The 144,179-nt window shown below is 48.7% G+C and overlaps 6 protein-coding genes across 8 annotated transcripts in view; 3 read left to right on the top strand and 3 right to left on the bottom strand.

Annotated features, from left to right (window-relative positions):
• GRAMD1A (GRAM domain containing 1A) overlaps window positions 1–42,321 on the bottom strand; it is a 94,401-nt gene extending 52,080 nt beyond the window's left edge. For 2 of the 3 annotated variants that reach the window (XM_075329036.1, XM_075329035.1), the window contains exons 1-2: window positions 42,061–42,321; window positions 25,613–26,544 (exon numbers count right to left, since the gene is read on the bottom strand). In XM_075329036.1, the coding sequence (XP_075185151.1) occupies window positions 25,613–25,914 (302 nt within the window). In that variant the 5' untranslated portion in view covers window positions 25,915–26,544; window positions 42,061–42,321. Of the gene's footprint in view, window positions 1–7,457; window positions 7,929–25,612; window positions 26,545–42,060 lie in introns of those variants that run through there. The other variant, XM_075329037.1, reaches the window with a different exon arrangement.
• A 19,610-nt stretch (window positions 42,322–61,931) lies between these two features.
• On the bottom strand, window positions 61,932–69,000 carry PSMC4 (proteasome 26S subunit, ATPase 4). Its single transcript, XM_075328663.1, has 11 exons — window positions 68,891–69,000; window positions 67,496–67,594; window positions 67,221–67,407; window positions 65,525–65,671; window positions 65,293–65,402; window positions 65,125–65,218; window positions 63,128–63,295; window positions 62,971–63,047; window positions 62,725–62,893; window positions 62,317–62,372; window positions 61,932–62,160 (listed from the first exon to the last, which is right to left on the bottom strand). Exons 1-11 carry the CDS (start codon window positions 68,930–68,932, stop codon window positions 62,047–62,049), a joined length of 1,263 nt encoding a protein of 420 aa, XP_075184778.1. The 5' UTR covers window positions 68,933–69,000; the 3' UTR covers window positions 61,932–62,046.
• An 11,853-nt stretch (window positions 69,001–80,853) lies between these two features.
• TRNAU1AP (tRNA selenocysteine 1 associated protein 1) lies at window positions 80,854–101,732 on the bottom strand. Its single transcript, XM_075327811.1, has 8 exons — window positions 101,654–101,732; window positions 100,036–100,133; window positions 99,677–99,776; window positions 99,411–99,463; window positions 95,734–95,772; window positions 95,290–95,440; window positions 95,159–95,192; window positions 80,854–81,361 (listed from the first exon to the last, which is right to left on the bottom strand). Exons 1-8 carry the CDS (start codon window positions 101,675–101,677, stop codon window positions 81,225–81,227), a joined length of 636 nt encoding a protein of 211 aa, XP_075183926.1. The 5' UTR covers window positions 101,678–101,732; the 3' UTR covers window positions 80,854–81,224.
• An 8,552-nt stretch (window positions 101,733–110,284) lies between these two features.
• LOC142255934 (mucin-6-like) lies at window positions 110,285–116,746 on the top strand. The gene is made up of 4 exons (XM_075327384.1): window positions 110,285–110,505; window positions 112,078–112,112; window positions 116,182–116,220; window positions 116,315–116,746. The coding sequence occupies exons 1-4, from the start codon at window positions 110,300–110,302 to the stop codon at window positions 116,683–116,685; spliced, it is 651 nt and encodes a 216-aa protein (XP_075183499.1). The 5' UTR covers window positions 110,285–110,299; the 3' UTR covers window positions 116,686–116,746.
• Window positions 116,747–128,968: 12,222 nt separating this feature from the next.
• LOC142255971 (uncharacterized) lies at window positions 128,969–135,299 on the top strand. The gene is made up of 4 exons (XM_075327438.1): window positions 128,969–129,006; window positions 129,219–129,282; window positions 133,671–133,709; window positions 134,682–135,299. The coding sequence occupies exons 2-4, from the start codon at window positions 129,246–129,248 to the stop codon at window positions 135,224–135,226; spliced, it is 621 nt and encodes a 206-aa protein (XP_075183553.1). The 5' UTR covers window positions 128,969–129,006; window positions 129,219–129,245; the 3' UTR covers window positions 135,227–135,299.
• Window positions 135,300–144,105: 8,806 nt separating this feature from the next.
• LOC142256019 (mucin-5AC-like) overlaps window positions 144,106–144,179 on the top strand; it is a 4,166-nt gene continuing 4,092 nt past the window's right edge. The window contains exon 1 of the mRNA XM_075327514.1: window positions 144,106–144,142. The gene's annotated coding sequence lies outside the window, so the exon portion shown is untranslated. The remainder of the gene's footprint in view (window positions 144,143–144,179) is intronic.

Genomic DNA, 144,179 nt, shown 5'->3' on the forward strand with positions numbered 1-144,179 from the left:
TGTGATACTGTCTGCTGAGCTGTGTATCTAATCCTCTCCTGTGTGATACTGTCTGCTGAGCCGTGTAGCTAATCCTCTCCTGTGTGATACTGTCTGCTGAGCTGTGTATCTCATCCTCTCCTGTGTGATGCTGTCTGCTGAGCTGTGTATCTAATCCTCTCCTGTGTAATACTGTCTGCTGAGCTGTGTATCTAATCCTCTCCTGTGTGATACTGTCTGCTGAGATACTGTATCTAATCCCATCGTGTGATACTTGTAGACCCTATAGCCCGCAGTAATGCCTTCTACAAGGTATAATTGGGGCACTAGATGGACCTGGGTCTTTTTTCACCCTATGTATCGATGCTCTTCGGCGTCCGTGTCCCCTCCACGCCGCGTCCCGCCACATATTAGCTGCACAGACGCGTGTTCACACATGAATAAGTGATGATGAAGGGAACTGGTCTGATCACGGGGACAGGTCTCTTCATGCCGAGCAGACGGCGGGGAGCGATCCGCACTCGTGAAGCTGTCACCCCGAGACATCTCCTCCTCGTTACCTCGCGGTCTATTCTTCAAGGCTCCTCCTGAAGGTTCCAGGCGTCTACATTGTATCTCCTCCTTGTACTTCTTGCAGAATCTACAAGAATCCACCCTCCGTCCTCCATAGATGATCTGCTAATATGTCACTAAACCGAGAGGCTGCGATACTGTCACTGATTCACCAGAATGTAATACCGCCCCACGTACAAGAATATACAGTATATCACAAAAGTGAGTACACCCCTCACCTTTTATTGTATCTTTTCCTAGGATAACACTGCGGATACAATGTGCAGTGTCGGTGTGCAGCTTGTATATAACAGTGTAAATTACTCACCACACAGCCATTAATGTCTAAACCGCTGGCAACAGAAGTGAGTACACCCCTAAGTGAAAATGGTCAAATTGTCCCCAATTAGCCATTTTTCCCTCTCTAGTGTCATGTGACTCATTAGTGTTACAAGGTGTAAGGTGTGAATGGGGGCAGGGGTGTTACATTTGGTGTTATCTCTCTCACACCCTCTCATACTAGTTACTGGAAGTTTAGCATGGCTCCTCGTGGCAAAGACATTTCTGAGGATGTGAGAAAAAGAATTGTTGCTCTACATAAAGATGGCCGACACTATAAGAAGATTGTCACCAGCCTGAACTGAAGCTGCAGCACGATGGCCAAGACCATACAGAGGTATAACCAGACAGGATCCACTCAGAACAGGCCTCGCCATGGCCGAACACAGAAGCTGAGTGCACAAGGACGGCGTCATATCCAGAGGTCGTCTGTTCATGATAGACGTATGAGTGCGGCTAGCATTGCTGCAGAGGTTACAGGGGTGGGGAGGTCCACCTGTCACTGCTCAGACCATACACTGCACAGGTTACAGGGGTTTGGGGTCCGCCTGTCAGTACTTAGACCATACGATACGAAGCATGCTGCAGAGGTTACAGGGGTGGGTGATCCAACTGTCAGTGCTCAGACAATAAACTGCATCACATTGCTCTGCATGGCTGTCATCCCAGAAGGAAGCCTCTACTAAAGATGATGCACAAGAAAGCCGAAAACAGTTTGCTGAAGACAAGCAGACTAAGGACGTGGATTACTGGATCTGTCCTGTGATCTGATGAGGCCAAGATAAACTTATTTAGGTCAGATGGTGTCAGCATGTGTGGCGGCTCCAGGTGATCAGGACAAAGGCAAGTGTGTCCTGCCTACAGTCAGGCATGGTGGTGGAGGGTCATGGTTTGGGGCTGCATGACTGCTGCCGGATGTGGGGGCTACAGATCATTGAGGAACCATGAATGGCAACATGTCCTGTGACACTAAAGCAGAGCATAATCCCTTCCCTTCATATTCCAACATAATGACCCCAAACACCTCAAATACCACCACTGCCTCTCTACAGAATCTGTGGGTAAAGGGGCCGGACCGGTCGAGCATCTCCAGACCTATACCCTATGGAACATCTGTGGGGCCTGTAACATCCACCAGTCCTGGGATGTCATCATGGAGAATGAAGAGGATCTAGCGGCTCTTGTGAAGATCTAGTGACCTCCAGACCCAAGAGAGGTGAGGCTGTGTTGGACAATAATGGAGGCCACACAAAATATTCACACCAAGGGCACAATGTGGCCACGTTACATTGTATCAAAGTGTCAATCTCCACTATTGTCCCAGGAAAACCTATAATAATAAACTTACAAAAATGTGAGGGGTGTACTCACTTTATTAAGGTACTGTAACTGCTATAATACTGCCTCTATGTACAAGAATATGACTACTATAATACTGCCCCTATATACAAGAATATAACTACTATAATACTGCCACCTATGTACAAGAATATAACTGCTATAATACTGCTCCTATGTACAAGAATATAACTACTATAATGCTGCCCCTATGTACAAGAATATAACTACTATAATACTGCCCCCTATATACAAGAATATAACTACTATAATACTGCCCTCTATGTACAAGAATATAACTACTATAATACTGCCCCCTATGTACAAGAATATAACTACTATAATACTGCCCCTATGTACAAGAATATAACTACTATAATACTGCCCCTATGTACAAGAATATAACTACTATAATACTGCCCCTATATACAAGAATATAACTACTATAATACTGCCCCCTATGTACAAGAATATACCTACTATAATACTGCTCCCTATATACAAGAATATAACTACTATAATACTGCCCCAATATACAAGAATATAACTACTATAATACTGCCCCCTATGTACAAGAATATAACTACTATAATACTGTTCCCTATGTACAAGAATATAACTACTATAATACTGCTCCTATATACAAGAATATAACTACTATAATACTGCCCTATATACAAGAATATAACTACTATAATACTGCCCCTATATACAAGAATATAACTGCTATAATACTGGCCCCTATGTACAAGAATATAACTACTATAATACTGCCCCTATGTACAAGAATATAACTACTATAATACTGCCCCTATGTACAAGAATATAACTACTATAATACTGCCCCCTATGTACAGGAATATAACTACTATAATGCTGCCCCTATATACAAGAATATAACTACTATAATACTGCCCCCTATGTACAAGAATATACCTACTATAATACTGCTCCCTATATACAAGAATATAACTACTATAATACTGCCCCAATATACAAGAATATAACTACTATAATACTGCCCCATATGTACAAGAATATAACTACTATAATACTGTTCCCTATGTACAAGAATATAACTACTATAATACTGCTCCTATATACAAGAATATAACTACTATAATACTGCCCTATATACAAGAATATAACTACTATAATACTGCCCCCTATGTACAAGAATATACCTACTATAATACTGCTCCCTATATACAAGAATATAACTACTATAATACTGCCCCAATATACAAGAATATAACTACTATAATACTGCCCCCTATGTACAAGAATATAACTACTATAATACTGTTCCCTATGTACAAGAATATAACTACTATAATACTGCCCCCTATGTACAAGAATATAACTACTATAATACTGTTCCCTATGTACAAGAATATACCTACTATAATACTGCTCCTATGTACAAGAATATAACTACTATAATACTGCTCCTATATACAAGAATATAACTACTATAATACTGCCCTATATACAAGAATATAACTGCTATAATACTGGCCCCTATGTACAAGAATATAACTACTATAATACTGCCCCTATGTACAAGAATATAACTACTATAATACTGCCCCTATGTACAAGAATATAACTACTATAATACTGTCCCTATATACAAGAATATAACTACTATAATACTGCCCCCTATATACAAGAATATAACTGCTATAATACTGCCCCCTATATACAAGAATATAACTGCTATAATACTGCCCCCTATGTACAAGAATATAACTGCTATAATACTGCCCCCTATGTACAAGAATATAACTACTATAATACTGCCCCCTATGTACAAGAATATAACTACTATAATACTGCCCCCTATGTACAAGAATATAACTACTATAATACTGCCCCTATGTACAAGAATATAACTACTATAATACTGCCCCTATGTACATGAATATAACTGCTATAATACTGCCCTCTTTGGATAAGTATATAGAAACATTCGTTGCTCCTGTATCTGGCGTTGCCCTTTATTGTGTTTCGCGCTGTTGGTGGATTGTAGACAGTCTGGATCGTGCACGTCTGACCTTGATGGTGACCTCTGGAGATCATTGTGCTGTTTATCACAGTCTTGCAGAGTTGTTATTGACTCACGTGGGTAGTGGGACAATTACGAGAGTAGGCTGGAAAGATTGATGTAGCAGATTGCAGAGCTACGATTCTGGACTGATGCAAATCCTGATATTAGTTTTGCATTTTATGTGTGATGAGGATAATATTGTGTCCTCTATAAATATCCCTTTGTACCGTGTTAGCCACGACCTGAGTAGTCTCGAAAGCTTGCAATTATTACCATCTTTTCAGTTAGCCATTAAAAGGTATCAACCACTGAGGACTCTCTGTTCTTTTAAACAATTTTTCTATAAATATCCGCAATAGTTGTATAATGTTCTGCTCTGTTAGTTTACAATTTGGCATTATCAAGATCTCTGCTTGCGTTCAGTAACTAGAAACAGTCATGGGTTAATAAAACTAATAAACAACCCGAATAGTCTCCTGTTCAACACAACAATCATCTGTTACAATGTATCATTGGGGTCCACAAACACCATGTCCCCCACTGTTCCATTGCATCACTGCGGCCCACAAACACCATGTCCCTCCACAATGTTCCATTGCATTACTTCGGTCCACAAACACCATGTCCCTCCTCTTTTCCATTGCATTACTGTGGTCCCCAAACACAATGTCCCTCCACAATCTTCCATTGCATTACTGTGGCCCACAAACACCATGTCCACCATACTGTTACATTGCATCACTGCGGTTCACGAACACCATGTCCCCCACACTTCCATTGCATCACTGCGGTCCACAAATACCATGTCCCCCACACTGTTACATTGCATCACTGCAGTCCACACACATCATGTCCCCCACACTGTTACACTGGATCACTACGGTCCACAAACACCATGTCCCCCAAACTGCTACATTGCAGCACTATGGTCCACAAACACCATGTCCCCACTATTATATTGCATTACTGTTACATTGTATCACTGCAGTCGACATACACCATGTCCCCCATGCTTCCATTGCATCACCATGTCCCCCATACTGTTACATTGCATCACTGCGGCTCACAAACACCATGTCCCCCACACATCCATTGCATCACTGCGGCCCACAAACGCCATGCCCCCACACTGTTGCATTGCATCACTACAGTCCACAAACACCATGTTACATTGCATCACTATAGTCCACAAACACCATGTCCCTACTGTTATATTGCATTACTGTGGCCCACAAACAGTGTCCTTCACTGTTATATTGTGTGACTGCGGTCCACAAACACCATGTCCCCCACTGTTCTATTGCATCACTGCGGCCCACAAACACCATGTCCCCCACACTGTTCCATTGCATCACTGCGGCCCACAAACACCATGTCCCCCACACTGTTACATTGCATCACTGCGGCCCACAAACACCATGTCCCCCACACTGTTGCATTGCATCACTACAGTCCACAAACACCATGTTACATTGCATCACTATAGTCCACAAACACCATGTTCCTACTGTTATATTGCATTACTGTGGCCCACAAACAGTGTCCTTCACTGTTATATTGTGTGACTGCGGTCCACAAACACCATGTCCCCCACTGTTCCATTGCATCACTGCGGCCCACAAACACCATGTCCCCCACACTGTTACATTGCATTACTGTGGCCCACAAACAGTGTCCTTCACTGTTACATTGTATGACTGCAGCTCACAAACACCATGTCCCCCACACATCCATGGCATCACTGCGTCCCACAAACACCATGTCCCCCACTGTTCCATTGTATCAAATTGTAGCTGTGTAAAGGACAAGGCCAGAATGGAGATTCAGCCGTCAATTGTTTCTATTTTATAAATAGTAAGCAGAGTTTTTGAAAATGTTGAAAAACTGAAACACAAGAGAAGAAAATTGTAGAACCGTTCACTTAAGTAACGATTGCACTTTATTTTTGGAGGCCAGAAGCTTGCACTCTAATCTGTATATGCGATGATAACCGGATGTAATGCTTTCTTCCAGAGAACGCTGCTCACCTGTCAGCTGTAGGAGGAAAGCGGTGCCTGGAAGAAACCCACGCACGTGCGGGGGGGAAAATCATCTCCACGCCGATGGAATCGGAACGCACAGCGGCAGGAGACGCTAATGTATCCGGGGGTCAATTGTGCAAGAAAGACCCTCATCACAGCAGCTGTTGACTTCACGATAGTTGCAATAAATGGTGCCGTGAAAATGTTGCACGTTTCTGCCACCGTGATGAAAGAAGGCGCCTTGGGGCTCGTGCACATTTGAGTATTTGCAGCAGATTTTTCTGCAGCAAAACCCAAAATGTTGGAAGAGAAATATAGGTGTTTCTTCTGCATATTTTCCCTTTCTTACTGAATGCTGCGGAGGTGCAGGGGCTGCAATCGCACCCGGGCCCTGGCGCCTAAGGGTTCCAAAAAGCCACCATGGCCTATAACTACTAAAGACCTGCAATAATTGGGGGCCACATTGGAGCTTTTGCATTGGGGGACATGAGCTTCATGTTGTCCTTCACCCCTCCATTATGCATCTTCGTGAAGAATGGCGCCATAGTGTGCACCCTCAGTGGAGATGGCGGCATATAAAGTGCAGAAGAAATGGCGGATTGTGGGCGCCGTTGGCACGGACCATAAGGCAGATTTCCCTAATCTCTGTCTGACCGCTGGCGCACTTTGCTTTTCCCATGGAAATGAATGGGGAAAGCGGCTTAAGCACAGGCTGAAGGCGAGTCGTGAGGTCCCAACGATGGGTTGTGCCGAAAAGGTTCACCATGGCTGAATGGAAGCCGCCGCTAGAGGCGGTTTTTGAAGAAGGCCTCCGCTCTGGAGGTAATGACAGGTGTGCGTTTCCTTACTGGTGCCACGTTTCATCCCCAAACAATTGCAATATTGTATCCCAAAACACGGACCACGTGTGCAGCGCGCAGCCACCATTAACCCCGTCCCCCCGGATAGTCACCACCATTCACTCCGGGATCAGTGTCTCCCATTCATCGCTGCGGCGGCAGCTAGGTAAGGGTTAAACCTACGCTGTCATCTTCCTGTTCTATGTATCACATCCACCCGGCTTACCAAATCTATTTGCGAAACATCAAGAGCCAAATCCTCCCTCCTCCTCCTCTTCCTCCCCGCCGCCGCAGGCCCATGAACCGCAAATAAAAAAAGAAAAGGGGTCTCGGACTCACTCGATCATAGTGGGGGGGTCCACGTGTCCCGGGGTTCCTCGTCTTCTTCAGTCTGATGGCGGTGTCATGGCCCTCTCCGTTGAGGATGCTGTGTTGCCGGTTATGGTGTCGCTGCGTTACTTTGGATCATGTTGATGCCGGTTGCGGGTTTTTTGGAGGGGGGGTGTTGGTTTCCGTCTGGTTGGCGGTCACTGTGTCTCATTTATTTCCATGCTGTCTCCTTTGTGTGCGCGTACATTTGGGGGGCTTCGTCGTGTGGCTCCCACATCTGCCGGGCCCTATGTATGATCCCGTCTTTGTGATCCCATCTCAGCCGGCCCTGGATTCCGGGCCCCCCGTCCCTCTCCTCCGCTCTCTCTGTGTCGCTCTCTCGTTCTTTCTCTCTCTTCTCCGGCATCTAAGGATTCAGAAATCTGACACCGAGCCCGAGCCTCCCCCACCACAGCCTCCTCTCCCCTCCCCTTTCTACAAGAGATGGGAAATGAGGCAAAAAGCATCACAGATTGTGACACTGCCCCCCGGGGTAGCAGCAGCAGCAGCAGCGATGGAGGGTCCCGCGGACGTGACGTCATCCGCGGGGCGGAATTATGGGGCGAGAAGAAAAGTAACTGCCCCCAGCGGAAAGTGTCACATCGAAAGAACATCTGGTGCTAGAACGTTACCGGGAAAAGGCAACATTGTAGCGTCAACAATGACAAAGTATTCCAGAAGGGATACCTTTATTGACGAGAAAAATTATATTTGCAGCTTTTCAAGCACAGAGGCTCCTTCATCAGGCTGGTTTACAAATTGTGCCCGCCGGAAGATGGGGGTGCCCGCAGGAAGATGGGGGTGCCCGCAGGAAGATGGGGGTGCCCGCCGGAAGATGGGGGTGCCCGCCGGAAGATGGGGGTGCCCGCCGGAAGATGGGGGTGCCCGCCGGAACATGGGGGTGCCCGCCAGAACATGGTGTGGCCAATGGAAGATGGAGGTGCCCGTCGGAAGATGGAGGTGCCCGTCGGAAGATGGAGGTGCCCACCAGAACATGGTGTGGCCACTGGAACACTGAGTGCTCGACTGAAAACGGAATGCCCGTCAAAAACTGGAGGTGTCCGCCAGAACATGGAATGTCCGTCGGAAGATAGTGGCCACTGGAATACTGAGTGCCTATCGTAAGTTGGAGGTGCCCGCCAGAACATAAGGTGGCCACTGGAATACTGAGTGAACGATTGAAAACTGAATGCTCATTGGAAGATGGAGGTGCCCTCTGGAACATGTAGTGGCCACTTGAACACTAAGTGCCCGACTGAAAACGGAATGCCCATTGGAACATGGAGGTGCCCGCCGGAACATGGAGTGGCCACTTGAACACTAAGTGCCCGATTTGAAAACGGAATGCCCATTGGAACATGGAGGTGCCCGCCGGAACATGGAGTGGCAACTGCAATACTGAGTGCCCGACCGAAAACTGCCCATCAGAGGATGGAGGTGCCCACCAGAGCATGGAGTAGCCACTGGAATACTAAGTGCCCGACTGAAAACGGAATGCCCGTCAGAAGCTGGAGGTGCCCGCCAAAACATGGAATGTCCGTTGGAAGATGGAGGTGCCCGCCGGAACATGGAGGTGCCTGCCGGAACAGGGAATGTCCGTTGGAAGATGGAGGTGCCCGCCAGAATATTGGAGTGGCCGCTGGAACACTGAGTGCAGGACTGAATATGCAATGCCCACAGGAGGTGCCCGCTTGAAGATGGCGGTGCCTGCCGGAACACGGACTGCCCATTGAAGGAGCCTCTGTGCGCTGAAAGCTGCAAATATAATTTTTCTGCTGGATGCACAGTTACACTGCTCCATGCTGCATCTTTCTAGTGTTTTCTCTCCACAGTGCTGGATACACAGTTACACTGCTCCATGCTGCAGCTTTCTAGTGTTTTCTCCCCACAGTGCTGGATGCACAGTTACACTGCTCCATGCTGCAGCTTTCTAGTGTTTTCTCCCCACAGTGCTGGATGCACAGTTACACTGCTCCATGCTGCATCTTTCTAGTGTTTTCTCTCCACAGTGCTGGATACACAGTTACACTGCTCCATGCTGCAGCTTTCTAGTGTTTTCTCCCCACAGTGCTGGATACACAGCTACACTGCTCCATGCTGCAGCTTTCTAGTGTTTTCTCTCCACAGTGCTGGATACACAGCTACACTGCTCCATGCTGCAGCTTTCTAGTGTTTTCTCCCCACAGTGCTGGATACACAGCTACACTGCTCCATGCTGCAGCTTTCTAGTGTTTTCTCCCCACAGTGCTGGATATACAGCTACACTGCTCCATGCTGCAGCTTTCTAGTGTTTTCTCTCCACAGTGCTGGATACACAGTTACACTGCTCCATGCTGCAGCTTTCTAGTGTTTTCTCCCCACAGTGCTGGATATACAGCTACACTGCTCCATGCTGCAGCTTTCTAGTGTTTTCTCCCCACAGTGCTGGATGCACAGCTACACTGCTCCATGCTGCAGCTTTCTAGTGTTTTCTCCCCACAGTGCTGGATACACAGCTACACTACTCCATGCTGCAGCTTTCTAGTGTTTTCTCTCCACAGTGCTGGATGCACAGTTACACTGCTCCATGCTGCAGCTTTCTAGTGTTTTCTCTCCACAGTGCTGGATGCACAGTTACACTGCTCCATGCTGCAGCTTTCTAGTGTTTTCTCTCCACAGTGCTGGATACACAGCTACACTGCTCCATGCTGCAGCTTTCTAGTGTTTTCTCTCCACAGTGCTGGATACACAGCTACACTGCTCCATGCTGCAGCTTTCTAGTGTTTTCTCCCCACAGTGCTGGATACACAGTTACACTGCTCCATGCTGCAGCTTTCTAGTGTTTTCTCTCCACAGTGCTGGATACACAGTTACACTGCTCCATGCTGCAGCTTTCTAGTGTTTTCTCCCCACAGTGCTGGATACACAGTTACACTGCTCCATGCTGCAGCTTTCTAGTGTTTTCTCTCCAGTGCTGGATACACAGTTACACTGCTCCATGCTGCAGCTTTCTAGTGTTTTCTCCCCACAGTGCTGGATACACAGCTACACTGCTCCATGCTGCAGCTTTCTAGTGTTTTCTCTCCACAGTGCTGGATACACAGTTACACTGCTCCATGCTGCAGCTTTCTAGTGTTTTCTCTCCACAGTGCTGGATACACAGTTACACTGCTCCATGCTGCAGCTTTCTAGTGTTTTCTCCCCACAGTGCTGGATATACAGCTACACTGCTCCATGCTGCAGCTTTCTAGTGTTTTCTCTCCACAGTGCTGGATACACAGCTACACTGCTCCATGCTACAGCTTTCTAGTGTTTTCTCCCCACAGTGCTGGATACACAGCTACACTGCTCCATGCTGCAGCTTTCTAGTGTTTTCTCTCCACAGTGCTGGATACACAGCTACACTGCTCCATGCTGCAGCTTTCTAGTGTTTTCTCCCCACAGTGCTGGATACACAGCTACACTGCTCCATGCTGCAGCTTTCTAGTGTTTTCTCTCCACAGTGCTGGATATACAGCTACACTGCTCCATGCTGCAGCTTTCTAGTGTTTTCTCCCCACAGTGCTGGATACACAGCTACACTGCTCCATGCTGCAGCTTTCTAGTGTTTTCTCTCCACAGTGCTGGATACACAGCTACACTGCTCCATGCTGCAGCTTTCTAGTGTTTTCTCCCCACAGTGCTGGATACACAGCTACACTGCTCCATGCTGCAGCTTTCTAGTGTTTTCTCTCCACAGTGCTGGATACACAGCTACACTGCTCCATGCTGCAGCTTTCTAGTGTTTTCTCCCCACAGTGCTGGATACACAGCTACACTGCTCCATGCTGCAGCTTTCTAGTGTTTTCTCTCCACAGTGCTGGATACATACACTGCTCCATGCTGCAGCTTTCTAGTGTTTTCTCCCCACAGTGCTGGATATACAGCTACACTGCTCCATGCTGCAGCTTTCTAGTGTTTTCTCCCCACAGTGCTGGATGCACAGCTACACTGCAGCTTTCTAGTGTTTTCTCCCCACAGTGCTGGATACACAGCTACACTACTCCATGCTGCAGCTTTCTAGTGTTTTCTCTCCACAGTGCTGGATGCACAGTTACACTGCTCCATGCTGCAGCTTTCTAGTGTTTTCTCTCCACAGTGCTGGATACACAGTTACACTGCTCCATGCTGCAGCTTTCTAGTGTTTTCTCTCCACAGTGCTGGATACACAGCTACACTGCTCCATGCTGCAGCTTTCTAGTGTTTTCTCCCCACAGTGCTGGATACACAGCTACACTGCTCCATGCTGCAGCTTTCTAGTGCTTTCTCCCCACAGTGCTGGATACACAGTTACACTGCTCCATGCTGCAGCTTTCTAGTGTTTTCTCCCCACAGTGCTGGATACACAGCTCCATGCTGCAGCTTTCTAGTGTTTTCTCTCCACAGTGCTGGATACACAGTTACACTGCTCCATGCTGCAGCTTTCTAGTGTTTTCTCCCCCCAGTGCTGGATACACAGTTACACTGCTCCATGCTGCAGCTTTCTAGTGTTTTCTCTCCACAGTGCTGGATACACAGCTACACTGCTCCATGCTGCAGCTTTCTAGTGTTTTCTCTCCACAGTGCTGGATACACAGCTACACTGCTCCATGCTGCAGCTTTCTAGTGTTTTCTCCCCACAGTGCTGGATACACAGTTACACTGCTCCATGCTGCAGCTTTCTAGTGTTTTCTCTCCACAGTGCTGGATGCACAGTTACACTGCTCCATGCTGCAGCTTTCTAGTGTTTTCTCTCCACAGTGCTGGATACACAGCTACACTGCTCCGTGCTGCAGCTTTCTAGTGTTTTCTCTCCACAGTGCTGGATACACAGCTACACTGCTCCGTGCTGCAGCTTTCTAGTGTTTTCTCTCCACAGTGCTGGATACACAGCTACACTGCTCCGTGCTGCAGCTTTCTAGTGTTTTCTCTCCACAGTGCTGGATACACAGTTACACTGCTCCATGCTGCAGCTTTCTAGTGTTTTCTCTCCACAGTGCTGGATGCACAGCTCCATGCTGCAGCTTTCTAGTGTTTTCTCTCCACAGTGCTGGATACACAGTTACACTGCTCCATGCTGCAGCTTTCTAGTGTTTTCTCCCCCCAGTGCTGGATACACAGTTACACTGCTCCATGCTGCAGCTTTCTAGTGTTTTCTCTCCACAGTGCTGGATACACAGCTACACTGCTCCATGCTGCAGCTTTCTAGTGTTTTCTCTCCACAGTGCTGGATACACAGCTCCATGCTGCAGCTTTCTAGTCTTTTCTCCCCACAGTGCTGGATACACAGCTCCATGCTGCAGCTTTCTAGTGTTTTCTCCCCACAGTGCTGGATACACAGCTACACTGCTCCATGCTGCAGCTTTCTAGTGATTTCTCTCCACAGTGCTGGATACACAGCTACACTGCTCCATGCTGCAGCTTTCTAGTGTTTTCTCCCCACAGTGCTGGATGCACAGTTACACTGCTCCATGCTGCAGCTTTCTAGTGTTTTCTCCCCACAGTGCTGGATACACAGCTCCATGCTGCAGCTTTCTAGTGTTTTCTCCCCACAGTGCTGGATACACAGCTCCATGCTGCAGCTTTCTAGTGTTTTCTCCCCACAGTGCTGGATACACAGTTACACTGCTCCATGCTGCAGCTTTCTAGTGTATTCATGAGATGATATGGTTCTCCCCATTCCCCCCCTTTGCCTGTTTCCCTATTAAACATTTGCAATCCTTCCCATCCCCTTCTCTTCCTCCCTATCCATCAACAAATGTTTATTACTTCTTGTAAGAAATCATATGACTTATTACAAATCTAATGCTTTTACATGACCTTTCCCATATATGTTATATAATCCCTAATAAAAATATTTTAAAACAAATTTCTAGTGTCCTATCTTACCCCAGTGCTGGATTCCCATCTACACTGCTCTATGCTGCAGCTTTCTAGTAAGTGTTTTATCTCACACCAGTGCTGGATTCATATCTACATTGCTCAGTATTGCTGTATAATGTCCTGAATGCTGCTGATTTCTAGTGCTTTATCTCGCCACCTTTCTAGATTCACAGCTCCACTGCTCAGTACTGCTGAATAATGCCCTCCATGCTGCTGCTTTCTAATGATTTCTCACCACCATACTAGATTCATATCTACATTGCTCAGTACTGATGTATAATGTCCTCCATGCCTCTGAGAGCTGGATTCACTGCTACACTGCTGAGTACTGCTGAATAATGCCCTTAATGCTGCTGCTTTCTAGTGCTTTTTCTCACCACAATACTGGATTCACAGCTACACTGCTCAGCACTGCTGAATAATGCCCTCCATGCTGCTGCTTTCTAGTGCTTTATCTCACCACAGTGCTGGATTCATAGTTACATTGCTCAGTACTGCTTTTTAATAAACCTCTATACTCCAGCTTTCTAGTAAGTGTTTTCTTTTACACCAGAGCTGGATTCACACCTACACTGCGGAATAATGCCCTCCATGCTGCTGATTTTCTAGTGTTTTATCTCACCACAGTGCTGGATTCACAGCTACACTGCTCAGCACTGGTGAATAATGCCCTCCATGCTGCTGCTTTCTAGTGCTTTATGTCACCACAGTGCTGGATTCACAGCTACACTGCTCAGCACTGCTGAATAATGCCTTCCATGCTGCTGCTTTCTAGTGCTTTATGTCACCACAGTGCTAAGCTCACAGCTACACTGCTCAGCACTGGTGAATAATGCCCTCCATGCTGCTGCTTTCTAGTGCTGTATGTCACCACAGTGCTGGGCTCACATCTATACTGCTCAGTACTGGTGTATAATGCCCTCCATGTTTCTGCTTTCTAGTGCTTTATCTCACCACCATTCTAGATTCAAAGCTACACTGCTCAGCACTGCTGAATAATGCCCTCCATGCTGCTGCTTTCTAGTGCTTTATCTCACTACAGTGCTGGATTCAAAGTTACATTGCTCAGTACTGCTATTTAATAAACCTCTATGCTGCAGCTTTCTAGTAAGTGTTTTCTTTTACAGTGGAGCTAGATTCACAGCTACACATCATTCCATAGATCCATGTTGCCCTCCAGGTAAGTGACTCCAGATCCAAGGCTCACAAGTTCTACTCAACCATTAGATCCACTGGAGATGTCCATCAAAGGGCAGATTCCAAAATGTGGCACAGGTGATTGGCTGAGGGGCACCGTGGCTCCACTCCTTACCTCCCGGCTTGTATCCTTTGATCTCCAGGATGATAGACGCTATGACTTATACACCAGGCTGTCCTGGTTCAGGGTTGCATATGGTGGCAATGAATGGGGGGTTCCACAGGTAGAAGGCCCCATTTTGGTTTTCGCATGCTGTCTCTATCCTCTATGTTCTTTTGGAGGACTTCTCCATTTTTTCACCCCACAGGCGCTGACACCGTACACCGAGACGTCCGGCGGCCGGGTTACACGTACTGCGGCCCTGTCTATATTTAGTGAGTCACCGCGCGCTCTATTGTGCCCAGCGATGGCACCACATACCATATGATCTCTGTGACCCGTCCTCATCCACAGACATTGAATGTGCTCTCCAGTTACCCTGCGAGAGGTTAAATATCAGGGTCCTGCAGAGTGCAGACGTCAACTCCTCTCTCACAGTCCGCTCATGTAATCCGCCTATCCCAACCGCCACCGCCGTCTGCACCGGCGAGATCTGCTCCTCTACTGCGCCAGAGCAGCGTTCACACCTGGAGGGGCGCGGGACGCCGAAATAACCCAGAAGACGGGAACCTAACACAGTACTCCCCTTATATATGTACAGCTGGTATAACCTGGGCATCTCCTGTATATAATTATAACTGTACAGCCGGTATAACCCGGACATCTCCTGTATATAATTATATATGTACAGCTGGTATAACCTGGGCATCTCCTGTATATAATTATATATGTACAGCCGGTATAACCTGGGCATCTCCTGTATATAATTATATATGTACAGCCGGTATAACCTGGGCATCTCCTGTATATAATTATATATGTACAGCCGGTATAACCTGGGCATCTCCTGTATATAATTCTATATGTACAGCCGGTATAACCTGGGCATCTCCTGTATATAATTATATATGTACAGCCGGTATAACCTGGGTATCTCCTGTATATAATTATATATGTACAGCCGGTATAACCTGGGCATCCCCTGTATATAATTATATATGTACAGCCGGTATAACCTGGGCATCCCCTGTATATAATTATATATGTACAGCCGGTATAACCTGGACATCTCCTGTATATAATTATATATGTACAGCCGGTATAACCTGGGCATCTCCTGTATATAATTATATATGTACAGCCGGTATAACCTGGGCATCTCCTGTATATAATTATATATGTACAGCCGGTATAACCTGGACATCTCCTGTATATAATTATATATGTACAGCCGGTATAACCTGGGCATCTCCTGTATATAATTATATATGTACAGCCGGTATAACCTGGGCATCTCCTGTATATAATTATATATGTACAGCCGGTATAACCCGGGCATCTCCTGTATATAATTATATATGTACAGCCGGTATAACGTGGGCATCTCCTGTATATAATTATATATGTACAGCCGGTATAACCTGGACATCTCCTGTATATAATTATATATGTACAGCTGGTATAACCTGGGCATCTCCTGTATATAATTATATATGTACAGCCGGTATAACCTGGGCATCTCCTGTATATAATTATATATGTACAGCCGGTATAACCTGGGCATCTCCTGTATATAATTATATATGTACAGCCGGTATAACCTGGACATCTCCTGTATATAATTATATATGTACAGCCGGTATAACCTGGGCATCTCCTGTATATAATTATATATGTACAGCCGGTATAACCTGGGCATCTCCTGTATATAATTATATATGTACAGCCGGTATAACGTGGGCATCTCCTGTATATAATTATATATGTACAGCCGGTATAACCTGGGCATCTCCTGTATATAATTATATATGTACAGATGGTATAACCTGGGCATCTCCTGTATATAATTATATATGTACAGCCGGTATAACCTGGGCATCTCCTGTATATAATTATATATGTACAACCGGTATAACCTGGGCATCTCCTGTATATAATTATATATGTACAGCCGGTATAACCCGGACATCTCCTGTATATAATTATACATGTACAGCCGGTATAACCCGGGCATCTCCTGTATATAATTATATATGCACAGCTGGTATAACCTGGGCATCTCCTGTATATAATTATATATGTACAGCCGGTATAACCTGGGCATCTCCTGTATATAATTATATATGTACAGCCGGTATAACCTGGGCATCTCCTGTATATAATTAGATATGTACAGCCGGTATAACCTGGGCATCTCCTGTATATAATTATATATGTACAGCCGGTATAACCCGGACATCTCCTGTATATAATTATACATGTACAGCCGGTATAACCTGGGCATCTCCTGTATATAATTATATATGTACAGCTGGTGTAATCTGGGCATCTCCTGTATATAATTATATATGTACAGCCGGTATAACCCGAGCATCTCCTGTATATAATTATATATGTACAGCCGGTATAACCCGGACATCTCCTGTATATAATTATACATGTACAGCTGGTATAACCCGGGCATCTCCTGTATATAATTATATATGTACAGCCGGTATAACCTGGGCATCTCCTGTATATAATTATATATGTACAGCCGGTATAACCCGGACATCTCCTGTATATAATTATACATGTACAGCCGGTATAACCCGGACATCTCCTGTATATAATTATACATGTACAGCCGGTATAACCCGGACATCTCCTGTATATAATTATATATGTACAGCCGGTATAACCTGGGCATCTCCTGTATATAATTATACATGTACAGCCGGTATAACCTGGGTATCTCCTGTATATAATTATATATGTACAGCCGGTATAACCTGGACATCTCCTGTATATAATTATACATGTACAGCCGGTATAACCCGGACATCTCCTGTATATAATTATATATGTACAGCCGGTATAACCTGGGCATCTCCTGTATATAATTATATATGTACAGCCGGTATAACCCGGACATCTCCTGTATATAATTATATATGTACAGCCGGTATAACCTGGACATCTCCTGTATATAATTATACATGTACAGCCGGTATAACCCGGGCATCTCCTGTATATAATTATATATGTACAGCCGGTATAACCTGGGCATCTCCTGTATATAATTATATATGTACAGCCGGTATAACCTGGGCATCTCCTGTATATAATTATACATGTACAGCCGGTATAGCAATGGGGCCTGTAATGCTCTATCTTAGCGGGGCGCTTGCGGTGGTACATAGATTACAGCAGTTCCGCGGCCCCCGCCCGCACCCCCCCCGCCGCTGTGGTAATGGCGCTTATCTTCTCTGGTGCACAAGGGTTTCCCAACAGACACAGAGCAGGGGGTGAATGGAGACATCTCTGGGCAGGAGGGAAGATGGGAGGAAGCGAGGAGTCTGGGACCCTCTATGGCTACAGAGGACACGGTGGTCCCAACCTGTGGCCCTCCAGCTCTTACAGAACTACAACCCCCAGCATGCTGACTCCAGCACAGCCCACACTGCGATCCATGTATTGTAGAGGGATAAGCTGTGGGAAGAAAAGAAAGCAATTATGGAGAGACGGAGGGGATTAATGGAAGATCACACAATGGGAAGCATGGCCAATAAAGGATCGAAAACAGGGCACGGCTGCCTGGAAAGCCGGGGAGGGGTCACAGAGGATTGTCTACACTGATACATGGTAACAAAACCTCAGCAGTGAGAACTATTTCCAGGGAAGCTTCTATGAACCCTAAGCAGCAGCACTCAATTATTTTACTCCGTAGACTTTAATAGCTCCTCCCTATATCGATACATTGTATCAACCTGCACATACACATATAAATCTGCTGCATCTAAGCACAAAGATGGGGGCACAAAGATGGGGGTACAATGTCGGATGCACAATGTCGGATGCACAATGTCGGGTGCACGATGACGGGTGCAGAAAGATGGGGGCACGATGACTGGTGCACGATGATGGATGCAGAAAGACGGATGCACAAAGATGGAGGCACAATGACGGATGCACAAAGACTGATGCACAATGTTTCCACTTGTTGTCAAGGAATTGGTTAGAAAATATTATTTGCAACAATGTTTCCATTCGCTTACAGCAAGCAGAGGTTTTGGAAACTGACCTCACTTGAACAGTGTTTTTTTGCTTTTAATGCGTCACTTATATTCTTGGAAGTCGGAACAAATTCTGGGATGTCCCTCAGGTCCTCTGTTAACCCTTCCTTGCCCCAGGGCTGCCCCTGTCCCTGTTTGTGGCCTGTGGCGGTTCACTTTAATGAGCATTTTTCAGCAGCATTATCCACCATGAGGATAATCCTCCGCCGGGCATAGGTCTGTGGAAACAATGCTGGAAGTGGAGGGAGATTATGGCACCGGGCACACGGGGGGGCACCGGGCACACGGGGGGCACCGGGAATGTAACAGCCGCAGGATGTTTATAAATAAACACAAGAAGTGGTGCAAATAGAGGAAGCCACCGAGCAGGGGACGTATTGGGGTTTCCATTCACAGAAGCCTTAAGAGGGTGCTGGGGAGGGGGATGGGGGGTTGAGGCTGGCACAGACGTGGTGCTGCAGGCATTCCGCCAGGATCCAGATAAACAAGTTAGGCACGAGAAGGGGCGAGACATTAAAGGGACGGGGGGGGGGGGGATAAAAAAAAAATGGTTTTCAATTTAATGGGTTAAGTTTTTCCCAAAATCTCTAAAGAGCAGCAGAATTTCAGGTGCTTGGTAGGGGCTGTAGCAGGGGCGGACATAGTTAGGTCCAGAAATCTTTGGCCAGTGACACAATTTTGGCGAGTTGGGCTCTGCATGCCACCACATTGGATTTGAAATGAAACCTCTACAACAGAATTCAAGTGCAGATTGTAACGTTTAATTTGAAGGTTTGAACAAAAATATCTGATAGAAATTGTAGGAATTGTCACATTTCTTTACAAACACTCCACATTTTAGGAGGTCAAAAGTAATTGGACAAATAAACCAAACCCAAACAAAATATTTTTATTTTCAATATTTTGTTGCGAATCCTTTGGAGGCAATCACTGCCTTAAGTCTGGAACCCATGGACATCACCAAACGCTGGGTTTCCTCCTTCTTAATGCTTTGCCAGGCCTTTACAGCCGCAGCCTTCAGGTCTTGCTTGTTTGTGGGTCTTTCCGTCTTAAGTCTGGATTTGAGCAAGTGAAATGCATGCTCAATTGGGTTAAGATCTGGTGATTGACTTGGCCATTGCAGAATGTTCCACTTTTTTGCACTCATGAACTCCTGGGTAGCTTTGGCTGTATGCTTGGGGTCATTGTCCATCTGTACTATGAAGCGCCGTCCGATCAACTTTGCGGCATTTGGCTGAATCTGGGCTGAAAGTATATCCCGGTACACTTCAGAATTCATCCGGCTACTCTTGTCTGCTGGGGATAGTAGTAAATTCCAGGATGGAGCCCAGAAGGGGGACAGTATATACCAGGAGGGGGCCCAGAAGGGGGACAGTATATACCAGGATGGGCCCAGTAGGGGGGTAGTAGTAGTAAATACCAGGATGGAGCCCAGAAGGGGGGCAGTATATACCAGGAGGGGTCCCCGAAGGGGGACAGTATATATGAGGATGGGGCCCAGAAGGGGGGACAGTATATACCAGGAGGGGGTCCCGAAGGGGGACAGTAAATATGAGGATATATAATTCCAGGATGGAGCCCAGAAGGGGGACAGTATATATCAGAAGGGGACCCAGAAGGAGGACAGTATATACCAGGATGGGCCCAGTAGGGGGATAGTAGTAGTAAATACCAGGATGGAGCCCAGAAGGGGGACAGTATATACCAGTTGGAGGCCTAGAAGGGGACAGTATAAACCAGGAGGGACCCAGGAGGAAGACAGTATATACTAAAAGGAACCCAGAAGGGGGACAGTATATATCAGAAGGGGACCCAGAAGGAGGACAGTATATACCAGGATGGGCCCAGTAGGGGGATAGTAGTAGTAAATACCAGGATGGAGCCCAGAAGGGGGACAGTATATACCAGTTGGAGGCCTAGAAGGGGACAGTATAAACCAGGAGGGACCCAGGAGGAAGACAGTATATACTAAAAGGAACCCAGAAGGGGGACAGTATATGCTAGGAGAGGCCCCAGAGGGAGACAGTGTATATACAGGAGGGGCACAAGGGAGGGATAGTATATGCCAGGAAGGGCCCAGAAGGGGGACCGTATATACCAGGAGGGACCCAAGAAGGGGGACAGTATATATGATGGGCCCAGGATGGGGACAGCATATACTAGGAGGGGAGCATATACTACGAGGAACACATATATATATATATATATATATATATATATCAGGAGGGAGACAAACCAGAATGGGGCCATGTATACTGGGAGGGGTCAAGGGTGGGGCGATATATACCAGGAGGGGGACATATATACCAGGATGAGAACATATTTACCAGGATGGGGTACATTAGAACAGGATGGGGGACATTACTAAATAATGGGCAACTCTTATGTCTTTATAAGATTTGGAATGCTAAATGTACACATACATCTCACCAGCAGGGGCCCAGGTCCAAATTTTGTAACTGGGCCCATCAAACTCTAGTTACACCACTGACTATAGCCAAAAAGAGGTGCTGTAATGGGCACGTGAACACACCCCAAATTGCCACAGATTCCAAAATGCTTATCAGATGTGGGGGCACTTGGCTTCTTATGGCCACTATAAGTGCCCAAAACACAGCCGCAGCATTTCATAGGTTAAATCTTGGCTTTTACTAATCTTTACTTACATAGTGGTTTCTGCTCTAGTCACATCCAAATCTGCATCCAGTTTCTTCCTACCAGAAATCTCAGATTATAGAATTAGTAATTTTATGGGGGCAACGAGCAGAAGTTTGAATCCAGCTCTGGATGATGAGGGATTCACATGGGACCATGCTTGTATTCGCAGTCACTTTGTATCGTTCTCTGGGACTTTGTTGCAGCTTTCACCTTTTTCTTTTCCTTGTCCCTTTTGTCTTGACAGTTGTGACCCAGGAAACCTTTTATTTATGGGCTTTCTGGCGCTCGTGCTCATTGTTCCGGAGCAGGTCAGGAGTGGCCTATTGTGTTCCTCTGATAGTTCTGCCTGTCGCCTGCCTGTAGGATCTGCCTAATATTTTGTGGGTTCAGGTTGAGTGGTCACAATAATGCAAAGTCACAGCGCCACCTAGTGGTCTAATCCAGCAATTACAGTGCTAATCTACTGCCTGCAACCTGTGGCTCTTGTGGAACTACAACTCCCAGCAAGTTACACCCTGGATCCAAACGATAGGCCCCATTCATATTTATATTCACAAAAACATTCCATTAATGGTTGTCAGATGATTCACAGAAATATCACATTTACGATGACTTTTTAACCCAAGTGTTGAGGAATAAGTCACTGTTCAGACATGTGAATATTTACCCTAATTAATCATTAATTTATTATCTGCGGCGTGAAGGAAACAATTAGTGAATAAATCACTTTCTTGAATGTTCTGTGCAATACAGCTGCAATACCAATATCTGTCACCAGGGGGCGGCAGAGCTACACGAACGACAGCACAAGCGTTATAATAGAGGGCTATGGACAATAAAGGGGCGATGATTTAAAATGTTCCCCCAATAGCATTGTGCCCAGATTTCCAAAGAAAAAAGCAATGTAAAGCGTCCCAGCTGGTCTAGTGTAATGAGGGGGTTAATTTTATATTACTTTTTTGTTCCAGGGCAACAAACAGTTAATTTCCCATTTCCTAATGGTCTGGGGCAGTGAATTTAACCTATCCTTTTCCTAGGGGTACTTTGAAAATGTGTCCCCTAGCCCACTGGCCAGTTTGCCATGTCTGCCGAGTGACGTCCTCTACCTCAGCCCTCCAGGCCCTGATCCCCAGACCACCCCATGGCTGTAGGGCATTGCTGGGACATCACTGACTCCGCTTTTACTGCTTTTAATACCCATTGCTGATTGTTAATGATGATTTACATGAATTGGCATCAGGATTATTACCAAGCATCAAGATTAGATTATTACCAAGCATCAGGAATATTACCAAGCATCAGGAATATTACCAAGCATCAGGATTATTACCAAATACAAGGAATATTACCAAGCATCAGGATTATTACCAAGCATCAGGATTATTACCAAGCATCAGGAATATTACCAAGCATCATGATTATTACCAAGCATCAGGATTATTACCAAGCATCAAGATTATTACCAAGCATCAGGATTATTACCAAGCATCAAGATTATTACCAAGCATCAGGATTATTACCAAGCATCAGGATTATTACCAAGCATCAGGATTATTACCAAGCATCAAGATTATTACCAAGCATCAGGATTATTACCAAGCATCAGGATTATTACCAAATACAAGGAATATTACCAAGCATCAGGATTATTACCAAGCATCAAGATTATTACCAAGCATCAGGATTATTACCAAGCATCAAGATTATTACCAAGCATCAAGATTATTACCAAGCATCAGGATTATTACCAAGCATCAGGATTATTACCAAGCATCAGGATTATTACCAAATACAAGGATTATTACCAAGCATCAGGATTATTACCAAGCATCAGGATTATTACCAAGCACAAGGATTATTACCAAATACAAGGATTATTACCAAGCATCATGAATATTACAAAATACAAGGAATATTACCAAGCATCAGGATTATTACCAAGCATCAGGATTATTACCAAATACAAGGATTATTACCAAGCATCAGGATTATTACCAAGCATCAGGAATATTACCAAGCATCAGGATTATTACCGAGCATCAGGATTATTACCAAGCATCAGGATTATTACCAAGCATCAGGATTATTACCAAGCATCAGGATTATTACCAAGCATCAGGATTATTACCAAGCAAAGCACAAGGAATATTACCAAGCATCAGGATTATTACTTACAAGGATTATTACCAAGCATCAGGATTATTACCAAGCATCAGGATTATTACCAAGCACAAGGATTATTACCAAATACAAGGAATATTACCAAGCATCAGGATTATTACCAAACACAAGGATTATTACCAAGCACAATGAATATTACCAAGCATCAGGATTATTACCAAGCATCAGGATTATTACCAAGCAAAGCACAAGGAATATTACCAAGCATCAGGATTATTACTTACAAGGATTATTACCAAGCATCAGGATTATTACCAAGCATCAGGATTATTACCAAGCACAAGGATTATTACCAAATACAAGGAATATTACCAAGCATCAGGATTATTACCAAACACAAGGATTATTACCAAGCACAATGAATATTACCAAGCATCAGGATTATTACCAAGCATCAGGATTATTACCAAGCATCAGGATTATTACCAAGCATCAGGATTATTACCAAGCACAAGGATTATTACCAAGCACAAGGATTATTACCAAACACAGGGAATATTACCAAACACAGGGAATATTACCAAACACAGGGAATATTACCAAACACAGGGATTATTACCAAACACAAGGATTATTACCAAACACAAGGATTATTACCAAGCACAATGAAGATTACCAAGCACAGGGATTATTACCAAGCACAGGGATTATTACCAAGCACAGGGATTATTACCAAGCACAAGGATTATTACCAAACACAAGGATTATTACCAAGCACAAGGATTATTACCAAGCACAATGAAGATTACCAAGCACAGGGATTATTACCAAGCACAGGGATTATTACCAAGCACAGGGATTATTACCAAGCACAGGGATTATTACCAAGCACAGGGATTATTACCAAGGACAGGGAATATTACCAAAGACAGGGATTATTACCAAAGACAGGGATTATTACCAAACACAGGGAATATTACCAAACACAGGGAATATTACCAAACACAGGGAATATTACCAAACACAAGGATTATTACCAAGCACAATGAAGATTACCAAGCACAGGGAAGATTACCAAGCACAGGGATTATTACCAAGCACAGGGATTATTACCAAGCATCGGGAATATTACCAAGCACAAGCAGTCTTTCAATTAGCTGCCAGCCTCCAGGAGGCCACATATAGGCCTGTGGGGGTCATGTATCACAGATTCTGGGCTGACAGGACAGGTGCCAGGAGGGGGGCGAGAAGCCAAGGTATTTAGATATTGAGCTAGAGGCTAAACCCTTCATTGAGGTTCGTCATTGCGGACAATGAGACTAATGAGGGTTTATATCTCCCACTATAATGAGGAGAACGAGCGCGTCCTCCTCGTGCCTTTGACCATCAGACTCCTATGTTAGTGCCCACGCTCCGGCCCAGCCTCTGACCTTCCTTCTGCTCCCAGGACGAGGTTTAGTCCCAGGACGAGGTTTAGCCCCAGGACGAGGTTTAGTCCCAGGACGAGGTTTAGTCCCAGGACGAGGTTTAGCCCCAGGACGAGGTTTAGCCCCAGGACGAGGTTTAGCCCCAGGACGAGGTTTAGTCCCAGGACGAGGTTTAGCCCCAGGACGAGGGATAGTCCCAGGACGAGGTTTAGCCCCAGGACGAGGTTTAGCCCCAGGACGAGGGATAGTCCCAGGACGAGGTTTAGCCCCAGGACGAGGTTTAGCCCCAGGACGAGGTTTAGTCCCAGGACGAGGTTTAGCCCCAGGACGAGGTTTAGCCCCAGGACGAGGTTTAGCCCCAGGACGAGGTTTAGCCCCAGGACGAGGTTTAGCCCCAGGACGAGGTTTAGTCCCAGGACGAGGTTTAGTCCCAGGACGAGGTTTAGCCCCAGGACGAGGGATAGTCTCAGGACGAGGTTTAGTCCTTGTTGCAGATGTGGACAAATCTGTCCAGTTTTCTATGAAATTTCATCATCCACACTCCTCCATCCTGTAGGTGGCGCTGTGCCTACAAGGTATATCTGCAGTGATGCTAGACATTGACTCTGGACCACCTACAGGATGGGAGGAGGAACTGCATGCACCAAAAAAAAGGGCAATGTGGAAAAGTACAAAGTGACCACTCACCATCCTCCTCCGCCGTCTTTCCTGCTCAGCCATTTCTTCAGCAGCCCTCGGCGCCTCTTTGGTGACGCGCTCGGCGTGGAGCAGTTTGACCACGCTTCATCCTCGCTGGATGGAGTCACCTCGATGGTCGGGGGCTTTAGCGCTTTTCCTCTGACCGCTCTCCCCTCCGTCTCGCTCCCACCACATGGCTCCGGAGACCATTTACCTTTCTTCAGCTTCAGCCGCCGTCTTCTGGCGCTTGGGGTTGAGGAACATGACCACAACTCCGCAGGCTTCAGCTGCCTAAAGGTCTCCATGGCCATCACACCCTATGGATGGAGGTTGATGGCTCGTTGGGCATTGTGGTCCCAGATTTTGGTCTTCCTACCGATCGTTTAGCCTCAAAAAAGTAAAATCTTTGGTGATTCCAATAATCCGGCACAGACGTCTTCAAATATGAACGTTTCCTTCCCACCCTTTAAATTCCACCGCCGTTGACGTCCATTAATGAAGCTTTCTTGAGCCAGATCTGGAGACCCGGTCTTCAATAGACCAGGGAGGAGGAGGAGGCGAGGGCGGACGACCCAAACCAATTACTATAAAACGTCTTGATTAACGAGAGTGCAAAATATCCTTTGAGATCATAGCCATCCGGTGAAGCGGATTCTACCAAGGAGCAAAGTCCAGAGGTAATGCACCGTGATAAAGCTGCAACCAGGAGAGGAGACAGAAGGTCCTCTGCCCTCCGAAAGAGCAGGCTCTGGGCTGCACAATCTGAGTCATTCCATAGATTGCACAATATCCGCGTTTCTGGGTAATCGGACGCCTTTACCAGCAGCCTCCTGACATTGAGATCATGGCCTTGTCTGGGGGAAGTTTTCGGAAAAGTTTGACAAGTCCTTGACCAATCGTCCTTCGGTGTCTGGATAACGTGGATCACGGTCTCTTCTTATCTGGAGGACGACACAAGGAGAAATGATGAGGGAAGCATAAAAAGGAGGGTGGGATGAGAATATTCACCGGTGACATGGAGGATACAAGCAGGGCGGATATAAATGTATCAAAAACAAAAACGAGAAGAAGACAGTTCAGTCTTGAGGTCAGTAGGCTGCACCATAAGCCTGGACTTATTAGTTCTCCAAGGAAGTGACATTCACAAGAAAACTATATTTAAAGATGCTGGCTCATTCCACAACCCACTATTCATCCATGAGTGCCCCCCCTTAAGACCCTTAAACCAACTGCATGGGTTGAGTCCATATATCCCCTAGAATAGAGTCCAACAAGGAGGCGACACCCAGAAGAAAATATATGGATTTCCTTAAAAGCTCTGGCTCCTTCCACAACCCACCATTCATCCATGAGTGCCCCCCCTTAAGACCCTTAAACCAACTGCATGGGTTGAGTCCATATTATATCTCCTAGAATGGAGTCCACCAAAAAGATGACACCCAGAATAAAATATATGGATTTCCTTAAAGGTTCTGGCTCATTCCACAACCCACGATTCATCTATGAGTTGCCCCCTTCTCAGCTGGAGAACGAGTGCCCCCCCCTTAAGATTCTTAAACCAACTGCATGGGTTGAGTCCATATAATATCCCCTAGAATAGAGTCCACCAAGGAGGTGACACCCAGAAGAAAATATATGGAATTCCGTAAAGATGCTGGCTGGTTCCACAACTCCCCATTCATCCACAAGTGCCCCTCCTTAAGACCCTTAAACCAATTGCATGGGTTGAGTCCATATAATATCCCCTAGAATCGAGTTCTCCAAAGAGGAGAAACCCAGATGAAAACTAAATGGATTTCCTTAAAGGTTCTGGCTGGTTCCACAACTCGCCATCATCCACGAGTGCCCCCTTCCAAGGTAGAAAACGAGTGTCCCCCCCCCCCACCCCTTAAGATCCTTAAACCAACTGCATGGGTTGAATCAATATAATATCCCCTAGAATAAAGTCCACCAAGGAGGTGACACTCAGAAGAAAATATATGGATTTCCTTAAAGGTGTTGGCTCATTCTACAACCCACCATTCATCCACGAGTGCCCCCCCCTTAAGATCCTTAAACTAATTGCATGGGTTGAGTCGATATAATATCCCCTATAATGGAGTCCACCAAGAATGTGACACTCAGAAGAAAATATATAGATTTACTTAAAAGCTCTCTCACCTTACACAACCCACCATTCATCCAAGAGTGCCCTCCCTTAAGATCCTTGAACCAACTTCAGGGGTTGAGTCTATATAATATTCCCTAGAACGAAATACACCAAGAAGGTGACACCCAGAAGAAAATATATGGATTTCCTTTAAAGGTTCTGGCTCATTCCACAACCCACCATTCATCCACGAGTGCCCCCCCTTAAGATCCCTGAACCAACTGCATGGGTTGAGTCAATATAATATCCCCTAGAATGGAGTCCACCAAGGAGGTGACACCCAGAAGAAAACTAAATGGACTTCCTTAAAGATGCTGGCTGATTCCACAACCATTCTACAACCCACCATTCATCCACGAGTTCCCCCCCTTAAGATTCTTAAACCAACTGCAAGGGTTGAGTCCATATTATATGCCCTAGAATGGAGTCCATCAAGGGGATGACACTCAGAAGAAAATATATGGATTTCCTTAAAAGCTCTTGCTACTTCCACAACCCACCATTCATCCACGAGTGCCCCCCCTTAAGATCCTTGAACCAACTGCATGGGTTGAGGCTATATAATATCCCCTAGAATGGAGTCCTCCAAGGAGGTCACACCCAGAAGAAAACAAAATAGTTTTCGTTAAAAGTTCTGGCTCATTCCACAACCCATCATTAATCTACGAGTTGCCCCCTTCCCAGGTAGAGAACGAGTGCCCCCCCCTTAAGATCCTTAAACCACCTCCATAGGTTGAGTCCATATAATATCCCCTAGAATGAAGTCCACCAAGGAGGTGACATCTAGAGGAAAATATATGGATTTCCTTAAAGATGCTGGCTAATTCCACAACCCACCATTCATCCACGAGTGCCCCCCCTTAAGATCTTTAAACCAACTGCTTGGGTTAAATCCATATTATATCCTCTAGAATCGAGTCCTCCAAGGAGGTGATGCCTAGAATAAAACTAAATAGATTTCCTTAAAGGTGCTGGCTAATTCCACGACCCACCATTCATCCACAAGCTGTCACCTTCCCAGGTGGAGAACGAGTGCCCCACCCTTAAGATCCTTAAACCAACTGCATAGGTTGAGTCCATATAATATCCCCTAGAATGAAGTCCACCAAGAAGGTACCACCCAGAAGAAAATATATGGATTTCCTTAAAAGCTCTGGCTTCTTTAACAACCCACCATTCATCCATGAGTGCCCCCCTTAAGATCCTTAAACCAACTGCAGTGGTTGAGTCCATATTACTGTATATCTTCTAGAATCGAGTCCTCGAAAGAGGTAACACCCAGAAGAAAATTATATGGATTTCCTTAAAGGTGCTGGCTAATTCCACGACCCACCATTCATCCACGAGTTGCCCCTTCCAAGGTGGAGACCGAGAGCCCCCCACTTAAGACCCTTAAACCAACTGCACGGGTTGAGTCCATATAATATCCCCATAATGATCTCGAGCCTCTTCTTCTTGGGGACCTTCTCAACTACTTTGTGTCTCTACACATATATTCTCATGGGTAGATGTGCCCTAGATGGGAAAAACATGGCTGCTTCCATCCAGAAATAGCGCCACATCTGTCTGCAGGGCACGTCTGGTATTGCAACTCAACTCAATTACCACGCATAAGACTTAGCTGCAATACCAGACACGACCAGTGCACAAGGGTGGTGCTATATTTTGAGGAAATGCAGCCAAGCTTGGTAAATCCTGGTAGGACGAGTGCGGAGATAAAGGCGGTGTACCCGGGTATTTATAGAACACCATTTATTTCACTTCCCCGTAACGTCTTCTCCTTTTAAGATGTATATGAATGAGAACAGAAACCAACCGCAGCGAGGGAAGCCGGCAATTACCAGCCATCAGTATCCGCAGGATAGGAGAAGTGGTACTGTGCAGTGTATACATACAGAATAATACAGATACTGAGGATTACACCCAGTATACAGGACAGGAGAAGTGGTACTGTGCAGTGTATATATACAGAATATTACCGAGGATTACACCCAGTATACAGAACAGGAGAAGTGGTACTGTGCAGTGTATACATACAGAATAATACAGATACTGAGGATTACACCCAGTATACAGGACAGGAGGAGTGGTACTGTGCAGTGTATATATACAGAATAATACAGATACTGAAGATTACACCCAGTATACAGGACAGGAGAAGTGGTACTGTGCAGTGTATACATACAGAATAATACAGATACTGAGGATTACACCCAGTATACAGGACAGGAGAAGTGGTACTGTGCAGTGTATATATACAGAATATTACCGAGGATTACCCCCAGTATACAGGACAGGAGAAGTGGTACTGTGCAGTGTATATATACAGAATAATACAGATACTGAGGATTACACCCAGTATACAGGACAGGAGAAGTGGTACTGTGCAGTGTATATATACAGAATAATACAGACACTGAGGTTTACACCCAGTATACAGGACAGGAGAAGTGGTACTGTGCAGTGTATATATACAGAATAATACAGGTACTGAGGATTACACCCAGTATACAGGACAGGAGAAGTGGTACTGTGCAGTGTATATATACAGAATAATACAGCTACTGAGGATTACACCCAGTATACAGGACAGGAGAAGTGGTACTGTGCAGTGTATATATATATATATATAGAATAATACAGATACTGAGGATTACACCCAGTATACAGGACAGGTGGAGTGGTACTGTGCAGTGTATATATACAGAATAATACAGATACTGAGGATTACACCCAGTATACAGGACAGGAGAAGTGGTACTGTGCAGTGTGTATATACAGAATAATACAGATACTGAGGATTACACCCAGTATACAGGACAGGAGGAGTGGTACTGTGCAGTGTATATATACAGAATAATACAGATACTGAGGATTACACCCAGTATAGAGGACAGGAGAAGTGGTACTGTGCAGTGTATATATACAGAATAATACAGATACCGAGGATTACACCCAGTATACAGGACAGGAGAAGTGGTACTGTGCAGTGTATATATACAGAATAATACAGATACTGAGGATTACACCCAGTATAGAGGACAGGAGAAGTGGTACTGTGCAGTGTATATATACAGAATAATACAGATACTGAGGATTACACCCAGTATACAGGACAGGAGGAGTGGTACTGTGCAGTGTATATATACAGAATAATACAGGTACTGAGGATTACACCCAGTATACAGGACAGGAGAAGTGGTACTGTGCAGTGTATATATAAAGAATAATACAGATACTGAGGATTACACCCAGTATACAGGACAGTAGAAGTGGTACTGTGCAGTGTATACATACAGAATAATACAGATACTGAGGATTACACCCAGTATACAGGACAGGAGAAGTGGTACTGTGCAGTGTATATATACAGAATATTACCGAGGATTACACCCAGTATACAGAACAGGAGAAGTGGTACTGTGCAGTGTATACATACAGAATAATACAGATACTGAGGATTACACCCAGTATACAGGACAGGAGAAGTGGTACTGTGCAGTGTATACATACAGAATAATACAGATACTGAGGATTACACCCAGTATACAGGACAGGAGAAGTGGTACTGTGCAGTGTATATATACAGAATATTACCGAGGATTACACCCAGTATACAGAACAGGAGAAGTGGTACTGTGCAGTGTATACATACAGAATAATACAGATACTGAGGATTACACCCAGTATACAGGACAGGAGAAGTGGTACTGTGCAGTGTATACATACAGAATAATACAGATACTGAGGATTACACCCAGTATACAGGACAGGAGAAGTGGTACTGTGCAGTGTATATATACAGAAAAATACAGATACTGAGGATTACACCCAGTATACAGGACAGGAGAAGTGGTACTGTGCAGTGTATATATACAGAATATTACCGAGGATTACCCCCAGTATACAGGACAGGAGAAGTGGTACTGTGCAGTGTATATATATACAGAATAATACAGATAGTGAGGATTACACCCAGTATACAGGACAGGAGAAGTGGTACTGTGCAGTGTATATATACAGAATAATACAGACACTGAGGTTTACACCCAGTATACAGGACAGGAGAAGTGGTACTGTGCAGTGTATATATACAGAATAATACAGGTACTGAGGATTACACCCAGTATACAGGACAGGAGAAGTGGTACTGTGCAGTGTATATATACAGAATAATACAGCTACTGAGGATTACACCCAGTATACAGGACAGGAGAAGTGGTACTGTGCAGTGTATATATATATATATATAGAATAATACAGATACTGAGGATTACACCCAGTATACAGGACAGGTGGAGTGGTACTGTGCAGTGTATATATACAGAATAATACAGATACTGAGGATTACACCCAGTATACAGGACAGGAGAAGTGGTACTGTGCAGTGTGTATATACAGAATAATACAGATACTGAGGATTACACCCAGTATACAGGACAGGAGGAGTGGTACTGTGCAGTGTATATATACAGAATAATACAGATACTGAGGATTACACCCAGTATAGAGGACAGGAGAAGTGGTACTGTGCAGTGTATATATACAGAATAATACAGATACTGAGGATTACACCCAGTATACAGGACAGGAGAAGTGGTACTGTGCAGTGTATATATACAGAATAATACAGATACTGAGGATTACACCCAGTATAGAGGACAGGAGAAGTGGTACTGTGCAGTGTATATATACAGAATAATACAGATACTGAGGATTACACCCAGTATACAGGACAGGAGGAGTGGTACTGTGCAGTGTATATATACAGAATAATACAGGTACTGAGGATTACACCCAGTATACAGGACAGGAGAAGTGGTACTGTGCAGTGTATATATACAGAATAATACAGATACTGAGGATTACACCCAGTATACAGGACTGTAGAAGTGGTACTGTGCAGTGTATATATACAGAATAATACAGATACTGAGGATTACATCCAGTATACAGGACAGGAGAAGTGGTACTGTGCAGTGTATATATACAGAATAATACAGATACTGAGGATTACACCCAGTATACAGGACAGCAGAAGTGGTACTGTGCAGTGTATATATACAGAATAATACAGACACTGAGGATTACACCCAGTATACAGGACAGGAGAAGTGGTACTGTGCAGTGTATATATACAGAATAATACAGATACTGAAGATTACACCCAGTATACAGGACAGGAGAAGTGGTACTGTGCAGTGTATATATACAGAATAATACAGATACTGAGGATTACACCCAGTATACAGGACAGGAGAAGTGGTACTGTGCAGTGTATATATACAGAATAATACAGATACTGAGGATTACACCCAGTATACAGGACAGGAGAAGTGGTACTGTGCAGTATATATATACAGAATAATACAGATACTGAGGATTACACCCAGTATACAGGACAGGAGAAGTGGTACTGTGCAGTGTATATATACAGAATAATACAGATACTGAAGATTACACCCAGTATACAGGACAGGAGAAGTGGTACTGTGCAGTGTATATATACAGAATAATACAGATACTGAGGATTACACCCAGTATACAGGACTGTAGAAGTGGTACTGTGCAGTGTATATATACAGAATAATACAGATACTGAGGATTACATCCAGTATACAGGACAGGAGAAGTGGTACTGTGCAGTGTATATATACAGAATAATACAGATACTGAGGATTACACCCAGTATACAGGACAGCAGAAGTGGTACTGTGCAGTGTATATATACAGAATAATACAGACACTGAGGATTACACCCAGTATACAGGACAGGAGAAGTGGTACTGTGCAGTGTATATATACAGAATAATACAGACACTGAGGATTACACCCAGTATACAGGACAGGAGGAGTGGTACTGTGCAGTGTATATACAGAATAATACAGATACTGAGGATTACACCCAGTATACAGGACAGGAGAAGTGGTACTGTGCAGTGTATATATACAGAATAATACAGATACTGAGGATTACACCCAGTATACAGGACAGGAGAAGTGGTACTGTGCAGTGTATATACACAGAATAATACCGAGGATTACACCCAGTATACAGGACAGGAGAAGTGGTACTGTGCAATGTGTATATATACAGAATAATACAGATACTGAGGATTACACCCAGTATACAGGACAGGAGAAGTGGTACTGTGGAGTGTATACAGTGCCTACAAGTAGTATTCAACCCCCTGCAGATTTAGCAGGTTTACACATTTGGAATAACTTGGCATTGTGACATTTGGACTGTAGATCAGCCTGGAAGTGTGAAATGCAGCAAAAAAGAATGTTATTTGTTTTATTGTTTGTTTTTTTTTAAATTGTGAAAAGTTTATTCAGAGGGTCATTTATTATTCAACCCCTCAAACCACCAGAATTCTTTTTGGTTCCCCTAAAGTATTAAGAAGTATTTCAGGCACAAAGAACAATGAGCTTCACATGTTTGGATTAATTATCTCTTTTTCCAGCCTTTTCTGACTAATTAAGACCCTCCCCAAACTTGTGAACAGCACTCATACATGGTCAACATGGGAAAGACAAAGGAGCATTCCAAGGCCATCAGAGACAAGATCGTGGAGGGTCACAAGGCTGGCAAGGGTTACAAAACCCTTTCCAAGGAGTTGGGCCTACCTGTCTCCACTGTTGGGAGCATCATCCGTAAGTGGAAGGCTTATGGAACTACTGTTAGCCTTCCACGGCCTGGACAGCCTTTGAAAGTTTCCACCCGTGCCGAGGTCAGGCTTGTCCGAAGAGTCAAGGCTAACCCAAGGACAACAAGAAAGGAGCTCCGGGAAGATCTCATGGCAGTGGGGACATTGGTTTCAGTCAGTACCATAAGTAACGTACTCCACCGCAATGGTCTCCGTTCCAGACGAGCCCGTAAGGTACCTTTACTTTCAAAGCGTCATGTCAAGGCTCGTCTACAGTTTGCTCATGATCACTTGGAGGACTCTGAGACAGACTGGTTCAAGGTTCTCTGGTCTGATGAGACCAAGATCGAGATCTTTGGTGCCAACCACACACGTGACGTTTGGAGACTGGATGGCACTGCATACAACTCCAAGAATGCCATCCCTACAGTCAAGCATGGTGGTGGCAGCATCATGCTGTGGGGCTGTTTCTCAGCCAAGGGGCCTGGCCATCTGGTCCGCATCCATGGGAAGATGGATACCACGGCCTACCTGGAGATTTTGGCCAAGAACCTCCGCTCCTCCATCAAGGATCTTAAGATGGGTCGTCATTTCATCTTCCAACAAGACAACGACCCAAAGCACACAGCCAAGAAAACCAAGGCCTGGTTCAAGAGGGAAAAAATCAAGGTGCTGCAGTGGCCTAGTCAGTCTCCTGACCTTAACCCAATTGAAAACTTGTGGAAGGAGCTCAAGATTAAAGTCCACATGAGACACCCAAAGAACCTAGATAACTTGGAGAAGATCTGCATGGAGGAGTGGGCCAAGATAACTCCAGAGACCTGTGCCGGCCTGATCAGGTCTTATAAAAGACGATTATTAGCTGTAATTGCAAACAAGGGTTATTCCACAAAATATTAAACCTAGGGGTTGAATAATAATTGACCCACACTTTTATGTTGAAAATTTATTAAAATTTAACTGAGCAACAAAACTTGTTGGTTTGTAAGATTTATGCATCTGTTAATAAATCCTGCTCTTGTTTGAAGTTTGCATCTTATCAAACCTGCTAAATCTGCAGGGGGTTGAAGACTACTTGTAGGCACTGTATATACAGAATAATACAGACACTGAGGATTACACCCAGTATACAGGACAGGAGAAGTGGTACTGTGCAGTGTATATATACAGAATAATACAGACACTGAGGATTACACCCAGTATACAGGACAAGAGAAGTGGTACTGTGCAGTGTATATATACAGAATAATACAGATACTGAGGATTACACCCAGTATACAGGACAGGAGAAGTGGTACTGTGCAGTGTGTATATACAGAATAATACAGACACTGAGGATTACACCCAGTATACAGGACAGGAGAAGTGGTACTGTGCAGTGTATATATACAGAATAATACAGACACTGAGGATTACACCCAGTATACAGGACAGGAGAAGTGGTACTGTGCAGTGTATATATACAGAATAATACAGACACTGAGGATTACACCCAGTATACAGGACAGGAGAAGTGGTGCTGTGCAGTGTATATATACAGAATAATACAGATACTGAGGATTATACCCAGTATACAGGACAGGAGAAGTGGTACTGTGCAGTGTATATATACAGAATAATACAGACACTGAGGATTACACCCAGTATACAGGACAGGAGAAGTGGTACTGTGCAGTGTATATATACAGAATAATACAGACACTGAGGATTACACCCAGTATACAGGACAGGAGAAGTGGTACTGTGCAGTGTGTATATACAGAATAATACAGATACTGAGGATTACACCCAGTATACAGGACAGGAGGAGTGGTACTGTGCAGTGTATATATACAGAATAATACAGATACTGATTGCTACCCCCAGTATACAGGACAGGAGAAGTGGTGCTGTGCAGTGTATATATACAGAATAATACAGACACTGAGGATTACACCCAGTATACAGGACAGGAGAAGTGGTACTGTGCAGTGTATATATACAGAATAATACAGGTACTGATTGCTACCCCCAGTATACAGGACAGGAGAAGTGGTGCTGTGCAGTGTATATATACAGAATAATACAGACACTGAGGATTACACCCAGTATACAGGACAGGAGAAGTGGTACTGTGCAGTGTATATATACAGAATAATACAGATGCTGAGGATTATACCCAGTATACAGGACAGGAGAAGTGGTACTGTGCAGTGTATATATACAGAATAATACAGATACTGAGGATTACACCCAGTATACAGGACAGGACAAGTGGTACTGTGCAGTGTATATATACAGAATAATACAGATACTGAGGATTACACCCAGTATACAGGACAGGAGAAGTGGTACTGTGCAGTGTGTATATACAGAATAATACAGGTACTGAGGATTACACCCAGTATACAGGACAGGAGAAGTGGTACTGTGCAGTGTATATATACAGAATAATACAGACACTGAGGATTATACCCAGTATACAGGACAGGAGAAGTGGTACTGTGCAGTGTATATATACAGAATAATACAGATGCTGAGGATTACACCCAGTATACAGGACAGGAGAAGTGGTACTGTGCAGTGTATACATACAGAATAATACAGACACTGAAGATTACACCCAGTATACAGGACAGGAGAAGTGGTACTGTGCAGTGTATATATACAGAATAATACAGATACTGAGGATTACACCCAGTATACAGGATAGGAGGAGTGGTACTGTGCAGTATATATATACAGAATAATACAGATACTGAGGATTACACCCAGTATACAGGACAGGAGAAGTGGTACTGTGCAGTGTATATATACAGAATAATACAGAGACTGAGGATTACACCCAGTATACAGGACAGGAGAAGTGGTACTGTGCAGTGTATATATACAGAATAATACAGACACTGAGGATTACACCCAGTATACAGGACAGGAGAAGTGGTACTGTGCAGTGTATATATACAGAATAATACAGACACTGAGGATTATACCCAGTATACAGGACAGGAGAAGTGGTACTGTGCAGTGTATATATACAGAATAATACAGACACCGAGGATTATACCCAGTATACAGGACAGAAGTGGTACTGTGCAGTGTATATATACAGAATAATACAGATGCTGAGGATTACACCCAGTATACAGGACAGGAGAAGTGGTACTGTGCAGTGTATACATACAGAATAATACAGACACTGAGGATTACACCCAGTATACAGGACAGGAGAAGTGGTACTGTGCAGTGTATATATACAGAATAATACAGACACTGAGGATTATACCCAGTATACAGGACAGGAGAAGTGGTACTGTGCAGTGTATATATACAGAATAATACAGACACTGAGGATTATACCCAGTATACAGGACAGGAGAAGTGGTACTGTGCAGTGTATATATACAGAATAATACAAATAATGAGGATTACACCCAGTATACAGGACAGGAGGAGTGGTACTGTGCAGTGTATACATACAGAATAATACAGACACTGAGGATTACACCCAGTATACAGGACAGGAGAAGTGGTACTGTGCAGTGTATATATACAGAATAATACAGACACTGAGGATTATACCCAGTATACAGGACAGGAGAAGTGGTACTGTGCAGTGTATATATACAGAATAATACAGACACTGAGGATTATACCCAGTATACAGGACAGGAGAAGTGGTACTGTGCAGTGTATATATACAGAATAATACAGACACTGAGGATTATACCCAGTATACAGGACAGGAGAAGTGGTACTGTGCAGTGTATATATACAGAATAATACAGATAATGAGGATTACACCCAGTATACAGGACAGGAGAAGTGGTACTGTGCAGTGTATATATACAGAATAATACAGACACTGAGGATTATACCCAGTATACAGGACAGGAGAAGTGGTACTGTGCAGTGTATATATACAGAATAATACAGATAATGAGGATTACACCCAGTATACAGGACAGGAGGAGTGGTACTGTGCAGTGTATATATACAGAATAATACAGGTACTGAGGATTGCACCCAGTATACAGGACAGGAGAAGTGGTACTGTGCAGTGTATATATACAGAATAATACAGGTACTGAAGATTACACCCAGTATACAGGACAGGAGGAGTGGTACTGTGCAGTGTATATATACAGAATAATACAGATACTTAGGATCACACCCAGTATACAGGACAGGAGAAGTGGTACTGTGCAGTGTGTGTATATACAGAATAATACAGATACTGAGGATTACACCCAGTATACAGGACAGGAGAAGTGGTACTGTGCAGTGTGTATATACAGATTAATACAGATACTGAGGATTACACCCAGTATACAGGACAGGAGAAGTGGTACTGTGCAGTGTATATATACAGAATAATACAGACACTGAGGATTATACCCAGTATACAGGACAAGAGGAGTGGCACTGTGCAGTGTATATATACAGAATAATACAGACACTGAGGATTATACCCAGTATACAGGACAGGAGAAGTGGTACTGTGCAGTGTATATATACAGAATAATACAGATACTGAGGATTACACCCAGTATACAGGACAGGAGAAGTGGTACTGTGCAGTGTATATATACAGAATAATACAGGTACTGAGGATTACACCCAGTATACAGGACAGGAGAAGTGGTACTGTGCAGTGTATATATACAGAATAATACAGGTACTAAGGATTACACCCAGTATACAGGACAGCAGAAGTGGTACTGTGCAGTGTATATATACAGAATAAGACAGATACTGAGGATTACACCCAGTATACAGGACAGGAGAAGTGGTACTGTGCAGTGTATATATACAGAATAATACAGATACTGAGGATTACACCCAGTATACAGGACAGGAGAAGTGGTACTGTGCAGTGTGTATATACAGAATAATACAGATACTGAGGATTACACCCAGTATACAGGACAGGAGAAGTGGTACTGTGCAGTGTGTATATACAGAATAATACAGATACTGAGGATTACACCCAGTATACAGGACAGAAGAAGTGGTACTGTGCAGTGTGTATATACAGAATAATACAGATACTGAGGATTACACCCAGTATACAGGACAGAAGTGGTACTGTGCAGTGTATATACAGAATAATACAGATACTGAGGATTACACCCAGTATACAGGACAGAAGAAGTGGTACTGTGCAGTGTGTATATACAGAATAATACAGATACTGAGGATTACACCCAGTATACAGGACAGAAGTGGTACTGTGCAGTGTATATATACAGAATACTACAGACACTGAGGATTACACCCAGTATACAGGACAGGAGAAGTGGTACTGTGCAGTGTATATATACAGGATAATACAGATACTGAGGATTACACCCAGTATACAGGACAGGAGGAGTGGTACTGTGCAGTGCATATATACAGAATAATACACATACTGAGGATTACACCCAGTATACAGGACAGGAGAAGTGGTACTGTGCAGTGTATATATACAGAATAATACAGGTACTGAGGATTACACCCAGTATACAGGACAGGAGAAGTGGTACTGTGCAGTGTATATACAGAATAATACAGATACTGAGGATTACACCCAGTATACAGGACAGAAGTGGTACTGTGCAGTGTATATACAGAATAATACAGATACTGAGGATTACACCTATGATTTATTGTCAGCCCTGTCCTCTCCTCCCCTCCGGCTTTTCCCATAGTATTTGCACTTGCTGTCCCTACAGGATCGGGTCCTTGGATACAATCTGATTACAGGGATCTGCCTCTTCCCCGGGGTTTGTGATCAGTAAAACTTTCCATCAAGCAAAACTGAAGAATAGAGGAATATAAAGCGATCACAGCAGCCGCCTGTAAATATGGGCAGAGGGGTGTTCTCTCTTTTTTTGTCCCATACATGCCATAGACGTCTATGGCTGCAGATCTTCGGGGTTTTTGGGGGTTATTTTTTTTTTCATTTTTCCATAAATTCAGTGCTGACAGTAATGGATTAAAGTCTGATGCCTGGAGACGCCCTGCAAATATTACCGATAATCCGGACATGTAGTCACAGGTTTATATCATTCTGTGTTTCTATATAATGCAATATTTCTATATGAAACCAGAGGCTGAAAACACATCCAGCCCAATAGGTCTAGTTTACAGCTGAGGGTTTGTTACAATTGTATCCAGTGAACCCAGTTCTGAAATATATCAGCAGCACAAAGCGGTCTCTTGTCCGGATTTGCTACAAAGTATCATTGCAGGATAAATGTATCAGTGAGAGTGGATACATGGTGCATATCTATTCATACTTCTGTCTCATCTATTTATTCCTCCATGTTTATATTCATATTTCTATGTCCTGTCCATTACCTCTCACATCCATCCGTCACTCACCACGTCGTGCCCTGTGGTCCCCGGAGGGGTGTTCTGATGTCCCCCCACTTTTTGAGGCTCAGGCATCCCTGGACTTGTCACACTTCACTTTCATCACTTCCTTTTTGCATAAGTGTAACTGTTATTTACTTTCCACATAACGTGCAACATTGTAACCGTAAATATTGGGGAAGGAGAAATAAACAGAACAAGGCTTAATTCTAGGGCCAATGAGAAAAAGAAGGGGTGCAGAAGAGAAGGGTCCGAGCCTGGACCCCCCAGACGAGAATATATTTGATTTATCACCGTGGAATAGTTCAGCTTCCATCCCTCCTCAGGTACAGACTGGACCCAACACTCCATCACGCAGCCAGTCTCCTCCTGGGGTGCAGCCTGTCCCCCCATGCAAGCAGCCTTCTCCTGGGGTCACCCCCACTCCACTAAGCAGCCAGTCCCCTCTTGGGATGCAGTTTGCCCTTTTCCCTATGCAGCCAGCCCCTTTCTGTGGTGCAGCCTGATCCTTCTCACTCCCCCCATACACAGGTAGCCCCCTCCTGGGGTGCAGCCTGGTTACCTCCACTCCACCATGCAGCCAGCCGCCTCCTGGGGTGCAGCCTGGTCACCTCCACTCCACCATGCAGCCAGCCCCCTCCTTGGGTGCAGCCTGCCCTCCCCCCCCCCCCCCAACACTCTACTGTGCAACCAGCACCCTTCCTGGAGTGCAGCCTGCCCCCCCACTCTACTATGCAGCCAGCCCCCTCCTGGAGTGCAACCTTCCCCCCCCCCCCACACTCTAAAATACAGCCAGTTTCCTCCTGGGGTATAGTCTGGTTCCTTTCATGCAGCCAGCTCCTTCCTGGAGTACAGCCTGTCCCCCAACTCTACCATGCAGCCAGCCCCCTCCTTGGGTGAAGCCTGGCCCCCACTCTACCATACAGCCAGCCCCCTCCTTGGGTGAAGCCTGGCCCCCACTCTACCATACAGCCAGCCCCCTCCTTGGGTGAAGCCTGGCCCCCACTCTACCATACAGCCAGCCCCCTCCTTGGGTGAAACCTGGCCTCCACTCTACCATACAGCCAGCCCCCTCCTGGCATGCAGCCTGGTCCCTTTCATGCAGCCAGCCCCTTCCTGGAGTACAGCCTGCCCCCCAACTCTACCATGCAGCCAGCCCTCTCCTGTGGTGCAGACTGGTCCGTCCCTTTGATGCAGCCAGCCCCTCCTGGAGTACAGCCTGCCCCCCAACTCTACCATGCAGCCAGCAGCCCCCTCCTGGGGTGCAGCCTGGTCCCCTGCATGCAGCCAGCCCCCTCCTGGGGTCCTGTATCACCTACCTCTCTGCAGAGCTGTGAGTTCTGCTCTGGAGGGCTGAGCTGACTGCCTGGGGCCTTTGTTTCCAAGACTGGAACTTTTGCTCTGACCTTGCAGCTGATAACAAATAAGACTGCAAGAAACAAAACCTTCCCATTGTGAAGGCCAAAAAGTGTGCGTGTTGGGGGTCTCTGCAGGTCTCTGCTAGCTGCAGCATCCCAGGGGTTAATGAGCCCACCAGTCCCCAGAGCAGGGGCAGCCAGTGGCCAGACTCCGCTGCCAGCAATCACTGCTCCATCAGCCTCTCCTCCGCAGGAAAGAGCTGCAGTGTCTGCACACCACAGCCTGGCTGATGAGCCTCCTGCCAGCCTCCAGTCTGAGGCTGAGATTTATAGTCCCTGGCTGGCTCCTCATCCTCCAGGACGGTCGCTTCTCATTTTAACCCTCAATTCCCACCGCATTCCTTTCTATGAAGTTAATGATTTGATCAACCGAGTATAGGGAAAGCTGGGTGACCCCCATCCTCGCCCTGTGATCCCCTATAAGGGTCATCAGCAGGTTACATAGAATTATAACTGCCTGATTTATCTAGATGTGGTGTTATATCCCCTGTATCACTAGATGATGCGCCACTCAGGATTCTAGGAAAGCTGGGTGACCGCTATCCTCACACAGTGATCCCCTATAAGGGTCATCAGCAGGTTACATAGAATTCTAACTGCCTGATTTATCTAAATGTGGTGTTATATCCCCTGTATCACTAGATGATGCGCCGTTCAGGATTCTAGGAAAGCTGGGTGACCCCCATCCTCGCCCCATGATCCCCTATAAGGGTCATCAGTAGGTTACATAGAATTCTAACTGCCTGATTTATCTAAATGTGGTGTTACATCCCCTGTATCACTAGATGATGAACCACTCAGGATTCTAGGAAAGCTGGGTGACCGCCATCCTCGCCCCGAGATCCCCTATAAGGGTCATCAGCAGGTTACGTAGAATCTGAAGTACCTCATTTATCTAAATGTGGTGTTATATCCCCTGTATCACTAGATGATGCGCCGTTCAGGATTCTAGGAAAGCTGGGTGCCCACCATCCTCGCCCCGAGATCCCCTAAGGGTCATCAGCAAGTTACGTAGACTACAAAATGCCTGCTTTATCTAGGTGTGTTGTTACATCCCCTGTATCACTAGATGATGCGCCACTCAGGATTCTAGGAAAGCTGGGTGACAATACATAATTTCTATTACCTGGTCACTGACGTCCATTGTCTCTCTGACAAAGTCTCGGCTATGGAGTCTTACAAGACATGGGGTCTCTAGTACAGGTCACCATTCAGGAATTAAACGGTCATGGGCTCCACCCAGCTTTCCTGAATACAGAGGGGTACAGTTGGGATTTTACAGACCGCCTTTTATCCATATTCTTGATATAAAGGACCAAGGGGATTTGTGGAAAGATTAATTGGGTCATTCTCCTCTCCCAGGGGCCCTGAGATAAGGGGATGGGTCCTAAATTGGTTCTGGACCCCTCCATTCTTAGGGCTTGTACCCCCCCCCCCCCACACACACACACACACACTTTGTATATAGCTGGGGTATACATCACTCTGTGTGGATGTGGTGCCCGGATACAGTACCACTCCATATACAAAGAAAGAAAAGGAACCCGGCGCTCAGAGATGGGATTTATGGAAATCGCAATCCTGAAATATGTAACGTTTCGGTCAGCGAGACCTTCATCAGGCTGATGGTAGACAGGGAACAATGTTTATTTCCTTTTGTTTGCTTTCGGAACATCATGAATAAAAAAAAGGCAACAATGGACATAATTTCACACAAGACCCCTGAAATGTTGCCCCCTTTCCCAAAATGTAAGTAAACAACTTTGTTTCCAGCATGTGATGCTTGGTTAAACTCACCTGTAGCAAGTAACAGGCGTGGGCAATATGGAAATCATACCTGAAAACAGTAAAAAGGGGAGAAGTTGACTCCATCTTTACATTGTGTGTCTGTATGTGCTACACTAAGCATGGAAAACAAAGAGGAGAAGAGAACCAAAAAGTGTTGAGAAATATCAACAATCTCAAGGATACAAGGCCATCTCCAGAGATGTTGATGTTCCTTTGTCCACGGTACACAACATAATCAAGACGTTTACAACCCATGGCACTGTAGCTAATCTCCCAGGATGTGGATGGCAGAGAAAAATCAATAAAAGCATGTAACGCAGGAAAGTCCAGATGGTGGATAATCCCCAATCAAGATCCAGAAAAATTCAAGCTGTATTGCAGGCTCAGGGGCATCAGTGTCAACACGAACTATCAGTCCACATCTGAATGAAACGCTATGAAAGGAGACCCAGGAGGACCCCACTGCTGATACATAGACAGAAAAACACTACAGAGTATACCCCGGGGGACCCCACTGCTGATACATAGACAGAAAAACACTACAGAAGAGACCCCGGAGGACCCCACTGCTGATACATAGAAAAACACTACAGAAGAGACCCCGGAGGACCCCACTGCTGATACATAGACAGAAAAACACTACAGAAGAGACCCCGGAGGACCCCACTGCTGACAGAGACAGAAAAACACAGAGGATAGCCCGGAGGACCCCACTGTTGATACATAGACAGAAAAACACTACAGAGGAGACCCCAGAGGATGCCACTGCAGGCACAGAGACAGGAAAAAAAGCCAAAATGTACATGAGTAACCAAAATCCTTCTGGGAAAGCGTTTTGCGGACAGATGAGACCAAGATAGTTTTTTCGTAAAGCGCATCATTCTACTATTTACCGAAAACAGAATGAGACCTATAAAGTAAAGATCACAGCACCTACAGTCACACATAGTGGAAGTTAGAGAAGAGGAGGGGAGAAAAAAGGAGAAGGGGAGGGGGGAAAAGGGAGATGAGGAGGGGTAAAGAAAGGAGAAGAGGAGGGAGAGAGAAAGGAGAAGAAAAGAGGAGGGGGAAAGAAAGGAGAAGAAAAGAGGAGGGGGAAAGAAAGGAGAAGAGAAGAGGAGGGGGAAAGAAAGGAGAAGAGAAGAGGAGGAGGAAGAGAAGAGGAAGGGGAAAGAAAGAAGAGGAAGAGAAGAGGAAGGGGAAAAAGGAGAAGAGGAGGGGGGAAAAGGAGAAGAAAAGAGGAGGGGGAGAGAAAGGAGAAGAAAAGAGGAGGGGGAAAGAAAGGAGAAGAAAAGAGGAGGGGGAAAGAAAGGAGAAGAAAAGAGGAGGGGGAAAGAAAGGAGAAGAGAAGAGGAGGGGGAAAGAAAGAAGAGGAAGAGAAGAGGAAGGGGAGAGAAAGGAGAAGAAAAGAGGAGGGGGAGAGAAAGGAGGAGAAAAGAGGAGGGGGAGAGAAGGGAGAAGTTTAGAGGAGGGGGAGAGAAGGGAGAAGTTTAGAGGAGGGGGAAAGAAGGGAGAAGAGGAAGAGGAGGGGGGAAGAAGGGAGAAGAGGAAGAGGAGGGGGAAAGAAGGGAGAAGAGGAAGAGGAGGGGGAAAGAAGGGGGAAGAGGAGGGGGAAATAAGGGAGAAGAGGAAGAGAAGAGTAGAGGGGAAAGAAGGAAGAGGAAGAGAAGAGGAGAGGGGAAAGAAAAGAGAGGAAGAGAAGACTCCTTCAGATATGAGAGACCTGGAGCCGTTTTTAAAGAAGAGTCCGAGATTCCAGGAGAGAGGAGTTAGGAGCTCGAGGACGGTTATAGGAAGCGAGTCATTAAAAGTTATTTATTCCAAAGGTGCACAACCAAATATAAGATTGGGGCGCCAACAATTTTTTTTTTTTTTGTTGTTGCAATACACACAAAGGAAATAACCGTGTGTATAACAAAATGTGGAATTGCAATACTTCATTTTCAAGGGTGCCAACACTTTCGGCCTTGACTACACATAGAATAGCGCTGATGTGAAGCTTAATCACAGTATAAAGAAACATTCGGCAACTTTTTCCACCTTCTTTGTTTCAAATTTCTGTACAATGTGAGGATCTCTGATTGCTGTCAGTGAATGGGAACGTGTATCTAAATCCAGCAGCTGAAATTGGGTACAGACCTCACACTATCCATGTAGATAGACCACACTTCTAAAAATGAGGCACTTGGAGCACAGATTGACTATTTTGTCTCAAACCCCCCCTTCCCCCCCGCCAATGTATCAGTGCTGGTTACAATGTATATTAGTGCAGGTAAAATGTTTCAGTCTAGAATGGATACAATTGTAACAAATGCTCAGCAGTGACAAGGATTTGTAACCTCTTGGTGAGTTTTTCCCCTTTATTGACAGCAAGCAGAGATCTTAAAAATGCTGAGGAATGGAAACAAAATATCCTTAACAGGATCACATAAAGTGTCACTGTCATTTTAATTTTTGGGCATGAATACTTTTGCACCTGGCTGAGAGACTACCATAATGGTCACAAGGAACTCAACCAAGGCTATCTGTAGGTAGGGGTGTACATATTTTTTATGGTTATGAATACTTTTGCACTCAACAGGGACACTAGCATAATGGTAACAAGTAACTCAACCAAGGCCATCTGTAGGTAGGGGTTCCACAGGGGTATTTTCTTTTTAAAATGAGTGTGAATACTTTTGCACTTGGCAGGGAGACTAGTATAATAGTCATGGAACTTCACCTAGGCCACCCATAGATAGGTAGGGGTGTACACTTTTTTTTTTTTTTATGGCTGTGAAAACTTTTGCACCTGACAGAGACTAGCGTAATGGTCACAAAGAACTCAACCAAGGCCATCTGTAGGTAGGGGTTCCACAGGGGTTTTTGCTTTTTTAAAATGAGTGTGAATACTTTTGCACTTGGCAAGGAGACTAGTATAATGGTCACAAGGAACTCAACCTAGGCCACCCATAGATAGGTAGGGATGTACACTTTTTTTATAGCTGTGAATACTTTTGCACCTGACAGAGACACTAGCGTAATGGTCACAAGGAACTCAACCAAGGCCACCAGTAGGTAGGGGTGCACACTTTTTTTTAATGGGTGTAAATACTTTTGCACTTGGCAGGGAGCCTAGTGTAATGGTCACAACAAACTCAACCAAGGTCGCTTGTAGGTAGAGGTGTACACTTTTTTTTATGGCTGTGAATACTTTTGCACCTGACAGACACTAGCGTAATGGTCACAAGGAATTCAACCAAGGCCCACCCGTAGGTAGAGGTTCACACGGCTTTAAAGCTGTGAATACTTTTGCATTTTTAAGGGAGCGTTGTAATGGTTACAAGGAATTCAACCAAAGCCAACCTGCCAGTAGGGGGAGCAGCACTCTTTTTGTTATGGTTGTGAATACTTTTGCACATAACAGGGAGACTAGTATAATGGTCACAAGGAACTCAACCAAGGCCACCTGTGGGTAGGGGGTGTACACTTTTTTTAATGGGTGTGAATACTTTTGCACTTGGCAGGGAGACTAGCATAATGGTCACAAGGAGCTCAACCAAGGCCACCCATAAGTAGGGGTGTACACTTATTTTTATGGCTGTGAATACTTTTGCACTCAGCAGGGAGACTAATGGTCTCAAGGAACTCAACCAAGGCCACCTGTAAGTAGGGGTGCTCATGGTTTCAAAGATGGGAATACTTTTGCATTTGGCGTAATGGTTTCAAGGAACTCAAACTAGGTGAATGTACTTTTTTTTTATTTTATGGGTGTGAATAGTTTTGCAATAAGCAGAGAGGCTAGTGAATTGCATGGAATGAAAAGCGAATTGTGCGACTATAAATCAGCGCCCGGCTGTCAGACTCCAGGAGATCAGTCAATCAATTAGGTAGAGCCTGGAAACCGTCTGCAAATCACCGCAATCGATAACTGCGCTGTGCAATAAAAAGGGGCTCTATAGCGAATAAAAAAGGACAAGCACCCAGCTTTTCCTGGCTCCTGACTGGCTGATCTGCTAGTTTTGCCCCCTTTGTGTCATACCTTTAGCCCACTGATGGGTAATTCAGCAGTTTTGTTTTTCTCCAGCACACATAGGGTTACACGGAACGTTTTTCAGCCAGGTAGCATCCTTGCTTTACGGAATCCTCGGGTTGCTATGGCGGCGGTTGTGTTATGTAAATACAAAAAGTATCAAGAAGAAGGATTCAATAATGATCTCTTTAAGGAGGGAAGCTGTCACTGTTCTGCCCATTCTTCCTTATCTCCCCTTCTCTCTGGAGTATTTCCCCTGTCCCTCTGTTAGTTCTGCCTGTCACTGTTCTGCTGATTCTTCCTGATCTCCCCTTCTCTATGGAGTATTTCCCCTGTCCCTCTGTCAGTTCTGCCTGTCACTGTTCTGCTGATTCTTCCTTATCTCCCCTTCTCTCTGGAGTATTTCCCCTGTCCCTCTGTCAGTTCTGCCTGTCACTGTTCTGCTGATTCTTCCTTATCTCCCCTTCTCTCTGGAGTATTTCCCCTGTCCCTCTGTCAGTTCTGCCTGTCACTGTTCTGCTGATTCTTCCTTATCTCCCCTTCTCTCTGGAGTATTTCCCCTGTCCCTCTGTCAGTTCTGCCTGTCACTGTTCTGCTGATTCTTCCTTATCTCCCCTTCTCTCTGGAGTATTTCCCCTGTCCCTCTGTCAGTTCTGCCTGTCACTGTTCTGCTGATTCTTCCTTATCTCCCCTTCTCTCTGGAGTATTTCCCCTGTCCCTCTGTCAGTTCTGCCTGTCACTGTTCTGCTGATTCTTCCTTATCTCCCCTTCTCTCTGGAGTATTTCTCTCCTCCGTACCTTCCTCCTCCTCCTGCACTTATTCCCTATGTAATAGCAGCTCCATCTCCTGTACTTACATTATTTCCCCTGTCCCTCTGTCAGTTCTTCCTGTCACTGTTCTGCTGATTCTTCCTTATCTCCCCTTCTCTCTGGAGTATTTCCCCTGTCCCTCTGTTAGTTCTGCCTGTCACTGTTCTGCTGATTCTTCCTTATCTCCCCTTCTCTCTGGAGTATTTCTCTCCTCCGTACCTTCCTCCTCCTCCTGCACTTATTCCCTATGTAATAGCAGCTCCATCTCCTGTACTTACATTATTTCCCCTGTCCCTCTGTCAGTTCTTCCTGTCACTGTTCTGCTAATTCTTCCTTATCTCCCCTTCTCTCTGGAGTATTTCTCTCCGTACCTTCCTCCTCCTGCACCTATTCCCTATGTAATAGTGGCTCAGATCTCCTGTACTTACAGTATTTCCCCTGTCCCTCTGTTAGTTCTGCCTGTCACTGTCCTCCATATTTCTCTGCCTCCTGCACTTATTCCTGCTGTGTTTGCATTATTTCCCCTGTCCCTCTGTTAGTTCTGCCTGTCACTGTTCTGCTCATTTCTCCTTTTCTCTGGAGTATTTCTTCCTCTGTCTCCTGCACGTATTCCCTATGTAATAGCATCTCAGATCTCCAGGATTTGTATTATTTCCCCTGTCCCTCTGTTAGTTCTTCCTGCCACTGTTCTGCTCATTTCTCCTCTTTTCTCTGGAGTATTTCTTCCTCTGTCTCCTGCACTTATTCCCTATGTAATAGCATCTCAGATCTCTTGTAATTACATTATTTCCTCTGTCCCTCTGTTAGTTCTTCCTGTCTCTATTTTGCTCTTCTCTGGAGTATTTCTTACTCTGTCTCCTGCACTTATTCCCTATGTAACAGCGGCTCAGATCTCCTGTATTTGCATTATTTCCCCTGTCCCTCTGTTAGTTCTTCCTGTCACTGTTCTGCTCATTTCTCCTCTTTTCTCTGGAGTATTTCTTCCTCTGTCTCCTGCACTTATTCCCTATGTAATAGTGGCTCAGATCTCCTGTAATTGCATTATTTCCCCTGTCCCTCTGTTAGTTCTTCCTGTCACTGTTCTGCTCATTTCTCCTCTTTTCTCTGGAGTATTTCTTCCTCTGTCTCCTGCACTTATTCCCTATGTAATAGTGGCTCAGATCTCCTGTAATTGCATTATTTCCCCTGTCCCTCTGTTAGTTCTTCCTGTCACTGTTCTGCTCATTTCTCCTCTTTTCTCTGGAGTATTTCTTCCTCTGCCTCCTGCACTTGTTCCCTATGTAATAGCGGCTCAGATCTCCTGTAATTACATTATTTTCTGAGCTTGTCTATCTTCCTCTGCATTCTCCCATTTAACTCTTTAAATCTCCGTCCTCTATTTTTCGCTGTCACCTGTCCCCGTCTCCCCCTCCCCCTCTACTCTAATTACATGTCGTTTATTATCCTCGTCCTCTTTATTATCGTTCATTCATTCTATGATAAAGTCGCCTTCCCCATCTGTCCTCTTGTAGTTTTCCGTCCAATCAGATTGTCCGGTTTCATCGCTAACGCTGAGCGGTGAAGCGGTGCAGCCAGTGTACCAGAACCGGCGTGTGGGTATCAGGTGGACGTGTTACGTATGGGTGACCTCCGCCTTGTACGATTCCTTCCGACATCTATCAACCATCATTAAGAAATACAAATTAAAGACCCCACGTCATGGGGTCTACGATAGACGCAACGCCACATCTTTTATTCTCCAGACTACATCCCCTTTAAGCAGTAATTTTTCCCATGATGTCACTAGTGTACTACAACACCCAGCAAGCATGGAGAGCTCTAACGGCCAGTCTAAAAATGTAAGCTCCTTATGTACTGTATGGCTCCGCCCCTTTCCTCAGTCAGTTCCTCCTGGCAATCAATCACAAGGAGACACCTCTCTGCCACTACATGAAAAGTAAATGTCCATTTATCCAGGAGGAGAGAGACACAGAAAGATCGAGCTGAGCTTTCTAACAAGTCTTTTATCTCACCCCCTGAGCAGGATCCAAATCTACACTGTTCAGTACTATTATATAATGTCCTTTATGCAGCTGCTTTCTAGTAAGTGTTTCTTTCACCACTGAGCTGTGTACACACCATAGCACCGTATTGCTGTATAATTTGCTCAATGTTGCAGCTTTCTAGTAATGTCACCACTGAGCTGCATTCACAACACAGCTGAGTACTGCTGTGTAATTTGGGCCATGCTGCAGCTTTCTAGTAATTATTTTAGCTAACTTCAAACCTGGATTCACATCTATATTGTTCAATACTGCTGTAAAATTTCCCCCATTTGGCTTTCTAGTAGGTGTTTATCTCACCATATGCACAAACAGCTCAGTACTGATGTATAATTTGCTCCATGTTGCAGATTTTGACTTTCTCACCTCATACCTGGATTCACATCTACATTACTCATTATTGCTGTGTAATAACCTTCATGTTGCAGTTTCCTAGTGTTTATCTCACCACTGAGCTGCATTCACAACACTGCTTGGTATTGCTGTATCCATTTGCTCCATGCTGCATCTTTATAGTAATTGTTTTAGCCAACTCCAAAACTGGATTCACAGTTACATTGCTTAATACTACAGTAAAATTTCCTCTATGCAGCATTCTAGTAAGTGTCTATCTCACCATATGCACAAAACAGCTCAATACTGCTGTATAGTTTGCTCCATGTAGCAGCTTTCCAGTTTATCTCACCACTGAACTGCATTCCCAACAGCGCTCAATACTGCTGTATAATTTGCTCTAAGCGGCAGCTTTCTAGTGTTTCATCTCACCTCATCGCTGGATTCACATCTACATTACTCAATTCTGTTGCATAATGTCCTTCATATTGCGGCTTTTTAGTAAATATTTATCTCACCACTGAGCTGCATTCACAACACAGCTCAGTACTGCTTTATAATATGCTCCATGTGGCAGCTTTCTAGTAAGTGTTTTATCTCACTCCACAGCTGGATTCACACTTGCACTGCTCAATACTCCTGAAAAATATCCTCCATGTTGCCAATTCTGCGAAGCACGGAAATCCCTCTTTAGATGGGAGCTATCATTGTAGATAGTCTTCACCCACTAGCTCAGTGACAATTGCTTTACCCACTAGCTTAGAGACGACTGCTTTACCCACTAGCTCAGAGACAATTGCTTTACCCACTAGCTCAGAGACGACTGCTTTACCCACTAGCTCAGAGACGACTGCTTTACCCACTAGCTCAGAGACGACTGCTTTACCCACTAGCTCAGAGACGACTGCTTTACCCACTAGCTCAGAGACAATTGCTTTATGCACTAGCTCAAAGACAATTGCTTTATGCACTAGCTCAGAGACAATTCTTTACCCACTAGCTCAGAGACAATTGCTTTACCCACTAGCTCAGAGACAACTGCTTTACCCACTAGCTCAGAGACAACTGCTTTACCCACTAGCTCAGAAACAATTGCTTTACCCACTAGCTCAGAAACAATTGCTTTACCCACTAGCTCAGAGACAATTGCTTTACCCACTAGCTCAGACAATTGCTTTACCCACTAGCTCAGAGACAATTGCTTTACTCACTAGCTCAGAGACAATTCTTTACCCACTAGCTCAGAGACAATTTATTTACCCACCAGCTCATAGACGATTGCTTTACCCACTAGCTCAGAGACGATTGCTTTACCCACTAGCTCAGAGACGACTGCTTTACCCACTAGCTCAGACAATTGCTTTACCCACTAGCTCAGAGACAATTGCTTTACCCACTAGCTCAAAGACAACTGCTTTACCCACTAGCTCAGAGACAACTGCTTTACCCACTAGCTCAGAAACAATTGCTTTACCCACTAGCTCAGAGACAACTGCTTTACTCACTAGCTCAGAGACAATTGCTTTACTCACTAGCTCAGAAACAATTCTTTACCCACTAGCTCAGAGACAATGCTTTACCCACTAGCTCAGAGACAACTGCTTTACCCACTAGCTCAGAGACAATTGCTTTACCCACTAGCTCAGAGACAATTGCTTTACCCACTAGCTCAGAGACAATTGCTTTACTCACTAGCTCAGAGACAATGCTTTACCCACTAGCTCAGAGACAATGCTTTACCCACTAGCTCAGAGACAACTGCTTTACCCACTAGCTCAGAGACAACTGCTTTACCCACTAGCTCAGAGACAACTGCTTTACCCACTAGCTCAGAAACAATTGCTTTACCCACTAGCTCAGAGACAACTGCTTTACTCACTAGCTCAGAGACAATTGCTTTACTCACTAGCTCAGAAACAATTCTTTACCCACTAGCTCAGAGACAATGCTTTACCCACTAGCTCAGAGACAACTGCTTTACCCACTAGCTCAGAGACAACTGCTTTACCCACTAGCTCAGAGACAATTGCTTTACCCACTAGCTCAGAGACAAATTGCTTTACCCACTAGCTCAGAGACAATTGCTTTACTCACTAGCTCAGAAACAATTCTTTACCCACTAGCTCAGAGACAATTGCTTTACTCACTAGCTCAGAGACAATTGCTTTACTCACTAGCTCAGAAACAATTCTTTACCCACTAGCTCAGAGACAATTGCTTTACCCACTAGCTCAGAGACAATTGCTTTACCCACTAGCTCAGAGACAATTGCTTTACCCACTAGCTCAGAGACAATTGCTTTACCCACTAGCTCAGAAACAATTCTTTACTCACTAGTTCAGAGACAATTCTTTACCCACTAGCTCAGAGACAATTTATTTACCCACCAGCTCATAGACAATTGCTTTACCCACTAGCTCAGAGACAATTCTTTACCCACTACCTCAGAGACAATGCTTTACCCACTAGCTCAGAGACAATTGCGAACTGAAAACTAAAGATTGAAGAGGGGAAAACTAGAGAAAAATGGAGGATACGAGTCATAAAATCTCTAGGAAGTGTTATTCCTCATGTGCACACACAACAACTCACCTTTAAGATCTCTGCTTTCTGTCAATGAAAAGACACACACTCAGGAGCTGAAATCCTACAGGTGAAATACTTCTTAAAGCCGAGAGCTTATTACATACGTTCATCCGTGAGCTGCGCACAGCACGCGCCTCCCTCCTGTTCTGATGGTTTGTTACAATGTATCAGTAACAGGTCTCCCGGATAACGCCCCCTCCGCCTTGTTCTCCGCATCTTGCAGTGACCGGAGGGTGAGGCGCACAATGGTGGCGGGGTTGGGTTTCATGTAACGTGTGATTGGCGGCGGATTAGCCACTTGTCTTTCAGCTGCTCTAATTAGTTGGGGACCGGTGGACTCAGGAGCGGGGACAATAGGCGCGAAATAATAAGATTAGATGTGACAGTCGGGAACGGGATGATCCGGAGCCACGGGGGAGGGGGGGCATTAACCAAGAGCAGAACGCGGAAAAACACGAGAAACGCCTTTTATAAATATATTTTTCCGCAAATTCAGGAGAACTTAATGTAAAACGGATCCGCATTACGTCTAAAGTCCGGGGTATTACAGGGACCCTATACATCCGTGTCAGGCTCCGCCCATCTGACATGCACAACACATTGTATCAGTTTTGCCTGGAGTGTTCCATTTAAAGGGACAGTAGCCCTATAAATAAGTACATTCTGCAAAGTCTTGTTTTCCTTGAAACAAAGGAAAATTAAAGGGGTTAATAATCTTCTAACCTGTTCCTTTTTGAGTGGAGCTTATAGTTCTACTGCAAATAGGGGGGAGGCTCCTGCTGCAGCCAGATAAAATGCTGGGATCTTTTTACGTGCATTTTCTTAAAGAGGTTGTTTAAATTTTACTAATGGCTAAGAGGCAGCAAGACAGCTGGGACCTTTTAGTGGCTGGATCAGGTAACATTCGCCGTACGGTCCACACTGGATCAAGGTAGGGTTGGGAGGAGAGTATAGATTAGTCTGTGGCTTATCATAGTGGGTACATTTTTAGGCCTAACAACCTTTAATAAGAATCTAAAGGGAAATGTAAGAATCTGCCAGAAGAGGACTCGGAACAATTTTTTTTTTATTATTTTAGCCAATAATGTACTAATCAATCATTCATGGTTATATTAGACTGGGAAAATAAAGTATAAATAGTAAAAAAAAATAAAAAAAAAAAAATACAAAGCCCATAAACAAAATATATTTAAGTGTGGGAAAAAAAAAGATATATCTTTTATTTAATCAAATATATTATTTGTTTCTGTATATTGTACACACACAGAAATATAGATTGTGAGCCCCAATGGGGACAGTGTTCCTGATGTATGTAAAGCGCTGCGGAATATGTTAGCACTATATAAAAATAAAGATTTAATAAATAAGATATATCTTTTATTAAACAGATTATGTTTGTGTGTATATATGTGCATACACATACATATATACACACATACATATATATATATATATATATGTGTGTGTGTTAGAGAGAGAGAGAGATATATATATATATATATATATATATATATATATATAATCTCTCTCTAATATATATATTTATATATTAGATATATATATATATATATATACACACACACATATTATATAATTAATGTGTTTTATCATAAAAATAAAACATCTAACTAAATTAAAAAAAAAAGTCCAAAACAAATTAAACAAAATATAACTAAAAAAAACAAAATCTATAATGAATTTTTTTTTAAAAAAAAATTATATATAATATGTATATGTCTTTATATATTTTATTAAATATTTGTTTTGGGTTAGTTCTTATTTTTTTTTTTTGTTTTTAAATAGAACTAACCCAAAACAAATATTCAATAAATAAAATATAATTAATGGTTCTGGTTCTTTATTATATATTTAATAAAAAAAGAAATATATTTTTTTGTATATAAAAGAAAAAACAAAAATATTTAATAAAATATATACAGTAAAGAAAAAAAAACTAGAAAATATATTTAATTTAAAAAAAAAAAAAAAAAAAAAAAAGTCTTTTTGAGGCAGAAACCTATAAATGTTCTCCTCCATGTACTGACCTGGACTTGCGGCGCGCCCCCAGCTCTGGGGGTCAGGTTGTATCCGCCTGCGTCTTCCATGTACAGATCACTATAGATCAGGGGTCACTTCTATGAGTGACTGATGAATATTTGGGTCCATTTTTCTACATTTCCCCCTGCAGTGACTGATAATTGCATTACAGCAGTAATGGAGGGTGGGGGGCTCCGGGGCGTCCTCTAGGTATAATTCAATAGTAGCCTCCTGTTACTGTTTTGAACGTGTCCGGAGCAGACGGACGGATCGGCGCTGACACAGAGGATCCATTACTGCGAGAGATCAGCTCCACATTGTCTAGGACGACTGCCCCCGATATTGCCTTTCCGCACAATCACATGCACTCATGGTAATACGCTGGATGTGCGCGAGGTGATAATCGCACGTGCTCAGAAACGATCAGCACTAGAAAGCAATGAGTGACGTGTAACCCATTAGATGCTGAGGTCAATAGAAACCGCGGCATCTAAGCTGTTACATAGTACAGAGACTCCCTGGTCTGCAGGCTGCCTCCATCTATTTCAGAGGTTTCCCCCCTGAAGCTCCCTCTCTAGTGTTCAGTTGAGTCTTGTTGCTTCCATACACTGCAAAGACCTGAGGGATTCCGGTCTCCATGTAACAAGCTGCAGTAGTACGGAGGACATTATGCAATGGCACTAAGCAGTGCGGCTGTAAATCCAGCACCAGGTTAAGATTAACAATAGACAGTAGTATTATGGAGGATATTATATAGCAATACTGAGCAGGGCAGCTGTGAATCCAGCACTGAGGTGGGATTATCATTAAAAAACTACAGCATGGAAGACATTATACAAATGAGCAGTGTAGATGTGAATCCAACACCAAAGTAAGAGTATCACTAAAAAGCTGCAGCATGGAGGACATTATACAAATGAGCAGTGTAGATGTGAATCCAACACCAAAGTAAGGTTATCACTAAAAAGCTGCAGCATGGAGGACATTATACAAATGAGCAGTGTAGATGTGAATCCAGCACCAGGGTAAGAGTATCACTAAAAAGCTGCAGCATGGAGGACATTATACAAATGAGCAGTGTAGATGTGAATCCAACACCAAAGTAAGGTTATCACTAAAAAGCTGCAGCATGGAGGACATTATACAAATGAGCAGTGTAGATGTGAATCCAGCACCAGGGTAAGAGTATCACTAAAAAGCTGCAGCATGGAGGACATTATACAAATGAGCAGTGTAGATGTGAATCCAGCACTGAGGCAGAATTATCACTAAAAAGCTGCAGCATGGAGGACATTATACTGTAATCTATCAGGACGGGGACTCATTTATCATCATCAAGGGCAGAGTAAAGGACGGCAGATAACAGGGGACACTTTCCATCCCCCTCCATAGTCCTCTCCCGGTGTCACAGGGGCAGATGGGATCATTTTCTGGCAGGACCGTATTATGGAATTGCTATTTATGCAGTTGCTTATCACAGTAAGGGAGAGCAATTCTCGAGAGGATCCTTAGGATATAGATGGAAAACACGCTGAAGAGCTCCAGGTGCTAAAACAAAAACGTGCCGCGCCTCGTGTCCTTCATGTGAAGTGTTGACGCCGCGCAGAAGAGAGCGAGAAGACGGCCGGGACGTAACAAGGATCCGCAGACATCTGAGCCTCGAGCCACTTACCTTGGATCAGGTGCGCCGGTCCCCAATATGGGAGGGAACAGCAAAGGCCACAATCACTGACAGAGCTGTGCTGCACAGGGAAAGCAGAGCCACCATCACTGCGCCCCCTGCAGGAAGGACCGCAACCCCCCCCTCCCGATCATCAAGTCACAACAGCGTTGTCCCAGTTTAACAGGTCAAACCCCATTAACAGCCTCACCAATCCCATATATGCAGTCACCCAATAAACCGAGCCAGGGCCGCTCCTCCGCTATGGTCTCATACTGCGGGAAACACAACAGGAGCGTACCCGATCTCTGCTGCATTCACACAGCCCCGTCTATAGGAATGGTGGGACCGGCAAGTACTGAGCATGGTAGTGCCCACTCATCACTAGTTACCAGTACAGAGCACCCGAGCATGGTAGTGCCCGCTCATCTCTAGTTACCAGTACAGAGCACCCGAGCATGGCAGTGCCCGCTCATCACTAGTTACCAGTACTGAGCACCCGAGCATGGCAGTGCCCGCTCATCTCTAGTTACCAGTACAGAGCACCCGAGCATGGCAGTGCCCGCTCATCACTAGTTACCAGTACAGAGCACCCGAGCATGGCAGTGCCCGCTCATCACTAGTTACCAGTACTGAGCACCCGAGCATGGCAGTGCCCGCTCATCACTAGTCACCAGTACTGAGCACCCGAGCATGGCAGTGCCCGCTCATCACTAGTCACCAGTACAGAGCACCCGAGCATGGCAGTGCCCGCTCATCACTAGTCACCAGTACAGAGCACCCGAGCATGGTAGTGCCCGCTCATCACTAGTCACCAGTACAGAGCACCCGAGCATGGTAGTGCCCGCTCATCACTAGTCACCAGTACAGAGCACCCGAGCATGGTAGTGCCCGCTCATCACTAGTCACCAGTACAGAGCACCCGAGCATGGTAGTGCCCGCTCATCACTAGTTACCAGTACTGAGCACCCGAGCATGGCAGTGCCCGCTCATCACTAGTCACCAGTACAGAGCACCCGAGCATGGCAGTGCCCGCTCATCACTAGTCACCAGTACAGAGCACCCGAGCATGGCAGTGCCCGCTCATCACTAGTCACCAGTACAGAGCACCCGAGCATGGCAGTGCCCGCTCATCACTAGTCACCAGTACAGAGCACCCGAGCATGGTAGTGCCCGCTCATCACTAGTCACCAGTACAGAGCACCCGAGCATGGTAGTGCCCGCTCATCACTAGTTACCAGTACTGAGCACCCGAGCATGGTAGTGCCCGCTCATCACTAGTCACCAGTAGAGCACCCGAGCATGGTAGTGCCCGCTCATCACTAGTCACCAGTACAGAGCACCCGAGCATGGTAGTGCCCGCTCATCACTAGTCACCAGTACTGAGCACCCGAGCATGGTAGTGCCCGCTCATCACTAGTCACCAGTACAGAGCACCCGAGCATGGTAGTGCCCGCTCATCACTAGTCACCAGTACTGAGCACCCGAGCATGGTAGTGCCCGCTCATCACTAGTCACCAGTACTGAGCACCCGAGCATGGTAGTGCCCGCTCATCACTAGTCACCAGTACAGAGCACCCGAGCATGGTAGTGCCCGCTCATCACTAGTCACCAGTACTGAGCACCCGAGCATGGTAGTGCCCGCTCATCACTAGTCACCAGTACTGAGCACCCGAGCATGGTAGTGCCCGCTCATCACTAGTCACCAGTACTGAGCACCCGAGCATGGTAGTGCCCGCTCATCACTAGTCACCAGTACTGAGCACCCGAGCATGGTAGTGGCCGCTCATCACTAGTTACCAGTACTGAGCACCCGAGCATGGTAGTGGCCGCTCATCACTAGTTACCAGTACTGAGCAGTCGAGCATGGCAGTGCCCGCTCATCACTAGTTACCAGTACTGGGCACCCGAGCATGGCAGTGCCCGCTCATCACTAGTTACCAGTACTGGGCACCCGAGCATGGCAGTGCCCGCTCATCACTAGTTACCAGTACTGAGCACCCGAGCATGGCAGTGCCCGCTCATCACTAGTCACCAGTACAGAGCACCCGAGCATGGTAGTGCCCGCTCATCACTAGTCACCAGTACAGAGCACCCGAGCATGGTAGTGCCCGCTCATCACTAGTTACCAGTACTGAGCACCCGAGCATGGTAGTGCCCGCTCATCACTAGTCACCAGTAGAGCACCCGAGCATGGTAGTGCCCGCTCATCACTAGTCACCAGTACAGAGCACCCGAGCATGGTAGTGCCCGCTCATCACTAGTCACCAGTACTGAGCACCCGAGCATGGTAGTGGCCGCTCATCACTAGTTACCAGTACTGAGCACCCGAGCATGGTAGTGGCCGCTCATCACTAGTTACCAGTACTGAGCAGTCGAGCATGGCAGTGCCCGCTCATCACTAGTTACCAGTACTGGGCACCCGAGCATGGCAGTGCCCGCTCATCACTAGTTACCAGTACTGGGCACCCGAGCATGGCAGTGCCCGCTCATCACTAGTTACCAGTACTGAGCACCCGAGCATGGCAGTGCCCGCTCATCACTAGTCACCAGTACAGAGCACCCGAGCATGGTAGTGCCCGCTCATCACTAGTCACCAGTACAGAGCACCCGAGCATGGTAGTGCCCGCTCATCACTAGTCACCAGTACTGAGCACCCGAGCATGGTAGTGCCCGCTCATCACTAGTCACCAGTAGAGCACCCGAGCATGGTAGTGCCCGCTCATCACTAGTCACCAGTACAGAGCACCCGAGCATGGTAGTGCCCGCTCATCACTAGTCACCAGTACAGAGCACCCGAGCATGGTAGTGCCCGCTCATCACTAGTTACCAGTACTGAGCACCCGAGCATGGTAGTGCCCGCTCATCACTAGTCACCAGTAGAGCACCCGAGCATGGTAGTGCCCGCTCATCACTAGTCACCAGTACAGAGCACCCGAGCATGGTAGTGCCCGCTCATCACTAGTCACCAGTACTGAGCACCCGAGCATGGTAGTGCCCGCTCATCACTAGTCACCAGTACAGAGCACGCGAGCATGGTAGTGCCCGCTCATCACTAGTCACCAGTACTGAGCACCCGAGCATGGTAGTGCCCGCTCATCACTAGTCACCAGTACTGAGCACCCGAGCATGGTAGTGCCCGCTCATCACTAGTCACCAGTACAGAGCACCCGAGCATGGTAGTGCCCGCTCATCACTAGTCACCAGTACTGAGCACCCGAGCATGGTAGTGCCCGCTCATCTCTAGTTACCAGTACAGAGCACCCGAGCATGGCAGTGCCCGCTCATCACTAGTTACCAGTACTGAGCACCCGAGCATGGCAGTGCCCGCTCATCACTAGTCACCAGTACAGAGCACCCGAGCATGGCAGTGCCCGCTCATCACTAGTCACCAGTACAGAGCACCCGAGCATGGTAGTGCCCGCTCATCACTAGTCACCAGTACAGAGCACCCGAGCATGGTAGTGCCCGCTCATCACTAGTCACCAGTACAGAGCACCCGAGCATGGTAGTGCCCGCTCATCACTAGTCACCAGTACTGAGCACCCGAGCATGGTAGTGGCCGCTCATCACTAGTCACCAGTACTGAGCACCCGAGCATGGTAGTGGCCGCTCATCACTAGTTACCAGTACTGAGCACCCGAGCATGGTAGTGGCCGCTCATCACTAGTTACCAGTACTGAGCAGTCGAGCATGGCAGTGCCCGCTCATCACTAGTTACCAGTACTGGGCACCCGAGCATGGCAGTGCCCGCTCATCACTAGTTACCAGTACTGGGCACCCGAGCATGGCAGTGCCCGCTCATCACTAGTTACCAGTACTGAGCACCCGAGCATGGTAGTGCCCGCTCATCACTAGTTACCAGTACTGAGCACCCGAGCATGGTAGTGCCCGCTCATCACTAGTTACCAGTACTGAGCACCCGAGCATGGTAGTGCCTGCTCATCACTAGTTACCAGTACAGAGCACCCGAGCATGGCAGTGCCCGCTCATCACTAGTTACCAGTACAGAGCACCCGAGCATGGTAGTGCCTGCTCATCACTAGTTACCAGTACTGAGCACCCGAGCATGGTAGTGCCCGCTCATCTCTAGTTACCAGTACTGAGCACCCGAGCATAGTAGTGCCCGCTCATCACTAGTTACCAGTACTGAGCACCCGAGTATGGTAGTGCCCGCTCATCACTATATCCAAACCTTTTCTGCTCTCCACACTGAGCACATATACTCTCAGCTGTGCCGAGCGTTCATGTGTACGGGGTAAGTCAGGATAGAGCTGTCTACTGTATATTGTCAGCATTATGCTTCATGGAACCCCTAAATGAACAGCAATTAATGCACCAGTCCGGAATAGTCTGTCAAATCCTGTAATGTTGTTCTGACAACCTCACTCTTTTTCTCCTGACAACCAGATAACATTAAACTTACTGGCTCGGACGTTCCTCTCTAGATCGATGGACGCAGGCGGTGATTATAGAGATGTAATGTGAGACGTGCGGCGCAGACTGACGGTGATCGGCCGAAGCTTTAATTCATCACATAGTCCATAAGAAAAGAAAAAAAACCACGCAGTCATCAGGCAGCGGTCATATGACGGGCGGGCAGCGCTGACATCCGCAGGTTACTTGTAGAACTCGTGCTCCTGCTCGTCCTTCTTGATCACGGTCTTGTACGCCTTCTCGAAATCCTTCGCCAGCACGATGTAACGGTTCTCCCGTACGGCGAGCATCCCGCCCTGCGAACGCAGAAAACCGCATCAGTGACCGGCGGAGAAAACATTAATCCGCCTCTACGCAAGCGCTGCTTTTCCCTCCATCACAATGGAGGGAACAAAAGCATAAAATTGTCAGGAAGGGGTTAAGACACCGTTGGTGTAATGTCGGTCGCTTACCTCTTGGCAGATGGAGTTGATATCGGCTCCGGAGATCTTATCAGGACGGGCGACGTCTGCAGCTTCGGTTAAGGAGGCCGATGTCTTGCGGGTATGAAACCTAAAAATTAAAAGGGGGTGCCCCATTTTTTGATAAAAAGTCTAATCTTTAGACTATGGGTGGGGGTGTCCTTTATAAAAGGGGGAGAGTACTGATATAAGGGGTGGACCAATATGGACAATCCCTTTAAGTCCGTTGACTACCAGGATGGCTGCCATTCCAGCTCCGAGGGGCGATCTCTCAGCTTTGACTTCATCCCCAAATCTCACTTGACTACTATAGGCCCCCAAAAGGAGTGTTAATGGCGGCCATATTGTCCGGTCAGGCCGGATGACTCGAGGCTTCCCATCCCCCACTGAGAAGGATACAGTCTTCCAGGTCCACCTCCTCGGACAGGTTCATCTTGCTGGTGATGGTGGAGAAGATGAGACGTTTCTGTCTCCGGTCCGGCAGGGGGAATTCGATTTTGCGGTCGAGGCGCCCGGGCCGCAGGAGCGCAGGGTCCAGAGTGTCCGCTCTGTTAGTGGCCATGATGACCTGTGAGGGATACGGCGGGAAGGAGACGTGAGAAATGGAAAACCAGTGAGAAAATCGGGGAAAGTCGCCGTTGTTACCTTCACGTTGACGTTCTGATCGAACCCGTCCATCTGGTTGAGCAGCTCCAGGAGGATCCTCTGCACCTCGCGGTCCGCTGCGAAAATAAGAACATCCATGGGTGTCCTGACAGCCCCCCCAATACCCCGCACGTCCGCCATTCCCCCCCACACTCACCTCCGGTCTGTGCGTCAAATCTTTTAGTGGCGATGGCGTCGATCTCGTCAATGAAAATGATGGCGGGAGCGTTCTCTTTGGCGAGCCGGAACACATCTCTCACCATCCGGGGACCCTCGCCCAGATACTTCTGCACGAACTCCGAGCCCACCACGCGGATGAAGGCCGCTGTGAGAAGAGCGGGGAGTCAGGGAGAGGAGGCAACCAAAGTGACCACAGGAGCTAACAATCTACTAACACTCAGAGCGGACTCCAGACTGACACACTAAGAAGATTTGTAAAGCGGATGCGTTTAGATCACAGTGATCACACGGGTTCAGAAGCCCAAAAATTGACTCCCAAGCCAATAGGCTCCCAAGGATGAGGCCGTTTTACTTTTTTTCTCTAGGGGACATAAACCTATGATTGTGTTATAGATTGCAATGCTTTAGTATTGATGCATGTATTGAGGCTTTCCTCTGCCATAGGCTTCACTTTAGAGGACCACCAGGAAGGTGGGGACGTTACCAGGCCCTGTCTGACAAACCCATCAGCACCTCCCACCTCTGCAACGAGCACCCGGACGCTTGAACAGCAACTGGCACAGATTGAGAGGTCTCTAAATGGCCAATTTTCAGGTTTTGGTGGGGGTTTTTTTTTTGCTCCCCTTCTTCCGAGAGACTTTTTTTTATTTTTTGTCAATTTGAGGGCTTGTTTTTTTGCTTTTTTGAATGAAACCATGGTGTACTGTAAAACGGGAAACAAATTCCAAGTGCAAAAAAAAAAAACCAAAAAACCAAAACACAACACAACCCACTGCAATTATGTTTGGGATATTTTATTTACCACGTCCACTGTATGGTAAAACTGATGTGTTGGTGTGATGCCTCAGGTCAGTGCGAGTTCGTAGACACCAAACATGTATAGGTTTACTTTTTATCTAATGGGGGGGATAAAAATTTCCATTTGTCCCAAAAAAAAAAAAAAAAAAAAAAAATATATATAATTTTTGGGTTTGGAGTTTTTTTGCCGCTACGCCATATACCAATCAGATTAATTGATTATATACTTTTATATAAAATCTGGCATTTCTGAATGCGGCAATGCCAAATATTTATCCATTTTTTTAAACATTTAATATTCAATGCAACAAATGGGAGGCGATTTGAGCTTTGAGATTTTTTTTTTACTAGCCGCCATAGAGGACTATAAGGATCAGCAGTCTGATCTTTCATTTTTTTCTCCTGATCAGAGCAGCACAGCTCTGATCAGGAGAAATGCTGCTCTCCTGTTAGTCATGGCTCTGATCAGGAGAAATGCTGCTCTCCTGTTACAGCCATTGCTCTGTCGGCTGTAACAGGAACTAAGTCATGATAGCGACAGGAGTCATCACATGACCCTATGCTACCATTGGCTCCCCGTGGTCGCGCAACAAAGCTTCCAATTGCGACGGGAAAAGGCGAGTTCCCCACTGTGGCGATTTACAAGGTTAACAGGCATGGGTGGATCACAGATCCACCACAGCACCTGATAGCCGCACATGTCTGCTGTTCAAATCAGCAGACATGCGCAGAAATCGTCGCCGGGTCACCGCAGCAGCTGGCGGCAATCACTTCATAATTTAGGACATGCCGGTACGTCTTGGTCGTGAAGGGGGTTAAACAGTTGTGATCAAAGCCATCACTGATTGCTGCTGTTAGGGGAAGGGGCTTGCTGCTCAATACATAACAGGTCGTTTAGGAGTTAAAAATAGTCCTGGCAGATGCTCATTTTCAGTTGGAACCCGACCCCGGAGAGCCGATCAGTAACCAGTTTGTGGCTACAGTGGTCACAAGTCGGTTCGGCCAGAACAGGACGCACAGGGGCCGACCATATGGACACGTGACCACCAAATCTAATTGCAGACCCCCATGATGGACATTCCCATTCACTGCCAGCAAGCAGTGAAGATTTTTAAAGGGGAAATATATTAAAAATTCCCAGAATTGTTTATCATACAGGGATCAAACCTCACTGACCTGTGGTGTGATGGGCCACGGCTTTGGCCAGCATGGTCTTCCCGCAGCCTGGGGGTCCGTACATCAGGACCCCCCGGGGAGGATCGATTCCAATCTATAATGTGATAACAGAGCATCAGGTTCCCTGCGATCGCTGCACGACCTCCCTGTGGCCGTGGTATCACTCACCTGTTTATAAAGCTCAAAGTGAGTGAGGGGCAGCTCCACCGCCTCCCGCACCTCCTGCTTCTGGATGTCCATGCCCCCGATATCAGAGTACAGCACATCTGGCTTCTGATCTGTAGAACAATAAAGAGTTAATCATCCAGGATGAGTGGCAGGACGGCAGAGGGGACATCCTCAGGGGTCACAATTATTAGGGGCAGCCTCTAGGGGGCGCTGTGGGGACAAGTGACCGTACCTGACGTGAGCATCATGATGCTGCTGTCAGCTTCCGGGGGCAGCACGTCCACCAGCGCATTGCTGTGCTTGTGAAGGGCCACGGACGCGTTGGGCTTCAGCAGCTCCCGGTCGATGGTGCTCAGGATCCGCACGTAGTAGTTAGATCCTGGGGGGACACAGTAAAGAAAACCGTTATCTATAAGACCCTAAAAAATATTCTCAGAGAGAGAGGGGGGGGGGGGGGGGAAGAGAGAGGGGGGGGGGGGGGGAAGAGAGAGGGGGGGGGGGAGGGGGAGAGAGATGGGGGGGAGAGAGAGGGGGGGGGGGGAGAGATGGGGGGGGGGGAGAGAATCCAAACGGATTACGTTGTATCTCAGAGCGGCAAATTGTGACTGATACAAAAATATGGAAATGTGAACATAGCCTTAGGGTACCTTCACACTTAGCGATGCAGCAGCGATCCGACCAGCGATCTGACCTGGTCAGGATCGCTGCTGCATCGCTACATGATCGCTGGTGAGCTGTCAAACAGGCAGATCTCACCAGCGACCAGTGAACAGCCCCCAGCCAGCAGCGACGTGCAAGCGACGCTGCGCTTGCACGGAGCCGCCGTCTGGAAGCTGCGGAGACTGGTAACTAAGGTAAACATCGGGTATGGTTACCCGATGTTTACATTAGTTACCAGCGCACACCGCTTAGCTGTGTGTGCAGGGAGCAGGGAGCCGCGCACACTGAGCGCTGGCTCCTTGCTCTCCTAGCTACAGTACACATCGGGTTAATTAACCCGATGTGTAATGCAGCTACATGTGCAGGGAGCCGGAGCAGCGCACACTGCTTAGCGCTGGCTCCTTGCTCTCCTAGCTACAGTACACATCGGGTTAATTAACCCGATGTGTACAGCAGCTACATGTGCAGAGAGCCGGAGCCGGCAGCACAGGCAGCGTGAGCTGCGGAGGCTGGTAACTAAGGTAAATATCGGGTAACCACCTTGGTTACCCGATGGTTATCTTGGTTACAGCTTATCGCAGCTGTCAGACGCCGGCTCCTGCTCCCTGCTCGCTTCATTTGTCGCTCTCTTGCTGTCACACACAGCGATCTGTGTGTCACAGTGGGAGAGCGGCTTTGAAGAAAACGAACCAGGGCTGTGTGTAACGAGCAGCGATCTCGCAGCAGGGGCCAGATCGCTGCTCAGTGTCACACACAGCGAGATCGCTAATGAGGTCACTGCTGCGTCACCAAAACCGTGCCGTAGCAGCGATCTCGGCAGCGAGCTCGCTGTGTGTGAAGCACCCCTTAAGGCCCTGTCACACACAGAGGTAAATCTGCGGCAGATCTGTGGTTGCAGTGAAATTGTGGACAATCAGTGGCAGGTTTGTGGCTGTGTACAAATGGAACAATATGTCCATGATTTCACTGCAACCACAGATCTGCCAAAGATTTATCTCTGTGTGACGGGGCCTTTAGACTGACACACTGTAACAAATGCCCCACTTACAGGGATCGTCCTGCTCCGCTCACATCCGCATGGATTGGAGAGCGAGGCTAGGGGGCGCCATGTTTGGGATATCTGCAGGCATCGTGCACCTCTTCACCCAATGGATGTGACGCCCCTTCCCCACTCTGCTACAATTGTATCAAGGCTATATAATCTTACTGTTCTATTTCTACAGCAGCGGCCCCCCTCCCCCGCAGAGCACCCATCCGCCGCCCCGTACCAGTGGTGGACCCGACGATGGCCGTGTTCTGATCCACGGCCTCCAGGAACTGCCCGATGACCAGCGGGATGCTCTGGATGCGCTTCACCTCCTCCTGGGCGTGCAGGAACTCCTTCTTCAGGTTCTTCTGCTCGTCTTTGATATATTCTTCCTGAACTTCCAGAAATTCCAACTCCTGCTGCAGTTTCTGGGGGGGTAAAACGATGGGATGTCAGCAGCACCGGAGATTAAAGGGGAGGGGGGAGCGACTAAAGGAAATAACCCTCCGCGCTCACCTTATAGCGGCTGTACAGATCCTCTAGATCTTCCGGCTCCGGACCCAGAAACGAGAGGGCGGTGACGGGCCGCGAGGACACCAGAGAGGGGGCTTCATCCTGGGGGGCAGAAACAACGCTCTGTGTGAACACTGCCTTACAAGTACAAAGCTCTGGGCGCTCAGTGGGTAGGGGGAGGCGCACTCAGCTGATAGTGTGTGGAGCAGGATGGGGGGGCACCGAGCGGTCATAATTAAGGGTGGGCACTAAACCTTCAACTGATTTTGGGGGGTCCATGCAGATTGTTTAGGGAGACATGTGCATAATTTGAGGTGACATACATTCAGATGATTTGGGGGGCACATACCCAATTTATTTAGGGGATCCCATACATTAAGGCTCCACACCTTCCTCCTATACATGGGGGCACCGCACACTGGTTTGGGGGGCTCCACACCTTCCTCCTATACATGGGGGCACCGCACACTGGTTTGGGGGGCTCCATACCTTCCTCCTATACATGGGGGCACTGCACACTGGTTTGGGGGGCTCCACACCTTCCTCCTATACATGGGGGCACCGCACACTGGTTTGGGGGGCTCCATACCTTCCTCCTATACATGGGGGCACCGCACACTGGTTTGGGGGGCTCCACACCTTCCTCCTATACATGGGGGCAGCGCACACTGGTTTGGGGGGCTCCACACCTTCCTCCTATACATGGGGGCACCGCACACTGGTTTGGGGGGCTCCACACCTTCCTCCTATACATGGGGGCACCGCACACTGGTTTGGGGGGCTCCACACCTTCCTCCTATACATGGGGGCACCGCACACTGGTTTGGGGGGCTCCACACCTTCCTTCTATACATGGGGGCACCGCACACTGGTTTGGGGGGCTCCACACCTTCCTTCTATACATGGGGGCACCGCACACTGGTTTGGGGGGCTCCACACCTTCCTCCTATACAGATGGGCATCGCACACTGGTTTGGGGGGGGGGGGCTCCATATCTTCCTCCCATACATGTCGGCACCGCACACTGGTTTGGGGGGCTCCACACCTTCCACCTATAGATGGGGGCACCACACACTGGTTTGGGGGGGCTCCCCACCTTCCTTCTATACATGGGGGCACCGCACACTGGTTTGGGGGGCTCCCCACCTTCCTCCTATACATGGGGGCACCGCACACTGGTTTGGGGGGCTCCACACCTTCCTCCTATACATGGGGGCACCGCACACTGGTTTGGGGGGCACCGCACACTGGTTTGGGGGGCTGTATACACAGCTGCTTCCGGCGGGGCCGCAGACAGTGAACAGCAGACACCGCAGCCCTGCCCTCATATAATCCCCCAGGAGCGGAGGATGCCGGGTAATCCCCGGGCCCGTTACGCCCCGCCCCCCGGGCCGGTACCTGGCTGCCGCTCTTCTCTATGATCACTCCGATCTCCTCCATTCTTCTGTTTCCCTGTGTCACCGCCGAGAACTGACTCCTCCCACTTCCGGCGCGGCGGTGACGTTCTAATAGGGCGGTGCTATAGGTCACGTTCTGCAGCGGCGCACACTGACGTCACGTCCTGTTGTCTCAGAAAGGCTTGAGGCCTACACGACCGGGCAAACCAGCAACGTTTTGTACGGTCCGTGGTGAAGCAGCGTATGGCCATCTGTGTTCTGTCCCTGTACGGACAGCATGAGCTGGGTGAAGGGGACAGGAGGGTGCACTCACTTTCCTGGTGAGATTACCGGGGAGATTGGTACAAGAAATAGTCAATGCAGATCCTCCGTATACCGGTAACACCCCACAACACCTGCCGTATACTGGGAACACCCCACAACACCTGCCGTATACAGGAAACACCCCACAAGACCCTCCGTATACCGGGAACACCCCACAAGACCCTCCGTATACAGGGAACACCCCACAAGACCCTCCATATACCGGTAACACCCCACAACACCTGCCGTATACCGGGAACACCCCACAACACCTGCCGTATACTGGGAACACCCCACAACACCTGCCGTATACAGGAAACACCCCACAAGACCCTCCGTATACCGGGAACACCCCACAAGACCCTCCGTATACAGGGAACACCCCACAAGACCCTCCATATACCGGTAACACCCCACAACACCTGCCGTATACTGGGAACACCCCACAACACCTGCCGTATACAGGGAACACCCCACAAGACCCTCCGTATACAGGAAACACCCCACAAGACCCTCCGTATACAGGAAACACCCCACAGGACCCTCCGTATACAGGAAACACCCCACAGGACCCTCCGTATACAGGGTACACCCCACAACACCTGCCGTATACTGGGAACACCCAACAAGACCCTCCGTATACAGGAAACACCCCCACAAGACCCTCCGTATACAGGGTACACCCCACAACACCTGCCGTATACAGGGAACACCCCACAAGACCCTCCGTATACAGGGAACACCCCACAAGACCCTCCGTATACAGGGAACACCCCACAGGACCCTCCGTATACAGGGAACACCCCACAGGACCCTCCGTATACAGGGAACACCCCACAGGACCCTCCGTATACAGGGTACACCCCACAAGACCCTCCGTATACAGGGAACACCCCACAAGACCCTCCGTATACAGGGAACACCCCACAAGACCCTCCGTATACAGGGAACACCCCACAAGACCCTCCGTATACAGGGAACACCCCACAAGACCCTCCGTATACAGGGAACACCCCACAGGACCCTCCGTATACAGGGAACACCCCACAACACCCTCCGTATACAGGGAACATCCCACAAGACCCTCCGTATACAGGGAGCACCCAACAAGACCCTCCGTATACAGGGAACACCCCACAAGACCCTCCGTATACCGGGAACACCCCACAAGACCCTCCGTATACCGGGAACATCCCACAAGACCCTCCGTATACAGGGAACACCCCACAAGACCCTCCGTATACAGGGAGCACCCCACAACACCTGCCGTATACAGGAAACACCCCACAAGACCCTCCGTATACCGGGAACACCCCACAAGACCCTCCGTATACAGGGAACACCCCACAAGACCCTCCGTATACAGGGAACACCCCACAAGACCCTCCATATACCGGTAACACCCCACAACACCTGCCGTATACTGGGAACACCCCACAACACCTGCCGTATACTGGGAACACCCCACAACACCTGCCGTATACAGGAAACACCCCACAAGACCCTCCGTATACCGGGAACACCCCACAAGACCCTCCGTATACAGGGAACACCCCACAAGACCCTCCATATACCGGTAACACCCCACAACACCTGCCCTATACTGGGAACACCCCACAACACCTGCCGTATACAGGGAACACCCCACAAGACCCTCCGTATACAGGAAACACCCCACAAGACCCTCCGTATACAGGAAACACCCCACAGGACCCTCCGTATACAGGAAACACCCCACAGGACCCTCCGTATACAGGAAACACCCCACAGGACCCTCCGTATACAGGGTACACCCCACAACACCTGCCGTATACTGGGAACACCCAACAAGACCCTCCGTATACAGGAAACACCCCCACAAGACCCTCCGTATACAGGGTACACCCCACAACACCTGCCGTATACAGGGAACACCCCACAAGACCCTCCGTATACAGGGAACACCCCACAAGACCCTCCGTATACAGGGAACACCCCACAGGACCCTCCGTATACAGGGAACACCCCACAGGACCCTCCGTATACAGGGAACACCCCACAGGACCCTCCGTATACAGGGTACACCCCACAAGACCCTCCGTATACAGGGAACACCCCACAAGACCCTCCGTATACAGGGAACACCCCACAAGACCCTCCGTATACAGGGAACACCCCACAAGACCCTCCGTATACAGGGAACACCCCACAAGACCCTCCGTATACAGGGAACACCCCACAGGACCCTCCGTATACAGGGAACACCCCACAACACCCTCCGTATACAGGGAACATCCCACAAGACCCTCCGTATACAGGGAGCACCCAACAAGACCCTCCGTATACAGGGAACACCCCACAAGACCCTCCGTATACCGGGAACATCCCACAAGACCCTCCGTATACCGGGAACATCCCACAAGACCCTCCGTATACAGGGAACACCCCACAAGACCCTCCGTATACAGGGAGCACCCCACAACACCTGCCGTATACAGGAAACACCCCACAAGACCCTCCGTATACCGGGAACACCCCACAAGACCCTCCGTATACAGGGAACACCCCACAAGACCCTCCATATACCGGTAACACCCCACAACACCTGCCGTATACTGGGAACACCCCACAACACCTGCCGTATACAGGAAACACCCCACAAGACCCTCCGTATACAGGAAACACCCCACAAGACCCTCCGTATACAGGGTACACCCCACAACACCTGCCGTATACAGGGAACACCCCACAAGACCCTCCGTATACAGGAAACACCCCACAAGACCCTCCGTATACAGGGAACATCCCACAGGACCCTCCGTATACAGGGAACATCCCACAAGACCCTCCGTATACAGGGAACACCCCACAGGACCCTCCGTATACAGGAAACACCCCACAGGACCCTCCGTATACAGGGTACACCCCACAACACCTGTCGTATACTGGGAACACCCAACAAGACCCTCCGTATACAGGAAACACCCCCACAAGACCCTCCGTATACAGGGAACACCCCACAAGACCCTCCGTATACAGGGAACACCCCACAGGACCCTCCGTATACAGGGAACACCCCACAGGACCCTCCGTATACAGGGTACACCCCACAAGACCCTCCGTATACAGGGAACACCCCACAAGACCCTCCGTATACAGGGAACACCCCACAAGACCCTCCGTATACAGGGAACACCCCACAGGACCCTCCGTATACAGGGAACACCCCACAGGACCCTCCGTATACAGGGAACACCCCACAACACCCTCCGTATACAGGGAACATCCCACAAGACCCTCCGTATACAGGGAGCACCCAACAAGACCCTCCGTATACAGGGAACACCCCACAAGACCCTCCGTATACCGGGAACATCCCACAAGACCCTCCGTATACCGGGAACATCCCACAAGACCCTCCGTATACAGGGAACACCCCACAAGACCCTCCGTATACAGGGAACACCTCACAACACCCTCCGTATACAGGGAACACCCCACAAGACCCTCCGTATACAGGGAGCACCCCACAAGACCCTCCGTATACAGGGAACACCCCACAAGACCCTCCGTATACAGGAAACACCCCACAAGACCCTCCGTATACAGGAAACACCCCACAGGACCCTCCGTATACAGGAAACACCCCACAGGACCCTCCGTATACAGGGTACACCCCACAACACCTGCCGTATACTGGGAACACCCAACAAGACCCTCCGTATACAGGAAACACCCCCACAAGACCCTCCGTATACAGGGTACACCCCACAACACCTGCCGTATACAGGGAACACCCCACAAGACCCTCCGTATACAGGGAACACCCCACAAGACCCTCCGTATACAGGGAACACCCCACAGGACCCTCCGTATACAGGGAACACCCCACAGGACCCTCCGTATACAGGGAACACCCCACAGGACCCTCCGTATACAGGGTACACCCCACAAGACCCTCCGTATACAGGGAACACCCCACAAGACCCTCCGTATACAGGGAACACCCCACAACACCCTCCGTATACAGGGAACATCCCACAAGACCCTCCGTATACAGGGAGCACCCAACAAGACCCTCCGTATACAGGGAACACCCCACAAGACCCTCCGTATACCGGGAACATCCCACAAGACCCTCCGTATACCGGGAACATCCCACAAGACCCTCCGTATACAGGGAACACCCCACAAGACCCTCCGTATACAGGGAGCACCCCACAACACCTGCCGTATACAGGAAACACCCCACAAGACCCTCCGTATACCGGGAACACCCCACAAGACCCTCCGTATACAGGGAACACCCCACAAGACCCTCCATATACCGGTAACACCCCACAACACCTGCCGTATACTGGGAACACCCCACAACACCTGCCGTATACAGGAAACACCCCACAAGACCCTCCGTATACAGGAAACACCCCACAAGACCCTCCGTATACAGGGTACACCCCACAACACCTGCCGTATACAGGGAACACCCCACAAGACCCTCCGTATACAGGAAACACCCCACAAGACCCTCCGTATACAGGGAACATCCCACAGGACCCTCCGTATACAGGGAACATCCCACAAGACCCTCCGTATACAGGGAACACCCCACAGGACCCTCCGTATACAGGAAACACCCCACAGGACCCTCCGTATACAGGGTACACCCCACAACACCTGCCGTATACTGGGAACACCCAACAAGACCCTCCGTATACAGGAAACACCCCCACAAGACCCTCCGTATACAGGGAACACCCCACAAGACCCTCCGTATACAGGGAACACCCCACAGGACCCTCCGTATACAGGGAACACCCCACAGGACCCTCCGTATACAGGGTACACCCCACAAGACCCTCCGTATACAGGGAACACCCCACAAGACCCTCCGTATACAGGGAACACCCCACAAGACCCTCCGTATACAGGGAACACCCCACAAGACCCTCCGTATACAGGGAACACCCCACAGGACCCTCCGTATACAGGGAACACCCCACAGGACCCTCCGTATACAGGAGACATCCCACAAGACCCTCCGTATACAGGGAGCACCCAACAAGACCCTCCGTATACAGGGAACACCCCACAAGACCCTCCGTATACCGGGAACATCCCACAAGACCCTCCGTATACCGGGAACATCCCACAAGACCCTCCGTATACAGGGAACACCCCACAAGACCCTCCGTATACAGGGAACACCTCACAACACCCTCCGTATACAGGGAACACCCCACAAGACCCTCCGTATACAGGGAGCACCCCACAAGACCCTCCGTATACAGGGAACACCCCACAAGACCCTCCGTATACAGGGAACACCCCACAAGACCCTCCGTATACCGGGAACACCCCACAAGACCCTCCGTATACCGGGAACACCCCACAAGACCCTCCGTATACCGGGAACACTCCACAAGACCCTCCGTATACCGGGAACACCCCACAAGACCCTCCGTATACCGGGAACACCCCAAAGGACCCTCCGTATACAGGGAACACTCCACAAGACCCTCTGTATACCGGGAACACCCCACAAGACCCTCCGTATACAGGGAGCACCCAACAAGACCCTCCGTATACAGGGAACACCCCACAAGACCCTCCGTACACCGGGAACACCCCACAAGACCCTCCGTATACCGGGAACACCCCACAAGACCCTCCGTATACCGGGAACACTCCACAAGACCCTCCGTATACCGGGAACACCCCACAAGACCCTCCGTATACCGGGAACACCCCAAAGGACCCTCCGTATACAGGGAACACTCCACAAGACCCTCTGTATACCGGGAACACCCCACAAGACCCTCCGTATACCGGGAACACCCCACAAGACCCTCCGTATACAGGGAACATCCCACAAGACCCTCCGTATACAGGGAACACCCCACAAGACCCTCCGTATACAGGGAACATCCCACAAGACCCTCCGTGTACAGGGAACACCCCACAAGACCCTCCGTATACAGGGAACATCCCACAAGACCCTCCGTATACAGGGAACACCCCACAAGACCCTCCGTATACAGGGAACATCCCACAAGACCCTCCGTGTACAGGGAACACCCCACAAGACCCTCCGTGTACAGGGAACACCCCACAAGACCCTCCGTGTACAGGGAACACCCCACAAGACCCTCCGTATATAGGGAACACCCCACAAGACCCTCCGTATATAGGGAACACCCCACTGGATATTCCCATTCACTGCCAGTCCAGGCAATGTCACGAAGGCTTCCTTCACACATTCGTGCAAAACACTAACGTGTTGAAGGCGTGTATGGCCATGATGATGGCACACGGAGAGCAGAAACTTCATACTCACCTGTCCCTGCCGCTTCCGGGCAGCACAATGAATATGGATAAGTATAATGAGCAGGCCCGGAAGCAAGTGACAGCAGCGCTGGAGATGGGTGAGTATAGAAATTCATTTTGTTTCAAAGGCATGTGTTTTCTCCGGTACCTGCCACATGGATCACATCAGTGTGTGGTCCATGTTACATTCGAGCTGCCGGAGAAAAACGGACAAGTTACCCTGTGCAGCACACGGACATCTGTGTGAAGACACGCACATGTGCGCAGGCCCATTGATGTTAATGGTTCTACGTGTTTCCGGTATGTGTGAAAACGGACATCACACGTACTGGAAACAGTCGTTTGATAGAGGCCTAAGAAGGAGGAGTCCTTGAAGTGATGATCCCACAGAGTCCTGATCTCCCGTCTGTCTGCGATCAAAAGACAGAAGGTAAAGTACAAGAGAAGATCGGGGGTCAGGTCTCCAAGATGTTTGGAACAATCTCATGCCGAGCACCTACATAACCTGTGTACAAGGGATGAAAGAAAGTGATGGAGGTGGCAGGTGGTCACTGAATACTGAGGATGGAGGAGACGGGCGGTCACTGAATACTGTGGATAGAGGAGACGGGCGGTCACTGAATACTGAGGATGGAGGAGACGGGCGGTCACTGAATACTGAGGATGGAGGAGACGGGCGGTCACTGAATACTGAGGATGGAGGAGACGGGCGATCATTGAACACTGAGGACGGAGGAGACGGGCGGTCACTGAATACTGAGGATGGAGGAGACGGGCGGTCACTGAATACTGAGGATGGAGGAGACGGGCGATCACTGAATACTGAGGATGGAGGAGACGGGCGATCACTGAATACTGAGGATGGAGGAGACGGGCGGTCACTGAATACTGAGGATGGAGGAGACTGGCGGTCACTGAATACTGAGGACGGAGGAGACGGGCGGTCACTGAATACTGAGGATGGAGGAGATGGGCGGTCACTGAATACTGAGGACGGAGGAGACGGGCGGTCACTGAATACTGAGGACGGAGGAGACGGGCGATCACTGAATACTGAGGACGGAGGAGACGGGCGATCACTGAATACTGAGGACGGAGGAGACGGGCGGTCACTGAATACTGAGGACGGAGGAGACGGGCGATCACCGAATACTGAGGATGGAGGAGACGGGCGATCACCGAATACTGAGGATGGAGGAGACGGGCGGTCACCGAATACTGAGGACGGAGGAGACGGGCGATCATTGAACACTGAGGACGGAGGAGACGGGCGGTCACTGAATACTGAGGACGGAGGAGACGGGCGGTCACTGAATACTGAAGACGGAGGAGACGAGCGATCACTGAATACTGAGGACGGAGGAGACGGGAGGTCACTGAATACTGAGGACGGAGGAGACGGGAGGTCCCTGAATACCAAAGGAATTTACACTGTTCTTTTATCAGTCACTTTACATTTTATAAATTAAGTAAATGTAAAGTGACTGATAATGGAGCATTTCCCTCGGTCACCTGTACATCTTGTCTCATCACATGTGACTTGTCCTCCAGCTTTCACCCTGTAAGGATAATGCTGCCACCTGGTGGTCTCTCTGTAAACTGCAGCAGCAGTTCCAGGGGCCTGGATATTGCTGTTTTAGGGGCTATATTATTATTTATTGTTATAATGCCATTTATTCCATGGCACTTTACATGTGAAAATGGGTATACATAAATCAAGTACAATAATGAACAATACAAGGCACAGAGAGTTACAGGAGGACAGAGGACCCTGACCCCAAGGGCTCAGTCTACAGGGGATGGGTGAGGATACTGTAGGGAAGGGTAGAGCTGGTCATGCAGCGCTGCAGGGGATGGAGGGTAGAGCTGGTCGTGCAGCGCTGCAGGGGATGGAAGGTAGAGCTGGTCGTGCAGCGCTGCAGGGGATGGAGGGTAGAGCTGGTCGTGCAGCGCTGCAGGGGATGGAGGGTAGAGCTGGTCGTGCAGCGCTGCAGGGGATGGAGGGTAGAGCTGGTTGTGCAGCGCTGCAGGGGATGGAGGGTAGAGCTGGTCATGCAGCGCTGCAGGGGATGGAGGGTAGAGCTGGTCGTGCAGCGCTGCAGGGGATGGAGGGTAGAGCTGGTCGTGCAGAGCAGCAGGGGATGGAGGGTAGAGCTGGTCGTGCAGAGCAGCAGGGGATGGAGGGTAGAGCTGGTCGTGCAGAGCAGCAGGGGATGGAGGGTAGAGCTGGTCGTACAGAGCAGCAGGGGATGAAGGGTAGAGCTGGTCGTGCAGAGCAGCAGGGGATGAAGGGTAGAGCTGGTCGTGCAGAGCAGCAGGGGATGGAGGGTAGAGCTGGTCGTGCAGAGCAGCAGGGGATGAAGGGTAGAGCTGGTCGTGCAGCGCTGCAGTGGATGGAGGGTAGAGCTGGTCGTGCAGCGCTGCAGTGGATGGAGGGTAGAGCTGGTCGTGCAGAGCAGCAGGGGATGGAGGGTAGAGCTGGTCGTGCAGCGTTGCAGTGGATGGAGGGTAGAGCTGGTCGTGCAGAGCAGCAGTGGATGGAGGGTAGAGCTGGTCGTGCAGAGCAGCAGTGGATGGAGGGTAGAGCTGGTCGTGCAGCGCTGCAGTGGATGGAGGGTAGAGCTGGTCGTGCAGAGCAGCAGGGGATGGAGGGTAGAGCTGGTCGTGCAGTGTTGCAGTGGATGGAGGGTAGAGCTGGTCGTGCAGAGCAGCAGTGGATGGAGGGTAGAGCTGGTCGTGCAGCGCTGCAGTGGATGGAGGGTAGAGCTGGTCGTGAAGCGCTGCAGTGGATGGAGGGTAGAGCTGGTCGTGCAGCGCTGCAGGGGATGGAGGGTAGAGCTGGTCGTGCAGCGCTGCAGGGGATGGAGGGTAGAGCTGGTCATGCAGCGCTGCAGGGGATGGAGGGTAGAGCTGGTCGTGCAGCGCTGCAGGGGATGGAGGGTAGAGCTGGTCGTGCAGAGCAGCAGGGGATGGAGGGTAGAGCTGGTCGTGCAGAGCAGCAGGGGATGGAGGGTAGAGCTGGTCGTGCAGAGCAGCAGGGGATGGAGGGTAGAGCTGGTCGTACAGAGCAGCAGGGGATGAAGGGTAGAGCTGGTCGTGCAGAGCAGCAGGGGATGAAGGGTAGAGCTGGTCGTGCAGAGCAGCAGGGGATGGAGGGTAGAGCTGGTCGTGCAGAGCAGCAGGGGATGAAGGGTAGAGCTGGTCGTGCAGCGCTGCAGTGGATGGAGGGTAGAGCTGGTCGTGCAGCGCTGCAGTGGATGGAGGGTAGAGCTGGTCGTGCAGAGCAGCAGGGGATGGAGGGTAGAGCTGGTCGTGCAGCGTTGCAGTGGATGGAGGGTAGAGCTGGTCGTGCAGAGCAGCAGTGGATGGAGGGTAGAGCTGGTCGTGCAGAGCAGCAGTGGATGGAGGGTAGAGCTGGTCGTGCAGCGCTGCAGTGGATGGAGGGTAGAGCTGGTCGTGCAGAGCAGCAGGGGATGGAGGGTAGAGCTGGTCGTGCAGTGTTGCAGTGGATGGAGGGTAGAGCTGGTCGTGCAGAGCAGCAGTGGATGGAGGGTAGAGCTGGTCGTGCAGCGCTGCAGTGGATGGAGGGTAGAGCTGGTCGTGAAGCGCTGCAGTGGATGGAGGGTAGAGCTGGTCGTGCAGCGCTGCAGGGGATGGAGGGTAGAGCTGGTCGTGCAGCGCTGCAGGGGATGGAGGGTAGAGCTGGTCATGCAGCGCTGCAGGGGATGGAGGGTAGAGCTGGTCGTGCAGCGCTGCAGGGGATGGAGGGTAGAGCTGGTCGTGCAGCGCTGCAGGGGATGGAGGGTAGAGCTGGTCGTGCAGCGCTGCAGGGGATGGAGGGTAGAGCTGGTCGTGCAGCGCTGCAGGGGATGGAGGGTAGAGCTGGTCGTGCAGCGCTGCAGGGGATGGAGGGTAGAGCTGGTCGTGCAGCGCTGCAGTGGATGGAGGGTAGAGCTGGTTGTAGGGAATATTGGTACCTATATATATATATATATATATAAGCTTGTACACAGCAGCCCCAGTTTGGTTCCAGTTTCTTGTATCACACCTGGAATGTGTTTTTTTTCCCATAACTGAGAAGTGTCAGGCTCGGATGTTCTCTCTGCCAGTGAAGGGGTTAATCTACAAAGCCTGCAGCAATCAGGATCTGGTGGGCGGCAGCTGCCACTGTTGTGCTGTCATCCTCCTGTCAGCCGAGCCATTACTGATAATAGGGGAAGAAGAGACGAGATCTAAGACAACTGCTCCTGTCACTAACCTGCTGCAGACACATCCACTGACAGCGCTGGTGCCTGTATATACACCGCACCTATACACAGCGCGTCCGCCCGTCTCCTGTATACACCGCACCTATACACAGCGCGTCCGCCCGTCTCCTGTATACACCGCACCTATACACAGCGCGTCCGCCCGTCTCCTGTATACACCGCACCTACACACAGCGCGTCCGCCCGTCTCCTGTATACACCGCACCTACACACAGCGCGTCCGCCCGTCTCCTGTATACACCGCACCTATACACAGCGCGTCCGCCCGTCTCCTGTATACACCGCACCTATACACAGCGCGTCCGCCCGTCTCCTGTATACACCGCACCTATACACAGCGCGTCCGCCCGTCTCCTGTATACACCGCACCTCTATACAGCGTGTCCACCCATATCCTGTATACACCGCATCTATATACAGTGTGTCCACCCATCTCCTGTATACACTGCACCTATATACAGTGTGTCTACCCATATCCTGTATACACCGCACCTCTATACAGTGTGTCCACCCATATCCTGTATACACCGCACCTCTATACAGTGTGTCCACCCATATCCTGTATACACCGCACCTCTATACAGTGTGTCCACCCATATCCTGTATACACCGCATCTATATACAGTGTGTCCACCCATCTCCTGTATACACTGCACCTATATACAGTGTGTCCACCCATATCCTGTATACACCGCACCTCTATACAGTGTGTCCACCCATCTCCTGTCCATTGCCATGAACTTGAGAATGGCGGCAGCTATAGGCATAGAAGTGGTGTCTAGGTATAGTAAAGTATCCATACGCTACGCAATGAAACCACCTATAGCGCCACCTGCTGGAAAACAACGGCATTAGAATTTTTATCTCAAACGGAACAAGAGAGAAAAAAATAGGGAATTACAAAGTTTAGGGCATCATCAATTCAATACGAAGCGACACCTTGCATATAGGGTGTGGGTGGACACGCTGTATATAGGCGCGGTGTATACAGGATATGGGTGGACACGCTGTATATAGGTGCGGTGTATACAGGAGATGGGTGGACACACTGTATATACACAGTATAAAGAGCACAAGAGGTCTCCACTTTTATTTACAGTTTAATTATTGGCAAAGACAAAATTTAAAAAAAAAAAAAGCGCTCCTGATATTACTCCATATCTGAGCGTTCGTTACAATGTATCAGTGTCAGGTATCCCCCCCTTCCTGAAACAAATCCATGAGAAGCGACATTACACCTGGCTATAAGGGCCAGTCATCACCACCCTATTGTGGGGGCAGGGTCATCCTGCGACGTTCATCCTGATCCTCCTGATTCATATGTACGTGGCTCTTCGGCTGAGCACACATCATCCTCAACGGCATCTACAGGAGGATCGGACAAACCTAAAACGTGTCCATCACATGACAGGGTCCCGGAGATGAGGAGGTCTTGCGGTGGCGTCCACAGCCGGGAGGTCACGCTTCATTTGGTATTTGGGAAGTGACGATGTCGAGCGGCTGCCAGTGACAGCTCATCAGGGCCTCGTACACCTCCTCGCTCTGCTCCATGAACTGTTTATTGGCCTCGGCCACGTCCACCTGGGGGTCGGGTTCTGGAAAAGAGCAAAAAAGCAAGGACAGGTGAGAGAGGACAGGATAAGGACATGGAAGACAATATCTCCAGCAGAGGCTGTAGTGAAGGTTGGATCCTTTTGAGATGATGTAAACACAGTTACAGGAAGGAGGGGATCCATAGGACTATATCCGTATACAACTACAACACCCGACTGTATAGTGGAAGATCTCAGAGGATACATACGTAGCAAAAATTCGGTCTGGCCATGACAGGGCTTTGATGTGGTGGTAAAAATTAGGTCTGGGGATTGGTCTGGCCATGACAGGGCTTTGATGTGGTGGTAAAAATTAGGTCTGGGGATTGGTCTGGCCATGACAGGGCTTTGATGTGGTGGTTCTTCATCCACACATTGATTGACCGAGCTGTGTGGCATGGATAATGCAAAGAAAACAAGTTCCTAATCATCTACAAACAACAATACTAATAATGTTTTCCCTCAGGAAGATTCAGAAAGCAATATTTTTGTGGAATAACCATGATGTTTAATCACAGCTTTCATGAGTCTTGGCTGCTTTCCTCCAGTCTGTCACTCTGCTTTTGGGTGACCTCATGCTACCCCTGCTGCAAAAATGTAAGCAGTTCGTCTTTGTTTGATGGCTTGTGACTATCCATCTTCCTCTTGATTCCAGAGGTTTTCAATGGGGTTCAGGTCTGGAGATTGGGCTGGCCATGACAGGGTTTTGATGTGGTGCTCCTTCATCCACACATTGATTGACCTAGCTGTGTGGCACGGCGCATTGTCCTGCTGGAAAAAACAGTCCTCAGAGTTGGGGAACATTGCCTGAGCAGAAGGCAGCAACTGTTTTTCCAGGATAACCTTGTATGCGGCTTGATTCATTCACCCTTTGCAAAGATGTTTGTTGAATTCTCTTTACCTAATTTTCAGCTTTGCCCAACACCTGGTCGTCTAATGGTTAGCCGGAGACCTGGAGAGGCGACAAGCCAGAGTGACCTGCACCCACTGTGAAATCTGGTGGAGGATCGGTGATGATCTGGGGAGGCTTCAGCAAGGCTGGAATTGGGCAGATTAAACTTTGTGAAAGACGTATGATTTAAGCTGCATACAAGGTTATCCTGGAAAACCAGCTGCTTCCTTCTGCTCAGGCAATGTTCCCCAACTCTGAGGACTGGTTTTTCCAGCAGGATAATGCGCCATGCCACACAGTGAGGTCAATGTGTGGATGAAGGACCACCACATCAAAACCCTGTCAATCTCCAGACCTGGACCCCATTGAAAACATCTGGAATGTAACCAAGAGGAAGATGGATAGTCACAAGCCATCAAACAAAGAACTGCTTACATTTCTGCACCAGGAGGGGCATAAGGTCACCCAAAAGCAATGTGAAAGACTGGTGGAAAGCAGCCAAGATGCATGAAAGCTGGGATTAACAATCATGGTTATGCCACAAAATATTAATTTCTGACTCTTCCTGAGATACAACATTATCAGTATTGTGTGTAAATGATGATGAACTTGTTTTCTTTGCATTATCTGCATTGTTCTGTTATTTTCACCATTTCTCATTATCAGAAAATACAAAAACGTATAGCTTGGAAATTCGGAGACGTCGTCAGTAGTTTATAGAATAAAAGAATAATTTACATTTTACTCAAAAATCTAAAATAAAATAAAAAAAAAAATAAAAATAAATCAAAATATAAAAATCGCCAATTTGGAAGTGGTCTTTTGGAAGTTTTTTTTGCCAGAGATGTCATTTTGTCATTTTTCCAGCACCCATGATGGCACCCTTACATTCTCGTGGTGCAGTCATGGGTTCAGAAAAAACACATTACCGGTAAGTAATTACAAATTTTTCCAGTGCAGAATAACGCCCTGTAGTTGGGCTACTTTGGTAGATCAAACATTTACAAATTAAAAAAAAACAAAAAAAAAAAACAATTTGTTGTCCTTTTAACCCCTTCATGCCGTGACCATTTTCCATTTTTTTTTGGTCTGCTTTTTTTTTTGACCGTTCTCTTCCTCCCCCTCTTCCGAGAGCCATAACTTTTTTTGTTTTTCTATTCACACAGCCGTATGAAGGTTGTTTTTTTGGGGGTAAAGTTATACTTTTGAATGACACTATGCATTTTATCATCTAATGCATGGGAAATGGAAAAAAAAATTCCAAGTGAGTTGAAATTGCAGAGAAAAAAAAAAAATATAGAATAAAAAATAATAAGAAAAATACGTAATTACTTACCGGTAATGTGTTTTTTCTGAACCCATGACGGCACCACGAGAATGTAAGGGTGCAGTCATGGGTGCTGAAAAAGAAGGGAATTTTGTTACTTACCGTAAATTCCTTTTCTTCTAGCTCCTATTGGGAGACCCAGACGATTGGGTGTATAGCACTGCCTCCGGAGGCCACACAAAGCATTACACTAAAAAGTGTAAGGCCCCTCCCCTTCTGGCTATACACCCCCCGTGGGATCACGGGCTGCTCAGTTTTAGTGCTAAAGCAAGAAGGAGGAAAGCCAATAACTGGTTTAAACAAATTCACTCCGAAGTAACATCGGAGAACTGAAAACCGTTGAACATGAACAACATGTGTACCCGAAAAACAACCAACAATCCCGAAGGACAACAGGGCGGGTGCTGGGTCTCCCAATAGGAGCTAGAAGAAAAGGAATTTACGGTAAGTAACAAAATTCCCTTCTTCGGCGCTCCATTGGGAGACCCAGACGATTGGGACGTCCAAAAGCAGTCCCTGGGTGGGTAAAGAAATACCTCATGTTAGAGCTGCAAGACAGCCCTCCCCTACGGGGGTGTCACTGCCGCCTGCAGGACTCTTCTACCTAGGCTGGCATCCGCCGAAGCATAGGTATGCACCTGATAATGTTTGGTGAAAGTGTGCAGACTCGACCAGGTAGCTGCCTGGCACACCTGTTGAGCCGTAGCCTGGTGTCGTAATGCCCAGGACGCACCCACGGCTCTGGTTGAGTGGGCCTTCAGCCCTGACGGAACCGGAAGCCCAGCAGAACGGTAGGCTTCAAGAATTGGTTCTTTGATCCATCGAGCCAGGGTGGCTTTGGAAGCCTGCGACCCTTTGCGCTTACCAGCGACAAGGACAAAGAGTGCATCCGAGCGGCGCAGGGGCGCCGTGCGGGAAATGTAGATTCTGAGTGCTCTCACCAGATCTAACAAATGTAAATCCTTTTCATACCGATGAACTGCATGAGGACAAAACGAAGGCAAAGAGATATCCTGATTAAGATGAAAAGAGGATACCACCTTAGGGAGAAACTCCTGAACGGGGCGCAGCACTACCTTGTCCTGGTGAAACACCAGGAAGGAAGCCTTGGATGACACCGCCACTAGAAAGGCCACTTTCTGTGAGAGACGAGAAAGTGAAACATCCTTCAGAGGCTCGAAGGGCGGTTTCTGGAGAGCAACTAGTACCCTGTTTAGATCCCATGGATCTAACGGCCGCCTGTACGGAGGGATGATATGACAAACCCCCTGCAGGAACGTGCGCACCTGAGAAAGTCGTGCTAGACGCTTCTGAAAAAACAAGGATAGTGCCGAGACTTGCCCTTTAAGGGAGCCGAGCGACAAGCCCTTTTCCAACCCGGCTTGCAGGAAGGAAAGAAAAGTAGGTAACGCGAATGGCCAGGGGGATACTCCTTGTGCAGAGCACCAGGATAAGAAAATCCTCCACGTTCTGTGATAGATCTTAGCAGAAGTGGACTTCCTAGCCTGTCTCATGGTGGCAACAACCCCTTGGGATAATCCTGAAGACGCTAGGATCCAGGACTCAATGGCCACACAGTCAGGTTCAGGGCCGCAGAATTCCGATGGAAAAACGGCCCTTGGGACAGTAAGTCTGGTCGGTCTGGTAGTGTCCACGGTTGGCCGACCGTGAGATGCCACAGATCCGGGTACCACGACCTCCTCGGCCAGTCTGGGGCGACGAGTATGACGCGGCTGCAATCGGATCTGATCTTGCGTAGCACTCTGGGCAAGAGTGCCAGAGGTGGGAACACATAAGGGAGCCGGAACTGCGACCAATCTTGCACTAAGGCGTCTGCCGCCAGAGCTCTTTGATCGCGAGACCGCGCTATGAAGGTCGGGACCTTGTTGTTGTGCCGAGACGCCATTAGGTCGACGTCCGGCACCCCCCAGCGGCGACAGATTTCCTGAAACACGTCCGGGTGAAGGGACCATTCCCCTGCGTCCATACCCTGGCGACTGAGGAAGTCTGCTTCCCAGTTTTCTACGCCCGGAATGTGAACCGCTGATATGGTGGATGCTCTGTCCTCCACCCATAACAGAATCCGCCGGACTTCCTGGAAGGCTTGCCGACTGCGTGTCCCTCCTTGGTGGTTGATGTATGCCACCGCTGTGGAGTTGTCCGACTGAATTCGGATCTGCTTTCCTTCCAGCCACTGCTGGAAGGCTAATAGGGCAAGATACACTGCCCTGATTTCCAGAACATTGATCTGAAGGGTGGACTCCTGCTGAGTCCACGTCCCTTGAGCCCTGTGGTGGAGAAAAACTGCTCCCCACCCTGACAGACTCGCGTCTGTCGTGACCACTGCCCAGGATGGGGGCAGGAATGATCTTCCCTGTGATAATGAGGTGGGAAGAAGCCACCATTGCAGAGAGTCCTTGGCCGTCTGGGAAAGGGAGACTTTCCTGTCCAGGGAAGTTGACTTCCCGTCCCATTGGCGGAGAATGTCCCATTGAAGTGGGCGCAGATGAAACTGCGCAAACGGGACTGCCTCCATTGCTGCCACCATCTTCCCTAGGAAGTGCATGAGGCGCCTTAAGGAGTGCGACTGACCATGAAGGAGAGATTGTACCCCTGTCTGTAGTGACCGCTGCTTGTCCAGCGGAAGCTTCACTATCGCTGAGAGAGTATGAAACTCCATGCCAAGATACGTCAGTGATTGAGTCGGTGACAGATTTGACTTTGAAAAGTTGATGATCCACCCGAAAGTCTGGAGAGTCTCCAGCGCAACATTCAGGCTGTGTTGGCATGCCTCTTGAGAGGGTGCTTTGACAAGTAGATCGTCCAAGTAAGGGATCACCGAGTGTCCCTGGGAGTGCAAGACTGCTACCACTGCCGCCATGACCTTGGTGAAAACCCGTGGTGCTGTCGCCAGACCAAATGGCAGCGCTACGAACTGGAGATGTTCGTGTCCTATCACGAAACGTAGAAAACGTTGGTGCTCTGTAGCAATCGGCACGTGGAGATAAGCATCTTTGATGTCTATTGATGCAAGGAAATCTCCTTGAGACATTGAGGCAATGACGGAGCGGAGGGATTCCATCCGGAACCGCCTGGCGTTCACATGCTTGTTGAGGAGCTTTAGGTCCAGAACAGGACGGAACGAGCCGTCCTTTTTTGGAACCACAAAGAGATTGGAGTAAAAACCTTGCCCTTGTTCCTGAAGAGGAACAGGGATCACCACTCCTTCTGCTCTTAGTGAGCCCACCGCCTGCAGAAGAGCCTCTGCTCGGTCGGGATGTGGGGAAGTTCTGAAGAACCGAGGCGGAGGACGAGAACTGAACTCTATCCTGTACCCGTGAGACAAAATGTCTGTTACCCACCGGTCCTTGACCTGTGGCAGCCAAATGTCGCAAAAGCGGGAGAGCCTGCCACCGACCGAGGATGCGGAGGGAGGAGGCCGAAAGTCATGAGGCAGCCGCCTTGGAAGCGGTTCCTCCGGTTGCTTTCTTGGGGCGTGAGTGAGCCCGCCAGGAATCTGAGCCCCTTTGCTCCTTCTGAGTCCCTTTGGACGAGGAGAATTGGGCCTTGCCGGAGCCTCGAAAGGACCGAAACCTCGACTGCCACCTCCTTTGTTGAGGTTTGCTTGATCTGGGCTGGGGTAAGGAGGAGTCCTTACCTTTGGACTGTTTAATGATTTCCGCCAATTGCTCACCAAACAGTCTGTCTCCAGATAGTGGCAAGCTGGTTAAACATTTTTTGGAAGCAGAATCCGCTTTCCATTCCTTTAACCACAAGGCTCTGCGCAAAACCACAGAGTTGGCAGACGCCATTGAGGTACGGCTCGTAGAGTCCAGGACAGCGTTGATAGCGTAAGTCGCAAACGCAGACATTTGCGAGGTTAGGGACGCTACTCGCGGCACTGCTGGACGTATGATAGAGTCCACCTGTGCCAGGCCAGCTGAAATAGCTTGGAGTGCCCACACGGCCGCGAATGCTGGAGCAAACGACGCGCCGATCGCTTCATAGACAGACTTTAACCAAAGGTCCATCTGTCTGTCATTGGCATCTTTAAGTGAAGCCCCATCTTCCACTGCAACTATGGATCTAGCCGCAAGCCTGGAGATTGGGGGGTCCACCTTTGGACACTGGGTCCAGCGTTTGACCACGTCAGGGGGAAAGGGATAACGTGTATCCTTAAGACGTTTGGAGAAACGCTTATCTGGATAAGCATGGTGTTTCTGGACTGATTCTCTGAAGTCAGCGTGGTCCAGAAAAGTACTCAGTTTACGCTTGGGATACCTGAAATGGAACTTCTCCTGCTGTGCTGCTGCCTCTTCTGCTGAAGGGGCAGGGGGAGAAATATCCAACAGTCTATTGATGGCCGCTATAAGGTCATTTACCATGGCGTCACCATCTGGCGTATCCAGATTGAGAGCGGCGTCAGGATTAGACTCCTGATCACCCTCCTCTGTCTCATCATGTAGAGACTCTTCTCGCTGAGACCCTGATCCGCGTGATGACGTGGAGGGTCTCTCCCAGCGAGCTCGCTTAGGCTGCCTGGGACTGTCATCCGAGTCAGAGCCATCAGCCTGTGATGCCAGGGACCCCCTTGAAGCACGGATTAACTCCAACTGAGGGGGACCGGGGAACATTGACGCAGCAGTGTCCATGGTCTGGGTAACTGGCCTGGCCTGCAAGGTCTCTAGGATTTTTGTCATAGTGACAGACATCTTGTCAGCAAAAACTGCAAACTCTGTCCCCGTCACCGGGACAGGGTTCACCGGTGACTCTGCCTGGGCCACTACCACCATAGACTGCGGCTGACGAAGTGGCACAGGGACCGAACATTGCACACAATGGGGGTCATTGGAACCTGCCGGTAGATCAGCCCCACAAGCGGCACAAGCAGTGTAAACAGCCTGTGTCTTGGCACCCTTGCGTTTTGCGGATGACATGTTGTCGTCTCCTCAGAGCAATATAGGGTATACAGCCAAGAAGCGACCTTACAGTGCAATATATATATATATATATATAGTATAGAGAAAAAAATACACCAATATAACACTGTGGCACTAGTGGGGCCAGCACTAATGTGCTGCTTACCGCCCGCTTAACGCGGGTGTGTGGTCGCCAGAAATCCCTTGTCTGGGTCTCCCAGAGCCTGTGTCCGTTCTCCAGCCAGACTGCATGCAGGAATGGCTGCCGGCGTCCTGTGGAGAGGGGCGGGCCCTGGGTGTGTCCAGACGAAAAGCGGGAAACCTGCGTCCCACTGTGCCTAGTGAGAGGGCTGGAGTATGTAAATAAGGCTCCAGCCCTCGGCGCTGACTATAGAACAGCGTCTCTCCCTTTCCCTGATTGACAGGGTGGGGGCGGGAACGAAGCGGAGCTAGGCCGCAAAAGCCGGGGACTAGATTTATAAGCGCCGCCGTCGTAAAAGTACGGTCGGCGCTAAGTCCCCGGCGCGCCGCCGCTCCAGGGGCGGCCGGCGCGGCAGTCCCCAACACATAAAGTCCCTCAGAGAAACTGCAGTGACTGTAACCCCAGCGCGCAGCGCTACTGTCCCCGGCGCACTAGCACACCCAGCAAGTCTGGAGTGTGCGCGGCCTGTCCATACGGGGACACAGAGTACCTGAATGTAGCAGGGCCTTGTCCCTGAACGGTACCCAGCTCCGTATCCAGCAGGTTCCATGGGTCTGTGGATGGAGCCCGGCCTCAGAGCCTGGAGGCCGGTAAGATCCCACTTCCTCAGAGCCCCTCAGGGGGATGGGGAAGGAAAACAGCATGTGGGCTCCAGCCTCCGTACCCACAATGGGTACCTCAACCTTAACAAACACCGCCAATCGGACTGGGGTGAGAAGGGAGCATGCTGGGGGCCCTAGTATGGGCCCTCTTTTCTTCCATCCGATATAGTCAGCAGCTACTGCTGACTAAACAGTGGAGCTATGCGTGGATGTCTGACCTCCTTCGCACAAAGCTTGAAAACTGAGCAGCCCGTGATCCCACGGGGGGTGTATAGCCAGAAGGGGAGGGGCCTTACACTTTTTAGTGTAATGCTTTGTGTGGCCTCCGGAGGCAGTGCTATACACCCAATCGTCTGGGTCTCCCAATGGAGCGCCGAAGAAATACGTAATTACTTACCGGTAATGTGTTTTTTCTGAACCCATGACAGCACCACGAGAATGTAAGGGTACAGTCATGCGTTGTGGAAAAATACGTAATTACTTACCGGTAATGGGTTTATTTCTGAACCCATGACGGCACCCTTACATTCTTGTGGTGCAGTCATGGGTGCCGGAAAAATATCTTTATAATTCCACAATTTTTATCTATCATGTTCACTAAAACTAGCCTGTTAGTACGACTTTGTAAATCAGTATGATTACATAGATCACAAGCTTTTTTTTTTTTGTACACCAGTGAAAGTTAAAAAAAAACAAACAAAACAAAAAAAACAACTTGTGTGCCCATCTTCCGAGACATGGAGCATTTTAAATCCCCCCCCCCCCCACCCAAGGACCTGGGCCCTGTGTAAGGTCTTATTTTTTACAGGAGGAGTTGTGCTTTTGAATGACGCCATTCATTTCATCATCTAGCGAGAGGTCTTGTTTTTGCACCCTTCCTGCTGTCTTTTTTATTGTACCATTTTGGGGTAGATGCAATATTTTGATCACTTTTTACAGCAGCCAGAAAACAAACTAATTCTGGCAATTTTTGTTTTTCGTTACAATGTTTTCCTATCGGATTAGTTTATTTCATATTTTGATAGATTTGATATTGTTGGACAGTGATTTCCAATGTGCGTATTTAATAGTTATTTTTAAGGGGGGGGGGGTCCAAACTTAGGATTTTCTTCATATATTTAAACTTTTTACTGCATTTACTAATCTCCTCAAGGGTTCATAACGCTGTGATCGTCCACTCCATTTTGCTGTACAGTACCCGCTGCAGAACATCAGTGACATGAAGTCAATATAGTATAAAAAAAAGGGTTAAAAAGGGTAAGAACAAAAGTTCTACTTGAATATATTATATTAATATATATATATATATATATATATATATATATATATATATATATATATATATATATATATATATATATATATATATATATATATATATATATATATATATATATATATATATATATATAGCCTTAGTCTGTCTGTCTGTCTCCAAAATTCTGGCTCCAAAATTCCGTCCTTACCCCGACAAGCGTCTCATTGGCCGCTCGCCTCCACCCCCCCGCATGGATTGGCCGCTCGCCTCGGCTACGCACCCCCGCACGGATTGGCCGGCTGCTCCCCCAGGCTTCGCCCTCCACACGGATTGGCCTCTCGCCCCGGCCCCCTGCGCACATTGGCAAGTCGGCCACGCCCCACCCCCCTCACGCATTGCACGCTCGCTCTGGCCCCGCCCCCCGCACGCATTCCCCGAACCGCCCCGACTCCCAGGTGAGTGCTGTACCCCCGGGAGCCCACATCAGCGTACGCCGCCAACCCAGCCGACACATACCCTCGCATTGCTGGGGTTGCCGGCGTACGCTGGTGTGGGCTCCCGTGCGAGCGGGGGGTGGGGTACGCTGATAACCATGTAATATTGTGTAGCACAGTTACCAGCGTACACCGGCTCCCAGGTGAGCGCATCAAGGTCCTGCAGCAGCGGAACACACACACACACACACACACACACATAAGAACAGACACACACACATCAGATCGCATCCACACACTCACAACATCCAGTAATATCGCTTGATTCTCGGCGGCGATCCTGTGCGTGCAGTGACCTTCCAGGACCTGCCAGAGGATCACATGGCCAGAAGCATGTGGTATCTCCGGATGTTGTGAGTGTGAGCGCGTATGTGCAATATCGTCAGGGTGTGTGTGCGTGTATGCGATCGGGTGTGTGCGTGTCGGCAGAAGGCAGAGGAGCACGGCGTGCAGCACAGCTGCTGGACCGCCCACCGGAGGGCACAGGCAGAAGTGGGGTGTGAGTGTATGCGATCAGATGTGTGCGTGTATACTGTCTGATGTGTGACTGTGGAGCACGATGGGGCGTGCGCAGCATGGGGGATGGAGCACGATGGGGCGTGCGCAGCATGGGGGATGGAGCACGATGGGGCGTGCGCAGCATGGGGGATGGAGCACGATGGGGCGTGCGCAGCATGGGGGATGGAGCACGATGGGGCGTGCGCAGCATGGGGGATGGAGCACGATGGGGCGTGCGCAGCATGGGGGATGGAGCACGATGGGGCGTGCGCAGCATGGGGGATGGAGCACGATGGGGCGTGCGCAGCATGGGGGATGGAGCACGATGGGGCGTGCGCAGCATGGGGGATGGAGCACGATGGGGCGTGCGCAGCATGGGGGATGGAGCACGATGGGGCGTGCGCAGCATGGGGGATGGAGCACGATGGGGCGTGCGCAGCATGGGGGATGGAGCACGATGGGGCGTGCGCAGCATGGGGGATGGAGCACGATGGGGCGTGCGCAGAATGGGGGATGGAGCACGATGGGGCGTGCGCAGCATGGGGGATGGAGCACGATGGGGCGTGCGCAGCATGGGGGATGGAGCACGATGGGGCGTGCGCAGCATGGGGGGATGGAGCACGATGGGGCGTGCGCAGCATGGGGGGATGGAGCACGATGGGGCGTGCGCAGCATGGGGGGATGGAGCACGATGGGGCGTGCGCAGCATGGGGGGGATAGAGCACGATGGGGCGTGCGCAGCATGGGGGGATAGAGCACGATGGGGAGTGCGCAGCATGGGGGGATAGAGCACGATGGGGAGTGCGCAGCATGGGGGGATAGAGCACGATGGGGAGTGCGCAGCATGGGGGGATAGAGCACGATGGGGAGTGCGCAGCATGGGGGGATAGAGCACGATGGGGAGTGCGCAGCATGGGGGGATAGAGCACGATGGGGAGTGCGCAGCATGGGGGGATAGAGCACGATGGGGAGTGCGCAGCATGGGGGGGATACAGCACGATGGGGAGTGCGCAGCATGGGGGGATAGAGCACGATGGGGAGTGCGCAGCATGGGGGGATAGAGCACGATGGGGAGTGCGCAGCATGGGGGGATAGAGCACGATGGGGAGTGCGCAGCATGGGGGGATAGAGCACGATGGGGAGTGCGCAGCATGGGGGGATAGAGCACGATGGGGAGTGCGCAGCATGAGGGGATAGAGCACGATGGGGAGTGCGCAGCATGGGGGGATAGAGCACGATGGGGAGTGCGCAGCATGGGGGGGATAGAGCACGATGGGGAGTGCGCAGCATGGGGGGATAGAGCACGATGGGGAGTGCGCAGCATGGGGGGAAAGAGCACGATGGGGAGTGCGCAGCATGGGGGGAAAGAGCACGATGGGGAGTGCGCAGCATGGGGGGATAGAGCACGATGGGGAGTGCGCAGCATGGGGGGATAGAGCACGATGGGGAGTGCGCAGCATGAGGGGATAGAGCACGATGGGGAGTGCGCAGCATGGGGGGAAAGAGCACGATGGGGAGTGCGCAGCATGGGGGGATAGAGCACGATGGGGAGTGCGCAGCATGGGGGGATGGAGCACGATGGGGGGTGGGCAGCATGGGGGGTGCACACCTTCCCCCAAAACACACACCGCCACACACGCACTGCACAACACACCACACACACACACTGGGAACCACAAATAGCGCCCTACACAGACACCCACACACACAGACAACGCTGCACACACACACAACACCCAACACACAAACACCGCGGCACACACAAATATACGCACATACCGCACAACACACACATTGCACAAAACATACCTCCCCCAAAACACACACACACAACGCTACAGACACACAGCGCTCCACAAACAACGCAACACACAAACACCGCTCTCACCCCCCCGCCACACCGAGACAACACCCAGAACATGTACAGCGCCTACACAAACACTTGGTAACTACACACAACAACATCTATAACAAAAATCATACATGAACTACACAATACGGAAATTCTAGAATACCCGATGCGTAGAATCCGGCCACCTTCTAGTATATATATAATTGAAGTAGAAATATATAATATAATATAATATAATATAATATAATATATATATATATATATATATATATATATATATATATATATATATATATATATATATATATATATATATATTAGTATTTTTCGGACTATGAAGACGCACCCTGGTTTTGGAGGAGGAAAATAAAATTTTAACCAAAAAATATGGTCATGACACATTGTTATGGGGCGAGGATCTGCTGCTGACACGGTTATGGGGCTAATGTCCCCAAATTCTCTACTAAGGTACCCCATCCTGGTAATGATCCTCCTGCCTTGTATATGATCCTGCTCATATACCCCCATCCGTCCCGCTCATATTATACCCCCATTCTGGTATATGGCCTGTATCCTGTGGCACAGAAGAAAAAAAAAATATAAAATAAACATTTATACTCACCTTTCCTCACTCCCTGCAGCACCGATCATCTTCCTCTGTCTCAGCTGCAGCACCGATCATCTTCCTCTGTCTCAGCTGCAGCACCGATCATCTTCCTCTGTCTCAGCTGCAGCACCGATCATCTTCCTCTGTCTCAGCTGCAGCACCGATCATCTTCCTCTGTCTCAGCTGCAGCACCGATCATCTTCCTCTGTCTCAGCTGCAGCACCGATCATCTTCCTCTGTCTCAGCTGCAGCACCGATCATCTTCCTCTGTCTCAGCTGCAGCACCGATCATCTTCCTCTGTCTCAGCTGCAGCACCGATCATCTTCCTCTGTCTCAGCTGCAGCACCGATCATCTTCCTCTGTCTCCGCTGCAGCACCGATCATCTTCCCATGTCTCAGCTGCAGCACCGAGCGCGGTGACGTCATCAGCTGACCGGCACAGACAGGAAGACATCGCAATGCTGCAGGGAACGGTGACAGCTCCACACACGGGGACGGGTGAGTGCACTGATTCACTGCCCCCCGCGCTGATGATGATGATGCGCGGGGGGCAGTGAATACAGCCGCACATGATCACTCCAGGCTGTAGCTGCCAGGGGTGATCATGCGGGCCGGCTGTTAATTATGCGCGCACCCCCCGCCCATCACCCCGCCCACCTGTCAGAGCTGGCTTTAGCGCTGAGGGATGATGGGCGGGAGGATGGGCGTGCATATGAAATGAGCGGGCCCACATGGTCCCGGCAGGCGCTGCTACAGCCTGCTCGTGCCCCCGATGGCCCGCTCCACCCTCATTCAGACCATAAGACGCACCCCCCCACTTTCCCCCAACATTTGGGGGAAAAAAAAAAGAAAGTGCATCTTATAGTCCGAAAAATACGGTATTTATTTCATTTAATTTTTTTTTTTAAAGCCTCTTTGGGGACTTGACCCTGTGCTCTCTTGTTATATACACTGCGGTGCACTATTGCAGTATATTGATATAATGTTGTCCTGTGAAGTTCACCTCTAGACCCCCCCCCCCCCCCGCCTGAGATGAGGACCCCATGACAGCCATTGATCACGCAGCCTGTGTGATCATCATCAGTGATTGACAGCAGTATTAAGTGGTTCAGCAGCAGCGATCAGCGCTTGCTCTGGTCTCTTCTTACCTTCTAGCGCCTCCTCTTCATACTCTTCAGGACCCTAAAACAAAAATCAATATAGAGGGTCATGATCTGCGAGCATTGTCCACACTGACACACTGTCACAAACCGCAGCCGTGCGTGCAGGCCTTGCTTACCGGCCAGTTGTCGGCGGTGTAGCCGTACTGCTGGTAGCTGTAGCTGTTATTTTTCTCGTCGTACTTCCAGTTGGTGAACATCTGCTGAAACTGCTGGGTGTAGTAGTTGAACGCCTGCATGTACTCAGCCGTCGGGTTCCTCGCTGGTGTACTGGGGGAAGAGAAGACAAAAAGGAATCACAGCTCAGACGGCAAAGCTCCATACCCTCCATGCTTTACACTGCAGGCTGCCTTCATGGAAGCGTGAAAGGGTTACATGCCCCTAATCACATGACCTCATGAATTTCAAAGGGCTACAAAAAGAAAGTCTGAACCCATCTGCAAAAGTCGCAGTATAATTCCCTTCTTAAAGGGGTTGTCTATTGTCACCCCCCCCCCCATTTTCTTTTATACAAAATTATTTAGCAATTGTATTTTATAACAAATGCGACACTGAACAATTACCTTTGATGGGTTCTGTTTTCATAAATGAGGTGCGAGGAGCTAAAAAGAGAAGACATAGTTAAAATACGTAATTACTTACCGGTAATGTGTTTTTTCCGAACCCATGACGGCACCACGAGAATGTAAGGGTGCCATCATGGGTGCTGGAAAAATACGTAATTACTTACCGGTAATGTGTTTTTTCCGAACCCACGACGGCACCACGAGAATGTAAGGGTGCCATCATGGGTGCTGGAAAAATACGTAATTACTTACCGGTAATGTGTTTTTTCCGAACCCATGACGGCACCACGAAATAAGGGTGCCGTCATAGGGTGAGGGAAAAATACGTAATTACTTACCGGTAATGTGGTGTTTTTTCCGAACCCATGACAACACCCTTATTTCGTGGTGCCGTCATAGGGTGAGGGAAAAAAAACTTTTGTTTCCCGTCCACATGACCGTATGAGGCCATTTTTTCTTTTTTTTTGCAGGATATGTTGTACGCGAGCGGTAAAAATTTAGGGAGGAATTTGTAAAACGAAAACTATTCCTTTTGTCTTTACTTTCCGAGATGCATCACGTCACCTTTTCCTTTTTCGGGATACGGGGTTGTGTGAGGGATGGTTTTTTGCACCCTGAATTTCTTTTTTTGTTAGATATTACTTTGGGGGAAGATATATTTAATGGGAACCTGTCAGGAGCAATATGCCCCCCCCCCCCCGACCACGAGCAGTTCTGGGTGCATATTGCTAATCCCTGCCTAACCGTCCCTGTATACACTTGCATAGATAAAGGGATCTTTAGAAAAAGTAATTCTAAAGATAGTTTCTTATATGCTAATGAGTGCGGGACTAGTCCCGAGGGTATGAGTTCCCTTGGCTAGTCAGCCCACATAGCATGTTAGCACGCCCACAGGGGTGTACTAACATGCTAATCACGCGCAGCGATGCACACATACCTCTCGCTGTTCATGGTGGAGGATGGATGCGCACGGTGTGATCCCGGGACTTTTGATCATGCGCACTATACCTCACTGAAGCCAGGAAGCTTGCACCCGTCATCCGTTTACTGCGGATTATCGGAAGTCCCGTGGACTCCGGATCATATGCAGTGCGCATCCGTCCTCCACCATGAATAATGAGAGGTATGTGTGTATCGCTGCACGTTATTAGCAGGTTAGCGCACCTATGTGGGCCGACTAGCCAAGGAAACTCATGCCCTCAGGACTAGTCCCTGGCTTCATAAGCATAGAAGAAACTCTCTTTAGAAATACTTTTTCTAAAGATCTATCTATGCTAGTGTATACAGGGACGGTTAGCCACTTAGAACTGCTCATGGTTCTGGCTGCATATTGGACCTGACAGGTTCCCTTTAAAACTTAATCTCATTAAAACAAAAAATGTAATACCTCAGTATTTTATCTTGTTACATTGTTTACCAATAGGATTTCTTTTTTTTTTTTTTAAGATCTTGATATAAATTGGACTTTTGCTAACGCAACAATACGGATTTTTTTTAAATTGCTTTATTTTTAATAAAGCAAAAAAGGGCAATTTGAACCTTTTATATTTCAAAAACATTTTTTCGTCACTTTATTTGTACTCGAAGCTGCGATCATCTCCTAGTTTGTGCTATACATTGCAGTGCATCAGCATTGCTATGTATGGCAAAAAAAATCATGATCTTTTATGAATGCCGGCTAAACGCTGTCTTTCACAAGATCAAAATGACAGGCACTGGGGTCTTCAGTAGACCCCCGGCTTTTATGGCGACTCAACTGGCATCTCACGATCAAGTCACGGGCATGCTGATGGGCGCAAAGAATGGCACACCCCCTTGCCGGAGCTCCACTCCACCTGCAGCTGTTAGAGGTAGATGATGGCTGAATAATTCAGCCATCATATGCTGGGTAAGCGATGCGGTGTCGGAGGGAGAGTCGCCCGTATCAAAGGCAAGGATCCAACATATGACTGTACATCATGAAGGGGTTAAGGTCAGCAACACTCTTGTCCTGCCAGGGGGCCCCCCCAATCCCTTCCCATTAGGGGCGGGGGGGCCCCCCCAATCCCTTGACCATTAGGGGCGGGGGGGGGGCCCCCAATCCCTTGACCATTAGGGGGGGGGGCCCCCAATCCCTTGACCATTAGGGGGGGGGCCCACAATCCCTTGACCATTAGGGGGGGGGGGCCCCAATCCCTTGACCATTAGGGGGGGGGGCCCCAATCCCTTGACCATTAGGGGGGGGGGGGCCCCCAATCCCTTGACCATTAGGGGGGGGGGCCCCCAATCCCTTGACCATTAGGGGGGGGGGGGCCCCCAATCCCTTGACCATTAGGGGGGGGGGGGCCCCCAATCCCTTGACCATTAGGGGGGGGGGGCCCCAATCCCTTGACCATTAGGGGGGGGGGCCCCCAATCCCTTGACCATTAGGGGGGGGGGGGCCCCAATCCCTTGACCATTAGGGGGGGGGGGCCCCCAATCCCTTGACCATTAGGGGGGGGGGGCCCCCAATCCCTTGACCATTAGGGGGGGGGCCCCCAATCCCTTGACCATTAGGGGGGGGGGCCCCCAATCCCTTGACCATTAGGGGGGGGGGGCCCCCAATCCCTTGACCATTAGGGGGGGGGGGCCCCCAATCCCTTGACCATTAGGGGGGGGGCCTCCAATCCCTTCCCATTAGGGGGGGGGCCCCCAATCCCTTCCCATTAGGGGGGGCCCCAATCCCTTCCCATTGGGGGGGGGGGCCCCAATCCCTTCCCATTAGGGGGGGGGGCCCCAATCCCTTCCCATTAGGGGGGGGGGCCCCAATCCCTTCCCATTAGGGGGGGGGGCCCCAATCCCTTCCCATTAGGGGGGGGGGCCCCAATCCCTTCCCATTAGGGGGGGGGGCCCCAATCCCTTCCCATTAGGGGGGGGGGCCCCAATCCCTTCCCATTAGGGGGGGGGGCCCCAATCCCTTCCCATTAGGGGGGGGGCCCCAATCCCTTCCCATTAGGGGGGGGGGCCCCAATCCCTTCCCATTAGGGGGGGGGCCCCAATCCCTTCCCATTAGGGGGGGGGCCCCAATCCCTTCCCATTAGGGGGGGGCCCCAATCCCTTCCCATTAGGGGGGGGGCCCCAATCCCTTCCCATTAGGGGGGGGGCCCAATCCCTTCCCATTAGGGGGGGGGGGCCCCAATCCCTTCCCATTAGGGGGGGGGGCCCAATCCCTTCCCATTAGGGGGGGGGCCCCAATCCCTTCCCATTAGGGGGGGGGCCCCAATCCCTTCCCATTAGGGGGGGGGGCCCCAATCCCTTCCCATTAGGGGGGGGGGCCCAATCCCTTCCCATTAGGGGGGGGGCCAATCCCTTCCCATTAGGGGGGGGGGCCCAATCCCTTCCCATTAGGGGGGGGGGCCCAATCCCTTCCCATTAGGGGGGGGGGGCCCAATCCCTTCCCATTAGGGGGGGGGGCCCCAATCCCTTCCCATTAGGGGGGGGGGCCCCAATCCCTTCCCATTAGGGGGGGGGCCCCAATCCCTTCCCATTAGGGGGGGGGCCCCAATCCCTTCCCATTAGGGGGGGGGCCCCAATCCCTTCCCATTAGGGGGGGCCCCAATCCCTTCCCATTAGGGGGGGGGCCCCCAATCCCTTCCCATTAGGGGGGGGGGCCCCAATCCCTTCCCATTAGGGGGGCCCTCCGGGTAACTACTCACATGGGGTCCGTCGGCTTGGTGTACAGCGCGTGCTTCAGCTTGAATCTCTTGGGCTGAAAAACAAATCAGTTTTGTTACTTTGTATCTCATCTGTTAAAGGAACATTGCAATGAAAACTGCTGTTCCCCGGCCTAGTAGCACAAAGGGGGCGGGGCATAACTTGGAGACTCTGCAGTGCTCCGCCCCTCCGTGTCTCCATTACACGTAATACTCAGCATGCTGCAAAAAACCATTGATTGCTCGGTCCCGGCGCGGGTCGCACTCACTGGGTTGGCGCCGGGCACCAGTTTTCCATTTATGTTCGCCAGGCACCTGGAAGCCGAAGACTGGTCCGGAAATTCCACAAAACAGTAGCCGGAGAGTGCGCTGGAACAGAGGAGCAAAAACACAGCGTCACATGACGGCAGACAATACAGCCTCCTGGGATGTGTATACAGCCACTGTGCAGAATTATGTGTTTCCATGGATACAGCCCACGTCTCGCCTGATCCTCCTCCACTGCCTGCAGCGAGGCGGAGGGAGACGGCGCAGGGATTGTGTCCGGAGACATAGCTCTGCACGGGAGCTGGAGACAGAAAACGGTGGGAGAGCGTTACCAGGACCATTCACTGCAGCTGCATCTCACCCCGTGAAGCGGTTGCGGATGATCTTGACGCTGAAAACGCCCTCGCCCATGGCCTGGAAGGCCTGAGAGATGAACGCCTCATTCATGTTCTCATCGATCTGGCAGAGGAAAGAAGCCGGTTATCGGAGGTGCCGGGTGTCATGTGTGTGGCTCCCATGGTCTGAGGGGTCACCGCCGCTGTGTGACCTTCCCTCCGACCCCTGGGAGTATGGTCGCCAATCATCACAGCGGCGGCAGGATACACCGGCCGCCATCTGCACATTATGTGCTGTACTCTCCTGGGACGTACCCTCTATATAACAACTGACACTAAACGCCATGAATACGCTGTACTACTACCCCCAGCATGCCCCGGGCCCAACGCGACGGCGCTGCAACCCCCCCCAGCATGCCCCGGGCCCAACGCGACGGCGCTACAACCCCCCCAGCATGCCCCGGGCCCAACGCGACGGCGCTGCAACCCCCCCCAGCATGCCCCGCGCCCAACGCGACAGCGCTACAACCCCCCCAGCATGCCCCGTGCCCTACGCGGCAGCGCTACAACCCCCCCAGCATGCCCCGTGCCCTACGCGGCAGCGCTACAACCCCCCAGCATGCCCTGCACTTACTGTGTCAGCACTACAACCCCCAGCATGCCCTGCACTTACTGTATCAGCACTACAACCCCCAGCATGCCCTGCACTTACTGTGTCAGCACTACAACCCCCAGCATGACCTGCACTTAATGCATCAGCACTACAACCCCCAGCATGCCCTGCACTTAATGCATCAGCACTACAACCCCCAGCATGCCCTGCACTTACTGTATCAGCACTACAACCCCCAGCATGACCTGCACTTAATGCATCAGCACTACAACCCCCAGCATGCCCTGCACTTACTGTATCAGCACTACAACCCCCAGCATGCCCTGCACTTACTGTATCAGCACTACAACCCCCAGCATGCCCTGCACTTACTGTGTCAGCACTACAACCCCCAGCATGCCCTGCACTTACTGTATCAGCACTACAACCCCCAGCATGCCCTGCACTTACTGTATCAGCACTACAACCCCCAGCATGCCCTGCACTTACTGTATCAGCACTACAACCCCCAGCATGCCCTGCACTTACTGTGTCAGCACTACAACCCCCAGCATGCCCTGCACTTACTGTATCAGCACCACAACCCCCAGCATGCCCTGCACTTACTGTATCAGCACTACAACCCCAGCATGCCCTGCACTTACTGTATCAGCACTACAACCCCCAGCATGCCCTGCACTTACTGTATCAGCACTACAACCCCCAGCATGCCCTGCACTTACTGTGTCAGCACTACAACCCCCAGCATGCCCTGCACTTACTGTGTCAGCACTACAACCCCCAGCATGCCCTGCACTTACTGTGTCAGCACTACAACCCCCAGCAAGTCTTAGTGCTTGTTCTAACACTACAACTCCCATCATCTCCTTTTAGAACAGCAGCCCTGGAACTCCCAGCATGCCCTGCACCTCGCTCTCCACATACTGAGTCTCTGTAGGGAGCCGCGCACATGCTGGGCGTTGTAGTTCCTGAGCAGCCCGCCGTTTGTGAAGCCGGCCCCCTGTAAACAGCGCAGCGCCGGTCACACTCACGTCTCCCATCCACAGACTCGCCATGTTGTGGGCAGCAGCGGCTCGTATAACGTACACAAGCGCTACACTCTCCGCCCATCCGCTCAACCAATCACAGACAGATTCCAAAGTACTTCCGGGATAATCACCCGGAAACAGCGGAAGTCTCGCGCGCTCTGTTGTTTTTCGCGGGCGCCGCCATTTTGTTGGAGACCAATTTGTCAAATTAGCTGTAATTAACTAATTAATGATATAAAAACTTTTCAAAATTCTAAATTGTAGACAGAGTAATGATTGAACAGCACATTGGAAACAATCCTGCATTAATTAAAAAAAAAACAAAAAAAAAAAACCGTATCCATGACAACCAGCCCTCGCCACAATGATAAAATTGCATTTGAGTTTTCATTGGTCACTACAAGAAATGGACCGTGTCTCATTAAAACATTATTCGTCTTCATCTGTAGCCTTATATATAATCTGTCATAAAGCGAGCGGCACACTGCTGCAAAGACCCTCAGAACTGTCCGCTAAACCAGAGCCCCCACTGGTGACCTGCTGTGAATCCGCTGTGGCTCATCCCCTCTCTAAGCCCCTTCAGAGAGACAGTACAACTTTTAGTTTTTGAATTTTTATCTTTTCCCCTTCTTCCAAGGGGCGTAAGACGGGGATAGAGCTGATTGGACTATGGGGACAAGTCCAGAGGAAGGGAGAAGCACAGGAGAAGATCTGGGTCCAAAATTGTGAACAACAGGGGCACAATAGGTGCAGGGGCTGCAATTGCACCCGAACCCTGAAGCCTCGGGGGTCCCAAAAGTCCCACATGGTTTGCAATCTTTGGGGGGCCCTATTTGAGCTTTTGCATTGGGGCCCGTAAGCTTCAAGTTACATCATTGAGGAAAAACAGAGATGACTAAAAGTGGGATAGGTGTGAAGTACAATAGATAATGAGCAAACAATCATCAGCAGGAAGTTTGGAGCAGCTGAGTACACAGCAGAGCCGGATCTTGGCTATTTACTCAGCGGTTGTGCCCGGGGCTTTGCCACCGCTCTTGTGACATGCACCTTTTCTAACCCATATGGTAGAATTTGAGTCTAAGATCCCATGGTTTTCACTTTTTAAAAGGGACTTGCCACCAGGTCAAAATAGAGACCCGAACTTGTGTGCTGTAAAATGGTCGTAGTAAGGGCTAGGGGGGCTGAAAAAGGAAGCAAAACGGGGGCAATTGCCCAGCAAACAAATGCAGATAGGGAATAAATTAAAATACACATGATGTGGGCTCCTGCATATTAATGATAAACAACACAGGTAAAGCAGACAACTGCAGACTTCAACCCCCAGCTGTCTGCTTTACCTTGGCTGGTTATCAAAACTAGAGGGGATCCCATGATGTTTAATAAATTAAAAAACGGTGTAGGCTTCTCTCTATTTTTGATAACCAGCTAAAATAAAGCGGACAGTTGGGGGCTGATATTATCAGGGTGGGAAGGTCCATGGTTATTTGGCCCTTCCCAGACTAAAATAGCAGAACACAGCCACCCCAGAAGTGGCACATTGTAGCGCTAGTGTCCCTGCACCCCTTGTTCCTCTGCCTGCAGGAATGCACGCTCACTTTCCATGTGGGTGCTTCCTGCTTCCCCCTTCCAGGGCTTATGCACGCGGCACAGGAGTGCTTCTAGGGCATGCGCACACACACTGCTGTCCTTCTCTTAAAAGGCCAGTGTGTAATTCCCAGGAAATGCCTTTCAGCCTATTACTGAGAGGCATTGGCTACTTAAGGCACTCTCCCACTGGGGGAGAGGCCTGATCAACAGCCATGTTTAGTTAGTGTTCCATGCCCAAGCCAGTTAGTTGTCAGATATCCTTGTCTGTCCTTTCCTGCTTATACATGGTTCCAGTCCGTCCTGTCCTGCCCGTACCTAGTTCCAGTCCATCCTGTCCTGCCTGTACCTGGTTCCAGCCCACCCTTTCTTGTCCGTACCTGGTTCCAATCCGTCCTGTGCTGCCCGTACCTGGTTCCAGTCCATCTTGTCCTGCCCGTATCTGGTTCCAGTCCATCCTGTCCTGCCTGTACCTGATTACGGTCCATCCTGTCCTGCCTGTACCTGGTTACGGTCCATACTGTTCTGCCCGTACCTGGTTCTGGTCCGTCCTGTGCTGCCCATATGTAATTCCAGTCCAGCCTGTCCTGCCCGTACCTGGTTCCAGTTTGTCCTATACTCCCTGTACCTGGTTCCAATCCGACCTGCCCTGTTGGCACCTGGTTCCAGTCTGTACTGTCCTATTGTACCTGCTCCCTTTTCGTCCTTTCCTGATGGCTCTCGTGACTCTGCCTGTCGGTCCTGGCTGTGTCATTTGCCTCATCTACCCCGGTGGTTCCTGTCCTTGCTGGTGACTCTCTCGGTCCGTCCTGGACGTGCTGTCTGCTTCTACTATCCTGGTGGTCCCTGTCTTCACTAGAGACTCAACCTGTCTGCAACTGTGTCCGCCCCTGCCCTGGCGGTCAGCTGCCACCGTCCCGGTTTCTGTCCTAGAAGTATCACCTGGCGTCAGCCTCGCGGTGGATGCTTATTCAAGTCACTCCCATTAAAGGGTAAGTGTTATGATCCGGAACCATGGAAGACCACCACAAATCATTGGCAAAAGGTGACAAGAGCATTGGCAACTAATCTGGCCGCCATCCCCTTACTAACCATCACAACTAGAAGTAGCCGAGGGGTGAACTAACATCCTGTGCACCGCAAACCCAGCCGGAGAACTAACTATCCTAAAGGAAGGAAAGATGAATAACTCTCTGCCTCAGAAAATAGACAAGAATAGCAAGCCCCCCACATTCAAAGACTGCGGTGATATAGGAAAAACACAATACACAGGTAGATGACAGGATTAGCAAAAGGTGAGGCCCCCGCTGACTAAAATAGGAAAGGACAGGAAAGGGACTGATGGTGGCCAGAGAAAAACCCTGCAAAATACCAACTTCCTGATAGTACAAAAAGGCCCTCAGATCGCACGATCTGAACTCCGTCCTATACCAGGTGCCCTTGTCATACCAATGAACAGAAAACAAGAATCATAACAAAGTCAACAAGCCACAAACACATAGATCCAAAGAAGCTATACTCCACACAGAACTGCAGGGAGTTCCTCAACAATCCACTAAGGGGAAAAATCCCTGCAAGCAAATAAACTGAAACCAACCACAGCAAATGACAATCCCAGATAAACAAAAGAACCAGACAATAAATAAAGAGCAAGCACTTATCTGGGGAAGATGTGGTGTAGAGCAGGATTAAGCAGGCTGGAGATACAAAGAACAACTGACATCCGGCAACAGCCTGCAATCAGACCAGGATTTAAATAAGCAGAGAGTTAGGAAAGGAAACACCCACTGCACAACCCACCTGGTCTCTGTCAAAACCCTTCCTGGCCACCAGAGGGAGCCTCCCAGCAGCCAAAACATAACTAACATTCACAACAGGTAAGCCTGTGGTCCAGTGGGTTTTCTTCAGCTTGCAGCTTTACGTTACACACGTCCATTAGATGCCCCAATTCTAACGCTTTACCTGGCTCTTCTTGATTGCACTGGTGTGGAGGTAATCAGGTGGAGCTGATGTCAGCTGTGAATTGACAGCCGGCACCAAGCCCAGGGGTTAGTAATGGAGAGGCGTCTATTAGACACCCTCATTACTACTAACCCAGCAAGTATAGAGTTAAGAAATAAAACACACAGGAAAAAAAAAAGTACTTTTGAATTAACACTTTCCCACATTATCACTCGTCCACCAATTTATTAATTTAAAAACAATCCTCGTAGTTCAGACATAATCCAATTGGGGAATAAAAACTCCCCCACACGCCCGCATTCTCCAATAAGTCTTGGAAGTTCCGACGTAATCCAATGGTGTAATGTCCCACGACGCCCATCAATTCCTATGGAGCCTGGTTCTGAGAACTTTCTCAGGAAGACACTTCTTAGGTCACTGCCGGTCAGCGGCAGACCCGTAATTTTTCACTATAGAGCAGGGCATGTAGTAACAGATTGGAGGTTGCAGAAGAAAGTTTAAAACCTAAAGAAAACTTTCCTACTCATTTCAGACCCATACGGAGCGCTAGGGGAAGATTTATAAGGTTTGTATCGTGACGCCCTTTGCGGGTTGCGGTTATGGTGATGGAGCCGCCGGTGCACAGTGTCCCCGCTGGGGCTAATGTTAGTGGCAGCCTGGATGTTGGGCCCTCCGCAAGTAGGGCCGGGGCCCCAGGGGGTAGGTGATGGAGTTAGGTGCGGAAAGAAGGTAGGCCACACAAGGGATTGCAGTGTAACTGGGTCTTTTACTCACGGCAGTTGGATGGCTGATACCCGGAGGAAGGCTGGTCCTCACCGCTGGTTCCTTTGGTCCCAGTGCCGGAGTGGTGACCTGGGTGGCTTCTTTCCCCTGCACCCTTGTCAAGTTGGTGGGTCCCCGTGGCTTGGAGAGTCTGGGGGTCCCCTCCTGTTTGTCTCTCAGTCTTTAGTCCGTACGGCGGGCAGTGGGAACCCTGTAGGTTCGGTGTTCTATTCCGGTCCCTGGTTCTCCCGTCACTGCTGGTGCCCCCGGACTTTACGGTCAGTGAGGTCCTGGATGGTCCCCTGACTGTGCAGATTTTATCAGGTCTGCCTGGAACGTTTGCCTGACCTAGGGCTCTGTACCCCGTTGGTGCGTGGTTCCGGGAGTACTCGACCGGCAACCACACGCCTGGATCCTTAGGTCCCCGTTACGCATTCCCCGTCAGTATAGTCACGTCCGACTCCTCTCACTTCCACTTACTGACTGACTGACCCCTCCCAACTGGTTGTCGTCTAGTGGACTGGCTCGGGTCCATCCCCGGGTGGCCATCCATTGGGTCCAACCCTAGCCTGTCTCCAGTCCTTGGTGAAAGGGAAAAACAGGGATTAAATATGTTTTTTTGTTACCGGCGCTGGTCTTCCAGGTCCCTGGGGGTACTTTGACAGGATGCAGTACCTTGTAGCTCCTGATGGGTTCAGGGGCGCTACATTATTTACAAACAACAAACTTTTCCTGCTACATTGTCTTATTGTTGCCAGTGCACAACTATCAGTCATTATGTTTTATAGTGTACTCACACTGTCAGCTCCTGAAATACGTATATTAATCGCACTGCCTAGATCAGAGGTCTCCAACCTTTCTGACCTTGAGAGCCACATCCAGCTCTGAGAGAGGGTCTCAAGCTACTGACCCCCAAAGCCCCCATTACAGATTTAACCACAGCCAAAGCCTCTCCACGGAAATCACACCGAGGCAGTAACCCAAGATCCAGGGGTTCCTACTATGCCCAGTGGCGTAACTAGAGTTCAATGGGCCCCGGTGAAAAGTTTGGACCTGGTCCCCCCATTCCCACATGTTGGTCATACGTATGTAATGTATATGTATGTATACATTTAGCGTTCTAAATTCTATAAAGGAAAAAATGGAGGAAAAGGTGGACTTGGAAAAATATATTTAAAAATATTATTTTTATTGATAATAGTTTAAAAGTTTAGACATGATTATGACACAAAAAGCATAAAAAATGGACCAAGTATGCATACAAAACACTGGCCAAAACATAGACAAAACCGACAGAATGCTATGGTTTTGCAAGGTGTTTAGAGATAATGAGGGTGACGACACACTCCTCTTGGAATATAGAATGCATAGATTGCAAAGAGTAATTACAATAATGGCAAAACCCTAATAAAGATTACATATAAGTCAAAAGCTTGAATGCTATGTAAAGCAAAGTCAATTAGGTGCCATATAAAAGAGAACAGCAGTCTGCCCCCTGCAGGGCAAAAGTGGAATTGGACCGGCTACAATGTAAGTGCAAATAGTAAAAAATTTTGCCGTTTAAAGTAAAGATAATACCAACGCGCGTTTCACGTGTCTTAGTGCTCGCTTTATCAAGGGGAATCCCCCTTGATAAAGCGAGCACTAAGACACGTGAAACGCGCGTTGGGTGGTCCACGGCAGTCCCCCCCTGCAGGTTTACCTCTTTGAACCGGTTGGTATTATCTTTACTTTAAACGGCAACATTTTTTACTATTTGCACTTACATTGTAGCCGGTCCAATTCCACTTTTGCCCTGCAGGGGGCAGACTGCTGTTCTCTTTTATATGGCACCTAATTGACTTTGCTTTACATAGCATTCAAGCTTTTGACTTATATGTAATCTTTATTAGGGTTTTGCCATTATTGTAATTACTCTTTGCAATCTATGCATTCTATATTCCAAGAGGAGTGTGTCGTCACCCTCATTATCTCTAAACACCTTGCAAAACCATAGCATTCTGTCGGTTTTGTCTATGTTTTGTCCAGTGTTTTGTATGCATACTTGGTCCATTTTTTATGCTTTTTGTGTCATAATCATGTCTAAACTTTTAAACTATTATCAATAAAAATAATATTTTTAAATATATTTTTCCAAGTCCACCTTTTCCTCCATTTTTTCGTATGTTGTCCTGGTGGACATTTGCATATCACATGGATTTTTTCCTTTGATAGTATATGATTGAACTGATGAAATTGTTTAATCTAAATCCTATAAAGACATGGGAGTTGCCCTCCCCATGTAGTAATGTCTTCCATACTGTTCTAATGTACCCCATCCTGGGCTCCCTCCTGGTAAATATGTCCCCCATCCTGGTATATATGTCCCCCATCCTGTTATCTATGCCCCCCATCCTGGCATGTCCCCCATGCTAATAAATATGTCCCCCATCCTGGTATATATGTCCCCCATCCGGTTATATATGGCCCCCATCATGACATGTTCTCCATCCTACTAAATATGTCCCCCATCCTGGTATATACCTAGTATATACTGTACCCCTCGTGGTATATTCTGTCCCTCTCCTGGTATATACTGTCACCTGCCTGGTAAATATGTCCCCCATCATGGTATATACTGTCCCCCTCCTGGTATATTCAGTTCCTCTCCTGGTATATACTGTTCCCCTTGTGATATATTATGTCCCTCTCCTGGTATATACTGTCTCCTACCTGGTATATATGTCCCCCATAGTGGTATATACTGTCCCCCTCCTGGTATATGCTGTCCCCTACTTGGTATATATGTTCCTCTCCTGGGCCCCACCCATAATATACTATCTTCCTCCTGGTATATACTGTCCCCTCATGGTATATTCACTTCCTCTCCTGGTATATACTGTCCCCCACCTGGCAAATATGTTCCTCTCCTGGGATGCTCCTGGTATGTACTGTCCCCCTTGTGATATATTCTGTCCCTCTCCTGGTATATACTGTCTTCTGCCTGGTATATATGTCCCCCATCTTGGTATATACTGTCCTGCTCCTGGTATATGCTGTCCCCTACCTGGTATATATGCTTCTCTCCTGGGCCCCACCCATTATATACTATCTTCCTCCTGGTATATACTGTCCCCCTCCTGGTATATTCAGTCCCCCACCTGGTAAATATGTTCCTCTCCTGAGACCCTCCTGGTATATACTGTTGCCCTTGTGATATATTCTGTCCCTCTCCTGGTATATACTGTCTTCTGCCTGGTATATATGTCCCCCATCTTGGTATATGCTGTCCTGCTCCTGGTATATGCTGTCCCCTACCTGGTATATATGTTCCTCTCCTAGGCCCCACCCATAATATACTATCTTCCTCCTGGTATATACTGTCCCCCTCCTGGTATATTCAGTCCCCCACCTGGTAAATATGTTCCTCTCCTGGGACGCTCCTGGTATATACTGTCCCCCTTGTGATATATTCTGTCCCTCTCCTGGTATATACTGTCTTCTGCCTGGTATATATGTCCCCCATCTTGGTATATACTGTCCTGGTATATGCTGTCCCCTACCTGGTATATATGCTTCTCTCCTGGGCTCCACCCATTATATACTATCTTCCTCCTGGTATATACTGTCCCCCTCCTGGTATATTCAGTCCCCCACCTGGTAAATATGTTCCTCTCCTGAGACCCTCCTGGTATATACTGTTGCCCTTGTGATATATTATGTCCCACTCCTGGTATATACTGTCTTCTGCCTGGTATATATGTCCCCCATCTTGGTATATACTGTCCTGCTCCTGGTATATGCTGTCCCCTACCTGGTATATATATTCCTCTCCTGTGCCCCACCCATAATATACTATCTTCCTCCTAGTATATACTGGTCTCACCTCCTCGGCTACCGTGTCGCGCGATGTCCTCCTCTATAGGTGGCCCTCGGTGGCCGGCAGCTTTCATTGGCATCTGTGCTATGGGAACACAAGACGTCATCGTCATGTGCTGCCTCAGTCACAGCTGTTCTGTTTGGCCTGTAATGTGTATCGCAGTGCAGGGACCCGAGGGATCTGTGCACTGCGATGCATTTCACGGATTGGGACCGGCGGGCCCCCTACACCCCCAGGCCCGGTCGCAATACCCGCAACCACGATTGTTCCACCCCTGACCATACCCCCTTTTTGATCTGGTCTTCTACTACTCAGAAAAGTCCCCAACTCAGATAATAAGCAAATACTCAAGAGTCAGCACCGGGAAATCTGCAGCAGGAACAGGATGAGTGAGTACACAGGAGAAACTTGGCTACATTTACAGATAATAGTCATTCTGCCCGGGGCATTAATAAATCTGCACACAGCAAATAAGCAGGTGCATGAAAGGGACACAAAGTAACAACCTCCACAGAAAGAAAGAAGCCATTCTTCATAGTGCCGCAACCAGTGTAAGGGCTGGTACTCCCCTCCGTGGTACTGCCCACCTACTAGCAGCCGCACATATATATTCCACTGGTCGTCACATCCTTTATCTACTGCTCCTCTGCATCCCTGGAGATCGTCCTCACCTGCGGGATCTCATCGGGTAATATACCGCCATATAATTACCATACATGAATTTGTGATGATGCCTTGTGCTTTGCATGTCTGATCACTATTGCTGACATCTTATATTACAGCTTGAGGTCTAATTTTAGGATGCAATATGTATAATTTAATGTCTGTTGCAACATGTATCTATGACCGCACCTAAATAAGAGTAAACCGCCAAGACTAATTCTGCAGGGAAAAATATGGATCTGGTAAGATATAATATTAATAAGATATTCAGTCCTCTATTTTAATAAATTAGGAAAGACATGGATGAGATATCCTGTACTAATTCTGAGTTACCTCCTGTATTATACTCCAGAGCTGCACTCACTATTCTGCTGGTGCAGTCACTGTGTACATACATTACATTACTGATCCTGAGTTACCTCCTGTATTATACTCCAGAGCTGCACTCACTATTCTGCTGGTGCAGTCACTGTGTACATACATTACATTACTGATCCTGAGTTACCTCCTGTATTATACCCCAGAGCTGCACTCACTATTCTGCTGGTGCAGTCACTGTGTACATACATTACATTACTGATCCTGAGTTACCTCCTGTATTATACTCCAGACCTGCACTCACTATTCTGCTGGTGCAGTCACTGTGTACATACATTACATTACTGATCCTGACTTACCTCCTGTATTATACTCCAGAGCTGCACTCACTATTCTGCTGGTGCAGTCACTGTGTACATACATTACATTACTGATCCTGAGTTACCTCCTGTATTATACTCCAGACCTGCACTCACTATTCTGCTGGTGCAGTCACTGTGTACATACATTACATTACTGATCCTGACTTACCTCCTGTATTATACTCCAGAGCTGCACTCACTATTCTGCTGGTGCAGTCACTGTGTACATACATTACATTACTGATCCTGAGTTACCTCCTGTATTATCCTCCAGAGCTGCACTCACTATTCTGCTGGTGCAGTCACTGTGTACATACATTACTGATCCTGAGTTACCTCCTGTATTATACTCCAGAGCTGCACTCACTATTCTGCTGGTGCAGTCACTGTGTACATAAATTACATTACTGATCCTGAGTTACCTCCTGTATTATACTCCAGAGCTGCACTCACTATTCTGCTGGTGCAGTCACTGTGTACATTCATTACATTACTGATCCTGCGTTACCTCCTGTATTGTACTCCAGAGCTGCACTCACTACTCTGCTGGTGCAGTCACTGTGTACATACATTACATTACTGATTCTGAGTTACCTCCTGTATTATACTCCAGAGCTGCACTCACTATTCTGCTGGTGCAGTCACTGTGTACATACATTACTGATCCTGAGTTACCTCCTGTATTATACTCCAGAGCTGCACTCACTATTCTGCTGGTGCAGTCACTGTGTACATACATTACATTACTGATCCTGAGTTACCTCCTGTATTATACTCCAGAGCTGCACTCACTATTCTGCTTTTTTCGAGGAGTTGCACGGATGTGACCTCTGTTTTGTGACTTGATTTCTGTCTTCTACAACGCTCGCCCTCCAGTAAATATTCCCGCTCTAATCAGATGTATTTGTCACTTACAGGACAGTCATGGTGCGGGCATTCGCAGCGCTGCTGGGTGAGTCCAGTCATTCAGAGGATACAGGAGGAAGGATTTAGAAACTTCAGTTCCTGACAATTTTGTACATTTTTTGAAAACTGTTCAGAATATTACAGAGAGGGCGAATAGAGCAAAGCAGACCCACAAATTCATCATAAGTGACTGATCTGTAGCCTCATCTCTGCTGACTGCTCTGTAGCCTCATCTCTGCTGACTGCTCTGTAGCCTCATCTCTGCTGACTGCTCTGTAGCCTCATCTCTGCTGACTGCTCACTAGCCTCATCTCTGCTGACTGCTCTGTAGCCTCATCTCTGCTGACTGCTCTGTAGCCTCATCTCTGCTGACTGCTCTGTAGCCTCATCTCTGCTGACTGCTCTGTAGCCTCATCTCTGCTGACTGCTCTGTAGCCTTATCTCTGCTGACTGCTCTGTAGACTCATCTCTGCTGACTGCTCTCTAGCCTCATCTCTGCTGACTGCTCTCTAGCCTCATCTCTGCTGACTGCTCTGTAGCCTTATCTCTGCTGACTGCTCAGTAGCCTCATCTCTGCTGACTGCTCTGTAGCCTCATCTCTGCTGACTGCTCTGTAGCCTCATCTCTGCTGACTGCTCTGTAGCCTCATTTCTGATGACTGCTCTGTAGCCTCATCTCTGCTGACTGCTCTGTAGCCTCATCTCTGCTGACTGCTCTGTAGCCTCATCTCTGCTGACTGCTCTGTAGCCTCATCTCTGCTGACTGCTCTGTAGCCTCATCTCTGCTGACTGCTCTGTAGCCTCATCTCTGCTGACTGATCTGTAGCCTCATCTCTGCTGACTGCTCTGTAGCCTCATCTCTGCTGACTGATCTGTAGCCTCATCTCTGCTGACTGCTCTGCAGCCTCATCTCTGCTGACTGTTCTGTAGCCTCATCTCTGCTGACTGCTCTGTAGCCTCATCTCTGCTGACTGCTCTGTAGCCTCATCTCTGCTGCCTGCTCTGTAGCCTCATCTCTGCTGACTGCTCTATAGCCTCATCTCTGCTGACTGCTCTGTAGCCTCATCTCTGCTGACTGCTCTGTAGCCTCATCTCTGCTGACTGCTCTGTAGCCTCATTTCTGATGACTGCTCTGTAGCCTCATCTCTGCTGACTGCTCAGTAGCCTCATCTCTGCTGACTGCTCTGTAGCCTCATCTCTGCTGACTGCTCTGTAGCCTCATCTCTGCTGACTGCTCTGTAGCCTCATTTCTGATGACTGCTCTGTAGCCTCATCTCTGCTGACTGCTCTGTAGCCTCATCTCTGCTGACTGCTCTGTAGCCTCATCTCTGCTGACCGCTCTGTAGCCTCATCTCTGCTGACTGCTCAGTAGCCTCATCTCTGCTGACTGCTCTGTAGCCTCATCTCTGCTGACTGTTCTGTAGCCTCATCTCTGCTGACTGCTCAGTAGCCTCATCTCTGCTGACTGTTCTGTAGCCTCATCTCTGCTGACTGCTCTGTAGCCTCATCTCTGCTGACTGCTCTGTAGACTCATCTCTGCTGACTGCTCTGTAGCCTCATCTCTGCTGACTGCTCTGTAGCCTCATCTCTGCTGACTGCTCTGTAGCCTCATCTCTGCTGCCTGCTCTGTAGCCTCATCTCTGCTGACTGCTCTGTAGCCTCATCTCTGCTGACTGTTCTGTAGCCTCATCTCTGCTGACTGCTCTGTAGCCTCATCTCTGCTGACTGCTCTGTAGCCTCATCTTCTGCTGACTGCTCTGTAGCCTCATCTCTGCTGACTGCTCTATAGCCTCATCTCTGCTGACTGCTCTGTAGCCTCATCTCTGCTGACTGCTCTGTAGCCTCATTTCTGATGACTGCTCTGTAGCCTCATCTCTGCTGACTGCTCTGTAGCCTCATCTCTGCTCACTGCTCTGTAGCCTCATCTCTACTGACTGCTCTGTAGCCTCATCTCTGCTGACTGCTCAGTAGCCTCATCTCTGCTGACTGCTCTGTAGCCTCATCTCTGCTGACTGCTCTGTAGCCTCATCTCTGCTGACTGCTCTGTAGCCTCATCTCTGCTGACTGCTCTGTAGCCTCATCTCTGCTGACTGTTCTGTAGCCTCATCTCTGCTGACTGCTCTGTAGCCTCATCTCTGCTGACTGCTCTGTAGCCTCATCTCTGCTGACTGCTCAGTAGCCTCATCTCTGCTGACTGCTCTGTAGCCTCATCTCTGCTGACTGCTCTGTAGCCTCATCTCTGCTGACTGCTCTGTAGCCTCATCTCTGCTGACTGCTCTGTAGCCTCATCTCTGCTGACTGTTCTGTAGCCTCATCTCTGCTGACTGCTCTGTAGCCTCATCTCTGCTGACTGCTCTGTAGCCTCATCTCTGCTGACTGCTCTGTAGCCTCATTTCTGATGACTGCTCTGTAGCCTCATCTCTGCTGACTGCTCTGTAGCCTCATCTCTGCTGACTGCTCTGTAACCTCATCTCTGCTGACTGCTCTGTAGCCTCATCTCTGCTGACTGCTCTGTAGACTCATCTCTGCTGACTGCTCTGTAGCCTCATCTCTGCTGACTGCTCTGTAGCCTCATCTCTGCTGACTGCTCTGTAGCCTCATCTCTGCTGCCTGCTCTGTAGCCTCATCTCTGCTGACTGCTCTGTAGCCTCATCTCTGCTGACTGCTCTGTAGACTCATCTCTGCTGACTGCTCTGTAGCCTCATCTCTGCTGACTGCTCTGTAGCCTCATCTCTGCTGACTGCTCTGTAGCCTCATCTCTGCTGCCTGCTCTGTAGCCTCATCTCTGCTGACTGCTCTGTAGCCTCATCTCTGCTGACTGTTCTGTAGCCTCATCTCTGCTGACTGCTCTGTAGCCTCATCTCTGCTGACTGCTCTGTAGCCTCATCTTCTGCTGACTGCTCTGTAGCCTCATCTCTGCTGACTGCTCTATAGCCTCATCTCTGCTGCCTGCTCTGTAGCCTCATCTCTGCTGACTGCTCTGTAGCCTCATCTCTGCTGACTGTTCTGTAGCCTCATCTCTGCTGACTGCTCTGTAGCCTCATCTCTGCTGACTGCTCTGTAGCCTCATCTTCTGCTGACTGCTCTGTGGCCTCATCTCTGCTGACTGCTCTGTAGCCTCATCTCTGCTGCCTGCTCTGTAGCCTCATCTCTGCTGACTGCTCTATAGCCTCATCTCTGCTGACTGCTCTGTAGCCTCATCTCTGCTGACTGCTCTATAGCCTCATCTCTGCTGACTGCTCTGTAGCCTCATCTCTGCTGACTGCTCTGTAGCCTCATTTCTGATGACTGCTCTGTAGCCTCATCTCTGCTGACTGCTCTGTAGCCTCATCTCTGCTGACTGCTCTGTAGCCTCATCTCTGCTGACTGCTCTGTAGCCTCATCTCTGCTGACTGCTCAGTAGCCTCATCTCTGCTGACTGCTCAGTAGCCTCATCTCTGCTGACTGCTCTGTAGCCTCATCTCTGCTGACTGCTCTGTAGCCTCATCTCTGCTGACTGCTCTGTAGCCTCATTTCTGATGACTGCTCTGTAGCCTCATCTCTGCTGACTGCTCTGTAGCCTCATTTCTGATGACTGCTCTGTAGCCTCATCTCTGCTGACTGCTCTGTAGCCTCATCTCTGCTGACTGCTCTGTAACCTCATCTCTGCTGACTGCTCTGTAGCCTCATCTCTGCTGACTGCTCTGTAGCCTCATCTCTGCTGACTGCTCTGTAGCCTCATCTCTGCTGACTGCTCTGTAACCTCATCTCTGCTGACTGCTCTGTAGCCTCATCTCTGCTGACTGCTCTGTAGCCTCATCTCTGCTGACTGCTCTGTAGCCTCATCTCTGCTGACTGCTCTGTAGCCTCATTTCTGATGACTGCTCTGTAGCCTCATCTCTGCTGACTGCTCTGTAGCCTCATCTCTGCTGACTGCTCTGTAGCCTCATCTCTGCTGACTGCTCTGTAGCCTCATCTCTGCTGACTGCTCTGTAGCCTCATCTCTGCTGACTGCTCTGTAGCCTCATCTCTGCTGACTGCTCTGTAGCCTCATCTCTGATGACTGCTCTGTAGCCTCATCTCTGCTGACTGCTCTGTAGCCTCATCTCTGCTGACTGCTCATTTTTTATCTTGCAGGCGTCCTCCTCATGGTGATAACTGCACAGTCCGCGGATGGTGAGTATATGTAATAGACACAATCTGGCGCTATTTTTGGAAGAAAGCCGCCAGGATTTTGCAATTGTTGCCTCCCATTTCTTTCCTTTTACAGATGAGGAATCCTGTAATGCTGTAGATAAAGGATATTCTGCGTGTAACGCGCACTGTCAGCCATCCTGCGATAATTTAAAACCCGAAATCTGCTCTTTCGTCTGCATGCCAGGGTGTATCTGTAGGGACGGCTTAGTAAACAACGGCAGGGACGAATGTATAAAACCCGAACAGTGCTCTCAGTGCAAGGGGAACACCACGTACTCTGAACAGGGAAACGAATGCACCGACTCCTGTGAAGCCGTCAACGACCCGGAAGTAGTGTGCACAAGAGACGTGAAAACCGGCTGCTTCTGTAAAAAAGGATACGCCTCGCCAGACGGTGGCCAGACATGCGTCCTTCATCAGGACTGCCCCAAACCTCGCCAATAACACTAACCCTGCCCATGTGTGCGGCTTCATGCAAGCTGGAAATAAAATGATTGTTCATATATATTGTTGCTTTATCTCTTTTTATTGTTTATAAATCAATCAGAATCTCTGCAATCACATGCACAGATCTCTGACCAATGGGATCACAGTCAGTGTGATAAATCCTGAATCCAACAATGTATCACTTAGATTACTGGGTGCAGCCATTCTGACACAATCAGAATCTCTGCAATCACATGCACAGATCTCTGACCAATTGGATCACGGTCAGTGTGAGAAATCCTGAATCCAACAATGTATCACTTAGATTACTGGCTGCAGCCGTTCTTACACAATCAGAATCTCCGTGATCACATGCACAGATCTCTGATCAATTAGATCACAGTCAGTGTGATAAATCCTGAATCCAACAATGTATCACTTATATTACTGGGTGCAGTCGTTCTGACACAATCAGAATCTCTGCAATCACATGCACAGGTTTCTGACCAATTAGATCACAGTCAGTGTGAGAAATCCTGAATCCAACAATATATCACTTAGATTACTGGGTGCAGCCATTCTGACACAATTAGAACCTCAATGATCACATGCATAGATCTCTGACCAACTGGATCACAGTCAGTGTGATAAATCCTGAATCCAACAATATATCACTTAGATTACTGGGTGCAGCTGTTCTTACACAATCAGAATCTCAGTGATCACATGCACAGATCTCTGACCAATGGGATCACAGTCAGTGTGAGAAATCCTGAACTCAACAATGTATCACTTAGATTACTGGGTGCAGCCATTCTTACGCAATCAGAATCTCTGCAATCACATGCACAGATCTCTGACCAATTGGATCACAGTCAGTGTGAGAAATCCTGAATCTAACAATGTATCACTTACATTACTGGATGCAGCCGTTCTGATATAATCAGAAGCTCTACAATCACATGCACAGATCTCTGATTAATTGGATCACAGTCAGTGTGAGAAATCCTGAATCCAACAATGTATCACTTAGATTACTGGGTACAGCCATTCTGACACAATCAGAATCTTTAGATTTAGCCATGTAGCAGAGCTGAGAGAGCTGGCCCCGCCAATATCTGGCTCGCTGTAGAGATTGTACAATGACAGAGAGGAGAGGGCATGTCGGAGTGCTATGCACAAGAGTAGACCGAGCAATGATAAGGGTCCTGCTGCTTAAACAATCATAGCAAATAAACAATAGATCGGACCATGACAAGACAGGCATCCTTGAATTCATTGTATTAACCCTTGCAGCATGCTGTTTTCAGCTTACAATCATCTGTCCTGTGTCTCCGCACACATTAGACTGTTGGCCGACATGTGAATATTAGTGCGTTTGGCCAATGCTAGTCTAATGTGTATTCATGTCCCACCTGGCAACAGTATTGCGCAGAAATCCTGATCTAAAGTAGACATGGAAACACATGGCAGCTTTCATCAAGAAACAGCGCCACACCTGTCTGCAGGTTGTGTGCGGTACTGCACCTCAAGTCAATTAAAGCTGCAATATCAGACACACATTGGAGCTATTTTTGGAAGAAAGCTGATTATATTTGTCTTTTTAGATCCGAAATCTTGTGCTGCTGAAGGTAAAGTCTATTCTCTCTGTAACGGACACTGTCAAGCCACCTGCGATAATGTAACACCACCGTGCACCTTTATATGTATCGAAGGATGTCTGTGCCCAGAGGGAACTGTCGCTAACAGCGAGGGCGAATGTGTAACAAAGGATCAGTGCCCTTAGTGCAGCCGGAACACCACAAACTCCCAATGTTGAAATATGTCTTTCCTCAGGACTGCCCCCGAGGAGGTGACACCTATTAGTCCTGCCCATGAGGACCGCCTCATCCAATCACGAGTGTCTAACAGAAATAAAATGATTGGCTAACGTCGCGGTTGTCTTAATCTCTTTTTATTGCTTTAGAAACCAATCAGAATTTATGGCTACAACAATAAGTACAGATCCCTGACCAATCAGATCACACACAGTCAGTGTGAATGGATCTGATTGTGATCGGTCCCATCTGATCTAGTGTAGAGTGTGAACGGAGGTCTGAAATGAGTCGGAAAATGACTCCATGGTAGGGACCGGTGGGGGGGGAGGGTTTGATCACTTCGGAAAGAGTGTGATGAGTACTATCCAATCAGAAAAAAAATATATAAAAACAAAGAAAATGGATCTACGGGATTGTGGGAAGAAATTGTGCTCTGAGCCAAACTCTCTGCATGGTTTGCAAAGATGTGTAACAATTGTATCGATGTTACACAGTGATGTTACAGGAATGATACATGAGTATCTCAGCACATCCACCATGAGAAGATGACACTTTTTGAAATAAATATACCTCCTTCCCCCTGTTTGCAGTTGGAGTATATTTATTTCCATCCAGTACTGAAGGGGGCCGGCGCCAGCACCCGGCAAACCCGGTCAAATGCCGGGGCCCTGAGCTGCCGGGGGGGGGGGCCCACTCGCGGTGGCAGGAGTGGCGCACCGCTACTCAGGGGGGCCCGGTGGCCGATCTGTCACCGCCCCCCGCCGAGGATCGCGCTTTCAATTGCATCGGCATCGCAGGTGGGGGGGGTGGTTATTAATGGTACGTACTCGGACTGGGTCTCAGTTCATAGTGGGGTACCACAGGGGTCAGTATTGGGCCCGCTTCTTTTCAACATATTTATAAATGACCTTGTTGGGGGCATGCGGAGTAGAATTTCAATATTTGCAGATGATACTAAACTCTGCAGGGTAATCAATACAGAGGAGGATAATTTTATATTACAGGGAGATTTATGTAAATTGGAGGATTGGGCTGAGAAGTGGCAATTGAAGTTTAATGTAGATAAATGTAAGGTCATGCACTTGGGTAGAGGAAATAACATTTATGATTATGTACTTAATTGTAGAACACTGGGTAAAACAGACACAGAAAAAGACTTGGGTGTATGGGTGGATGGTAAACTTCACTTTAGTGGACAGTGTCAGGCAGCTGCTGCCAGGGCTAATAAAATAATGGGATGTATTAAAAGAGGTATAAGTGTTCATGAAAAAAATATAGTTCTACCTCTGTACAAGTCACTAGTGCGACCGCACTTAGAATACTGTGTACAATTCTGGTCACCGATATATAAGAAGGACATAGCTGAACTGGAGAGGGTGCAAAGAAGAGCGACCAAGATTATTAGAGGAATGGGGGGGCTGCAATACGAAGACAGGTTATTAAACTTGGGGTTATTTAGTCTGGAAAAACGAAGGCTTAGGGGAGATCTAATCACAATGTATAAATATATGAGGGGACAGTACAGAGACCTTTCCAAAGATCTATTTACACCTAGGCCTGCGACTGGAACACGGGGGCATCCGCTACGTCTTGAGGAAAGAAGGTTTAATCATAATCACAGACGAGGATTCTTTACTGTACGAGCAGTGAGACTATGGAACTCTCTGCCACATGATGTTGTAATGAGTGATTCACTACTAACATTTAAGCAGAGCCTGGATGCCTTTCTTGAAAAATTTAATATAACCAGTTATGTATATTAGATTTTATGACAGGGTATTGATCCAGGGAACTAGTCTGATTGCCGGATGTGGAGTCAGGAAGGAAATTTTTTCCCCATTGGAACTTGTTTGCCACATTGGGGTTTTTTGCCTTCCTCTGGATCAACATGTTAGGCTACGGGTTGAACTAGATGGACTTAGAGTCTCCCTTCAACCTTAAAAACTATGATACTATGATACTATGATACAATTGAGAGCAATGATGAGAGAGTGAGCGGCGGCTGCCTCTCATCATTCTCCCCGCTGTGACTGTCGGCGCTCTGACAGCTCTGCAGCAGAGCGCGGTGACGTCATCACTGCGCGACCGCTGAGAGGTCAGAGCGAGCGACAGCAATGGACGACGCGCCGAGGAGACCGGATCAGTGGGGGAACGAGTGAGCCGCCCCTCTACTGACACTGGGCTCCCCTGACTCACAGGCCGGCCACTACACAGCGGCACTAGTACACATAGGGGCCCGGCAGCCGCTCTGCAGAGCCGGCTACCGGACCCCTATGTGTAGTGCCGCTGTGTAGTGGCCGACAATGCGACCGTCAGGGGGCCGGCCTGTGAGTCAGGGGAGCCCAGTGTCAGTAGAGGGGCCCCTGACCTGGAGAGGCCCACCAGCCGTGTCTGAGCTGCAGGAGTGCTCCTGACCTGCACAGAAGACGGAATAAGGCTGCTTTCACACCTCCGGTTTCTGCAATACGGCACAATACGGCACTTTGCAGGAAAATCGCAACCGGTTTTTTTTGCTGCCGGTTGCGTTTTTTTCTGCATAGACTTTAATTAGTGCCGCATGGGCTCGCGTTCGGTCTGGTTTTTGCCGCATGCGGCAGATTTAGCCGATGCAGCGGCCGTATGGAACGTTGCCTGGCACGTTTTTTCGTGCGGCAAAAAAAAAACGCATCGCGCCGCATTCGGCCGATGCGGCGCATTTTTCAATGCATGCCTATGGCGGCCGGATGCGGCAAAAAACGCATCCGGCCGCCGCATGCGGTTTTTGTCACTGCGCATGCTCAGTAGCATGCCGCAAGCGGCAAAAACCGGACGGGCCGCATGGGAAAAACTTATGCAAAGGATGCGGTGTTTTCACCGCATCCATTGCATAGCTTGCACAGCCGGATTGAGCTGCACAGCTCAAGCCGGATGTGTGAAAGCAGCCTAAGCCATCCTGCAGGACCAGCGATGATGTCACGCCCATGTGACTGTGTGGGAGGAGACACAGGATGCCGGCAGAAAGCAAAGATACTGAATCCTGAAGGAGATTTGGACACATGACTGGTAATAAGAAAAGAGGGGACATGAGGGGAAAGGGGGCTGCAGGGTGAGTGGCATATGAGGGCTGCAGACTGACAGAAGGATGTGAAGGGGTGCAGAGTGTTTGAGAGGGGTAAGTTGGGGTACAGGCAGGGTGAGATATGTGGAGCAGGGTGTGTGAGATATGGGGGTGTAGTGTGTGTGATCTGGGGGGTGCAGGCTGTATGAGGAGCAGGGTGTGTGAGATATGGGGGTGTAGTGTGTGATATGGGGGTGCAGGCTGTATGGGGAGCAGGGTGTGTGACATATGGGGGTGTAGTGTGTGTGATCTGGGGGGTGCAGGCTGTATGGGGAGCAGGGTGTGTGAGATATGGGGGTGTAGTGTGTGTGATCTGGGGGGTGCAGGCTGTATGGGGAGCAGGGTGTGTGAGATATGGGGGCAGGGGAGTAACTACCGCGGTCGCAGGGGTCGGAAGGAGAAAAGAGGTACTTGTTTTTTTATTTTGCTGGCTGCATGACACATGGAGGCCTGGGGGTGCTGGCTGCATGATGCATGGAGGTCTATGGGACTACATAATTATCCCGTACCCTAAGTGTCGGTGTACGTGGAGGGGGGCCCCGGTCCAAATTTTGCACCAGGGCCCATCAAACTCTAGTTACGCCACTGAGTATTAATCACTGTATTCTACATGAGGGTGCCTACTGCTATCTGGCTCTGCACTGTGTTGTATACAGGCTGTGCTATGTTATATAGCACAGCCTGTATATAGCACAGTGCAGAGCCAGATAGCAATAGGCACCCTCATGTAGCATACAGCTTGTATATAGCCTATATACAAGCTGTATGCTACATGAGGGTGCCTATTGCTATCTGGCTCTGCACTGTGCTATATACAGGCTGTGCTATATACAAGCTGTATGCTACATGAGGGTGCCTAATGCTATCTGGCTCTGCACTGTGCTGTCTGGGTCTGCACTGTACTATATAGGTCTGTGTACTACATGAGGATACCTAATGCTATCTGGCTCTGCACTGTGCTATATAGGTGCTGTGTACTATATGAGGGTGCCTAATGCTATCTGGCTCTGCACTGTGGTATATAGGGGCTGTATACTACATGAGGGTGCCTAATGCTATCTGACTCTGCAATTTACTATATAGGGGCTCTGCACTACATGAGGGTGCCTAATGCTATCTGGCTCTGCACTGTGGTATTTAGGGGCTGTATACTACATGAGGGTGCCTAATGCTATATGTGTCTGCATTATGCTATATGTGGGCTGTATACTACATGAGGGTGCCTATTGCTATCTGGGTATGCATTGTGCTATAAGTGGGCTATATACTACATGCTATCTAGGTCTGCATTGTGCTATATGGGGGCTGCTTAATGTTATATGGGGGCTGCATAGTGCATATGGGGGCTACATAATACTATATGGAGGACAATGGGGGCTTCATAACACAATATGGGGGCTGCAAACTACTATACCCCCAGAGTTGTATGTCCCCTCCACCCAGGTGCTGTATGCCCCCCAGAGTTGTATGTCCCCTCCACCCAGGTGCTGTATACCCCCCAGAGCTGTATGTTCCCTCCACCCAGGTGCTGTATACCCCCTCAGAGCTGTATACCCCCAGAGCTGCATGTCACCCCCCACCTCACAGCTGTTTGTCCCCCCCACCTCAGTCACTGCCCTCCTCTAGAGCTGTATGCCCCCCATTGCTGTATACCCCTTTCCTCAGTAATATATATTCCCCCAGTAATGTGTTTGTCCCCAGCCTCTCTTGTGATGTATATACAGCAGTGTTAGTGTGCTCTATGTGCGGCCATGTCTGTTAGACAAGCCGGGAGGTGAGTGAGGCTGTTGCCGGCTTCCCAATATTATAAATATATATACAGGATAAATATATAAAAATAATGTGTGTGTGTGTGTGTGTGTGTGTGTGTGTGTGTGTGTGTGTGTGTATCTATGTATGTCAGTGTATATGACTGTGTCTAGATTTATGTCTATTTATGTGTTTTTGTGAACTTCTCTTTAAATAAGTATGCGTACATATGCCTGTATGTATCTGTGCATGTCTATGTGTGGATGGGGCCCACTGAGACTCTTTCGCCCAGGGCCCACAAAAACCTGGAGCCGGCCCTGACTGAAGGGGTTAAGGTTCATTTCTATCCAGCAGTGATCTAACAGGTAGTTGTATCCTTAGCTGCATACAATCCCTTCTGCTATGAGTATCCGCTCCTCACTCCTCACTATGCCGGCTATAGCTCATACCTATGCTGTCCATGTTGAAGGAGCTCGTCGCCGCATAGCTTTGGTGTTGTTTCTGTTGAAGCTGTGAAGTTTCCTGCTGAAGAAACCAAGTGTTTTCTTTTATGTCTTTCTCCACTCGTTTGTCTTTTCTTCCTCGTTGTTTTATTGTGCTGGCCTTCACTAGTTAGGGGGAGTTCAGGGCCTGCGATGACCTAGGCACATGATGGCACATGGGGGAAGGACCCATCCAGAGACTATAGAGAGTACAGGGATCAGCCTCCTGTGAGCATTACGAGCAGGGGCGAAACTACCGCGGTCGCAGGGGTTGCGATTGTGACCGGGCCCGGCAGCTTAGGGGCCCGCTCTGCAGAGAAGATCAGCAGCCAGCTCCTTTGTTTGAGAACAGAGCTGTGCTGTTCTGTGGCAGACAACGCAGCCGCTATATGACCCCGTGCCACCGCCGCTGACACTGGGCTCCCCTGCCTGGAGGCTGGCTGCATTATTATACACGGAGGCCGGGGGGGCTGCATTATACATGGAGGTCTGGAGAGGCTGGCTTCATTATTCTACACGGAAGCCTGGAGCTACTGGCTGCATTATTCTACATGGAGGCCTGGGGGGGCTGCATTATATATGGAGGCCTGGGGAGGCTGGCTGCATTATTCTACATGGAGGCCTGGAGAGGCTGGCTACATTATTATATATGGAGGTCTGGGGAGGCTGGCTACATTATTATATATGGAGGTCTCGGGAGGCTGGCTGCATTATCGTACACGGAGGCCTGGGAGGGCTGGCTGCATTATTCTACATGGAGGCCTGGGGAGGCTGGCTGCATTATTCTACACGGAGGCCTGGGGAGGCTGGCTTCATTATTCTACACGGAGGCCTGGAGCGGCTGGCTGCATTATTCTACATGGAGGCCTGGGGGGGCTTCATTATACATGGAGGCCTGGGGGGTTGGCTGCATTATTCTACATGGAGGCCTGGAGAGACTGGCTATATTATTATATATGGAGGTCTGGGGAGCTGGCTGCATTATTATACACGGAGGCCTGGGAGGGCTGCATTATACATGGAGGCCTGGAGAGGCTGGCTGCATTATTCTACACGGAGGCCTGGGGAGACTGGCTATATTATTATATATGGAGGTCTGGGGAGCTGGCTGCATTATTATACACGGAGGCCTGGGAGGGCTGCATTATACATGGAGGCCTGGAGAGGCTGGCTGCATTATTCTACACGGAGGCCTGGGGAGGCTGGCTACATTATTATGTATGGAGGCCTGGGGAGGCTGGCTGCATTATTATACACGGAGGCCTGGAGAGGCTGGCTGCATTATTATACACGGAGGCCTGGGGAGGCTGGCTGCATTATTATACATGGAGGCCTGAGGAGGCTGGCTGCATTATTATAGATGGAGGCCTGGAGAGGCTGGCTGCATTATTATACACGGAGGCCTGGAGAGGCTGGCTGCATTATTATACACGGAGGCCTGGGGAGGCTGGCTGCATTATTATACATGGAGGCCTGGAGAGGCTGGCTGCATTATTATACACGGAGGCCTGGGGAGGCTGGCTGCATTATTATACATGGAGGCCTGAGGAGGCTGGCTGCATTATTATACATGGAGGCCTGAGGAGGCTGGCTGCATTATTATACATGGAGGCCTGGGGTGCTGTATTATACATGGAGGCCTGGGGGGCTGCATTATACATGGACTCTATAGTGGTGTATTATACATGGGAGTCTAGGAGACTGCATTATACATGGAGGTCTATGGGGCTGCATTATACAGCATGAAGGGCACCTTATACATGGAATATAGGGGTGCATTATACACAGAGGAGAATGGGGCTTCATAATACAATATGAAGTTTTATGGGGTTGCGGTATAATACATATAGGACTATGGGGCTACATTATAATATATGGAGGACTATGGAGCCTACCTTATACATGCACTGTGGGGGGTGCATTATAAAACATGGAGGACTATGGAGGTGCAGTTTAATATATGAAGGGTTATGTGGGACCCTTTATACTATATGGAAGGCTATGTGGGGGCCATTATAGTATTTGGAGAACTATATACAAAGGGGGACAAAGATACAAGCAGGGGATGGGAATGCTTTGTGCTGAGGGAAAAAGGCTCTTTCCCTCAGCATCCAGCTTTCCCATGCTCTGCTATACATCTTTACCTCAGCACCTAGCTTTCCCATGCTCTGCTATACATCTTTACCTCAGCACCCAGCTTTCCCATGCTCTGATACACATCTTTCCCTCAGCACCCAGCTTTCCCATGCTCTGCTATACATCTTCTCTCAGCACCCAGCTTTCCCATGCTCTGCGATACATCTTTACCTCAGCACCCAGCTTCCCCATGCTCTGCTATACATCTTTACCTCAGCACCTAGCTTTCCCATGCTCTGATATACATCTTTCCCTCAGCACCCAGCTTTCCCATGCTCTGCTATACATCTTTCCCTCAGCCCCCAGCTTTCCCATGCTCTGCTGTACATCTTCTCTCAGCACCCAGCTTCCCTATGCTCTGCTATACATCTTTACCTCAGCACCCAGCTTCCCCATGCTCTGCTATACATCTCTCAGCACCTAGCTTTCCTATGCTCTGCTGTACATCTTCTCTCAGCACCTAGCTTTCCCATGCTCTGCTATACATCTTTCCCTCAGCCCCCAGCTTTCCCATGCTCTGCTGTACATCTTCTCTCAGCACCCAGCTTTCACATGCTCTGCTGTACATCTTCTCTCAGCACCCAGCTTTCCCATGCACTGCTATACATCTTCTCACAGAACCAAGCTTTCCCATGCTCTGCTATACATCTTCTCTCAGCACCCAGCTTTCCCATGCTCTGCTATACATCTCTCAGCACCCAGCTTTCCCATGCTCTGCTATACATCTTCTCTCAGCACCCAGCTTTCCCATGCTCCGCTATACATCTTCTCTCAGCACCCAGCTTTCCCCGTGCTCTGCTGTACATCTCTCAGCACCCAGCTTTCCCCGTGCTCTGCTGTACATCTCTCAGCACCCAGCTTTCCCCATGCTCTGCTGTACATCTTCTCTCAGCACCCAGCTTTCCCATGCTCTGCTGTACATCTTCTCTCAGCACCCAGCTTTCCCATGCTCTGCTGTATATCTTCTCTCAGCACCCAGCTTTCCCATGCTCTGCTATACATCTTCTCTCAGCACCCAACTTTCCCATGCTCTGCTATACATCTTCTCTCAGCACCCAGCTTTCCCATGTTCTGCTATACATCTTCTCTCAGCACCCAGCTTTCCCATGCTCTGCTATACATCATGTCTCAGCACCCAGCTTTCCCATGCTCTGCTATACATCTTCTCTCAGCACCCAGCTTTCCCATGCTCCGCTATACATCTTCTCTCAGCACCCAGCTTTCCCCGTGCTCTGCTGTACATCTCTCAGCACCCAGCTTTCCCCGTGCTCTGCTGTACATCTCTCAGCACCCAGCTTTCCCCATGCTCTGCTGTACATCTTCTCTCAGCACCCAGCTTTCCCATGCTCTGCTGTACATCTTCTCTCAGCACCCAGCTTTCCCATGCTCTGCTATACATCTCTCAGCACCCAGCTTTCCCATGCTCTGCTATACATCTTCTCTCAGCACCCAGCTTTCCCATGCTCCGCTATACATCTTCTCTCAGCACCCAGCTTTACCCGTGCTCTGCTGTACATCTCTCAGCACCCAGCTTTCCCCGTGCTCTGCTGTACATCTCTCAGCACCCAGCTTTCCCCATGCTCTGCTGTACATCTTCTCTCAGCACCCAGCTTTCCCATGCTCTGCTGTACATCTTCTCTCAGCACCCAGCTTTCCCATGCTCTGATATGGGAAAGCTGTGTGCTGAGGGAAAGATTTACAGCAGAGCATGGGGAAGCTGGGTGCCGAGGACAAGATGGATATCAGAACATAGGAAAGCTCGATGCTGATAGAGGGATATCAGATCATGGGAAACCTGGGTGCTGAGGGTAAGATCCAAGTGTCAGCGTCATTATCTCATAGCCCAAGTGTCAGTAAAATTTGTGGCAAATTTGTGGGAAAATTAATTGAAGCTGACAAATTTAAATTTCAAAAGAGTCCCTCATCTTTTTCTAACCTTAACTAGGGTTAGTGATAAAACTAGGCTTAGGACTAGGGCTAGAGTTAGGTTTAGATTTGGGGCTAGAGTTACGGCTAGGGTTAGGGCTAGAGTTAGAGCTAGATTTGGGGGCTAGGGTTAGGGCTAGAGTTAGGGCTAAGGCTAAAGTCAGGGCTAGGGTTAGGGCTAGATTTGGGGCTAGAGTTAGGGCTAGGGTTAGGGCTAGATTTGGGGCAAGAGTTAGGGCTACGGTTAGGGCTAGATTTAGGGCTAGGGGTAGTTTTGGTGCAAGTGTTAGGGCTAGAGTTAGGGCTAGAGTTATAGCTAAATTTGGGGCTAGAGGTAGGGCTAGGGTTAGGGCAATAGTTAGGGCTAGAGTTAGGGCTAGGGCTAAAGGTAGGGCTAGGGTTAGGGCTAGATTTAGGCCTAGGGTTAGGGGTAGTTTTGTGGCTAGTGTTAGCGCTAGAGTTAGGGCTAGGGCTAAAGGTAGGGCTAGGGTTAGGGCTAGATTTAGGCCTAGGGTTAGGGGTAGTTTTGTGGCTAGTGTTAGCGCTAGAGTTAGGGCTAGATTTAGGGCTAGATTTAGGGCTAGGGTTAGGGCTAGAGTAATACAATAGTTACATCAGTATCTTCTTAAAATATAATGCAAGTGCTTTGGTGTAGGAGGCTCAATACTGGACTAGAGGAAGGGGTTCAGTAAGTGCTAACCCTCCATGAGCTACAAGATACAAAACACTGACATCCCACGCTCCACCACTGACCACAGGGGAGACATCACAGATCGTATAATCCACGCCGGGTTCTCCACAGTTCCAGCACGTGCCCATCCATGTGGATTAATGAGGCACATGGACACGTTTGGCTTTCGTAATGAGCTACACCTTTACATATAGACCAAGAATAAAGTAATTTACATAAAGCTGCAAGATCTTCCAGATTATAGAATTGCCCTGAGTAGGATTGTTTTTACTGCGCTTTTCTATATAGTTATTAACACTAATTATTCCAGGGCGAGACCATAACACGTTACATGCTAAACATAGGTCACAGGTCGCACCCTGAACACGCCTAACAGCTCCCAGTATATAAGAGGGTGCACTGGCCCGATCCTGCATCCCCAGAACACCGTGCATCCTCCTGGTAAGCACCAAGACTTCTGTTCTGATCCAGCCAAGTCTGCAAAGAAAGAGTGCTGCTCTGGAGGACTTAATGTGACCATGCACGCACCTGCAGATCGCTGGCGATTAGAGATCACCCCGCAACGATCAGATGATTGTACTGATGATGAACAAATCTCCGCCTCTGATACATTTTCTGCTGTTAATTCTATAATCTCATTTTATAATTTACAGGAAACCTCCTGCACCTCACATACGAGCATGGTGCGATCATCTGCAGCGCTGCTCTCCTGCCTGAGTGAGTGACCGATATACAACATCTATAACATTCAGATGGGTTTCTATTGACAGAATTAGGCTATGTGCAAAGGTTATATGTGTAGCCTCATCTCTGCTGACTGCTCTGTAGCCTCATCTCTGCTGACTGCTCTGTAGCCTCATCTCTGCTGACTGCTCTGTAGCCTCATCTCTGCTGACTGCTCTGTAGCCTCATCTCTGCTAACTGCTCTGTAGCCTCATCTCTGCTGACTGCTCTGTAGCCTCATCTCTGCTGACTGCTCTGTAGCCTCATCTCTGCTGACTGCTCTGTAGCCTCATCTCTGCTGACTGCTCTATAGCCTCATCTCTGCTGACTGCTCTGTAGCCTCATCTCTGCTGACTGCTCTGTAGCCTCATCTCTGCTGACTGCTCTGTAGCCTCATCTCTGCTGACTGCTCTGTAGCCTCATCTCTGGTGACCGCTCTGTAGCCTCATCTCTACTGACTGCTCTGTAGCCTCACCTCTGCTGACTGCTCTGTAGCCTCATCTCTGCTGACTGCTCTGTAGCCTCATCTCTGCTGACTGCTCTGTAGCCTCATCTCTGCTGACCGCTCTGTAGCCTCATCTCTGCTGACTGCTCAGTAGCCTCATCTCTGCTGACTGCTCTGTAGCCTCATCTCTGCTGACTGCTCTATAGCCTCATCTCTGCTGACTGCTCTGTAGCCTCATCTCTGCTGACTGCTCTGTAGCCTCATCTCTGCTGACTGCTCTGTAGCCTCATCTCTGCTGACCGCTCTGTAGCCTCATCTCTGCTGACCGCTCTGTAGCCTCATCTCTGCTGACTGCTCTGTAGCCTCATCTCTGCTGACTGCTCTGTAGCCTCATCTCTGCTGACTGCTCTGTAGCCTCATCTCTGCTGACTGCTCGGTAGCCTCATCTCTGCTGACCGCTCTGTAGCCTCATCTCTGCTGACCGCTCTGTAGCCTCATCTCTGCTGACTGCTCTGTAGCCTCATCTCTGCTGACTGCTCTGTAGCCTCATCTCTGCTGACTGCTCTGTAGCCTCATCTCTGCTGACTGCTCGGTAGCCTCATCTCTGCTGACCGCTCTGTAGCCTCATCTCTGCTGACTGCTCGGTAGCCTCATCTCTGCTGACCGCTCTGTAGCCTCATCTCTGCTGACCGCTCTGTAGCCTCATCTCTGCTGACTGCTCTGTAGCCTCATCTCTGCTGACTGCTCGGTAGCCTCATCTCTGCTGACCGCTCTGTAGCCTCATCTCTGCTGACCGCTCTGTAGCCTCATCTCTGCTGACTGCTCTGTAGCCTCATCTCTGCTGACTGCTCTGTAGCCTCATCTCTGCTGACTGCTCTGTAGCCTCATCTCTGCTGACTGCTCGGTAGCCTCATCTCTGCTGACCGCTCTGTAGCCTCATCTCTGCTGACTGCTCGGTAGCCTCATCTCTGCTGACCGCTCTGTAGCCTCATCTCTGCTGACTGCTCTGTAGCCTCATCTCTGCTGACCGCTCTGTAGCCTCATCTCTGCTGACTGCTCTGTAGCCTCATCTCTGCTGACTGCTCTGTAGCCTCATCTCTGCTGACTGCTCTGTAGCCTCATCTCTGCTGACTGCTCGGTAGCCTCATCTCTGCTGACCGCTCTGTAGCCTCATCTCTGCTGACTGCTCTGTAGCCTCATCTCTGCTGACTGCTCTGTAGCCTCATCTCTGCTGCCTGCTCTGTAGCCTCATCTCTGCTGACTGCTCTGTAGCCTCATCTCTGCTGACTGCTCTGTAGCCTCATCTCTGCTGACCGCTCTGTAGCCTCATCTCTGCTGACTGCTCAGTAGCCTCATCTCTGCTGACTGCTCTGTAGCCTCATCTCTGCTGACTGCTCTATAGCCTCATCTCTGCTGACTGCTCTGTAGCCTCATCTCTGCTGACTGCTCTGTAGCCTCATCTCTGCTGACTGCTCTGTAGCCTCATCTCTGCTGACCGCTCTGTAGCCTCATCTCTGCTGACCGCTCTGTAGCCTCATCTCTGCTGACTGCTCTGTAGCCTCATCTCTGCTGACTGCTCTGTAGCCTCATCTCTGCTGACTGCTCTGTAGCTTCATCTCTGCTGACCGCTCTGTAGCCTCATCTCTGCTGACTGCTCTGTAGCCTCATCTCTGCTGACTGCTCGGTAGCCTCATCTCTGCTGACCGCTCTGTAGCCTCATCTCTGCTGACTGCTCGGTAGCCTCATCTCTGCTGACCGCTCTGTAGCCTCATCTCTGCTGACTGCTCTGTAGCCTCATCTCTGCTGACTGCTCGGTAGCCTCATCTCTGCTGACTGCTCTGTAGCCTCATCTCTGCTGACTGCTCTGTAGCCTCATCTCTGCTGACTGCTCTGTAGCCTCATCTCTGCTGACCGCTCTGTAGCCTCATCTCTGCTGACTGCTCTGTAGCCTCATCTCTGCTGACTGCTCGGTAGCCTCATCTCTGCTGACCGCTCTGTAGCCTCATCTCTGCTGACTGCTCTGTAGCCTCATCTCTGCTGACTGCTCTGTAGCCTCATCTCTGCTGACTGCTCTGTAGCTTCATCTCTGCTGACTGCTCTGTAGCTTCATCTCTGCTGACTGCTCTGTAGCCTCATCTCTGCTGACTGCTCTGTAGCCTCATCTCTGCTGACTGCTCTGTAGCCTCATCTCTGCTGACTGCTCTGTAGCTTCATCTCTGCTGACTGCTCTGTAGCCTCATCTCTGCTGACTGCTCTGTAGCCTCATCTCTGCTGACTGCTCTGTAGCCTCATCTCTGCTGACTGCTCGGTAGCCTCATCTCTGCTGACTGCTCGGTAGCCTCATCTCTGCTGACTGCTCTGTAGCCTCATCTCTGCTGACTGCTCTGTAGCCTCATCTCTGCTGACTGCTCTGTAGCCTCATCTCTGCTGACTGCTCAGTAGAAGAGAGATATTCTTAAATTATTTTGGAAGAGGAGACATCATTTTATGGAGACTTAGTAATGTTTAAATGAGAGTCTCAACATTGGTCAGCCCCCCATGACAGACACTGCAGCCACTATCCTTCCCATGCTGACACCATTAAATCCCAGGTCCCTCTTTTTTCATATTTTTTATTTCTATGTCATATCAGTGGAGGGCATATCATTGGTGCAACCTGTGCGGCCACGCAGGGGCCCAAGAGGTAAAGGGGCCCATGTTTACCTCCAGAGCAGGTGGAATTGTGCGTTAGAAGTTATCAGTTATTGGACTAAATATGGCCCATACCCCTAGCCCTAACTCTAGCACTATCCCTCACCCTAATCCTAGCTCTAATTCTAGCCCTAACCCTATCCCTAAATCTAGCCCTAATCGTAGCCCTAACCCTAGCCCTAACTCTAGCCCTAATCCTCATCTTAATCCTGGTCCTAACTATGACCCTAACACTAGCCCTAACCCTAGCCCTAAATCTAGCCCTAATCCTAGCCTTAATCCTGGTCCTAACTCTGGCCCTAACCCTAGCCCTAACCCTAGCTTTAACTCTAGCCCTAACCCTAATCCTAGTCCTAACCCTGGCCCAAACTCTGGCCCTATCTCTAGCCCTTACCCTAGCCTTAAACCTAGCCCTAACTCTAGCTCTAACCCTAGCCCTAACCCTAGTACTAACTCTAGTACTAACTCTAGCCCTAACCCTAGCCCTATATCTAGCCCTTACCCTAGCCTTAAACCTAGCCCTAACTTTAGCCCTAATTCTAGCCTTAACCCTAGCCATAATTCTAGCCCTAACCCTATTCCTAAACCTAGTTTTAACCCTAGCCCTAACTCTAGCCTTAACCCTAGCCCTAAATCTAGCCCTAATCCTAGCCTTAATTCTGGTCCTAACTCTGGCCCTAACCCTAGCCCTAACCCTAGCTTTAACTCTAGCCCTAACCTTAATCCTAGTCCTAACCCTGTCCCAAACTCTGGCCCTATCTCTAGCCCTTACCCTAGCCTTAAACCTAGCCCTAACCCAAGCCCTAACCCTAGCCCTAACCCTAGTACTAACTCTAGTACTAACTCTAGCCCTAACCTTAGCCCCATCTCTAGCCCTTACCCTGGCCTTAAACCTAGCCCTAACTTTAGCCCTAATTCTAGCCTTAACCCTAGCCATAATTCTAGCAGTAACCCTAGTCCTAAACCTAGTTTTAACTCTAGCCCTAACTCTAGCCTTAACCCTAGCCCTAAATCTAGCCCTAATCCTAACCTTAATCCTGGTCCTAACTCTGGCCCTAACTCTAGCTCTAACCCTAGCTTTAACTCTATCCTTAACCTTAATCCTGGTCCTAACTCTAGCTCTAACCCTAGTACTAACTCTAGTCTTAACCCTAGTCCTAACCCTCTGTTCTTGCACAGGAGCCCATTTTTGTCTGTGTCCTCCAGTGCACTCTATAGACAAAGGGTTTTTGGTTTTATCTTGCAGGCATCCTCCTCTTGGTGATAACTGTACAATCAGGAGATGGTGAGTATTGAGATGTCTATATTGTATTCTGTCTTCAGAAGTGAGTGACGCTCAGGATTGTTGTTTTCTCTAAGCCGACGTCATCACAGAGAGTTTAACCCTCCATCACATACAATATCGGTTCTAACGAGTTCACATACAATGTGACTGTCAGGCGCAGGCTAGAAAAATACCTATAATATCTAATGTTTGCAATTTCAGTGCTCTAAAAGTGATCAGTGACCTTCATAGGGATGTAATAAAAGAGACTACACATAATCAGGTGCAAAAAAAACCCATTTACTTAACATAAAACTAATAACTCTGAAATACAAACATTTCAAAACTCCCGCCAAATAGTCCCCAGTTCGACTCAAAAAACTCTACAACGAAAATTTATGGAAACAAACTTAATTTTAAGGTACCTTAAGTACTATTAAACACATATTCAATCAGAATTAGATCCTGAAGTTTCCCCAGAAAAATTACACTTGCAGAGCCTGTGATGAATAAAAACATAAAATACCAACCTTATTGAGTGTGACGTGTTCACATACAATGAGCCTGAGAGATTAGTGCAGTTATATCTGTCCTCCTGAAGCTCTGCAATCCAACTGTGGTATGAGGTGTCACAGAGCTGCTAGAGACAGGAGACTACCTGGAGGGAGGGGATTTCCTCACAATCTGGTGAGGAAGGAGAAATGAAAGGAAAAGAGATGTGCCTGTCAGGCCTATTGTATGTGACGGAGGGTTAACAATTTTACCAATTTTGTTACAACTGTTTGTATTTTGCGGCATATATATGTAAGATAAAGTGGAACATCTTGGCTGATTCCTGAAACAGCGCCACCCCTCTGCACAGGTTGTCTGCGGTACTGCAGCTGAGTTCTATAAAAAGTGAATGGAGCTGAGTTGTGTTTTGGAAGAAAGTAGCCAGGTTTTTGCATTCGTGGCCGCCCATTTATGCTTGATTGTATTTCTTTTCTTTTACAGATGAGAGATCTTGTGCTAGAATGGGCAAAGAATTTTCTGCGTGTCAAGCGCACTGTCAGCCATCCTGCGATAATAGAAAACCTCAAATCTGTGCTGCCATGTGCAAGCCAGGATGTAAATGCAAGAAGGGCTTCATAAACAACGGCAGGGACAACGAATGTATAAAACCAGCAAAGTGCTCTCAGTGCAAGGGGAGCACCACGTACTCCGAACAGGGAAACAAGTGCACCGAATCCTGCAAAGCCGTCATCAACCCGAAATTACCATGCCCAAGAAACATGGAAACCGGCTGCTTCTGTAAAGAAAAAGGATACGTTTTTCTAGATGACGGCAAGACATGTGTCCATCCTAAGGACTGCCCCAGACCTGGACACAACAACCCCGGACCTGGACCTGGCCACTACGACCCCAAACCTGGACCTGGCCACTACGACCCCAGACCTGGACCTGGCCACAACAACCCCGGACCTGGACCTGGCCACTACGACCCCAGACCTGGACCTGGCCACTACGACCCCAGACCTGGACCTGGCAACTATCACTAATCCTGCCCATGTGTGTGGCTTCCTCCAATTATATGGAGGCCTGTCATCTGGAAATAAAATGATTGGTCAAGGATATTGTCGCTTTTATTTCTTTTTATTGTTTATTCGTCAGCAGGTTTTTGCTTCCTCGTCTGAGAGTAACATGATGTAGACAAAGAAATCCTGAATTCAACCATGTATCACTTAGATTAGTGGGTGCAGCCATTCTGACACAATCAGAATCTGTAGATTTAGCCATGTAGCAGAGCTGAGAGAGTTGGCCCCGCCCACACTAGGTTCTCTATAGAGATTGTACAATGACAGAGAGTAGGGGGCGTGCCGGACTGCTATGCACAACAGTAGTCCGAGCAATGAGAAGTTCTGCTGCTTAAACAAACATAGCAAATAAACAACAGATCGGACCTTGACAAGACAGGAATCCTTGAATTCTTTGAGTTAACCCTTGCAGCTTGCTGTTTTCAGCTTACATAGCAAAATCTGCTGACAGATTCCCTTTATCTCCCCAACAATGATCTGTCCTGTGTCCCCTGTTGGTCGAACATGTGAATATTAATGGGTTTGGCCAAATGTAGTCTGAGGTCTGAAACAAGTTGAAACATGAGTCCATTGTAGGAAATGGAAGGGATCATTAATTCATGAAAAGCAGATGCATCTACGACCCTGTCTAATTAAACATGCCCCAGGCCCTATCGTGGCACCCCCAGTGGATTAACAGCTGTGTTTTAGCAATCTTCATATATTCTAGTCTCATCTTTGCTAGGCATGGCCATGTACTGAAGATAGCCATGAACCACCAGTTAAATGGGGAGTTTGGAAATAGTAATGAATATTGATCAATTATTGGTCCACAGTCACTATATTCACATTGATGGTGTCATGAAAATATAATAAGCAGATATGTTTTCATGGTCTCTGGTATCAGGAGTGATCTCAGATCCCCCCACCCCCTCCCTCCAGAGCCCTGCCAAATTAACAGCCAGGAAGAGGTTTCCTTGTTAGGGGATTTAACATGTACCTTTCAATTAACTTACAACACCTCTCCCCAGCTCTTCAAAGACCCCCTACGTAGCCAGAGACACTTCGTCTACATTCTGTATACACAGGGGCGGAGTACAAGTTTCCTACAGGAATATAGCTTTTCTGATCAAAAGGCTGGGGCAGCCGTATTGTCTCCGTTGGGGAAATATTAATATTGCGAGATACATATGTCCCCCAGATATGGCGGGCATACCGCTGATCTCGAAATACCATAACGCACATCTCACATATTTCAGCTTAATCGTAGGACATACGGAAGAGCCACAAATTAATATCTCCACCCAGAACATATCAAATCCCTCTTGTGTGATATCCACCTTCTGCTAAAATCATAATATCAAAAAAGGAAGGTAATATCGTCCACGTGGGACGCTCCCACACGGAGATATGAGGACCATGAGGATTCCATAATTTTGGAAGAGGGGAAAACCCCCTCCCTTACATGATGTCAGCAGAAGTGGGGGCTGCGGGTGAGACAGAGGTGAATAAAAGTGAGTGTCTTAGTACACACTGGGTCAATGCCAGAGGATATGCATTCTGTGCATAGGATTGTCCGTTCCCAAGGGGCTTCCTCTCCTCCTATAGCTGAACCATAATCTGTGACCAGGTGTAGTAATCTTTCATTTTTTTTCCTGTTTATTTTATGTAACTGTAATACTATTGTATGTTCTGAGGATTTCGATAGCGTTAGGGCAATGACCACCAGAGACGAGTTCTTGGTACAAGATGTTTATAACATGTAACCACGGTAGATACACAACGGAACAAACACAGTAGTACACACACACGAAATACCTTCCCGAAACGGAGCGAAGGGGATTCCCGGGACCACGCACCGGACTCCCCCAGGGAGACCACCAGAGCGAACCCCTATACAGGGACTGTCCGGCAATCACCCCGGAAGGCCTAAATGCGCAGCAGCCGGGACACAAGGGGCAAGTGGTAAAAGTCCAGGAGTGTCCGTACGGAATGATAGTCCAGAGTGGTTACGAACCAGAAGGAACCGGGCAGACGTGCTGATCAAAGACGGCAGAAGGAGTCCGGGCACAGCTTGAGAAAACCGGGTATGGTCCAGAGTCGGTCGGTAGTCTTTCAGGAAGATCCAAAAGGCAATCAGGAAGTAGAAGCAGCAAAGCAGGAGCACACAGCAAGCAGTATACTCAGGCACTGGACTGGGCTTAGAGGCGGCCTTTTAAGCAGCTGGACAGGAAGTAGGGCAACAGAACATTAAACTCCATGTTAACTGAGGGCAAGCTCTTTCAAAAGAGAACTGGAAAACCCGGAAACCTGACAGTAACTGTCTATACTGTATTTGTATTGTTCCCTTTTGTAAATTCTTGTATATTTCCTTTTAAACACTGCCTATTCCCGGATGAAATATATAAAATTTAATAGCTTCTTTCCTCATGCTTTATATACGAATCCAGAAACCCGAAAGGCCTTATGCTATCTGAAAAGGGTCCCCATTTCCCTGTAGAAAGTCTGGGTGGTGGCAGCATAATTATTATTGCATAGAATTATTGGAGTGCTATCATTAAGGGTACCAAGGTATATATATATATTCCATTAGCGGGAATCAGTGATATATACATTTACCTTTGCTGTGAGACCTCCAATATTTGGCATTATTAGCTCAGCAGCCTCATTTTATGCATTGTCCTGCAGTACAAAAAGTGGCCTGCTGACAAGGGGGGCGCTAGAGAGTAGTCGTGTTTGTGACAAATCAGTGAACAGCTGCGGGATATCTCAGTGACTCCCCCGGCTGTTCATGACAGATGGTCATCTACTATTTGCCCATCATGTGTTCCATCTATCTTTATCAAGAAGCACATAGAAGAGAAGAGAGAGGAGCCTGCAGCACTGAGGAGAAGCAGGGTGCTGCTGGGAAATATAAGTATTAGAGATAAGAATAGGACTGACTATTCATTTTTTGTGATGTAGGATGCACAGAGCGGAAGAAGGAAATAAAAAAATACATAAAAGTACAAATAAACTTCATGTTAGGCTTGCACTTTATATTAACAGATATAGTGGGTTTAGTTCAAATATTGCCATTGTGGGTATAACCCTTTAAAAAGCATGAAAAATGCTTAATACATTCCTGGTAGACCTCATATTGTTACACAGATGTAAGGGTAATTCTAAACTAAGTCATATTGGCGATTTGAGGCAAATTTTAGAAAAAAAATAATTGAAGCTGACAAATTCAAATTTCAAAAGATCTCCTCATGTCTAATTATTAAACTCAAATTTTGTCATACTTTTTCTAACCCTAACTATGGTTAGGAATAAAACTAGGATTAGGACTAGGGTTAGGACTAGCATTAGGGCTAGAGTTAGGGCTAGGGCTAGCGTTAAGGCTAGAGTTAGGGCTAGAATTAGGGCTAGAGTTAGAGTTAGGGCTACAGTTACAGCTAGAGTTAGGACTAAGGTTAGAGCTAGAGTTAAGGCTAGAGTTAAGGCTAGTATTAGGGCTAGAATTAGAGCTGGTGTTAGAGTTAGGGCTAGAGATAGGGCTAGAGTTAGAGCTAGGGTTATGCCTAGAGTTAGGGCTAGAGCTAGGGTTAGGGCTAGGGTTATGACTAGAGTTAGGGCTAGAGTTAGGGTTAGGGCTAGGCTTAGGGCTAAGGTTAGGGCTACATTTAGTGCTCGGGTTAGGGCTAAAGATAAGTGTAGACTTAGGACAAGAGTTAGTGCTAGGGTTAGGGCTAGATTTAGAGCTAGAGTTAGGGCTAGGGTTAGAGCTAGATTTAGTGCTCGGTTAGGGCCAAAGTTAGGGGTACACTTAGGACTATAGTTAGTGCTAGGGTTAGGGCTAGATTTAGAGATAGGGATAGTGTTAGGGCTAGATTTAAGGGTAAAATTAGGGGTAGTCTAAGGACTACAGTTAGTGCTAGGGTAGAGTTAGAGCTAAATTTGAGGATAGAGTTAGAACTAGAGTTAGGGCTAGAGTTAGTGCTAGTGTTAGGGCTAGATTTAGAGCTAGAGATAGGGATAGAGTTAGGGCTACATTTAAGGGTAGAATTAGGGGTAGTCTAAGGACTACAGTTAGTGCTAGGGTAGAGTTAGAGCTAAATTTGGGGATAGAGTTAGAACTAGAGTTAGGGCTAGAGTTAGTGCTAGTGTTAGGGCTAGATTTAGAGCTAGAGATAGGTATAGGGTTAGGGCTACATTTAAGGGTAGAATTAGGGGTAGTCTAAGGACTACAGTTAGTGCTAGGGTAGAGTTAGAGCTAAATTTGGGGATAGAGTTAGAACTAGAGTTAGGGCTAGAGTTAGTGCTAGTGTTAGGGCTAGATTTAGAGCTAGAGATAGGTATAGGGTTAGGGCTACATTTAAGGGTAGAATTAGGGGTAGTCTAAGGACTACAGTTAGTGCTAGGGTAGAGTTAGAGCTAAATTTGGAGATAGAGTTAGGGCTAGAGTTAGGGCTAGGTTTAGGGTAGATAAAAGCCGGGTTTACACGCTGCGACATCGCTAGCATCGGCTAGCGATGTCGAGCGCAATAGCACCCGCCCCCGTCGTATGTGCGATATTGTGTGATCGCTGCCGTAGCGAACATTATCGCTATGGCAGTGTCACACGAACATACCTGCTCTGCGACGTCGCTCTGGACGGAGAACCACCTCCTTTCTAAGGGGGCGGTTCGTGTGGTTTCACAGCGACGTCACAGCAGGCGTCCAATAGGAGCGGAGGGGTGGAGATGAGCGGCACGTAACATCCCGCCTATCTCCTTCCTTCCTCATTGCCGGCGGCTGCAGGTAAGGTGAGGTTCCTCGTTCCTTCGGTGTCACACGTGGCGATGTGTGCTGCCGCAGGAACGAGGAACAACATCGTCCAAGCATCAGCAACGATAATTGGGAATAGGGGGGATGTCACCGATGAGCGACTTTGACCGTTTTTGCGATGATACAAAATCGCTCATAGGTGTTACACACAATGACATCGCTAACACGGCCGAATGTGCGTCACAAATTCCGTGACCCCAATGACATCGCTAAACCGATGTCGTAGTGTGCAAAGCCACCTTAAGGGCTAGGGTTATTGCTAGGTTGGGCTTAAAGTTAGGGCTAGAGTTAGGGCTAGAGTTAGGGCTAGAATTAGGGGTAGTCTTAGGATTTCAGTTAGTGCTAGGGTAGAGTTAGAGCTAAATTTGGGGATAGCATTAGGGCTAGGGTTAGGGCGAGAGTAAAGCGCGGTTTACACGCGCTGCTCGAGTCCGGACCTTCAGGGGTGGTGGCTCGAGGGTCTCCGGACTCGGGGGTCTCGCGGACTGCCGAATAAAAGGGGGGACGTATATGTACAGGTTGGGCCATTTTAAGTTTGTGACGCCACCCACGGTGCGCGGTGAGGTGGGACACCACTGCTGCAGTTATGGGGCACCCGGGGGAGATGTTGCGCAGCAAGTTGTTAACCCCTCCGTGGGCAGGGATGGTGGCCCCGGGACCCGGTGGCTTGGTGCAGGGAATGGCGACCGCCGAGGATGCTGGTGTAGTTGCTGCGGGCGGGGGGGTGCGCTGCTCGACTGCGCTTGCGGCTCGGGTCCGGCTGCTTCTGCTGCTGCTGCTGCTCAGTGGCTCGAGCGGTGGGCCGGATCCCGGGACCTTGAGCGGCGCTCCTCGCCCGTGAGTGAAAGGGGTGGTCTGTTGGGGTTTGGGATGTCGGTTTGTGATGCCACCCACGGTGTGTGGTGAGGTTGGGACACCACCGCTGCTCTGTATGGGGATCCCGGGAGCGATGACAGGGAGCAGCTGGGATGTTTCTCTCCCCTCCGTGGGTAGGGGGATTTTGGTAGTCCCGGGGCCCGGAGTTGTTGACTGTAAGGTGGATTGCGGGGCTTGGCCAGGTGCAGGGTCGCAGGGGCAGCGCAGTGCCAGACGGCACAGTGGTACTTACTCAGCCAGTAAAAGACACGGACTCTCTGGTAAAACAAACGGCTGGATGGACGAGTCCCACAGACGGCTGCGACGGTCACTCCCGGTAGGTTGGTGGTAACTGTCTCTGTGGCGCCCTGGACAAGCCTGGGGCCACAGAAAACAACACCATCACACACCACACTCCCAGCAGGCACACCGAAGTCAGACACAAAACCCTTGTTGCCTTCCTCCAGGGGCTGATGATCACACCAGGGGGTGGGCCAGGCGGTTGGTCCCGCCCACCGAGGAGTTCACAGTCCTGGAGGTGGGAAAGGAGTCAGACAAGCTAGGGAAGTGAAAGTGAGAGGAAGGAGAAGTGGTAGTGGAGCAACTAACTGACAGCGTCCGGGTGTGTTACCCGGGCGGTACAGCAAGGTTGGCAGACGGTGGTGACCGTCTGCAGGAGTGGCCTATCAGAGTTACCGTAAGGACCGTGGACAGGCGGTGGCCTGGCGGTACCGGACCGGTACACAAAGAGAAGTCAGCACCATCTGGCAGGGGCTTACGGACCCCAGCAAGGCTAGGAGTCGCCGTGAATTTGCCGAATCCGTTAGTGAAGGGGACCTCCTGGGTTTCCAAACAGCCAAGTCCCGACAGAAGGCAACAGTCCAACCAACAGAGGGAGACACCGCCACCGCCAAGGCAACCGTTTCTCAGGGCCAGAGCCTGCGGGCAAAAAGGGGCTCCTCCAGCCCACATCCAAGCTGGGGAGCGGGTTACCGGTTGGAACCCATCGGAACCATCTACCGTACATAGGTGCAGGGAAAGGCAGTCACCATCAACCTGCCGGGAGAAACAACACCGCAGCCGTCTGTGGGACCCGTCCATCCAGCCGAGTGTTTTACCGAGAACTGTGTCTTCATCATTGGGCTGAGTGAGTACCACCGTGCCGTGCGGCATAGCGCTGCCCCTGCGACCCTGCACCTCGCCAGGCCCCGTAACCCGCCTGTCATCCACCCCTACCCCATCACCGGGCCCCGGGACAACCAACCCCCTACCCACGGAGGGGAGAACTAACACCAAAGCTGCTCCCTGTCACCGCTCCCGGGATCCCCGTCCAGAGCAGCGGTGGTGTCACCATTATCACCACAACCGTGGGTGGCGTCACGGACAATAAATCCCCACAATCAATCCCCTTTTCACTCACGGGCGAGGAACGCCGCTCGAGTCCCCGGGATCCGGCCCACCGCTCGAGCCATCACCGAGCAGCGGCAGCCACAGCAGCAGCGGCCGGACCCAAGCAGTGGGAGAGTGCAGCGTCCCGTCCTCCGCCCGCGACATCTCTCCCTGCACCGGTGTTGTGTTCTCGGCCCCGATGGCTTCCCACCGGTAACCCGCTCCCCAGCGGTATATTTGCCGGAGGAGCCCCTTTTGCCCGCAGGCGCTGGCCCTGGGAACTCTAGCTGTGGCGGTAGCTGTATTTCCCTTCACGGTTGAGAGGTTGCCTTTAGTCGGGTCTTTGCTGCTAGGAAACCCCGGAGGTTCCCGTCGCTGACGGATTTGACCGGTTTAACGGCGACTCCAAGCCTCGTTGGGGTCCGTAGGCCCTGCCGAATGGTGCTGGCCTCTCTTCGCTCCCCAGTCCGGTACCGGCGGGCCACCGCCCGTCCCCGGTCCTTACGGTTGTGCATCAATCGGCCTCGCCTGCAGACGGTCACCACCGTCTGCCAACCTTGCTGTTTCTGTACCCGGGCCACGTACCCGGACACGGTCAAACTGCTCCTTTACCACTTCACTCCTTCACTTTCACTGTCCTAACTCAACTCTAACTCTCTTCCCGCCTCCAGTACTGTGAACTCCTCAGTGGGAGGAGCCAACTGCCTGGCTCCACGCCACCTGGTGTGGACATCAGCCCCTGGAGGGAGGCAACAAGGAATTTGTGTGTGCGGCTGATGTGCCTAACCGGGGTGTAGGGTGTGTTGTTGCAGTACCTGTGACGTCCTGGCTTGTCCAGGGCGCCACATACTCACTGTTAGTAAAACACACAAGTCTCTGGTAAACTAAGGTGGTGGTGGCCGATGAGGCGGCCGGTTGTGTTCAGGGTCCCCCACCCGGTTGGTGGTGTGTATCTCTGTCCTCTGCACTGTGCTAAGTAGAAATGACTTCCCAGTCTGAAACGTAGGAGTCCGATCCCGGCTGGATGTGGCCTAAGGAGCCGTGCCCGCAGACGCTGGCCTGTGGGATCTATGGGCCCTGGCAGTGACCTCTTATCCCCTATCGGTGGGCTGTTGTCTTCTATGAGGGACCTTGGGTGGGACAGGACCTCTAGTCCTGGCCTCAATCGGTTAATTAACCAGTCCGCTTGTTTCCGGTTTCTGGCTTCAGGGTCTGAGTACCCCCTTGTGCTACGGTTTCCGGGTCGGTTCCCCGTGTTCGTACCGGCGGGCCACTACCCTGTCCCGGTCCACCTCTGTTCCACCGATCCATCTTCCCGTCTCCTGCTGATGGAGACCACCGTCTGCCACCTAGCCAGTAGTACCAGGTCTCCTACCCTGGCCTGTTCAACTTGATTCTCCAGGGCGTCAAACTAACCATCCATGGGCTACAAGATACAAAACACTGACATCCTACGCCACACCACTGACCACAGGGGAGACATCACAGATCGTATAATCCACGCCGGGTTCTCCACAGTTCCAGCACGTGCCCATCCATGTGGATTAATGAGGCACATGGACACGTTTGGCTTTCGTAATGAGCTGCACCTTTACATATAGACCAAGAATAAAGTAATTTACATAAAGCTGCAAGATCTTCCAGATTATAGAATTGCCCTGAGTAGGATTGTTTTTACTGTGTTTTTCTATATAGTTATTAACACTAATTATTCCAGGGCGAGACCATAACACGTTACATGCTAAACATAGGTCACAGGTCGCACCCTGAACACGCCTAACAGCTCCCAGTATATAAGAGGGTGCCCTGGCCCGATCCTGCATCCCCAGAACACCGTGCATCCTCCTGGTAAGCACCAAGACTTCTGTTCTGATCCAGCCAAGTC

Source organism: Anomaloglossus baeobatrachus, chromosome 11, assembly GCF_048569485.1.
Source record: "Anomaloglossus baeobatrachus isolate aAnoBae1 chromosome 11, aAnoBae1.hap1, whole genome shotgun sequence".
NCBI classification, from domain to species: Eukaryota; Metazoa; Chordata; class Amphibia; order Anura; family Aromobatidae; genus Anomaloglossus; species Anomaloglossus baeobatrachus.

What these genes read in the sequence shown, in the direction of transcription:
- PSMC4 (XM_075328663.1), bottom strand. Translation starts at nt 68,932, where the DNA reads ATGGAGGAGATCGGAGTGATCATAGAGAAGAGCGGCAGCCAG. An exon ending in ATCAGAACGTCAACGTGAAG is followed by an intron (nt 62,894 to 62,970) that starts GTAACAACGGCG and finishes TATCCCTCACAG; the next exon opens with GTCATCATGGCCACTAACAG. An exon ending in GGAGGTGGACCTGGAAGACT is followed by an intron (nt 62,373 to 62,724) that starts GTATCCTTCTCA and finishes CCGAAGCTGCAG; the next exon opens with ACGTCGCCCGTCCTGATAAG.
- LOC142255934 (XM_075327384.1), top strand. Translation starts at nt 110,300, where the DNA reads ATGAAAGGGACACAAAGTAACAACCTCCACAGAAAGAAAGAAGCCATT. An exon ending in CACCTGCGGGATCTCATCGG is followed by an intron (nt 110,506 to 112,077) that starts GTAATATACCGC and finishes TGTCACTTACAG; the next exon opens with GACAGTCATGGTGCGGGCAT. An exon ending in AACTGCACAGTCCGCGGATG is followed by an intron (nt 116,221 to 116,314) that starts GTGAGTATATGT and finishes TTCCTTTTACAG; the next exon opens with ATGAGGAATCCTGTAATGCT.
- LOC142255971 (XM_075327438.1), top strand. Translation starts at nt 129,246, where the DNA reads ATGGTGCGATCATCTGCAGCGCTGCTCTCCTGCCTGA. An exon ending in AGCGCTGCTCTCCTGCCTGA is followed by an intron (nt 129,283 to 133,670) that starts GTGAGTGACCGA and finishes TTTATCTTGCAG; the next exon opens with GCATCCTCCTCTTGGTGATA. An exon ending in AACTGTACAATCAGGAGATG is followed by an intron (nt 133,710 to 134,681) that starts GTGAGTATTGAG and finishes TTTCTTTTACAG; the next exon opens with ATGAGAGATCTTGTGCTAGA.
- TRNAU1AP (XM_075327811.1), bottom strand. Translation starts at nt 101,677, where the DNA reads ATGGCGAGTCTGTGGATGGGAGAC. An exon ending in CGAGTCTGTGGATGGGAGAC is followed by an intron (nt 100,134 to 101,653) that starts GTGAGTGTGACC and finishes TTCCTCTGCCAG; the next exon opens with ATCGATGAGAACATGAATGA. An exon ending in ATCCGCAACCGCTTCACGGG is followed by an intron (nt 99,777 to 100,035) that starts GTGAGATGCAGC and finishes CCTCTGTTCCAG; the next exon opens with CGCACTCTCCGGCTACTGTT.